Here is a 123335-nt window from a genome sequence, read left to right as displayed (position 1 = left end):
GGTTGCCATTGCTACTTCAGGCATCAATTTTTCCTGTTATGTCTTCCCTCAGTATCCCTAGCCAATCAGGGATCACTTTAGGCAGTTGACATTGCAGAAGTCAAACCAAGCCAAATTAGAGTGAGTCCTGGATAAGTTACATGTGTGATCCTAATCAGCCAGGAAGTATTGCCTCTCTTTTCAGTCCACCAAAGTAGACAGTCTTGCAAGCAATGAAACAAGTGAAGAATTGTACCCAAGGATCTGTTCAGCTAGGCCTTATGAACACATCTATCCTATGGTCTCTGCAATTTTATTCTAGTTTAACTGTCACAGCTTTCACTCAAGAATTCTGACAATTTATTTACAGGGGATGCTGCAAATTCTGAGATCCTTAGCTGTTGTTCCCAGGTGCTAAAGTTTCTAAGGTTTGCTTCTGAGTGGGGATGACTGTTAAACCCTGTCTTAATTCCTTCAGCATTGAGTACATACAGAATTCAGCTGAAATCTGAACTTGAAAGATTTTGTGAACGCAGATCATAGTATGCAGCCTGGGAGCAACAGGGAACAATGCTCTTTTGGCTAATTCATCACCAGTATTTCTGGTAATCATTTGGGTGTTTCCTTAGTCATAGCACTTGCTCATAAGATCATAAGAAAAGCCATGCTGGATCAAACTAAAGGTCTGTCTAGTCCAGCATTCCATAAACATGGTGGAAAACCAGCTGCCCACAGGATCCCTCAGGCAGGATGGATGCAAAGCACCTGCCTGCCCATGCTCCTCAGCACCTTGTGTATGCAGGCGTGTCACCTCTGACAAGGTAGGTAGCACACAGAGATCAGAGCCAGTAGCCACTGATAGCATCCTCCATCACGAATCTGCCCAATGCCATCCTTCCAATTTGGTGGCCATCACCACTACCTGTCCCAGTGAAATCCATAGTTTAACTGCAGTGTGTGTGAAGAAATACCTTCTTTTATCTGTCCTAAACCTCCCGCCAATAAGCTTCATGGGATGACCCTGGGTTCAAGTGTTATGGCAGAGGGAGAAAAATGTCTCCCCCTACACGAAAAAGTGTTCACTGAGAATGGTGTACTGGGCATTCCACATATGCAGACAAACGCTCAGTGTCATCATGGACCAAAGAAGGCAAATACAAGCATCTCCTTCTGTTTGGTCAGTCCTAAGATGCTACGTATTCTCGGTCCTTTTACAATCTGAAGGATAACCCTGCCCCACCTTTGCAATTGCCTTACCAACTGACAGGCATGTACCCAAACTGGCTCTTAACACCTGTAGACTGGCCAGTGGCCAATTGAAGTAGCCCGCCTCTTATTCCTTGTTCTTCTGCCAACCTGGCTCTCTGGGAAAGCAAGAATGGGAAAGAGGCTGACAATGTAGAATATGCTCCTCCCTAAGTAAATCATTCCACCAAGGTGAGACAAGGACACTGCAAGAAAAGATGAAGAAAGCGTACGTGCTCTAGAAAGAGTCTTTTCAGCAAGGCTGCCATCCTTAGCTGGTTAATTGGTGAGGCAAAATTTAATTGAATAGAAAGGTGTTTCAGATTACCTTTTACAAGAAATGTGTGTGCTTATTTTTAATACACATAGTGACAAAAACTGGACTGTGCAGGTACCATCCTGCTTTAGAAAAGGAATTTGCTCTGTTCTCTCCCACCTAGGAAAATTCCTTCTTTAAAATGGGGATCAATGGGGACAGGTATAAAATGGGGACAGGTATACATCCTCTGAAACAGAATAGACTCTTCTGCAAAACTGCTGTTGATTCACATGCATTCATACGCACACATTGAATTGCTCAGTTAAAGTCAAATTAATAATGGACATTTTATTTACTAGCCCCAGTCCCTGCAGATTATCCATCCAAATACATGGAGGAAAAGTCACTCAGTGGCTGCTAGTCAGCATGGCTATATGCAACCCACAGACTGAGAGGCAGTATGCTACTGGGTTCCTTTTGCTGTTGCCTCCATGCCCTGCCTGTAGGCTTCCTAAAGTTTAGCCTTGGACGCCCACTACTGGGAACAGGAGGCTGGGCTACATGGACCTCTCGTCTGACCCAGCAGGGCTCTTATGTTCTTAACAGCATTAAATCTCCAGGACCATAAAAGCCAGCAGCCTCATTACAATCACCCTGCATCAGCCTTCTCCAACTTGGTCCCCAGCACAGGTGGAAGCAGGGGGTGATGGGAACGCCAAAGCCAAAGCATGTGGAAGGTACCTGTTTGAAGAATGTCTCCTATTGCTGCTGTTCTGAGTGAGGGGAGAAAGAAGAGACTGTTGGATATATGAAAACTTAATGTAACAGACCAAACGGAAGAGGTACAGAATAGTGTAGGTAGGAAGAAGGAGAGCGGCATGGCAGTTTTTTTATAGTCAGGTCTGACTTACATTTACTAACGCTGCCTTTCAGCCACGCATTCATGGGACTTTCTCTCCCATAAATCAGACGTGTGCTTGGGAATACATATTCTTACAGCTGCACCAGCTGATGCAGGCTGCATACACAGTAATTGCCCCTTCAAGCTGCCACTACTTCATTCTGAACTATTGACTCATCTAGGAAATATCCTCACAAGAACAGGCCCAACCCCTGTGTGGTTTGTGGATGTCAATATTACCTGAATCTAAAGCACAAACTTCCTTTTGGCACCATCCTATAAATGAACATTTTACAAATAACAGTGCAATTCCATATGTATCTATTGAACAGGTAAGTCCCATTGACTTTGGCTAGGGTTATTCATGGGTATGTGAGTAGAGGATTGCAGCATTACAGTTTGTTACAATGCTTTTTGTACAGTTATTGGTAGTTCTGCTGGAGCACAGTCAATGACAACATGAGCTCTGAGGTCAAATGTCACTCACGAGGCAATTTCTGCTTCTGCAAACCAATCTGCAATAGGGGGTACTAATCAGGACGTGCCTAATAGACTGTTATGAATAAGATTAAAGTGAAGTGCTTCCCATGTTCAAGAGATGTTTGCAATGTCAATGTATATTTTTATTTTCAACTGAGAAGTCCCCCAAAGCAATGTAGAAAGAGTAGATAAAAGACATAATGAAAACATAAATAACATTACAAATAAAACAGGCAAAAATGGCAAAAGTATCACCATAAGACTGAACAGGCAGCAAGATACGGGGGAGAATCAAGGAATGTAATCTTCATTAAAAGCCCAAGCGGGAAGGATAGGCTCCTCCATTCATCAGAATAAGGAAAGGAATGAAACCAGATGTAACTGCCTCGGTCAGTAACTTCCAAGGCCCTTTGAGATGCCTGGGACTTAACTGCTTCATATGATGACTAAAAGCATGGTTTAACATAGGATTATTATTGCCCAGCAATCTTTTCCCACAGCCACAACTAGGCCTCACTTTTACCTGCTGCTCTGTCATTCTCATGTGAGAGTCAAGGATTGGTCAACATGGAGTCCAGCTCAGTGAACCATAAGCCGGTGGCGCTGCTGGCTGAAGGGCTGTACAAGGTTCCTGACACAAGGCAGATGCTGCTGCATGACAGCTTAGATCCCCTCAAGCATTTCCCCTGCACCAGAGGAACCAAGTACCTCCGGCACTGACTCATCTAACCAATGGCACGGTGGGTAGGGTGATCCTTCATCCTCTGCTTGAAGGGCTTGGCTCCTCTGCTTGAAGGGTTGCCCTGTCCTATATTGGTGTAACGATAGTGAAAATGTGCCCATCAGCAGCACTGGAACTGCTGGCTGAATCAGAATAAGGCATCTGATCAAAGTCTTCCATGTGGTGAGATGTGCTATATTCCAATTCCCTAGTTCACATCGATAGATATAAATTAGTGCGCACACATTTCATGCAGATCACTGTCTTCTTGCCTTCTTCCATGCTGATGGCCAGCCGTTGAACCCTTTCAGAGCAGCACTGGAAAATCTATGGTTCTTCCAAAGTCATTGGACTTCACTTCCTATCATCCCCAGACCTCCTCACTAATGGTTACGGGTTATTGGAGTTGCAGTTTGACAGCATCTGGAGGGCTACAAGTTCTTCGCTACTTATTAAGGAGTCCGATGGGAACAAGTAGGTTGAGGAGTGGACTGGGGACAGATTTTCATAAGACCTCAGTCTATCAGCAGTAATTTTTGGAGAAGGTTAATGCCCTGGAGATTGCTGTGTTTCTGCCTTTGCCATGTGAGTGCTGCCTATAGAGCGATTAGAACAAATATGTCCTGGCTCTTTCCTTGTAGATCTGCTGTTGTGACCAAGGGTCTGAAGGAAACGCCTCACCTTAAGAACCTTAATCCGGAGAATCACTGCAGGTGGGCACCTTTTCACGGCAAGGTTTTATGGCCTGAGGAGCAAGAATGCCTTAAGGTGACACACTCTCCTAGCTGTTTTGGCACAGGCTTACTTTTGAGTGATACAGCTCCATCTGGAGTGCACCACCACACTCCGGAGAGAAGTAAGTCTCGTGATGTGATTGCAACCAACCAACCACCATCCATATGAGATTTGGAGTGCAGTCCAACAGTTCAGATTGTTGAACTGTACTATGGATTTCATTAGGCGAGTTTGTTTTTGCTGTTATATGAATGTTGCTGATATTTTAATTATTTTCTTTTTTATTGTATGGCTCTTGTTTTAATGTGTAATGCAACACTAATCTGGATGTTTTTGTAAAAGTTGTGACCTGCCCTGAGGAATTCTCTAACTCATGAAATGGGATATAAGCAAATAACTTTCACCCTCTTGGTTCACCCATGTGGAGTTTTAACCAATTAGGCAGGTGTAACCCCTGCAGTCGGGTCTTTGCTCATCTGGCACAACAAACAGGGATAATAACTGGGCCTGCATGGGTGCCACGATCTGCCTCAAAGAAGAAAAACAGGTGCAATTTTCTCTGTAATTCATTATTCCTGGAGAAGGTGGGCTTTTTCCAGATTTGTGCCAAAAAGGCCAAGCAAAAACGTGAGAGACTGCTGTGCAGGTGGCTGTTCTGGTAATGTAGCTGTTGTTTTGCACAGTCCTTAAAATCCAAAAGCTGGAGCATAACCTTCTCCACCACGGAAGTCACCCACTTTCTCAAGCCGGGAAATTGGGAGCCAGCACCCTCAACAGACGACTGCCCAGCCTCTGCTGGAGGAACATAAACAAAGGCATGCTGGATCAGACCAATGGCCCACCCAGTCCAGCACTCTGTTCCCATGGTGACACACTGGCTGCCCCGCAGGATGCCTCAAGCTGGATGGTACAAGAGCACCCCCTCCCCAAATTTCTCAGCAGTGTAAAGAGAGAGCCCAGCACCCCACCCTGGTTCAATTGGCCACAGCGGCAGGGGAGAATGAGACCCCAACATTTCTTCCTGAAACAGACAGTTAGTGTAAGCATCTTATAAAATATAAAAACACATTAAATTCATCATCAAAACACAATAATCACACTAAAACAGCATTATCAATGATGAACACATAGAGCAAAAACAAACAACACATTATGTAGTGGAATCAATCACCTGTTTCATAGAGAAATTCCTTTAGTGGCCAGCAGAGCAGAGACCAAGAGGCGGAAAACTTCTCACAGGGAGTTCCACCTACTGGTCACCATCCCAGCGCTCCAGCATATTGCCTCCAAATGGACTTTTTGCACATGAAAAAAGCATGGGCACGTGATCTTAAGGATCAAGCCAATTTACGGTGGAGAAGATAGTCCTTTAATAACCAGTTCCCAAGTCAGGTAAGGTGCAATCCTATGCAAGTGTAGACAGAAAAAGGGCCTACAGCTCCCAAAATGCTCCAGCCATAGAATCAAACCCTTAATCCATTAAAGGTAACAACTAGCACCTCGATATATCCCCAGAAATGGTCACTAATGTTGCTGATACATTCATGTGTAGGGTCGTGTTTTTTCCCAGTTAAAACTTGAGCATGTGAAAAATAGAGAAAGCATTTGTTTCAAAGAAAACTACCCAGTTTTAACAATATAGTTGTTATTTTAAAGTGCAACTGTGTGTGTGTGGGGGGGGGGAGTTAGTTGGGGTACCCTTGATGCACCTTTACAGCAAAGAAAAGCACATCAAATGCTGGAAGTGTATCTCTGACATCTTGCGTTTTAGTTCAGTAAACATATTCAACACTGCAGGACCTAAGAAATCTGTGTTAGAAGCCAGCAGAGGAAGATTCTACCACCATCCTTAATATAATCGTCGGGGGGAACTGTGACTGGCTTGCATGGCAAAGCAGGAGTTACCTGTGCAAATGTGTTGAACGGCTTTCTGATGCATCGTTCTCTCTAGCTTTCTGGTATCTGTCCTGTGGAAATCACTTGTCACAGGGACAAAGTGTGACACCGACACATAGATTGCCATGCCTAATAATCACACCTGTCTGCTTTTCCCTGCAAACATGAGTAGCCATGGCTTCATAGCATAAGCATAACATGGGTTTGATCCAGATTTAGACAGGTGGAACTGTGCTGCCGGAAGCAGACTGGACTCCATCCTCATCCTCCAACAGCTCAGGAGAAGACTGCTTCTTCTCCCAGTTACATGTGCCTAAATCTGACTCAAAGGCCATGTATACACACAGAACTGCATATATAATCATGTATGTGTGTTCTCCACCTTGCTACACAGAAGTGATTTATCATGCAGAAAAATATAAAATAGCCTTTGGTTTAAAAAGGCAAAGATTTTCTAAAGCATAGTTCATGAAAGCACTGAATAGTGCAAATTTGCTATTATATAAAAGATCAAAGAAGCCCACCTGCACCCCATGGAAGGTTCTCACTAAGTCCATAAGACCTTATAAGAGACAATATGTTAACTCCCTCCATCTCTTTCTTGAAACACATTCCTTTGAAACCAAATTTATCAAAAGGCCCTTGTGATTGCATCAGAGCTGCCCCATGCCAGTAAATTAATGACTTCATAAACTTGTATAAACCAGTCCGGCTACTTTTGTATTATGACTGCTCTATACTCACCAGGAGAGATTTTGCATCTCACCAGCTTCTATGCAATTATGGTGCTTGACTTAAGCACCCGCGTCTGGTCTCTGCTGCACTAAAATCAGAGTATTACTGTTTATCTAATAACTTCTCCTTCTAGGGACTATTCTCTTTATTCCATCAGCCTCAAACATCCATCTGACTCTTCTGGCATTTGAAATGTCCTTAGAAGATGCAGTCCACTGACCCTGATCATTAGCGTATGAAGTACAGTTCCATCTACTTTGGCAGGAATTCTTCATGGTCTCAGACAAGGGTCTTTCCCAGCCTTGGTACTTGAGATTCTGTGTGTGTGTGTGTTGCTTATGAGTTAATAAACTGCTCCACACCAAATGATATCAGAGGGATGTATAACAAATTCAGCAACAACCAAGTCAGCAACAAAACATTACAATAAAAAGACTAATGTCAGTAAAACAGTGGCTAGAATTTAGTCGTTACTCAGGAAAAGCATTCCAGCAAGGTGAAGCAAGACAGCTGCATGCCACAGGATGAAAAGCAACAGACCAATGGCCCTCTCCAGGTGCCTTTCCAGGAGAGCTCAGTCCAACACAAATCCACCAGCAGTGCCTCTTCAGAACACCTCACTGATTGGGCACGTTGATAAAGGAGAAGGTGTGCCTTCAAGTATCCGGCTCCTAAGTTGTTCAGGGATTTATAGGTGAACAACAGGACCTTAAACACAGTCCAGTGTAGCAGATAAGCAGCCAGTACAGGGCCTTCAGCAGAGGCAGACAGCTAGCAATTACAAAACTGAATCTGGGGCCTTCTGTATGCAGAGCAAAGGTTCCACCAGCTAATATAGTGCAGTAGTTAAGGGACCACAGATACTGTTTGAAAGCCCCTCTGGGGTGCCCCAGGAGCATCAAGATAAGGGTGCACTTCCTTCTCCAGTCAGAGAGAGGTATTATAGTGTGATCCTATGCATGTAATTTAGAAACAAGTCCTCATCTATTGAACATGCCTTACTCAACATCATCTCACAACTGCAGTCTCCCTTCTGCAATACTGGAAATAAAAATACTGACATGCCTTACATGGTTGCTAATAAGTATCATGGATCTAATATATGTGAAACACCCTGAATACTTAAAATTTCCATGAATTATTATTCATTCTTTCCTTATTTGTTGTATTGCTTTGTTACAGAGATCCTCTTTATCCATAAAGACCATCATCTGGGTTACTCATGTTTCCTATAGCAACAAAACTATCCCAGGAAATGAACAAGGAAGAGTCAGAGGCACTGACCTACTCCCACTTAACTCTTTGTGTTTGAGTCCTAACATTAAGTTTCCTGTTGTTTTAACTGCATATTTGCTGCTCCAGCAGGTACAATCCAGGGAGCTGAGTCATTTCTCCTGGAGCCAATTAAGACATGCTCCATTTGCCACAAGGGGCCATGCTTTCAGCAGTGGTTGCTCTATCTTGTTGTACCAGTGCACATTTCTAGATTTCTTATTTGCTATTATTCTTGCATGGCACTAACCCTGATAGCCAACTCCACTGTTTCATTCCCTCAGATGTCTTAAATGTGACTTGTGCAATCAGAGAGGCATATGGTACAGTCCCGTACATAATGCAAGTGCCTCAGGTGAATCTGTCCTCATCCATGGAAAAGCTTTCCATATGCAGGGGAACTCTGAAATGGAGAAACTCATGAACAACTAATGCCCATGTGTATTCTGAAAGTATATGGTGGACTGCTATTCTGGCCATTTGTCCTGTTTACAGACAGCAGCTCTCTAATTGGGGGCATCATCAATCTGAAGGGTTCTCCCATTCAGGTACAGCGTTCATTCATTATTTATTAAATATTCCCATCTGTTTTCACTTGTGGACCTCCAGGTACCTAGATGCAGTTCCCAGGTAGTTTCCAGCACTAACCAGACCCAGACCTGCTTAACTTCAGCATGGAAGTTGTCTTATGCACTTTCAGACCATATCCTGGAAACATAAGAAGGGAGAACACTGTTTAATTTGCTCCCTACTGTCCATTCATATACAGTCTGCAACTACGGAGGTTCTCTCAGATCTGATGGGAAATACCCATGGATAGACCTATCCTCCATAGGGTGGCCTCCTTTACAGAAGAGAGTCCTTTATTTGAAGGGCAGTCCAAGTCAAATGTAAGAGATGAAGAACCTTGTGAAGGAGCAGCAGGGACTGGAAATTGCCCATCAAGGAAAGATTCCAAGGGATTGGGGCCATCCCACTGGCCCAGTGCAGCAGTGGCCAACATGTGGCCTTCAGCCTTATTCCATGCGGCAGATCAGTCCAGAGGCAGAGGAGGAGGGCAGATGTTGCTGGGCAGAGAAGCAAAAGAGATGGGAAGGAATTAATTAATAGGTATGCAGAACACTTCTGGCCACAGACTATCTCCCTTCCTTCACAGCTGCAGGGAAACTTCTACCAATGCACCAGCTTAACAAACCTATCCTGTTTATAGGCTGCAATCCCATATGCACTTACCTGAGAGTAAGTTCCACTCAAATCAGTGAGGCTCAACGCAAAGAAGAGAGGTGCGGAAGTGTGCTTTGACCTGCCACGCAGGGCACAGGTGGCCATTCCTCGCCCTGCAAGTGCTGACGTCTCGTGCTCTGTCTGTGGCTGAATGTAGGACAAGTGTGTCATTAAAATCTTTTCCAAGAACTGCCTTCTTGACCTTTAAATCAGTGACAGACAGGCCATCCTAGTGGCAAGCAGCCCCAACAGAGCAACACTGGGAGGGCCTCGGCGGTGTCCTCTGCTGTGATGTGAAAAGCGTGTCATTATTGTTTGTGGAAATCTTGGAGAAAATGGACTCCATAGCCATGCTAGCGAATTATTCAGAAAGGAGGGATGCACAGTAAAGAGGGATTGTGGCCATTTTTAGAGAATCTGCGTTGCATGTAGGAGGTCCCAGGTTCAAGCCCTGGCATCTCCAGGTAGGAAAGGAAACACCACCTGAAAGCCAGGAAAGCCATTGCTGATCGGTGTCACCACACTGCACTAGCTGGCTCAATGGTCTGTTGATGGTGACACGGTGACCCAGTTCACAAGACACAGTAGGTTATCATGGGTTAAATAAGCCACTATGAGCTGTGTTTTTTAAAGCATCATTCACATTTTTATTGTGAATTCCCTCAAAACAAAACCATAAAAGGTAAAAAAATAATTGCAACTACATAATTTGAATTTATCAAATTGAGTGACTGGATATGAACTGTGTGCATGAAAATACAACTTTCTGGAAAAAAGAGCAAAAATATTGATATACATAAACGTTAACAAAGGCAACCTAAATATCCATACATGTGTCCATTTGCAAATGGAGTTTGTATATCACCCACTCAAATACTGAAACCATCATTAGGTGCTCAGTCCATTGTAGCTTCGGAAGTGAACATTTGCTCTTCCAGTGCTACACTGCAACTGTTTTAGAGAGACCAGCGATTCTGAGATCCCGTGAGAGCTGGGACTCAAAAGGCCAAACCCCCTTCCTCACAATCAGGTCTCAAAGTGGGGAAAGCCGAGGACATGGACTTATTCCAGTTCTGATCAGTATCCCAGCCTCCTTCACTCTCTCTCCCCAGCATTCTATCAATTCCTGTACAAAGTCCATGTTAATGGAGAATGATGGGAGCTGAAATCCAACATGTCTGTAAGGTATCAAATTGGGGAGGGCTGGCCTCCCTGCAGTGGTGGCAGCAGCAGCTTTCCAGAAGTTCAGGTGGCTACCTGATCCTCTCAGGTGGAGATGCCAAACAGCACCCTCAGGAAAGGTCTGAGTTCCGGCCACTCAAGCTACAGGCTGGTATCACAGGGGCAGGCAACTTATTCCATCTATACACTGAAGTCATCAAATGAGCATCTGTAATATAACAGTTCAGGGTGTTTGCGCTGGACTCTGAGATAATACAAATGGAACTGGGCTTCTGTGTGACTCCTTTGCTCTAGATAATTAAGAAGCATGTCAGTTTCCTGCAGTATCATGGGAAATAATTAAAGGAGGAAGAGAGGGAGTGAGGAAGCAATGTTATCTATGGAGAATGTCTCCTCACACCCCCAATTGCTCATGGCCTGTTCTCACTTCAAGCAGTATTTTTCTTAAAGATGAGGCAAGAGAGCCTCTCTACAAGGTATTATTTCCTCCAGATGCACAGCTATGAGATTAAGTTTTTATTACCTAATGTAATAGCTTGTAGAAAAGCAATAAGAATCCTGAGGATCTAATAACAGCTTGATTCACTCAGTTTCCTTAATAGATAGCAATATGATCGGAAAAAGCTTCATTGTTAATTGAGCAGCATACGGACTGGGGCACGAGGAAGGATTGCTGCAGAAATTCCCAAGTGGTGGACTGGGCCCCTGCTGCTGTGCTTCACCTGCAGCTTCTTACCATGTGACCCAATTGTTGCTATTCTTGCTATTAAATGGGTATCAGCATGCATCCTCCAAAGCTGCACACACGAGACTGCAGCTTTCTGTTTCCTCAGGAAAGAGTCTATCTCTGATGCACATCCATGGGACATGGGTTAGATTGGTGGGTTCTGGAGCAACGGAAAATAAGAACACCTACACTGGCACAGGGCTGCCATTGGGATGAGGGAGGAAGAGGGTGAGAACTGTAATCTGAAACTTACATTCCCCGAGGGATGAGTTCCACTGCAAGGCTCAGGATGGCACAAAGTCTCATGTGCAATCTGTTCAGACAGACCTCCAACGAGAGTGATCTGTCTTTTCCTTGAGATCCCACTGACCTGTGTCCCTAGACCTGGTCAAGCAGGGCACAATGCCAGAGGTATACAATCCCCAGAAGTGAAGACAGAATGGGGTTTGGATCAGCCTTCCATAACAGGAATGCAACTTACTCTGGCAAAAGGCCCCTTCCTCACTCACCTCAGGGTTTTCTGACTGTCTGAAGAACATTTTCAAGGGGCTCCTGTGGGAAGAAGGGGGCAGGAATGCCCACATCCACAGCTGACCCACCATAAAACTGGACTCAATGCCAGATATAGAAAAAGATGCAGCATTTGACATGACTGCAACATCTGGCTCACTCCTCCTTCCTCCTCCTCAAGCTAAGAATGATCATCACAGCAAACATTGCAGCCATTAGTCACGAGGATGGGATATTTTGTACAGGCAGCAGCAAATATCTAAAAACCCAGTGGGGCAGAAGGGAAGGCTGAGAGATGGCACTGGTCTTTCAGAGCCTGTGGTACAGTTAAGTAATTTTAGACTTTGGACTTAGTGGTGTTACTGGGGAGTGGAGGTTCTTAAGATGCTAACACACACAGTTGCTCCAAAATGTGGTAGTCAGCCCTGCTGCTCATTCTGCCAAGTGGAGACCTGGGTGTCTGCCCTAAAGACACCACTGCTCAAGAGCTTCATAGCACCCCCCCCCCCCCGCTCCCTCACTGCAGGAATCCAGACACAATTGCTCAACAGGGACATCACTGTGAGAACTGAAGCACAGTATACAAGCAAACAAGGGAAGGTTAAAGGCATAATGCCAGAACATCCTCCATCCATCTCCTATTTCCCCTAAAGGAAGAGGTGGGTGTGCAGATCACACAAACATTCATGGCCCATTCCATCCCTCCCTGAAGTACTCGAAACTGGCAGAACCACCCTCTTTTATTAACATCTTCTAGCAGGGGTTTTCCTCGCTTCTCCTTAGAGTAAATTTACACTCTGCAGGAAGTAGAGTCACATTGGCCCCAGCCCCCTAAATTAGGGGTGGGCAACCCAACCTGCAGCCCTCGGCCAATTTTCCAAAGGTCTCTGCATGCAATCTGTTCAGACCTCCAACTAGAGTGATCTGTCTTTTCCATGAGATCCCACTGGGTGGGAAGGAAAGGAAGAGGAGGTGAAGGAAAAAATCAGTGACTTACCCACTATCAGTAAAACCTGGGTTTGTTCTCCTAAGTGCAGCTGATAAGGGACATTTCCTCTCATGGTTGCTCATTTTAAGGTGCTATTTATTTATTTAATTTAAAAGCTTTTGTATGTCATCCTATTATACAAGATCGCAGGATGGCTTACAATATTTAAAAAGACAATTAAAACAACAATTGCAATAAATAATAAAACAGAACAAAACAATAAATCGCAAAACAAGCAACTAAACTTAAAAAACTATTAAATTTTAAAATACTGTTTAAATAAAAAGGTTTTGGCCTGGCGCTGAAAAGAGTATAAACTTGGCGCCAGGCATACCTCTCTGGGGAGTACATGCTATCCTATGCATGTTTAGACAGAAAATAGTCCTGTAAGCCCCAGCACTGGGATCATGGGAAGCTCTGGCACTCAGGGGGCTCTGGCACTCATGTCCTGCTTTTGGGTTTCCCATGAGCAGCTGGTGGGTCACTGTGTGAACATAATCCTGGACTAGATGGACTGTGGTGTTCTTGCATAGTGAGCCAGACAGAGCCAGCAGCACCCATTTGGGGTCCCAGCACTTGCTTCACCCAAACAGAGAGAGCAGTCTGGGACACCTTACATTTTATACTACAGTAGATCTGTTACATTTTAAGGCTTAAGCCTAGCATATTTATTGCGATATTCTTTTAAGGCCTAGAACCCTTTGCACCAGATACACAAAGTCCATGAATGGCTACATCTCTGAAGGAGCACGTGCCCTTCTGTTGCAACAGACAAATATGGGTAGCACTGCAGGCCCATATCAGGTGTTAGCATCTATTGATTAGGCAGAAAAAAGGCATTATCTGGAGCATCCAGAGTGCATTTCCTTCAGCCCACATGTTCACACAAAGCCCAGACCTCTGCATATGTCCATGAAAGTATCACTGAGTCCAATGGGGCTTATTCTCAAATAAGTTTGCACACCACTCTAGCTTTTAAATTAGAAGGAGGGTATAATTTCCATACCCAGGAGCACTGAGACTCTTTGCCTCATTTTAACAGTTAAATACTGGTAACATGCAAACTAGGTTGTTGAAATTACTCGGACCACAAAAATGCCAAAAATACCTCTTATATAAATACAATAAAATAATACATATGACTTAGAAGTATATAAATTATTTTTAAACTGAACCATTTTAATGTGAAAATTTGCAGTAGGCAAACAGCACCAGCCACAGTGAGGAATGGACAGAGAGAAAGAAGACAGCTGAAATCTCCTTAAGCTATGGATTAATAAATAATAATAAAGAGGCTTATACAGGGTTTACTGGGCAAAGAAAAACATGCCTTTTGTAATACCTCGCACAAGGATGTGATCTACTTCGGTGGCTTCAGCTGCACTCTGTGCAACTGCTTCATTTAGATTTCAGTCCAGCTTTACATGAAAGCTTGTGCTGAGCTACAAGACACTTAAAAAGAACAGCAACAAATGCACATAAAATATTTACAACCTTCTCATGGGCAAAGCATTTTCCCATTTTTAGTCTCTTTTCCAAACACAACAGCTTTGGACAGAGTCCACAAGCTCATTGAAATGAGACTATGCAGCCCATATTTGAAAGGTGTTGCATATATATATCAGCCTCTGAATCAATGCTGCAGTCTTGTACATCTTTTTCTGGGAGTAAGCTGTGTTAAGTGTAATGGGGCTTACTTCTGAGTAGATCTGTATAGGATTGTATGTAAGACTACAATCCAATCCACACATTATGGGGTGAAAGCCTTATTAAACTTAAAAGAGGTCACTGTTGCGTAGAAAAGTATGTAATTGCGCTGCAAGGCTGCAGTTCTACACACATGCACTTGGGAGTGATCGCAAGCGAAAAGCATTATGCAGAGCTATTCCACGGTTGCTGTCAGGTATATTTTTACTGGGAAGAAAAAAGGAGAAAAAAGCAGTGCAAAAACACTAAAGGTGACAAATGCAAGACGGTTACAAGAAACACAAGAAGTGTCCTCTTGACCCTGCCCCCCACCATAAAACTCTGACTCAAACCATGCAATGGTGCAATGAAAACCTCATCTGGAAGCCTCAGACGTTTCTACAAATTCAGTAGCACTTGTGTCTTATTTATTTAAAATTTTATATGCCATCCTTTATGCATGACATCTCAGGATGGCTTAAAACATTACAATCAGAATACGATAAAACAATCAATATCAATATAATAAAACAATATTATATCCAATATAATAAAACACTCAAAAGCGACTGTTTCATAACTATTAAAATACTAATTTTAAAAGTAACGATTGAATAAAAAGGTTTTGACCTGGCGCCGAAAAAAATATAGGCTTGGCACCAGGCAAACCTCACCAGGGAGTACATTCCACTATCTGGGCACCACTGCAGAGAAGGTCCTACTCTAAGTAGATGTCCTTTTTACCTCCTTCAGGGAGGGTTCCCAGAGCAGGGCCTCTCCCACAGATCTTAAGGGGCATAGGGGCATATAAGGAAGGAGACATTCCTTCAGGTATCCCGGTCTAAAACCATTTGAGGCTTTACAGGTCAAAACCAGCACCTTATGTCTTAGTGCAGGCTTGAGCTCTTACAGCCTGATCGGATGCAAATTTACTTGAAAGAAGTCCCATGCTTGCTAGGATGGGGGACATATACACACACTGAAGGCTGCGGTTCTTGGCACATTTACCTGGGAGTAAGTCTCCTTGAACTCAGTAGAATTTAGTTCCAAGCAAACATTAATTGAACCACAGTGAGTGTAGGGATCTATGCATGCTTAACACTTAATATTAGTAATATTTAAGCATTTTATAACAGATCAGAGTGCAATCCAATTTGTAACCTTCCATACACAGAGAATAATGGGCATTCTGTGCACACATGTTGTTTTCATGCTCTTCCAAGCCATGCAAATTATGGAGATGGCCAGTTTCATCTCTTGGTAAAGCTCTACTCTTCCCACCCTGCCCAAAGTCTGTCTCCAAGGTCATACTTGTGACCTTGAAGCCATAGCCTGCATAGTTCTTTCCAGGCCAGCTGAGAAGGTGAAGCATACTGAATTCAGGTTGGAATTGCAATCCTGGAGCAAATCTTTGAGGTAGGCGCTGAGGCTCTGAGCAATCCTACAGCTGCCTAGGTGCTTTCTGATCAAATGTATGGATGTGAAAGCTAGATAGTTAAGAAAACTGACAAGAAGAAAATTGATGTGTTCAAACCATGGTGCTGGAGGAGAGCTTGACAAAGACCATGGACTGAAAGCAAGACAAACAAATGGGTCCTACAGCAAATGAAGCCAGGACTTCCCCTGGAAGCAAAAGTGCTGAAACTGAAGCTGTCATAGTTCAGACTTATAATGAGAAAGGAAGTCCCAATGGAGGTGGCAATAATGCTAGGGAAAGTTGAAGGCAGAAGAAGAGGAAGACCAACTATGAGAAGGACCAGTTCCATAAAGGAAGCCACAGCCTTCTGTTTATGAGCTCTAATTCCCCTTTCAAGGTTAGAGCACTGCCTCCAATATCAAGGTATCCAAGATGTCCTATAGCTCTATGTATGTTCTCTAGGGCCACAGAATTACACCCTCAGCTATATGCAATCCCAGATTTCCCAAATACTGAAATCTGTGGGTTGCAGTCAACATTAGTCTAGCATAAGTCCCAGTCATTTCAATGGATCTACTCAAAATGGGATTAACATTGGAGAGAGCCCACTGAGACTTACCGCAAAGTAAGCAGAGTTAGGTTTTTGGAATAGTTTTGCCACTTTTTGAACGGGAGAAGGGGAAACTGAGCCTTTGGCCTGGATGCCTGACCCCTTATATGCACTAGGTTGAATTTTTTTTTTTTTTAGGTTGAAATTTTTTATTTAAATAAAAACTTACTACAAAATTTACAAAAGGCACAAAAATTGCAACATTACAAAAATAGAAAAGTACCCCATCCAATATTTACAAGGTATCAAAATGCCAAATGTACACACATTTACAGGATTCCCAAGCTTTACAAATCAAATTTACAAAAAGAACATTCTATAGATTTCTCCTTGATGGGTTCATGCCATGTGTCTCAGCAACATGTATGAGCGGTTTACGTACATTACGTGATCGGGGCATGAGCCCCACTCAACCACGGCCACAATTTCCTCCACCGACTGGGCAGCATCCTCCCTTTTTCCTCGCGGCTCAACCAAAAAATCTTCTCTTGGACAAATTTGACTGAGCCGGCCACGTCAGCCACCTTTTGTGTCTTTATCTCTCTGTGGCGTTGGAGCGACAGCGCCAACAGAACGTACAGATTAATCAGCCTAATTGTGGACCACGGCACAGTCCAGTACGTCTTGGGAGCCGTGGTCTCTCTCCGCCGCCGCTTCCTGGGCACCCTCCTCCTGGGTCCCTTCAATGGAGGAGTGGGTTCTGTGCCAGACACAACCGATTCCCAGTCCTGGGAGCCCAGGTCTGGCCAGTCCAGTGCTTCAGACACCGCCTTCCACGTGGCCCGTGCCGTGGGGCAATCACTGACAAAGTGCCTCACCGTCTCCTTTTGCACCGTCCCGCTCGCGACAGCCCCGCTCGTACAGTGCAGTCTGGGGCAGGCCTGCGCCCACTCGGGAAGCCAGGGTCTGGTCCCTTGCAGGTCATACACCTGATGATACAACCTCCACCTGATGTCCCACAGCCGGAACGGAACCCTCCTGTCTTGAAAATATTCTATCGGGTAAGTCTGTTCCCTCAGGTATCGAGAGAGGCTCTCCCTCCTCGCATTCTCAACGACCTGCGGTCTGAAATAGGCCACCTCTAGCAGCTCTCTATACACCGTTCGTCTGATACTCCGCAGGTCCCCCCGGCTAGTACCAAACCATTCTGCATGGACTTTATGCTGCTTAATAAAGCTGTAGAGTTCCCTCAGATATTCGGGCCCGCATCGTGGCCGAGACGGTAAAGTCGAGGGAGTGCTCCCCCCACCAGGTTTCCGCCCACGGTTTACCCACCCAGTGCTGCGCAAACAGGACCACCCACATGTGAGGTTGGTCCCCTCCCTCCTCCCATTGAGCGTATTTACCAAAGTTGTAACTCAGGAAGGTGGTGAACATCCTCAGACGGAGAGCTGGGAGGTCCAAACCCGCCTGGTCTATCTGTCTATAGGCCACCGCCTTCGCCAGAGGGAAGGTGGCCATTCCCCAGAGGAATTTGAAGAGCTCCTTCTCCAGTTCCTTCATCACGGCTCCCGGAGGGGGGTAGACCACCGCTATGTTATGCGCTACCGGCAACACGTACGTGCGTACGTAAACCGCCTTTTGATACACAGTCAGTTGCCACTTCCTCCACATCCCAATTTTTCCTTAAACTTTTGAAGCCAAGCGAACCAGTTCCTCTTCCACCCTTCCTTGGCTATGGAATAGTAAATCCCCAGAATCTTCACCTCCTCTACCTTCTGCTCATTCCTACCCTCTCCCTCTTGGTCTGTTTCCATGGGAGCTATCTTAAGCTGCTCGTCCTCGGGGTCAAAAGAAATAAGGCAACTTTTCTTCCTGTTTATCTGAGAACCCGAGGCACGTGCGTACGTATCAAAGATCCGCTGCACTCTCCTGACCTCTCTGTCGTCATTCAGGAGCAGCGAGATGTCATCGGCATGGGCCACGAACTTGATCCGTATGGGAGCACCGGTAGGAATCCCCGCTATCCCCGCTGAACGGATCCCCGCTATCCCCTCCTCGAGCTGTATGCGGCACAGGACAGCGTCCAGAGCCAATACGTAGAGGAGTGGGCTCAACGGACACCCCTGCCTTACTCCTGATTGTAAATCGATGCGACTTCCCCTGTGTCCATTGATCTGGGGGGTGACAGTGGCTTTGGCATACAGCAGTTTGAGGAACCCAACATAGGAGGGCGGGAGGCCCTTCCATCGGAGAACCCTCCACAAGAAGGAGTGGTGGACGTTATCGAATGCCTTGCTCTGATCTAACAGGAGAATCCGTCCTGCCCATTTCCTGTCCCGCACCAACTGGAAGATCTCTCGCATTAGACAGAGGGAGTCTGTCATAGCTCTCCCCGGCACTGCACTGGTCTGGCACCCCACGACCAATTTGTGCGCCACGCTAGCCAGTCTCCTGTTCAGTATCTTCGCTAGGAGGCGATAATCCATGTTTGTCAATGCTATGGGCCTCCAATTAGCCGGCAGCGTCAGGTCCCCTTTCTTAGGGAAGAAAATCAGAGTGCCCTGATAAAAGGATTCGGTGAGTCGTTCTCGGGCCAGTAATGAGTTAAACACTTTTGTCAGAGGGGGGACGAGCCATTCCCGAAATATCCTATAAAATTCATATCCCAGCCCATCTGCTCCCGGGGCGGAATTTCCTTTCGCCGTCAAGATGGCTCGCCTCACCTCTTCTTCTTCAATAGGTGCCTCTAACATCTGACTCTCCGCTTCTGTCAGTTTCCCATACAGAGAGCCTGCTTTCTCTCTGGGAATGTCCTCCAAGAAGCATTCCACCTCGCGGGAGTCAATGCCCTTAGGAGCGAAAAGCTGCTGGTAATACCGCCCCATGATAGACAACATCTCCTGCGGGTGGAAGGCGACCGCGTCTCCTTCCTTCTCTCGCAGACCTTTCATCTCTATGGGTGTCTTTGGACTGCGAGCCTTCGCCCACTCCTCTACGTCAACAGCGGAGCCCTTCACTCTATAATCTCTATAGTTTAGCTGGTTCCTCCTTTGGGTGTAGTGGAATTCCGCGATGACTTTCCTAGACTGGACCAAAACCCCTTCGTCGTATGGTTGTCCCTGATTCATTCTGCTGTGGCACTGTAAGAAGTGAAAGACGGCCTCCTGGTAGTGCTGGAGTCCTCGCCTATTCACCTTAAACTCATACTTGCGACAGCTGTTCCTAATCACCCTCTTGGTCCTTCCCACCATTCCAGTAACTCATCGAAATAGATGTCACGCAGGGTCAACATATTGGCCAAAACGTTAGCCATGTTGTCCCTGCAAGACGCGTCCAGCATCTTGGGTCTGAGTCTCCACAGGGGTCTGCCCCTAGGGTAGACCTGCCCAAAGCTCAGCTCGACAGCCAGAATGGTGTGATCTGACCACGGGGTGACGACGATGTTGCATTTCTCTGTCTTGACCTCCTTTGGGGCTCTGAGCCAGTCTAACCTGCTTGCTGTTTTCCCCAAATAGTAAGTGAACCTCACCCCATCTGTAGTGGGAAAACTATCTAGGAACGCCTTCCTGCAAGGCACGGGGAAGAAGTTCAACGAGTTAGGCACCTCCAAGGCTTTATCCCAGAGTCCTTGACTCATCAGGAATTTTTCTAGGTCCCTTTCCTCTGCACTCAGGGCCAGTGCTCTGCTCTGAGCGGGAGAGCTGACCGCACGAATCCTGTCAGATAATTTAGTCCTATTGTTGAAGTCTCCCGCTATATACACGCACTAGGGGGCTAGTGAGAGTTTTGTCCTTGGCTGCAGAGTCTGGCACAGAGACAGTTCATCACAGGGGAAAGAAAAGGTGCGTATGAATGCCCAGCCATGTCATGTCTTCCCTCAGCCCCACTGTGTCAGGTGCAACATTAATCTTGACCTGGGTTATGTATCTCTACAGACTCCAGGCTAATCCAAGAGCTTAAGGAGCCAGAAGGTGAGATGGTGGCAACCCCTATGTGAGAGCAAGTTGTAGTCTTGTGTAAAGCAGAAGGTGCCTGGGTCAAAGAAACGATGCAGCAGCTGCTAGCAATGTTGGAAGCACAAGCACGTGATCAGACCATTGGTCCATCCAGCCCAGCATTGTCAGTGCTCACTAGCAACTCCTCTCCAGGGTTTGGGGCAGGATTATTTCCTAGGCCAAACTGGAAAAGTTGGGGGTTGAGCCTGAGACCTTCTGCATGCAAAGCATGCATTCTACCACTGAGTCACACCCACTACGTACCTTGTTTTTATTCAAAAAATAATTTGCAGACACCCAGATGGGCTATGACCCCTCCCATGACCTTGTTAACAAGAAGCTTGAACTGCTTGAAAGCTTTTCTGCATCAGTTTGTTGACGACTGCGCCTACAATCAATTTTGTTGCCCTGAGATCTGAGCTTGTTTTTCTTCCCTGCTTTTCCACTACCTAACCTCTAGGTGGCATTGTACTAGAGCAGAATATCACTACAACCCAAGTAGGCAAATACTTTTTTTTTGCTTTCAGAAATTATACTCCGTCTTCCCTGCCCTAAAGACCTTTCTACAAGAGGCTTTTAATGTGTCATTTTACAAAGGTTTCTCCTTCCAGATTCTTCACAAACTTAAAATGTGCTTTTTTAAACCTGTATTTCCAGGGACGTTCTGTCTACTTGTTTCCTGGCATTGTACGGGTTTCATCCCACCATTCATCAGAGTTTCTTTGAACTAAAAGAAGCAGGGGAAATGTCAGAAAATGCCCTGGAGGATGACAACATGGTGTGGACACCTGCCTAAGAAACCAGGAGTACACAATAAGCGCCTTGTGTAGAGAGCCTCTAAAAGCCCGAGAAACTGCTCTGAAAAGAACGGAAACTACACTGCAGGTTCACAATCTTGCCCAAATAACAACCAGGAGTAAGGAATTACAAGCCCACAGAAATTCCTCAGGCAGAAAGGTGGTGCAGGTGGGAGGCGGCCCCTACGTTTCTTGATTGTCCCCTTTGTTACATTCTTTAGAAATGGGCGATTTGTCGAAAATGTAGGGCAAACAGGGGCAGGCTTGTAGCGTCCATGAAGAACCCACCCATACAGACCTCATTACTCCTGTAATTAGAACACTGCCTAGGAGTAAGCGCTGTTTAATTGAAGCCAACGGACCCGCCCCCGCTCCCCTGCAGTCATGGCAAAGAGCAGGCTGCACAATTGCAGCTCTGGCGGGAAGCGCCAGACCCCCCCGCCCCCACTGGGTCTTACTGTCCAACAAACCTGCGCAGGATCACGCTCCGGGGCCGCTCGGCAGGGAGTAAAGTCTTTACGTAGCAGTGAGACTTGCTCCCGAGTAAGCCCACACACGGGGACTCGGGTGGCACTGCTTCAGTCCTTTCTGTGCGCTTACTCACCGCGAGAAGTCGTGCCCAGAGTAGCACCCGAGCGGGGAAGAGGTGGGGAAGAATTAGGACAGGATGCCAACCCTCCCCCCCGCCCCCCTCCCCGGATCAAGGCAAGCAGGGCCATCTGCGTCTTCCTGGGCAACGTGCAATCGCGACGGCGTCCAGATCCCTCCCTTATAAAGACCACCGTGCCCCAAGCCGAGCCCTGTTCGTCTCTGGCCGGCAGACAAAACACGCGACGTCAGTTCGCCGGTGAAGGACGTCACGGCGTTGCTCATAGCCACGCCATAGCCACGCTCCGACTCAAATCCGCCAACAGGCCGGGCGCCCCCGGCTTCTTGCTTCGCTTGCTGCGTTCCCTTCTCAAAATTCAAGCCGGGGGGGGGGGAGGGAAGGAGAGGAGGGATCCCCCTTCTTAAAAGCTGTTTCCGGTTCTGCTGCCATATTCCCTTTTTTTCCTCCGAGGGGAGAGTAACTCTTGCAAATGAGCTAGAACAAGGCAGCCAGGGTGGCGGTGGCGCTAGCAAAGGAGAGAAAGGGAATGCAAGACCCGTGGTATCGAGAGACAGAGCCTGATGCCACGGCGACGGGCCCAGAAGGAGAGGGCGATGGAAGGGCTTAGGATTCCGCTTTGGAGTCCCCCGTGGTTGCTGGCCTGGATGCCCCAAGCGTCGAAGAGGCACTGAAAGATCTCTTTGGCTTGGGGGGGGGGGGTGAGGGGGAGAAAGGAGACTGTTTGAGCTGCAGGCGGGCGTGGACTTCGGCCTCTGCTCTGCTTCTGACATCACTTCTCGAAATCGCTCCAAGTTACAATCAGTCTCTCCAGCCATTTGCTGATTCTCTTGCCTTCACGCCGAGAAAGGGGGCTGGGGCAGCAAAATCGAGAGAGCGGGGTGAGGTACACCCCTCACCCAGTCTGGGGGGGTGGAGAGAGAGAGAGAGACGCGCCCTCCTCCCTCGCTCATTCACTGGCGCCCTCCACACAAAGCGAGCGCCCTGGTTCCGCGCTCAGCCCACCCACCCCCTCCGCCCCTTCGGTTATTTCCAAGCAGCGGGCAAGAAAAGCTCCCAATGAACCAGCTGGCGGGCTGCTCCGTCCTGGACGCTTCGTCTTTCGCGTTTGCAATTGTTTCCTCACACCAGAGCCGCTGATTCATTTTATTATCCTGACTGCGAGTCGCGCTGAAGATCTGCTCTGTTTCCGCGCTTGGGAGAAGGCAGGCAGACGGAGGGCGAAGGGAAGCAGGCAGCGGCGTCTCCATCTGGCTGTGCGTTCCCTGCCTCTCGGAGACTTGAAGGGGGGCAAATACAAGGTAAGCGATGCCCGGGGGCATGCTGCTGGGGGGGGGGGAGGTGTGGTACGGTCAGAGGGAGGCAGCAGATGATGATGGGTTGGCTAATATTCCGCTCGCCTGTGACTGCCTGGTATTAGCCAGCCCTTCGCGGCAACTGACTAAGCGAGCTTTGTTAATATCGTGCTCTTGGAGACGGAAGGCAGATCGGACGCGCAACTCGCGGCAGCCCGGCGTCTCCTGCTCCGCTTTTCTTTAAAGCAGAACAAAACGAAACGAAGCGGGCTGCTTGCGAGTGGCACAGACTGGCGAAATCTCAGCGGGTGTTAAAACAAACAAAAGGTATTGCTTTAAATAAAGTGTTGTTGGTGCTGTTATTGCAATGATTCGTGCTAGGTTTGGGCTTTGCTTTGGGGGTGGCTGGCTGAAAGGATGAAGCCGTCGCTCTGGACCCGGCTGTGCGCGACTTGGTTCCGAACCACTTTCTTTTGTTGTGGTTCCGCGCCTGGTTCACCGGTCATGATGCGATGCGCACTGTATAATTCACGTCTCTCCCGCCCGCGTAGTACATTTTTAATCAAATTGCTTGGGAAGAAGAAAGCAGGGCAGAAGGGGGGAGGGGGCAATCTGGTAGCTATATCTAGGCCAAAATATGAAATATTAATAGCCGCTTCAATGGTTTTTCCAATCCGGCTCCTCCTTTACTATTGGTTAAAATATTCATTTTCAATGGGGCTTTAGAGGTCGAGGCGGAGCGCGCGGGGGGGGGATCCCTGTGTTTATGTTGTGGTCGTGTCCTGGGCACGCCTACTTCTCTGCTCCCCCTCGCCTCCTCTCTCTCCCCCCCCCCACCCCGGTCATGCCTTGAGCGGGGATAGAATTTAATCTTGCTGAAAACTGGGAAGCTGTTTAATAAAGTAATAAATGGGGCGATCACAGCCTTGTAACTTTTCCTGCTTTGTGTTTGAAGCCAGTGGCTGTAATGCAATTTAATCCACTGCTCGTGGTCACAGAGAGACAACTTCTGTTGTTCTCAAACCAGACTGGGCAGTCTTTCCAAAGACCTTTAGGGGAGGAGGGCAAATGGTATTGGGCTGCATGTGTGATTCGGAGAAATGACAAGAATCCGATCTAGGAGTGTAATTAACCCTTGAATAGATTCCAGATGAAAAGGCAGCCTGGCGTGTTCAGTCCGCTGGGAACACTATTTTCTCCCCTCCACAAATTCTCACTATCCTTGAGGTGCTGTTTCCCAGAATACTGAATCCTTGTGTTGGGAACTGGATCTAGACCAATGAATGGAACTTAAGTTAATCCTGATCCAGACATAGTCATGTTTAGCACAGATCCATCAAGCTAACTGAAGTCCCATTGATTTCAATGGGTCTACTCTATATGACTCTCTTAATCCAACCTTGTGTCTGTTACAACGTGTCTATTGTTCTGTAACTGTGTGTCTAGCTAAGATCTTCCAGTTTGTTCCACTGAAGGATACTTCCTGCTCCCTCAAACACAAGCTTGCCTTTGGGGTAAAAAGTTTAAATAAGATGTCTCTCAAATGTATGAGCACGGCAGTGGTAAAAATTGGGCAAAGGCATAATGTAGGAACTTCCTTTCATAGAAGTCTGAAGCCAAACTGATTCCTCTAATGTATATTTCTCTCCTTGCTCTGTGCAAGTGACAAAATTAACCCCACTCTGCCACCAGAGAGGTTGGAGTAGCAGCCTGTCTTCACAGTAGCTTTCCCGTACCTGGTGTCTTCCAGAGGTGTTGGACTGAAGCTCCCATCATTCCCAGCCAGCGTGATCAGGATTGCAAAGTGGGGTATTTGCCAGCATCCCAAGACTCTAGTAGAGAGCTCACAGCCTTAATGATTGTACCATTTTGCTTTGCCTGGGAGTATTTGAGAAGTCAGATGTCCTGTAAGGAATTTCTTAGTTTGCATGTGTGCCTTGTGCAAGCTAGGGAGACCACAATAGGTCAGCCATGACCCAAAGGCTCCAAGATCCTGGAGCCAGCCTGGAGTGATTATTAGATGGATTGAGAAGTCTATCATGTCTTGACTAATATGGATAGGCTGTACATGGAAAGGGAGGGCAATAGCTTGGGGGTAGACCACAAGCTCTGCATGTAGAAGGTCCATGGTTTAATCTCTGGCATCTTTGAATAAGGCTAGAAGGATATTGACTGAACCCCTTGAAAGCCACTGCTGATTCCCTCAAAGGCAGCTTTTCCATATATCTAATTTGCTTGCCTATGAAATATGCCTTGGTGAACTCCCTTAAAGTTTCTGTGCTAAAAAGCATAGGCCTAAATAATCCCATTATGAAGTGCACGATTCTGTAGCAGCTTTGGCTAGCTGCACTGTGGGTTTACCTGGACACTTGAAAGCAAGTGAAAATTACTCATAATGAAGCCTCTCTTCCAGTTGTAACTAGTCAAGGAGTGGCCAGTGTTGCTGCTGACTTTCAACTAAGCTAGCTATTTCGAAGCTCATTTCTAAGGTGGGGGTAATGGAAAGTGCCATTCTGTCACAAGATAATAGTATAGCAAAGCTACGGACCTGCAGAGCTGAGCTCTGAAAATAAGATTCTCCCATTCTCTACTCAGAACGTTAAAGACCCCAGAAGGTTAATAGTTAAGAGCAATTGCCCTCTCCTGCTGTTGTTGGCCAGAAATTAGTGTCCCAAGTCATACTGATCAGTAGCCATTGATAACCTTCCCCTCCATGGTTGCTGGAACTCCCACTATTTGACCTTCAGCCAGAGGTATTTCTGGAAGCACTTGCATGTAAATGTACATGTCCAACACTCTGAAACCACCAGAATCAATGCCACAAACACAATTTTGAGTAACAATGGTTTTGAATGCTGTGGATCATTGCAGACTGCTCAGATGAGCATTGGAGATATTGCTGCTATCCTAATAAACCAGCAGTAAGCTTAATTCTATAACATATACTGTCTGTCTCTTTAATGGAGTTTATGTTTGACAGCTACAGTGCAGGGAATGGGGTATATGGAAATATCCACTTCCACATCTGAGGAGTAGATCTGCTAGAGCCTACATTAGTTTATCTAGTCTAAGGCAAGTACTGAAATGATCAAATTCTCTTGGCTCAAAACATTTCTCCTTTCTAAAAGCTTTGGCTAATCTGTGCATTCAGAGGGCAACCCCTTCTGTTGTTTTATTGATTTTAAAGGAAAGAGCTTGCTTTGATAGTCTAAATCACATCTATAATTAGAACTAGACATGTATAGGAAAATCACTTCAGTTCATTTTTGTCCAGGATTTACTCAGTTCACACTTTCTGGACCAAATATTGATTTTGATACAATCTGTGGCAGAGGTCTGTACAATTTTGAGCTTGTGATGTGATTGCAAACCAAAAACAAATGCATTTGACAGTGTATGTACATTGGAAAAACATGCATGAAAAATGTGTATGTTTGAAAAACAAGTGTAAAGTGATAATTGGTGGGAGAAAATATATACAACGGATGCATATTTTTGGAAAAAAACTGCATTGATTGCCATGTGGGGAAAAAAAACTAAACTGAATGGACTCAAGTCAGAACAAGCTTATAGGTGGAATTCAGAGGACTTTGGGGACTCAGGATTTGCTGTTTCACACATTCCTAATTAGAACATATTACTAGTTGGCCTCTTTTCAGTCGGTCTAGAGATCAGTTCTTGCTCTTTTTGAGGGGGGCAAATGAGGACAGATATGTATCTGATACAAAATGAAACTGATTTACCAACAGGAAAGTGATTCACTCTTTCTGCTTTTTGTGCCTAGTATGTTGACTGTCAGCTGTCATCTTGACCAGTAAAAGCTGGCATGTAAATAAACTGCAGACAGTGGAAAGCAAACATAGCTATACGCTTCTGTTTCTATGCTTCACATCTAAACAAGGCTTTCCTATCTCCCCAGAAATATGTGAGCTCTATAGGCCAGGAGCTTGTTCTGATCTTTTTCAGTGGTGAAATGCTTATTCCCTTTCTGACATGCTAAAGCAGCTTAGGAAGTCATATGTTAATCAGTTGCACTTCCTGTTTCTCCAACTAATCATTCCAATCAAAATAGGTTTTATTTTGAGCATTCTGGATATCTGTTCTTCAATGTAAATCTTAGCTGCTGTTTAAAGGTGTGTTGTTTAAAGGTATGCATCATTTGTTTGATGCTATTTGTATCAAGACAAAACATCCAATGGAATATTCAGACCTTGGAAGGAACTGAAGTTCAAGTGATCATTGGAAAGTCACTTGTGACTTGCTCATAGGTAAAGCCTAGAAATTCCCTGTATCAAGTGATGACTCTGCAGTTGCCTAGAAATGCCCATTTAAAACACTGAATCATAGACCCTGATTCTGACTGTTGATTGTATCTTCTGCTGGATGGAAAGAAATCGTGCATACACACCCCACTGAGTGGATTTTAGCTACCAAAGATGTGTTATCTTGAGGGCATAAAATAACAATTCCTGGATGACAAAGGAAATGATCAGTTAAAGGCTTGCTGAGGAATGCTGGGAGCTGTGAGACTCCTGTCTGCTTGAACCTGCACAAACTTGCGCCATTACATGTACTTCTGTTGCCCTAGATCAGTCCGGTTTCTCTGCACACTAAAATGCAATCCACAGAGGGATTTTTCCAATCCCTAAGCTGACTCTGCAAGTGGTGTAGCAGCTGTTGAGACTGGTAGTTGCAATCAAACCACTGTTCTAATTATTGATTTATTCACAAGATGGATAGATTAATACCTCCAGTGGGATTTCTTTGGAGGAACTTGCCTCTTGCATTACTGGCTTGGTGCTATTGCCCTAACTGGAAGAACTCCAATGATTTTGTTGAGTCCACAGGTAGTTTTTCTCCCTTAAATGCCTGGGCCTCATGTTGCGCATCCTTATTTTGATCAGAAGGCAGCTTGCTCACCATTTCTCATGTTTTTCCCTCCCACCTTTACTCTGGTAGAAACTATTAATGAAGGAAAGGCACTGGAGAACATCTGAAGTTTCAGTGTGTTCACTGGGACTTACAGATGATACAGAAGCTTATTCAGAAGGCAAGATAGTGTGAGCTGGTTCTTGCCCTTACTGCAGGTTTCTCCACAATTGGAAGAAGTAGATACTGTTGTCCAGATGTCATTTGTTGCAATGTGTTTTGCCCTGGAGAACATCCCAAGCACACTGGGTTGGCGTTTGTAATCATTCGTGAAACTCTGCTTGACTAGTTTAAAGTACGTACTTGCTACTCTTTCCCTATCAAGCACCAAGCTACAAGAAATGGTATTCAGAGGAATGCACAGTCGAAGTTCCCAAAAGGCGACTGAGTTCATTCATGCTTCTTTTCCCTCCCACCATGTCCCCCTTTGATAGGCGTTTAATGCTCTTTCTTTTTAAAGCCACTTTAATTCAGGATTTTTTTTTTTGGCATCACTTAGGAAATTTGAAAGGCTATCTAAAGATCTATTGTTTCCTGTGCTGTCTACTTTTGCAGCTTGGTTTTTTGCTTGTTCCTTTATCTCTCTGAATCAGTTCCCATGTGACCTCACTTCCTCAGTGTTTCTGGCCTTTCACACAGTCCAGCTGGAAAGCCTCCTGACTATCTTTCAGTTTAGATGGTGTCAAAAGTCCCTACAAGTTCTCTGCAGTCACCTCTTCTGCTACCGCAATCACCCTTTATCTCCCACGTTGCTCCAAACCAGCACGAGTGTGCATGCGTTTTTGTAAAAAAAAAAAAAACAAAAAACAAAAAAACTCTGTTGAAATCTTTTAGGAAAGTGTTTCTTGCAAAGGACCATGTCTCTGTGTAGGAAGTGAGTGTTAATTTGCATTCTGCCCCATTCCCAAAATGGCTTGCTAATAGAAGTCTAGCATGTGAGTTCCAGCCTTGAATCTGACGCAAAGTGTTTCTAAGTGCAAGAAGTTTTTCTTTCTTTCTTTTTGGCTTGTTGGCTTGGGGAACATTCAAACATGCAGCTATTCATCAGTAGCCTGATACCATACTGTCCAGGAAAGGACTTATGATTCAATGTTGGGACCTTAGAAACTGGTTCTCACTTTCAGTGTGAAGATATAACTTGATTTAATACCGTGCTTCTAAATTAGAGATGCATGGATTTCATTAAATCTGCTCCATCTGTCTTTCATGGATTGATTGGGAGTCTTTTATTCCGTCATTGTAATACTTGTGCACTAGCAACAAAGCTTATTGGCATATTAGAAAATATCAGCAAATTGAAAGCTTGCACACTATTTGGTCACATTTTGGTTGGCCCTAGTAAAAGTATTGTTGGACTTAGGATTTCAGCATTCATAAACAAATTCATGATACTCGAATTACTGCACTGACTACAAGTTGCAAAATAGACCTTTGAAGACTAGGGGTCACTGTGGCATTGGGAACACTACAGTCCTCTCATAAGATTTATTGTGTTTATAGGGCTGAGATGGGCCTGGATTATGTAAGAATTTTGTAAAAGGGCCATCCATTTGCAGTAATGGTGATCTGCAACTCTGAAGTAACATGGGAAAACAGAGAAGAACCACAAGTCTACATGTGTGTCATTATACATGTTTGACAACAATGTGAACTGTCATTCCTGAATTGCTGACCCTAATACTGCCTTGATGGAAACTTTGTTGTTCTCATAAAATCAAAGGCATTTTTCCCCCTGCAGTTTTAGGACTAATTCATGCAGCTACAGCTGGCTCAATATTTTTTCCTAGCCTCAGTGCTGTAGTAGTGTCCCTGTAGGAACTTAAACAAGAACTGGTTGATACACACAGGATTTTGAAATACATTTTTCGGGTGGTGAGCCATGTCAGAAGCTGAGAAAGATTCAATTCCTGCTCTTAATGCAGTGGGAGCTTCTTGAATTTTGCTGCCCTCAGCATCTGGCCATTCTATTACTGCATACATACCCTTGGTGCTGAAGGATTAGTGCAGAAATATGGGGCCATCCTGATTCTAAACACAGCTTCTTACATGTCAGGGCATGCTAGTACTATGTAGCAAGCTACCAAATGCTGAAGCAGCCCCTAATCTTCAGGTTTTCTCTCAGCAACCCTAAACTACAGAGCACTAGTTCCATTCAGGTTCTTTCCAGGCATTTGCAATCCATTGCCAAATGATCTATATGCTTGACAGTGGTAAACCCCAAAGCACAGTAGCTCATCCTGATGGTCGTGGTTGCCACAACCCCAGGAGATTCTAAGCTTTCAGGCAGCTATGTTGATCCATATCAACAAACCAGTTCCAGCAGTTCTAATCTCCACCAGGAGAAAATCTTATGTAAAAGGGATGAGTCTTAATGGTCCAAATGAGGCTTGATTGCTGTGCCAAGACCAAGCCACCCCAAAATTCTTTGCATGGCAAGCAGGATCGCTTCCATCAATATATTGCCTGCTTAAAGCTTACATGAGATGTCACATCACAACCGCATTGGGTGGTGTATATTCAGGCTGCCAGCCAGCACCTGTGGCAGTTTCTCGTGGGTTAAATACCTTGTGGTGAGCCCAGAGTGTGATGCAGGGCACTGTTGGTGGGAAAAGTCATTTCCCCCAAACTACTGTGAAGGCTGCAGCTGACCTCAGAGGTAACAGGGAAGCCCTGGGCAGGGGGTCATTGACATTAGGATCCCTGCTAACAAGTAAGTGCTTGTACTACATTCCTTTGAATCCTGGCTCCACTACATCAGTTCTGTTCAGAGACGGCAAAGCGATCGAAGGGTGATTTGGAAACAAATGTGTTCTGGATAGTGTGTCTGTGAAAGGCAAGGAAAGCAATTATAGCACAGAACAAAGAATTAGGAACTTTTAAGATCTAATTTTGTCTTTGACGCCTACTTCCCATCAGAATATTTGTAAGTTCTCTATCCTCAATTTCCTCTTTGGAAATATGAAAGGTCAGGTGAGCCTTAGTGTATCTGTGTTTGGAGAGTGTTTTGATGCTCCAAAATGTATTGGCAGAACTAAGTTCAGACTTGGAAATAACCATTTGACTGGTTAATTTCAGGAACAACAACCATAGATAGGAAGAGAAAGGGTTCTTCCAGTCCTTCCACTTGGTAGTCTTCTTCTGTGCTTGACCATGTGTCACAAATGAGCATCGTATTGCATGAAGGCTGACAGGTAAACATTTTTGTACTCTGGGAACTTTGATTAGGTGATGGGCCTTCAAAACTCAACAGGGAGCACATTCCAGAGAGAGGTGCTACAGTACTGAAGGTGCAGTCTTTTGCAAGCTCAGCCAGAAAAAAAGTCTTAGATGTTTAATCAGAAAACATTCCAGCAATTCCAAGTGTACAGATATGAAGTCCTGGGGGGAAAAACTGAAAGACAGGAACACACAATTTTTTTCCAAAGAAATGGGGAAAACTTTATTTGAAAAAAGAAAACTAGGAAAAAAGGTCCCCCCCACATTTTTTCCAGTATCCCACCTCCCCCACAAAGTTTTCATGTATCTGTCCCAGTACTCCCTAGCCAACCATGGTGGTTGGGGAATGCTGGGAACTATATCACTTTTTTCTGTCTGAACATGTCTAGGATTGCTGTCTAACTGTTCTGAATGCAAAGTCCCTTGCTGTTGCTGCTGAATAAGCATAGCCAGCTCCTAAAGATCTGAGGCTTGAAAGCAGGACTCCCAGGCCAAAGTGTGTGGCTTCTAAGTGGCCTTCTTGCAATCCCTTTTCAAATTTCTTCTGGTAAGTAGTAGTTTACTGCCCACATGTACTGGAAGGCTTGCTCTTGCCCAGTGTTGATATCCAGTCCACCAGTTTGTCTCCATGCCAAAGCAGATGAATCCAGCATTTATTTATTCTAATACTTTTATAGAACTAAATAGGTTAAAATCCTGTAGCGTTTCACGGTAAAGTACAATTAAACAAAATAATTAACCCTACCAATAATTAAAAGCATTCAGTCATTAAAAACATTACAGTAGCAGAAACAAGAGGTAACAGCAGAATCCCTACAGCTCAGAGGGAAAGCCTGTGTGAACAAGTTAATTTTCAAGAGGCATCTAAAACTAGCTACTATTTTTGCTTACGGCACTACATGCCCCAGTGTATTCCAAGCTTTGAATAACCCACTGAGGCGGGTGACTTAATGCCAAAACTTGACAAGACTTGACTGGCTATGGTATGACCAAAAAGGCATCTTTAGCTCTCTGGGGTCAAACAGTTATATATAAGGAAAGCTGCTCAGCTAGATATGAACATTATGGTTTGTTACAGCGTAAAATTCTCTGTGGCCAAACTCGATGTAGAACCCAATGTTGTTGCGTGTGAGACAAGGAATCTTTCAGGTTTGCAAAGCCTTAACTTGAGTCTCTAAAGAAAGGTGGAAACTACTCTTACAGCAGTCCAGACAGCCTTAAGTGTGTTGCTCAAAAGGGCATGTAAAACAAAAGGAAAACAATGCATTACTTCCCCCAAACACTGTCCGTCTGTAGGCTGCAGGGTTCTGCAGACTGGAGCTGCAATCAGGCTCCGCTTGGTAGGTGGCCTATTGCAACTTAGAAGCCATGGCTCTTGCCCGGATTGCTTGAGGCATCAACCATTGTCAGTTGAATTTTTAGGGAGGCAGTGAATGGCATGGAGTTGCAAGAAATAGCTGGAAGGGAGATGATGATATCTGGGAGAGGGCAATTCCTTGACCATCAGGGTTTTTTCCCCCCAGTGCAATGCTGTGCTCTTGCCAAGAGGCAATGGCATAGCATGGGCTTGCATGGCCATGAGCACTGATTGCAGATGTTGCTGTTGCTATTGTGATATTTGCACACAATGAGAAGCTCCTGTGGATTAATTTCCCCACAGAGCTTCCTGTTGTGTCTGCTGCCACCATTCTCAGTAGTCAGAGTAAGGCAGAGGCATTCTGTGGTTTCTTGTTGCATGCAGACCAAGCAAGGATGAGGAGTTTAAGTGGCTGACAGGCCATCCACAGTCCTAAGGCAGCCCCTGGGTTCTGGGTGGCTTATCAACTAGCTCAGCAGTCCGCGCTTGCCAAGTTAGGACATGATGATAAGTCATGGGGGTTGGCTCAGTAATCCGAGTAGTTATGGCAGCGCACTGTGTCTGATGGGCTGCAGCTAAGAGATTCAGCTGCAATTTAAGAAGTCTGTCCCGAACACAGGTAGCCTTGGGCAGTGCTCATATTATAGGTAGGCCATTTGGTGTCCCCCTCAAGCCGCTATCTGAGAAGGCTGTGGGTGCATGAGTGCCCCACTGCCTTTCCTCATGGACCGTACATGGTCCCCACTACTGCCTGCTCTCTAAGAACATAGAAGCCCTACTGGATCAGAGCAAGAGTCGGTCTGGTTCAGATCGATGTTCTGTGGCAAACCCACTGCCTGTGGGAACTGTTTCCCTTTGTGGCTGGTGGAGGAGGATGGGCTGGTCTCCAGTTCGACATTGTTTTGTTGACTCAGGCTGCCATCTGCCCAGATCTAGCACGGTGAAGTTGGTTGCTTACTTCCTGTTCCTTATGTGCATGGCAGTTTGAAACAGAGCTCATTCAGTGAGCTCAAGGAAATGAAAGTTTCTATACCTCTGAACTCCAAACTAAGTTTTGGCTGGTCCTATATCATATATCTGTGACTGAGGAGTTCTAGTCTGCAATGCGCAAGACTTCTCTCCAGCCAAACCTATTTTTGCACAACACTCAGTATGGGATAACCAATAGACTGCATGTTGCAAACCAAGTTGATATTATACATAAAGAAATAGCTTTAGGCCACCTGAATCATACACTCAAATGTTTAGTAGACTATCCTCTACAAATAGGCATGGGATTGCATGGTGCCCAGTTCTTCATTTCTGTGCAAGATACTGACCCAGTTCACCCAAAATGGCAGCAAATCACGGGTTACCTTATAAGGGTAAAATTGATTAATCCCATATTTTCAGCTCACATGCATATTAAATATCCTGCTTCTTATCAGCCTGATCATAGGTTGCTGGTAATGTGCAAACCAGGCACCTTGGGTTGTTTGTGGTTTAAACAATCCAAAATTAAGCAATGATTAACTTTGTATTGTCTAATGCAAACATAGACACACGGGGTTGTTCCACTGCACTCATGCAGCAACTAATGATTTTGACTGATCAGAGGCTCATGAAGTGGCAGCAGCATGTTACTAGCAATTAACCCATGATTAATTAACCCATGATTTGCCGTCATTACATGCAAACCAGCCCACTGTCATGTATAGCATCCCCATGCAAATAACATCTGATGAATGTATAAAAAATAAGAGACTGGAGATTGTACCCAAATGTGAGTTTTGGACCACCCCAGATCATGCATCTACAGAGAGATCCTCTCTGGGATAGCATATACTCAATTCTGAATTAAAGTTTATTGTAAAGCACGTACCTCCAGGTCTTTATATGTTTCAATATACATTGAGTATTATTGGCATGAAAGCACTAGACTTTCTTGTTGTTTCCAGACCAGGCAATGGGCTGGAAATAACTTTATGCCACCTTTCAGAGGACTCTCACAAATAGGTGTGGCTGTATGAGTTGGAGTGGTCCAAAGTTTAGTTCAGGATGCATACCCCCAGTTCCTTATTAGCAACTGTCTTCTGTTGTTGTTGTTGTTAGTCACAAAGTCATGTCCGACCCATTGCGACCCCATGGACAACATTCCTCCAGGCCTTCCTGTCCTCCACCATCCCCAGGAGTCCACTCAAGCTCACACCAACTGCTTCAGTGGCTCCATCTAGCCACCTCATCCTCTGCCGTCCCCTTCTTCTTTTGCCATCTATTGTTCCCAGCATTAGACTCTTCTCCAGGGAGTCCTTCCTTCTCATTAGGTGGCCAAAGTATTTAGAATTGTCATATATTAAAGAATGTTGCACCAAACCAGTTTTGATTAGAGATAATCATGTATCTTCATCAGCAGGCATGATAGAGGCACTAGAGGTATGTTACAGGCCAAAGCTAAACTTGCCACACAGGAGCATAGTAATAGAGTTCTTAAGCTTACTGACTCAGCTCTGATTTGAGCTTTTGTGTAAGGAACTAGGAACTAGCAACTAACTGTAGTTTCCTAGATCCACCCACTTTCAAGTCTCAGACTATGGGAGGGCACTTTTATCTTTTGTCATTGCTTTAACTATTCTTGTTCAAAAGCAATGCATGTAAGAGAGGGAAAAATATTTGCAGTTCTTCCAGATGGAGGACTCCTAGGACTAATAGTCAGAAGGTGTTGTGCAGCTGTTCCATCTTTTGTCTTTGCCCTAACAGATTTTCTGCAGTAAGAAAAATACAGGAGTGGTAGGAAAATGTGGGGGAACAACAAGTGAAAGATGCAAGTATTTGGACCCCCTGTAACATTTGTGAATGTCACTGGATGATGGCACTATAAAAACTTCATCTAGAAGTAATCTTGGATTAAGTCAGTTTTGTACTTCTGGATTTCATTAGGGGTCACTTATTTTTTCTCTCATAATTTAAATACTGACTTTAGGTAAACCTACTATCAGCACTAGGAAAGCAATACTAATTAACAATACTAGTACTAACTTACTGCACAGGAATCTTCTAAGATTGTCACAGAATAATATATATGAAGTAATTTGAGTGTTTAAAAGACTATATGCATGCTAAGTGATTGATTATTGCTACATCATGCTGCTTCAGTCATCAGGAAATGTCCCAGAATGTTATGAACAGGAACAACATTAAATGCAGGTGCTTCTTTGAATTGGGAAATTGCCTTGTCATGGTTATAGAAGGTGAAAGGTATTGTTCTGTTAAAACCGACTTTGATTTTTGTGCTTTGCTGGATTGTTTTTTTCTGGATGCTTGAGCTGGCATAGTACGTGGCTTTCAGATCTTTAGGATTACTTTCACATTCTTCTCCCATATGCAAGGTGAAAGAAATCCTTGACATTAGGTCTGCATTTCACAGTCTTGCCCCCATGCAGTGGTGCAATGGTAAATGTTGAAGCATGAATGCTTCTCAGGACAATCCCCATAGCCATGTCCCAAGGAAAGATAAACAGTGCAGGCTATTGTGTTGATTTGTGTGTGTTTGTCACACACGCACACACACATCTGTGCACACACCAAAGTGCTGCAGGACACAGTATCATACCCAATATATTAGGATCATCTGATAGTCATAGAACAGTGAGCAGACAAAAGGAAGTGTAGCAGTTAACACCTTTGAACTGATCAGTGAGACTTGAGATTGCATGAGAAAGGGGAAGAGAAAGACACGACATGTTCCTGAACACCAGGTTTTTCTTTTCTCAGAAGCACAGAAAGACAGTTTTTCTCAGAGTGGAGAAATGAGTTATAACAATTTTCATCTTCATCAGGAACAAGCCTTTTGTAAAGCCAATGGGTCTTGATTGCCCATTCAGGACCAAGCCAGGACAAATTGCTTTGCTAGAGAGAGCTCACATCAACATATCATTACGAGAATAGTCTGTCTGTCTGTCTGTCTGTCTGTCTCTCCCTCCCTCCCTCCCTCCCTCCCACCTTCTACTGTGGGGATTACAGCTAAACCGGGGGCCAGTTGAAAGCTGCCGGTGCTGGGCGCGGGCCGGAAGGGTGGTGCTGGCAGTGTGCATGAGGTGGGTGGCGGTGGTCACGCGTGTGCAGTGGGTCCAAATGGGCATGGCAGGCCGGATGTGGCCCCCGGGCTGTAGTTTGAGGACCCATGAGCGAAACTCTGGATAGGGAAGTTTGAGGAAGGGTAGCTAGGGAAGACCATCCTCTAAAGGCTATGATCAATAAGGAGGGAGAGCAGGCCCCTTGCACTTGGCCATCAACATCTAGCATCTGGGCAGCGGATTGAGCAGGCACTCAGGTCAGTCTTCGTTACTATGAGGAGAGTATTGTTTACCTATTTAAATTATAGCTGTTCCTAAAATTGCATCTGCACATGTATATTAGTTATGAGCAAGTGTTATGCAGATCAGTGTCTTCTGCTGTGGTGATGCATTTCTCCTTCCTTTGTGAGTGACCACCCTTGGGTTGGCAGATGACCTCATCTTCCCTGCCATTCAGAATGTCCTAGCACTCCAGCCCTATGAAACTGCCCCCCCCACCCCCCCCCACCCGCACGCTACCGATATGCATGGCCTTGCTCCTGTGTCAGTGACCTTACTGGTTTCCATGGGCTCAGCTGCTAAAAATATTGGAGAAAAATCCAGTCTTTTTCAGCATTCCCTATTAGTTTTGTTGATTGCATTGTTTTAATGGTCTGTAGCTTACCCCTACCACTGCTGATATTGCATTGAGATTATTGGTGACATTGGCTGTCCAAGGTCTTGACCAGAGAGCTTTCAGGCCCAGTGCAATTCTGTAAGCCTCTAGACCAGGGGTTGGCAACCCGCGGCTCTGGAGCCGCACGTGGCTCTTGAATCCCTCTGCTGCGGCTCCGACGCTCACAGCCCCCGATCTGCCACCCGCGCCGGCACAGCACAGCCCCCGATCTGTTTCATAAATGCAACACACTATAGTTTTTTATACATAGCATAAAATAAAAAAATGATATATGCAGTGTTGTTTTCATTTTAGAGGTCAAAAGGGTTTTGAAGCTCCTGGTGTTTTCTTTTCTGTGGGAAACAGGTCCAAATGGCTCTTTGAGTGTTGAAGGTTGCCGACCCCTGCTCTAGACAGTATATTGGGTGCCGCAGGATGCTACAGTTCTTCTCCTAAGTGCCAGTAGGGAGAGCTGCAGTCATGGAGGAGGAAAACCAATAAGGGATCTTCTCTTCCCCCACCTCCTCCCAGCTGCCCCAGAAGGCTTGCAGCTGAGACCTCCTAAGAGGAACCAGACAGGGAGAAAGGGGGGCACAGTGGGGGGCCAGCTGGCAGGGGGCAGACTGTACAAGATCCTGTGGTCTCTTCAGTCCCCAGCCTGCACACCAAATCTACTGGGTCCTGCACTGTATTTTGCACTGGCTTTTGCTTCTGGGGCATAGGATAGGTGATTGCCTGTCACCGATCCTATTGATAGGTTGTCTCTCCAGAGTGCAGCTTGCAGGACTGTGCTCTAAAAGTGAGGCTGTCAGGGACTGAACCTGTGACCTTTTAATTACAAAATGTATACTATATCCTCAGCTGTGGATTGCAGAGGCTTTGACTGCAGATCTGAGAGAATCTCAGGTATAAACTAAACTTTTCTACATCATGAGTAATTCTGACCTGAGGGTAAACAGGACTGCTCAAAGGTGGCCCTAGAGAGGAGAGGAACATGGGCTGGGACTGGCTGTGATGTGCTGTGCTGGAAGGCAGGAGTTCCCAGCCTCTGACTTCAGATCTGAACTATTTACCCTTCACAGTTGAGACTAAACATCCTGGAGCATTTTGCATGTGAGGCACAAAAGCTAGGAGGAATCCTTTGCTTTAGAAGGACGGAGGCTTGATGCAACAGTTGGAAGGAAAATATCGCCCTATTCCCTTATAAGTAAGCAACAGCAACAGGAGTGCTGAGTGGATGAAGTGACTGAACTGTTAGTGCTGCATTTTTGGCCTCTCTTAGAGAAGCAGGCTTTCTTCAATGAATGCCTTCGGCGAGTCACTGTCCAGTCAGCACAGCATCAGACTTCTTGGCAAGATAGTTTCACAGGTTACTGGCATTAAGTGCTCCGTAAAGTCAGAAAGCAGGGTAAGGGTTAGCATATTAGGTTGGTGCCTGGAAGACCCAAGCTCGCATCCCCACTTGGCTTCACGGCTCACTGGGGAATGTTGGCCCAGCTGTTATTCTGCAGGTTATAAGAATAAAATGAGGAAGGGCTGTGAATGCTGCTGCCCTAAAACCCCTGTGGAGGGAGGCAGGGATAAACATGTAGCAAATAGTAAAGCGCACGATCTGCATAGGAGATGTGGGGAGGCAGTGCACTGGCATTGCACGTCTCTGTATTGGCACTAGAGTCAAAATGGACCTACTTGCCACTTGGCTGAACTCTGACACATGTGTGCAGACAACAGATCTTGTTGAAAAAAGGTATCTGCTAAAGACAAAATGGAGAAAGCACCAGGAAAATGATATACAGAAACAACCGGAGACAGTGTGCCAACAGCACATTATGAAATAACATGCTTTGGGGCATGTTGTTATATGGTTTTCCCAAGCTGCTGAGTATCCACAAGAAGGCCCATATTTACAGGATTAAGATGAAAGGCATCTCACAGAGTCATATTTAAGTTAACCCTTTCACGGTTTTATTATGTGCTATATTATCTTTACTCTTGCTGCTTGTTTTACTTTGTGTGTTGTTTTATTATCATTGTTTTATTGCCAGCTAAAGATAACACCTCATGCTTCTGATGAAGTTGACTCTAATCCACAAAAGCTTATGCCACAATAAATCCATTAGGTGCCTCCAGGCAAGACCTTGTTCATGTCATCAACCTGGTTCATTCATCTATGGGGTGTGTGGAATCCAAATCCTATTGATTTCAACTTGTAAGCCACCCATGTTTTTCCAGCATTGCTTATATCTTTTCCTCTTGTTGCAGAAAATCCATTGAGGAGAGAATGGGTAGACCAGGGAGATGGGTAGACCATGGCATTATGGGTAGACCAGGGAGATTCCAAGCTTCCTGTGCTCTCCAGAGCTGAAGCTGGAAGGGCAGGAGGTGCAGCAGAGATGGCTTTTACTTCCCTGCCCTCTGGTCTCCTTTATTTTCATTAGTTTTTCAGCCTATCTATCAAAGATACTGTGAAAGAGAATGCAGTTGTAGGAGACTCTGGCTGAACTATATTCTGACATCTGTAGTCTTTTCCCTTCTCCACTCACCAGAAAGCCCTTTTCCTCCCTCTCCAAGGGCAATATTCCAACCATGGTGAGGCAGCCATCGTGGTGCTCTCTTTGCTGGCTGTGAGTGCAGCAGCGGAGGGTGGAAGGGAGAGACAGGTCATCCTGTAGTCCCTGTAATGCTTGCCCCCAGCAATCAGAGGATTGTTCTTTTAGTCTTTAATGGGCTACAAGACTGTTCATTTGTTGGAAGCAACACAGTTCACTGCCCAAGGAACCTATACAAGATAATCTTAAAGAGAATCTCCAGTTTGTATGTGAGAAGCAAAGATAACCAATGATGGGCAGAAGCCAATGCTGTACAAGAAGACTTGCACTCATGCAGAAGGGCTTCCTCTCCCCCCCCCCCCCCCGGTCTCCTTCCCTTCACCACTGTATCCACCTCAAAAGCTCCTCTTGAGGGTCCCCCCACCTTTCGGATCAGATTGTGCAGGCAATACATTTATTTTTAGGCTAGGCCTTCCCCCATAGTATGTTTATAAAGCTGTAGGTGATAGTAAAAATAATCACAATGGGTGTATGTACTAGGAGCAGATTGCGTTTATTGTTGGCAATCTTGGAAAATGATATAGCATTTATTTAATCTACACTGAAATTAATCTTCATATGATAAACTAACAGTTGTCATTTGAGCTGTTAGCAATTTTGCTTGGTCAGTTGGAACACAGGGTGGAAAAGTCTGATATGGAGCTAATGATCAAATGTATTGATTGCTGCAAAGATGGAATTGCCTTAAAATTGGAGAGCTACAACACCATCTACAACATATCTCTATGTGTTCTTTAACATAACAGTAAATCAGTCCATGATGTTTGTCAAAGCCTAAATAGGTTTTGGTTACAGTTGGATTTTGTTGTTCAATGAAAAATTTAATAATCATCACCCATAGTTTTTTTGTTATAAAAAGTACATCAGGAAATGTACCAAGCTTTTTGGTCTAGCCACTCAGCATTGTCAACAGTGATTAGCAATGGCTCTCCGGAGTTTCATTTAGAGCTCATTCAGTGGCTACTGATCCTGGTGGAATATATACTACATCCAGTATTAGAGGCACTATGGGAAACGGGAGATGGGAAAGGGAGATGCTGTTGCACTCAAGTCCTGCTTGTGGGCTTCCCTTGGATGGCTGGGGTTGTGCTGGACTAAATGGACACGGTCTAATCTTGCATGGCTGTTCTGTTCTTAAAGTTGAATTTGTGTATTCAGCATCATATGCTGACTTTTCTCTTGGTAGACAAGCAAGTCAAATATTTTAGGGTTCATATAGTAATCACTTGCCTTCATGCATGGCTGTGGGTTTCCTAGAAGCATCTTGTTGGCACTTCTGAGAAACTGGGTGCTGCACTTAATGGGGCTTCCGTTTAATCCACTGGAACTTTCCTTTTGTTCTTGCAGATGCAGGACTCACATCTGTACTCATTCAGATAAGGTCCATCATGGCCTCAACCTCCATTCTAATTGCAGAGCAATAATAGATACCAGTTCCATCTAAAGTGGAGCGCAAAATTCAAGAGCATCTTGAGAAGCTCAACCTTCACATTTTTAAAACAACCGTGTATTTTGCCCTTAAGGCAGCAATCAGAGGTGTGCACATATGTGGATCATATCTAGCAAAATAGGATGCTGCTGTTGTCCTTCTAGTTTAGTAGATCCCTTTTGATTCCTGAGGCAAAAAATTACTGTAGTTCCTTGGCCATTCTCATGAAACAGCCTCTACCAGGTACATGAACTTAATTTTCACCAGTTATGCAGATCACAGATTTCTGTTTTCTTGGTGCACCTTTTGGTTTGCATCAGCACATAATTATATTTTATTTCAAAATGCATATATTTTCTAGTGCGGAGTATACGCTTAACTAGTATTAGTTACCCCTAAATCTTTGGCCATGGAATAAAGTGGGAGGTGGGGAGGATAAATGATGTGGCTTGGCTTGCTCAGCTACTGGCATAACCAACTCTGCATGCCAAAATTATAGTATATATACTATATTGGTATTGTTCTTGATTAATGTGGGCATCTGCATAACATTCATAAACTGGTATATGCATGTTGCAGATGGCAACAATTGCTTATTTTATCCACTGCTTTACAGTGAGCAAATGAATTTGCACAAGCATGTCTAATAGTACAGAAACTTGTTGGTTTTTATGCCATGCCAACAGTTATTTATTGCTTATCCTGTTAGAATACCGGTGATGTGGCAGTTCTGCAAAATCTAAATGAGAAAAACAGCTTCAAAAGAAAAGAACAAAGCCACCCGAAACACCTGAAAGACAAAGTTTTCTTTCTGAGTAAGCCTTCACTGACTAGACTCTGCTGATGGCCCAAACTTTTGGCTCCACCCACCATATCTCAAAAAGGGGATACTTTTATTTATGTATTTATATTGTGATTTATATCCTGCCTTTTTCCTACAAAGGGCTCAAGGCAGCTTACATCATTCTCTTCCATCTTTTCCTATGGGTTTATGAACAGTAGACAGACCTTAAGATATTGAGCAGAGATCTGTGGGACTCCATTGCATTGTTGAGTGCAGGCTGCACATTTTAATCAAGAGTTTGGGGAGAGGCGTGCATGATTCGAGGAATAAGGAATAGGCAGTATTCAATATGAATACTGCATCTATTCATCAATATGAATAGATGCTTCAGATGCAGAAGGTTCCAGGTACAGATTCCTGGAAATTCCAGGCAGGGCTAGAAAAGGCTCTTCTGAGTCCCTGGAGAGGCCTGTCCTAGCCCACAGACAATGATTGCATTTGGACAACGTAAGCCACACTGAAGGACTGAACATGCATTGTTGCAGAAATGTGGGTTGCTGCTGAAACATAGGCTATCACGTTGTCTGGACCTAGGTGAGATAACAAAACAAGGTGAACAATCCACAGTTAACAATCCAACAACAAACCATGGGTTCCCTTCATTGGTGGTTCATAACTAACAAGCCATGGCTTATTTGTACAGCTGAGTTCAGACAACACAATAACCCACATTTCAAGCACTATCCATGAAAACCCCTGAGTGTGTGGGTTATTGTATTGCCTGAATCCAGCTAGTATGGAGCTAGAGGGGCCAGTAGTCTTGTGATGTAAGGAAGCTTTCTAGCAGCTGAGTAAGAGATGGCCAGGGCAATCCAGTGCATGCTTACTACTGTGCTCAGTGAGGCTTGCTCCCAGCTAAGGGTGCGCAGGATTGCAGCCTTGTGTCTGCAGGTAGAAAAGTGTTGGTTTTTTAAAGGGTTATTTCTATGTGCTAATATAATGGATGGTTGAGTTTTAAAGCCCACAGTGAGTAGGAAGTCAGCATGTGTAAGAACAAGTGACTATCAAGGCTGTTCTATTTCAATAGATGTTTGTGGGTGGTAAGTGAGAGAGAGGAGCACATGTGGAGCAGCTGTCATGTAAGAAAGACTCATCCCAGCTGGCTTTGGGCTTCTGTGTACAGCAGCCATCTGCCTGTCTCTGGCACAGACTTGCCCCACTAGTTGCAGGCTGCTAGGAAAAGTCCTCTCTTGATACTCCTTTTGGGCTGAGTTGCAGGATGTTGCTGCTCCAAACTAACTGGACTGCAGTACACCAAGAAGTAAGCTCCCCATAATGGCAAACCCGAAAGGGAGGGGAAGAAGGGCAGATAATACAGATGATGCTATCAGTAGTGAGCTTTTTTATAATATGAAGAATCAACTGATTATCTGGTGGCTTCCATAGTGAGTTTGCAAGAAAGACCAGCAGATACTTTGAACTAGAAATGTAAGCCCCGCCCTCTAGCGCTCTTTCTATTTTACCTGCTAAACCATGAAGGAACATAATGGAAGCAATCCTACATTATACCCATCCTAATTTTTCTGGAGAATCACTGCTGTTGCCCAAACCAGCCAGAAATCAGAGTGTTTTGGAGAGCATCCTGGGGACCATAGTCAGCAACTTCAGAAGAGTTAGTCAGAGATCTGATCCATGATGCTAACAGTCAGCATGGAGAAAGCCATACCAACAGCTTCTCCAAGGTTGGAAAAACAGTCTTGGAGAAGGAGGTTCTGGGGAGGAAAGAGACCCGAGAGGGGTCCTTCTGAGACTCCCCCAGCCTCCTTTCCTCCCCCTGAAGTGCTTTTGCTAGGCAGGCTGCAAAGCCTGTCTAGTGAAAAACTCAAATGATCAGAGGGTGAGGAGGCACAGATTGCCTCCGTTGCTCTTCTTGCCCTGCTGGGCTTCAGCCTGGTAGGCCATAGGAATCTTGGAAGCCTCCAAATCTGGGAGCTGTCAAGCAGCGAGGGTGCCATCTGTAGGGTTATGGCTCTTATTGTCCTGATACTGGTGAAGACTTTGTCATTACAACCCATTCGGTTGTGTGTGTGTGTGTGTGTGTGTGTGTGTGTGTGTGTTTTCATGCAGCAGTGGGATCCCAACTCTTACTGAAAACAGCATGCATAACCTATCTGGGCCTGTGAACTACCAAGTGACCTTTTTAGCAAAGAGCTCTTTGAATCTTTAAATTGTTTGGGTGAGGTTGGAACTCCTTTTAAAAATGTGAGCCAAACTTCAAGGCGGTGTAGAGTCATCTATTAAGAGCTGATGCTGACAGCCTCTGAATGTCAAGGCAAAACATGTTTCACTTAAGCAAAGTAGTATTTAAGACTCAAGCAAGGTAGCTTTAACATAGAAAATAAAACATAGAAACAAATACTCCTACATATCCCAGTGCTAGCTGTGTCAATTAATTTCTAGAAGGATGTCTTAAGTTACAGAAAATGTGTAATTGTTATGGTAGATCATTGAAATGCTCCTCTTTTCCAAGGAAATGCCCCCTACACCTGCACAAGGCCCTCAGCCCAAAGACCTCCAGAACAGTTTTGAAATTGTAACACAGTTATTGGCACCTTTTCCAGACATCCTGGAAATGAACCTGCCATGTATTTTGTCATACTTCATAACACGAATTATGCTAACCCATCTGGAATTAATGATGGTACCAAACTGGATATTATTCACTTAGATTAAACATATAAGCAAACTTAAAGTATAAATGGCAAGAATTCCAATCTGGAAAGTGCAGTTCTGCAAGGTACAGAGGGATCGCCAATAACTCCTAAGATATCTAGGAGATTGCTGTGAATGCCTCTGAAAGTGACTGAGTGAGATTTCCGAGCAATAGTCATAGCCTTGCGGAATCTCCTACAATGGTTGGCATTCTACAATGGTATTCTAGGAGGCATTTTAAATTATAGGCAGTTAATAGATTGGTGGCAAGCAAATGTAAGCATTTTGTTGTTATTTATTTATTTATACATACATACATGGATTTATAGGCCGCCTATAATTGCCGAGGCCTTCCTAGGTGGCTTACAATATTCTTGGTGGTTTACAATGCTGTTCTGTTAGGGTTTGAACCTACAGTGGGTCCAAGGAAATCAGATGGGGGGTTCACATGTATGCATACTAGTCCAAAATGTGAGCCAATAGAAAATCAGCCATACTGGCCACTGAATACTAGTGAATGAACCCAGTTTTGCATGGGTTAGTTTGAAACAGCAAAGCCTTTAAGCAGAATAATGCAGCTGTCAGGGCCTGGCACATTGTGTCCAACTTATCTGACTGAAGTCACTGCCCTTGGTCCCGCAGCACATGTTTCTTCCATGCTGCACTCCTGTAGCTCCCAAAGGAAGACTCTTCACTCCATTCCAGGACCCCTGGGATATGGAATGGGCTTCCATGGGAGGTGGTTGAAGCCCCATCAGGGAGGGTATTCAAGGACAGGCTAGACATGCACATGGTAGGCATGTCATGAGTGGAGCTGGCTGGAGCCGGGAGTCAGACTAGATGGCCCGGGAGACCCCTTCTGACTCTCTATGTTTCATTCTCCAGCAAAGCTTTCTGTTGATTAGGAAACTGCCACCTAGTGACGGAAGGTGGCACTTAAAGGCTTCAAACATACAAGCACTTAAATTAATAAATTAATTGATTACGAAAGAAACTGGGATGTGCCTCCCTAGAGCCCCCTTAGTATGCATGCCAAGTTTCAAGCATTTTAGGTTTCATGGTCCTTGTACCTATAATGAATGCACACATCTTTTGCTCTAGATCAGAGGTGAGTGACTTGTAGGCCAAAGCATCTGGAGGGCCACAACTGGTTTTTTGTTTGGGTGGTTCACAAAACAGACAGACAGACAGCTTTGCTTATTGGACAATATAGAAATTAAATTGAAAAATCATCCTTCAAGCTTCCCAGGACTGAAAGAAGTTGTAGGTCAACAGAAGAGTCAAACGAATATCCAAAGAGCCACAAGTTTCCCCACTCCTGCTAAAGACTGAGAAAAACCCATGAAAAGGGAAGCTTTCAGGCCAGGTTTGATCTTGTCCAAGCACAAGTAGACTCTGCTTTCTATGGAATAGATTCTGTTGCTCCTTCTTGCACCTGCTGTTGCGCTGAGAAAGAAAGATGTTGCACAGATTGTGGGGTGGGATGCTCTGCAGCTCCACAGTGGGCCTTCTGCTGCAGTGGACCTCAGACTGTGCCCAGCAAGGCTGACTCCTGACACCAGCTCTACCAACAGGTGCCCTCCAAGGTTCTTCCACTTGACTTCCTAAGCCGAAGGGAATACTTCAAAAGAAAGCAGGATTTGCTGCTGTTCTAAAAACATTCCTGACTGGTGATCCTGTGATAGGACCTGGGTAGAAATGCATGTTTGCGTTTTCCTGTGTGTGCAGTCGCTGCAGGCTGAAGAGCCTGCTCTGTATCAAGACAGGGCTCAACATGATTGTGTCTGAAATATTCAGCCTCCTGGAGTCCTGTCATATGGTGTGACTAATGTGTACTGATGGGTGGGGGGAGGGAAAGAGATGAGAAGAGAGAGAAGAGGAACAATATGGGAGAGGAGAGGAAAAATACAGATTAAAGGATATCAGAGCAGTGTGAATCTTGGGGGAGGAGGAGGTCCACAGACCTGTCTCTTCTGGGGTGTGTGCTGGCTTTCTCGCCGGCTGCCTTGACAGTGGCTCTGGAGCATCCACTGCAATCTCTACACCATTGTTGCCATTTTAATCCATCGCTCTGCAGCTGGAGTAACAAAGGTGGCTTTGCTCCCGGCGGCATTGCCGGAGCTCCCCAGCTGACATTTTGCACAATATTTCGTCTTGTTCTGTGCTGCTACCAATCACTCTGAACAGGGTGCTCTGAAATAGAGCATCCCTTCCTTTTTACCGGTGAAGAAGAGAAGAGAACAAAACAAACATCAGGCCACACCGGTCTAAGGATTAACCATGAAAGCTTTTGCCAAAAGGGATCTAAACCATCTGAAAGGGATCCTTAGGAAGAAAGCTATCCTTTTCCTGTCAGAATAACCATTGCATTTTGTTAACCACAAGGATTCTACCCAAAAGGTTAATCTTACCACTTGTCCTCTGTCCTTTTTTAATTAAAAAAGGCAAGGTCAGTAAATGCTCTTTGTCTGCGCAAGCCCTACCTTCCTTTTGTCTCGGTTTTTGTTGCGGAAAGGCTTTTTGGTGAGGCTAGAACCCAAAAAGTGAATTCAGTGGTGAAAGGGGAGAATATTAATCCACACTTCAGGCTATATTGCAGGTCGGGTTGTCTTTGTTTCTTGACAGGTTCGAAAATATCCATGGCACCTTCTATACTTGAGACTTTTTAAATGCGCATTCAAAGTGATCCATTGTCTACAGCAGCTGCCCCTTGGCTGAGTTTGTTTTTGCAAAGCTGTATGTAGGCCCACACATACATACATACCTTAAATGTAAATCCTCAGTGAGCCTGTTTTTTAATCTCTGCTGAGTGGCAGCTGAGTTTAGAAGTCGGAATTTTCATGGTGCCAATCTTTTGAGGGAGTTAAATTAATAAAATGCATATTGATACAAAAAGCGGTGTAGTTGGTCAGGCAAAGCGCAGCAGATTGATATTTATTTATTAAACTTATGTTCCGCTATTTTGGCCAAGGGCCCTCTAAAAGGATTACAGTAAGATAAAAACACATTTGTTGATATGTTTTGTTATTGGAATATGCGTGTGTGTGTGTGTGTGTGTGTGTGTGTGTGTGTAATGCACCCTAATCCATTCTAATCTTATTGCCACTTGGTTATAAAATTAGCAGTTGATCCTCAAGTGCCCATTAAAACTAGCAGGGTGTTGGCATCCATATTTTTATGTAGTGTTGTGCCCCCTCAAAACTCCCATTAAGTATTATTTTCTACAAGCACATGTTAGACCAATTAGGCTGGCCACTTATGCATTACCAAAAAACAAAACAAAACAGGATATGCATCATCAAAAAGAGTGCAAATTTTCATAAAATGTGCACATATTTATAATGGATCAGTTGACCCATGATTTGCTTGTACATATAAATATATATCTAAAAAGAACTAACTATAGATTAACTTTGGGCTGTTTATTCTTTGAACAACCCAGCAACTCATAAGTTAATTTTCTCCTAAGCTGACATTACCTGAGAACCAGGGTCAGTATTAGCCATACTGGGCCATATAAACCCATGGACAGATTTTGTATAGGGCAGCTCCTATGTTCCAACAAAGACTGAATGCCTGCATGCACTAGACCCGGTACAAGCTCTCTTACCACCTGAGGGAGGGGAGAACATGCACTGCCACATTGTGTCCCTTCCAGCCACATTACACACCCTTCCTTGTCACATGCCCCCAGTTTCCTTATGTTTGCCACTGCTGCCTTAGTTCTGCGGGGGACTGTGCACCTAAAAGAGGGAGCTAGAGAGAAAATGTGCCAAAGTATGCAGTTTTTTCATTCTGGCTCCCTCCTACTACATCTATCTACCTCTTTGATCTTCTTGTAGTCAGCCCTGTGGGGGTATAATGCATCTCACCGTAGTGTGAGCAGTGGGACAGGAGAATCTGCCTAGAGTTCTTTCCTTTTATCAAGGGATGTTGTTGCAGTATTTATGCAGAATGCATATACCACTGTTGAGGCACATGCTGATGAATATGGCACCATTTCCACTGTTTTGCAAATGCAATCTTGTGTCACACACAGATGCAATTGCTGGAGAGGTAGGAAGACCTGGAAAGGCAAAGTGCAAGGAAATGTCTATTTAAGTTTCCTTCTTCTTTCAGCTTTGTTTGTTTGCTTTGATCTGTGAAGCTGTGCACAGGTTTCCTGGTGCAAATGAACGGAGATTTAAAGAGAAAATCATAGCTCCTCAAAAAACAAAGGAACCTTCTCCTATGTATGGACTTTTGTAGGAGTAAGTAGGGATGCAAAGGTCCAGACAGAATCTGACTCCCTTGTGCTCATTGGCCTTCTTTCCTGTACCCAGCTCTGACCAGGAACCAAGGCAAGCCAAGATCAGGTCCACGAATGCTCAGGAACTCTAATGGACCCTCTTTGGTGCAAAGCACACAGGTCATTGTGCAAAATACATGAAACATGCAAGTCCTGGGCAGAAGCAGTTCTCTGCTTGCACAGTGGCTGCCAGGCAGAAGGCAGCAGGAACGCAAGCTGGACTTACAGACTAGCTTGGATTCTCTCCCTTTCAGATGCCTGTGTGAATGCTCAGTGTAAGGAGGTCTTCAGGCAAAGAAAATGAGCTGGAGTCCAGGTAGCCAAGCCAAGGAAATGTCGTGGGTCCCCACCCACAAGCTGGATTTCTCACACATCGCTAGGAGTAAGTGCCATTGAAGGCAATTTGATGTAATGCTGAGCAAATGTGTACACTGCAGCATTTGTTCCTTGTGCCAGTGAAGCCATTGCTCTTCTCCGCAGAACAGTATCACAAGCACATACTGAAATATATACCATGACAGAATTCAATATATAAATGCATTGCCATATGACTGGTCTATGGAAATTCAAGAGAGAATAGCAAAGATACTGTGAGGAACTCCTTTTGGCGACTGTATTGCATGATATCAATGAATGCGGCATTTCAGTGTTGTGTTGTGAGCTATCCGGAGAGCCTATAGTTAATGGGGCAACATACAAAATAAATACTACAATATGACATAATGTGGGTAAAAATCCCTAGTGTAACACACACACACACACACACACACACACACCCCGCCCAGTGACTGGTATGTCAGCTTAGCCTGTTGTACAAGTGCTGTTGATGGGCAGAATCAGGTTATTTGACCCACTCCTGGTTTATATTTAAACCAGGCCTGGCTTTGGACAGAGGATGGTGCTTTGTAAAGTGGGACCCATGACCAACCTACTTACTTACTAACTAGACAGAGAAATAAAAGTCTATGTGCCTGTGTTATGCATAGTAAAGAGTTCCAGTCTTTTTTATTTTATTTTTTTTCCTTTTCACTTCCTGACTCTTATGGGCTGCCACTTCTCCATTCTGGTCTCAGAAAACCAGGTGCATTTTTGCTCTTAAAATTTGCAAGGTTTCACAAAATGCTGTAAATGGATTTTTATTCTCCCTGTCAGCCTTTTCCAGGTATGTTGAGCTACAACTCCCAACATACCTAGTCTTACTCACTGAAAATGATGGGAAATGGTTCTGAGGGAGCCAGTATAGGGAAAACTCTTCTATGTGTATTGGAAAAGAAACAAATATTCCTTTAATATTATTTATTTCTCTTTCAGTGCCTTCCTCTGCTCAGTATTGTCCTGTGCATGAAGGTGATACGTCTTGTTCTCACACTGGCAAAAGCTATTAAGAAAACAAGCAAAAAGTCCTATGGGGCATTTCTTATTTCTATTGTCTCTTGTATCATGCACCGTTTTGACATCATTTGTGGTTAAAGTGAGTTTCAATGGGCCTGTGATAAACCTTTGAATTACTTAAAATTATTTTCATCCTATCTTGCTATTAAAAACCCCAACGACCCTCAAGACCACTTGTAAACCAGTAAAAAACAATAAATTCCTACATTCATAATTAAAACAACATGCAAAATCAATTTCAGCCAGAGAAAAGAAGCAATCACAGGCAGTAAACTTGAATTGCTATTAAATGGTCTGGCACACAGGATGGATGCAGCCTCTGAAAAATAACATTGATGGGGCCAAGCAAATTGGTATGAGAAGGAAATCCCACTCCTGGGGCACAATGTAAAGCGGACTGTGAGTTGCATTGCCAAAAGAGAAAACAGAGTTGCATAAAATTTGCATAAAATTGTGTGTGTGTGCAGACATAAATTCAGAAATGCTTCTCAGCTCTGAGTGTTGATGGGTAGTTTCACAGCCACCTGTGCTCCTTCTTATTGGCCTTTTTATTGAAACCAGACTTGGGCTGGGCTGCCCTTCAAACAGGGGCCGTCTTCATATTGAGGACTGCCCTTTGATTGCCCTTTGAATAGAGGACTGCCCTCTGTAAGGTAGATCACATGTGCCCACTGTCCTGGAAGTAGATTCTGAGTTTGGGGTGCAGATGAAGGGGAGAGTGGTGCTTGGGTGGCTAGCCAACTCACTGTCTCTTACCAGAAAACAACCTGGTGCCCTTTGTAGCAGTACTGTGTTTTGTTCTTTTCCATCCTCTTTTGATACTAACCAAGAAGAATCAGAGGGGTTAGTACTTAATATTCATGCCCTAAAATACATCTTCCCCACTAGTTTATGAGCCAATAGTGGATGGCAATAAGCTCATACTGCACTGAAAGCTTACTCTGGAGCAGGCAGTCTCTCAGGTTCTGTTTTGGGTATGCGAACCCAAGTGCTCTTCTATACAGATGTGCTTTTTCTGGGATTTAGGGAAGTATTGGTGCTAAATAGCAGTCTTTGGGAGGGGAAAGAAACTTCACCATCAGTTTGACCTGAAGAATTTTATTAATTCTTTTATTCAGTCTTTTGTTGTATAGTTGCAAACTCGTGCCCAACCCTCCGTGACCCCATGGAACACAACATGCCAGGTTCTCCTGTCTCCACCATCCCCCAGAGTCCACACAGCCTCCATCCAGCCACCTCATCCTCTGCCATCTCCTCCTCCTTCTGCCTTCAATCGTTCCCAGCATCAGAATCTTTTCCAACGAGTCCTTCCTTCTCATTAGGTGGCCAAAGTATTTGAGAGAACAGTCAGGGTATATTCCCTTCAGGACTGACTGACCTCTTTGCAGACCAGGGGACTATGAGGAGTCTTCTCCAACACCACAATTCAAAAGTGTCAATTCTTCAGTCTTTAAGGATGCTTTATTAAGTGCTGTAGCTTTTGGCTTGAAGTTCTTGATCATGCCGGAGCTGGGACATGCTGGAGCTTTTTCTGTCTGAACATGCATAGGATTGCACCCGGTGCCACATTTCCACACTGATGACTGGCTAACCAAAAATGTGAACTAAGTGGGTCCATGGACAACAGGCTGATTTGCCTGTTTAATTGTTTCCCTGGTATATGTTAGAGTAGGAAGACATGTCATTTGATTATGGATGCTACTACTAGCAATTTTCATGACTGCAGCTAAAAAGATATGCCACCCTGCTTACAGAAGTTGCTTCTAATTACTTGAGGTTATCTTCTTGCTCCATGTATGTCATTGCCTTGGAACGTTAGACAAGTTAATACAAGAGACAGAGACTTATTAGTGATGGTGCCACAGCTCTGGGATATCCTCCTGGTAAGGATCTGTCAGGTTCTGGCTTTGCTATCTTTTTAGACAGATGGACACTGGAAACATTTTTATTCTAAAAGGATCTTTATTGTGCTGCTTTAAACTGATTTTTAAAAACATGATTTTAGATTACATTGTCCTTAAATTGGTGTATTCTATTGATACTTTATTTTATGGGAACTGTTTTTAACTGTGTTGTATTTCTTTCATGTTGTAAGCTGCTCTGAGTACCATGTTAGCAGAAATTAATACAAACATTGGTTATTGATTATGGTGATAACACTTGCTCTTAAAGTGAATACTCTTTCTTTGCAGTGTACAAAATGCATGTTCTGTGCATGGGTTAATCTTTCTTTACCTGGAACTGCTCTTGTAGAGAAAGAGACCGGTGGGAAGCAGTTTGCGGGGATGTGTGGATTTTCTGTGCTGTCCACACCGTCCATGGATGGTGCAAATTGGATCGGGTTCTGTTTGCATGCAACTCCTTCCTGAAGGAGGGACCCTGGTGGGACAGAGAACTTTCCTGTGTGCAGATGTTCTGTGTCTGCATACTGAAATGCTCCAGTCTGTGGAGAGGACTAGGTAAGATAGCACCTTCTCTTAGGGCCACATCCTTCTCACTTCTGTCCTTACAGCATGTTCACTTCCCCTCTCCTTAGGGCTTACTCTGAGCTACTGCAAAGAAGTGAAAGCACAAGGAAAGTGGAGGAAGCTGCTCTCGGCTCTCTGTTGTCATTGCCTACCTACTCAGAGAGACAGCCTGAACAGACAGTGGCTGCAAAGAGGAGGAGGAGCAGACACACCAGGAGGTTCCAGGCTTTCACACTGAGTACTCTGGAGGCATGTGGGCATTGGCAGGTGTCCAACAATGCCTGTCTGTGGCACTGACCCTGGGCACACATGCAAAGCCATTTTTGGCATACCCCACATGCATTGTAAGCAAAAGGCATAGCCACTGGGCACAGCTAGCCCAGCCTTGGAAATCCCCCCTTCCATTTCTTAGTGTATAGAGACAGTGCTCGCTCTAGGACTCTTGTGCAAAGCACCCTCAAAGAGATAGCTTGCCCAGGAATCCTTCTCACCAGAATTTTCACCATCACCCATTCTCACCACCAACTTCTTTATTCCCCCTCTGCTTTTCTCATCATGGCTTCCACTTGCTTGCTTGACAATCAGACAGGCAGGGAGCAAGTCAGCAGTGGCCTCTATGGCTTCTCCTTTTCACTATCACTGTCCTCTCGGACAGAGCAAGAGGCCGGTAAATGAGCAGGTTGCAGTAGCAAAGAGGACCAAGTCCAAGAGTCTTCTGTCAGTAGGTCTCTGCTAGTGTATGGAACCTTGGCAGGTGCCTTGCCATGCTTACTGGCCCTGCATAGAGGGGATCAACCGAAAACCACTGCTTGAATGCATCTGTGGGAATGCTCAGAGGTGCCATAGTTCTGAAGGCAAGGTGGAGGGTTCATACAGCACTGGGGCTGTTACCTTTGTGCCCTGCTTGAAAGATTCCTGGAGGAAGCTGTCCAATTATTATATGAAACTGGAGACTGACCTAGATGAGCCTTGGCCTGATCCAACAGGGATCTTCACTCTGCCCTTGAATGTAATTGAATGATGCATAGCAAAAAGCAAAACAAAACCCTCACTAAAGATAAATGGCCTTTGAAATCCGTTTGCAGTTTCAGGCAGTAAGAAAATTCCCAAGATTAAGAATAAAGTCAACAAAATCCATTCTCAAATTATGGGTGATGATGAGAGGTGAGGAAGCATGAATTAAAGTTAACAGGATTTGACATCTTTGGATTTTTGAGTGTTGGAACAAACTTGACATGACATGCCTCAACATGCTGAGTTCAACAGATCAGTCCAAATATGTTTCAGCTCCGGATAAAGGCACCATCTGAGCACAAGTGTCTGCCATTTGCAAGACTTGACCCAGAAAAGCAGTTGTGTGAATCCAACCATGGATGGGAAAACCTATTATATATGAGCCATCTGTAATCATGGGATAAATGGAGAAGCTTTTCTGTAAACTGACATAACCAAATAAGACTCAAGCCAATTAATAGACCTTGGAGATTCTTTTGCCGGCTAGGAGATCAGGAAGTGTTCTAGGAAGTGGGGGCAGAATTGGAGGGAATGAGAAAAAGATGGGAAGATTATGCTGGCTTTTTCTTTTCAACTTCACACAGCAAACCATGGCCAAGAAAGCTGCATTGTTCTGAGCTTCTTCTACAAGAGTTGCTTTGATTGCTCACAGCAGGAGTTCTTGTCTTTGACTTGGTGCCCCAAAATACAACCATGGAGGGTGTTTTTCTCTCCTTGCATTGGTTCAGAGCAGGTTTTACTGACAAAGCCTTACTTCACACCAGAATGAAAGGGGAGTTGGAGGGCATAAAGCAGGCTTTTAGTCACTGAACTGGAGGCATCCTTTATCAAGAGGAGTGAACTTGGGGAGCTATAGAGTCAGAATAAGGCCAGTGCACAGGCAGGTCACTAGATTGTCTTTCAAGATTCATGTGCTTGATGGCTTGGTGCAGGTCAATTATCTATGCAATGCCCTTGGGCCACCTTTTCCCACTTTTATTTTCTCAATCAGGGCAATTACCAAATACGCATATGCTCTCTCACCCCATGGTCTGTATTCACCAAGTGGAGCCAGCCCTACCAATGACAGAGTGAGGCAGTCAGCAGACTTAAATGTTCCGGGGGCATATCAGCTGCTTTGGAGATCTTCTAAAGACAAACTTTAACAGTTGTAAATGTTTAAAATTATTTGTTTGTAACAATAATGTGGGGGGGACCCCTCCACCCTGCCCCGGCTACAGGCCCTGCAGCACCATAGGCAGCAGATGCTCTGAGGAGAAAGCTGTGGGACAACATTGCTTGCTCACCATAATGAGAAGTGCTTCTCAGAGAGAGGCACTTCCTTCAATGAATCTGCCTTTTCATTGCCACTGTTACCAGCACCTGCTGCTGCTCCTCTTTCCATTTTTCATCAGTGGTACCACTTTCTTGCTTGACAGGCAGAGACCCAGTGAGCAGGTAGCCAGTGCGACCTACTACTTCTCCTTCTTTCACACCACCACCATTGCCTGGGCCAGAGCTAGACATGGGGATGCAGTGGTGAGGTCCAGAAACAATCTAGCAGCTTCCTGTCAGTAGGACCTGTTGGGATGTGGCCCTCGACCAGGTGCTCAACCATGCCTACCCTTGACATCAGTCCTGGCACTCCTCCTAGGATTTTTACTTCCGGGATTTGTTTTAACTCATGCTTTTTATTCTGTGGGGTATGTTTTGTGTGTTTTACTGTGGCTGCTGCTTAGACTGAGTTTGTATGGGGTGGGTAGGTGGGGGTCTTTTGACTGTTCTTTTTGCATATTATTGTTTGTAATTCTGTTATACTTGTAATCCACTGTATTGAAGGAAAAACAATTTGAAGTATAGAAGAAAAAGGGATAGCTATTTAATGTCGATCAATACATAATAGTCCAAACGTACTTCTCTGGATTCCTGTGCTTATTTGGAAGAGAAATTATGTGGACAAGATTTTATCAGGGAATGATGCTTTTGTCCACTATGTCTTCAATCCAAAGAATGCACTGTCTGCTTCTAATTCTGTGCAGGAAAGGATACTGCCAAGGGATTTAATGCAGAAGGTGAAGGAGAGTCTTCAGCAGTATGTGTCTGCAGAGCAGCTTGAGTCCCTCCCATGTGCCCACATTGCTGAAGGCTCTTCTGATGTGTGAATGGGAGGTTTACAAGAGTGTCCTATTCTGCCTGCAAAATGTGAAGGGGCATGTATTTGCCAGCCTTACCTGCCCTGGTATGCTTCAGATATTTTGCACAACAGCTCCCATCATCCTTGACCTTTGGCCATGCTGGCTGGAGCTGAAGGGAGCTATAGTCCAAATTATCTGAAGGACACTTGGTTGGGAAAAGATGATAGACACATACTCTTCAGATCTGTATTCTTGATTGTAAGGGAGTATTGTTGTTTCAGATTAATCCTGAATAATAGGCAACTTTCCTATGTGCACATCACTGACTACCACAGTGTGCTGTTGGCTACCACAACTACTGCCTCTCTAGGCTTTCCTTGGGCTTGCTGTCCATAAGCTGTACATCTAAGCAAGTCTTACTCATGCGCTTTCTCTGTTATTCGGACATGTCTGTAAGAATGAAATTGGAAGTGTTCAGTTCCATTTTAGATTGTTGACTGGTTCACACACCCTGACAAGCCAGACTATGAATTGAATGTGGGTTCTTGCTGAATCATGAGCTGTTTTTATTTACTTCCATTTATTCCATTTTATTGTTCATCAGCCAAAAAGGCACCTTGGACTGTTCATAACATTAAAAAATGCAACAAACCAGGAAATAATCAACAATATATAATAAATAACATATGAACCCAAACAGAAAAAATAGATCAAAAAGGCAGCAATAAACTTTCAGCAACTGCAGTCAGATCAGTCCAGAGGTACAATAGTACAAGATACAATACCTTGTAAAGGATGAGGATTAAAATGTAAGAGTTAAAATACTAGGTTTTTTTTTTTTTAATGCCTCTTGCTGAAAGAAAGAGTATGTGCCAGGCACATCTCTTGCGGAAAGTGGTTCCATATCAGTGTTACCAGTGAACCATGTTTTGTCAATCACAAACAATTAACACTTAAGAACTTAACAGCAAACCATGAGGTTATTTTCACGGGTTGTTCATGATTAACAAACTATGGTTTGTTAGTAAAGCTAGAGTCACACAACAGAGCAACACATGATTTAATAGCAACCTGCAGTTCAGTGACAACCCTTACAGGCTTGTCATGTTGTGTGGACCCAGCTGGACCTAGACTGACCAAGCTGAACCTTAACTATAGCTTGTTGAAACTTGCAAGCTTCAGGCTGTAGCTTATGAAGCTGGCTTGTTTCAACAAAACCATACTTAAAATGAACCACAGTTTAGGGTTCAGCTGTACCACTAAATGAAAGTTAATCTAATATGGATGCAAAATCTTCCAGTCTTTTCATGGCTATATTCCATATGCATGCAGCCACTTTTTCTGGAACCACAAGGTCTGATATCTATGGCTAACTCTTACGGTTTAGATAAGTTGGAAGTAAGAGGGCATAATTTCACCCCACCTGTTTTGGTAATAAAGGCAACTATCCACCCAGGTAGAAAATACGGTCTTATTACATGGCAGACAACCTGTAGAAGTGATTTTTTTAAAATGTGGAATTGCCACATAAGCCAGTCATCTGCATTGCCTTAGGATCAAGGCAAACTATATACGTGGGGTGCCCTTAAGAAGGAAGAGCCTTGTCCATGTTCACTGAAAGTTCTAATTTTGAATTTATATATAGAGCCAGCAGTCAGTCTGATGAGTTGAATTGGAATCCCTGTACAGCAATTGCTTAGGCCTTGTGATTAGTGTAAGCTCTCAAACAGGCAGGTGTTCTGGTCTTATCTAAGGGCCTGTGTGTGGTTGAGTAGACGCATATTCAAAATTTCCAGATTTATTTTTAAAATTGCATAGATGGTACAGCTGCATTTCACATTTCCTCCTCCTTTGTGTACTAGGGGAACCAAACAGTTTCTTCATCTATGACTATGCCATCTTTGTTAGCCAGATATGGAAACATGTGCCTCAAGCTCAATATGGCAACAGGGGCAGGGGGGCAAGAATTAATGGCCTCATAGCCTTGCATCCTGGGTGGTTGTAAGCTGGTGCAATGTCTTTAGCATAGCATGATTGTTAGTCAAGGAATGGCAAATTTCTAAAAATTGCTTGATTCCTATTCCGCTGAAAAGCATGGCAATCCTAAGAGCAGATCCAAATACAGATACATGCTGCAGTCTACTTGATCTTTGACTGTACCACTTCAAAGAACATCCGAGGGAGGGATCATGTGCTGGAGTGCTCCCTTGTGCAGAGAGCAGTGGTAATTACGCTCTCTGTGATGCACTGTTTTAAGCAAAAAATCATTCTTGTACAGCTTCCTGAAAAGACATGTTACTTGCACATGATTTTACCTATGATTCCATGCATGAATTCCACATGCATTTGCATCTGTTTTGCAGTATGTCTTGATCTGTGCAATGTTAATGGCAATGTGTGGTGGGATTTGAGAGAGGCCAATATTGCCAGTACCCTTAGCATATTGTCACTGCTTCTCTCTAGAGCAGTGGAGATCAACCTTGGGTTTTGGATATTGTGAGACTACAGTTCCCATTTCCCACCAGCCAGCACAGCATTTAGGGACAATACAGCTTGCAGTCCAATGACATCTGGAAACCTGAGGCTGGAAACTAGTAAGGGAAGAATTTGGATGATGTACCCTTTTAAAATCTGTGCTCCCTCTTTCTGAAATGCACACTATGTTCATCATCTGTGTCCTCCAAAGAAGGCTCCAGGCCTTCCAGTAGTCCCCCCATCCCCAGTTGTGGAACAGTTTTCCTCAGCAAGGCCTGCCTGGTCCCGCCATTTTGATCTGTTCCTATCTTCGTATCTCAGACATTTGGCAGCATAAATATGATGAGGTTTTAATCAGGTTGTGGATTTTTCTTATTGCTTATTTAAAATAGCTTAGATATGTGTTTATGTGCTGTCTGTTATGTGTATGTATTTTTTCCTAGTGTGCATATTGCTTTTAATATTTATGACCCACCCAGAGAGCTTTGCCTATTGGGCAACATAGAAATAGAATGAATGGCAGGCAGGCAGGCAGGAAGGTTCTCTAAGGGGAATGATCATCACTTAAAGGTAGGGCACATGCATTGTATAGAGAAAGTTCCTGGTTCAATCCCTGACATCTCCCATTTTTACAGGGATCTGAGAACAGGTGATGGGAAAGGCCTTTGCTTGAAACCTGGAGAACCACTGCAGGTTGAACAGTATTGGCCTAGGTAGACAAAATTATCTGATCTGGTACAAAGCAGTTTGCTATGTTCCTGTTCAACGTTAATGAAATAAGCTCCAAACAGGCAGTTTGCTACCCTGTTCCTTTATTTCACTAGGAACAAGTTGTTTCTCCCTTCTCTTCCCTTTTGCTTGTTTGACTCCTCACTTCCCCTTGTCTTGCATCTGGAGAGATGTAAGATGCCCAGGCTGTCAATTGCATGTTATATTTTCTGCTGGCAGAAAATGTGGGATTATCATTGTTGCCCAGAAGAGCTGGTGGGGGGCAGTTATTCCCACCCACATAGTGCAGGGGTACATGGGGAATGGAGCATGTTGCTGACTCCCACCAGCTGCTGTATAAGAAGGTATTTATCTCTACTGTAATTGGTTCTTCCCCAAATTTAAACTATTGCTCTCTATGCAGGGGGTCAGGAATGAGTCAGTGGGGTGTTGAAGGTAATTAACAAGAAGCAGCTTTGAGTGGTGGAAACCCTTAGCGAAGCTCCTTAGAAAAAACTCAGCTCCCCGCTCCTCATTTCAGCTGTTGATGACAGCATGGAATCCAAAGAGGAAACAACATGTCTAGACAGAGCTGCATTAGAAAGCAGGTGAGTGTCTGAGATAAGGATCAGGTACTTTGATCAGTCAAGATTATGTCATCAACATGGAGTGACTCATGGGTTAAAGTAGAGAGCATCTATCTTCGAGGGTTGCTGGTACCTCCAAATAGTGGGGGTGCTATAAGATTCACTCCCTGCTTCCCTCACTTCTTCCCACTCAAACCTCTGTCTGTGAGTGCTTTCTTTGCCAACTATGATTTCTCAAGGAAAGCCTCATGTTTAGAAGCAATATACTCTATTTCCCAAAGGTTTTGAACATGGAAATCCCATTCAATGTACATGGGCTGGTTAGCTTCCCAAAAATATTAGGCTGCTGTGCTGTGGAAGTCATAGCACTAGGCTATATGGAAAGAAGTAAGCTGTTGAACATAGGAAAGTGAGTTAGGCAGAGGTGGGGTCTGAGCACCTGTCCTGCCCCCAAATCATTGGCCTTTCTAGAAATTGCCAGATCTAACCCAGGATGGTAGGTCCATATGCTGCGAGGCACCCAGAAAGCCCATGGCTAATGAGCTACATACAAATCGAATGAATGAAATATGCTGCTATGCCATGCTGTGTGTGAATGCTTCCTCTTCCCTCAAGCTTCCCATGTTAGAAGAGGCAAATGGCAGGGGGGACCCCAAATTCAGGCTCACAAAGCACTATTGCACACATGGCTTTTAAAAGGGGTGCAGGTGACAAATGTGTATTAATGCTGCTGTGACCCATGATCATTGAATGCACCCCATCCTCCATTTTAGTCTCTCTCACACAGGCAGTCAAAGTATAACTATTCACTGTTTCAGAAAAAGAGAACAACATGCCTACATTTCTGTATGCTGCTTTATGGGTGCAGGCAGAAACTTGAAGTCATTGCTATCAGTTTAGTACAAATATTGAAATACATCTCACAGTGGCGGGGAAGATGGTAACCCTGATGTCTTCGGGTTAGCTGTGGACCATTGGCCACCCTAGCCTGATCCTAGAGTGTCCAATTTCCTGACCCAGCCTTTTGGTGGAAAAACAAAGGCATAACATTTAAGATGAGCACATGAAAGGTGTTGATGCTTGACTAACTTGCTGTTAAATGCTGAAGTTTAATGTGGCACTTTGAACACCAGCATTTGAAGAGGAGGATTTTTGAGTAAAACTCTTGTAGTTCTTTGTTGTTTCCTACCTGGTTTTTAAATCCTGATGTGGCCTAAACATTCATAGTATGGCTGAAGACTCTCTGCCTGCCCTGCAGCCACATATCTTGGCTCTTCCTCCTACTGGGTCTACCGATAGCAATCCACAGTGGAGTGTTTACAGATCACTTATGTGGAATGTTGCCTGTCTTAGCAAGTACTTCATATCTTGCTTGCTTGCCAAACCAAAATACAACTGATGGTGACGGCAGAATTGTCTCTCTAATCTCACAGGGAGGCTATGTGGTCTGTACAATAAAGACCATAACTTCTGTTTGCCATCTAATCACAGAGATGGGCTTCAGGATGTTTGTTTGTTCAAGGCTTTCTTGGCCAGACAAAGTTGATTGCGCTTTCCTAAAAGACAGTCTTGTGTCTTTCCTTTATTGATTCAAGTAAAGCCAGGAATTTTGTCTTTGGCTCTTTTCCCTTTGCAGAGTAGGAGTGAACACTTCAGTGTTAAATTAAATTCTCCTCTACTCCTCTCTGAAACCTTTGACCTCAGTTTAATTCTATGATGTATAATGTTTGGTTCATGGTTCTTTGGATAATATTTGCACTTTCATCTTAAGGAACAGACACATTCATGATCTTAAAATGGGGGTGTAACATGTCCATTGGATTACTTCATATAGGATTACAAGGTTAGCTTGTTTCCTCTCCCAGTCTAGTAGCTAAAAATTGACTTGCTGCTATCATTAAATGGATCCAGTTAGCTAACCCAGTGGGGAAGACCTAACTGGATACCACCTAAATTTTGAATTTTCTGAAAAGACATCATCTCTACAACAAAGAAACACTATCTGCCTACTGAATTATCATGCTTGCTAAATTAAAAGAGGGGGATCTCTTTAACCTTCCTGGTTATTGTTTCCAATTTAAAAGCTGCTGTATGTAAACATATGCATGGGAGTATAAAATCAAGACAGTGCCCAACTGGAGTTCTTTAACAAAGCTGACATGGTATCTCCTACCTTAAAAAGAATTTAATGAGTGCTTATTCCATTAAAAATAGTAATTATTGTGCATATGGTATTGAAAAACGATTGTTTAGTATTCTTTGCAAAAAAGGATTATTTGTTAGATTGTGTTGTAGCCTGGCTATCAAGATGTTCAGGTTGCATTCTGGTTATCTTTCAAATCATTTCCCCACATGGCTCAAGATACAGGGAAGAAGAAACCACGGTCATGCTACACAACTTCACGCATCTGAAAAAATGATGTTTTGCTTGTTTGCCTCCTCCATTTGCTATCCACAGCCTAACTCTTGATGAACGATTTATAGCATTTGCCATCTCTCATTTTAGTTATTTTTACAATGGGCTAGGATTGCATAGCTTTTGAGTTAAAGGACTTGCTTTTGTAAAATAGTACACATGGCCACTCAATGGCTATTTGAACTGGAGTCTTCTCAGTGCTAGTCCAACATTATAAACTTGGACCCCCGCCCCCATGGTGCCTATGCACCCAAGCACACTTCCCATGACACCTGTCAAGATCCGCTGGCCCTCCCAATTTGTTTCTTTCTTTGTTTGTTTGTTTAGGTGGGTGTTTGCAAAGTGAAATGGCTGGTCTGCTGCTGCCTGCTATCTTTATTGTGATATTGAGAGTCCAGAGGCATGCTTAAGGACTGAAGATGACTGGGTGCTTTTCTTTGCACCATGCTTGTGCACCTGCTAACTTATCAAGAAAGATAGGGCATATTTGCACATAATGTGGGTTGGTTATTCTGTAAACAAACTATGAATACAACAATTGGGCTTACTGCGGGTTGTTGGACCCTCCCTCCTTTGAACTCCCTCCAGGGGACTCCTCAGGAGGAGCAAGTCTTTTCCTCCTGCCCTGCTGCCATGAGAAGTTTCACCACAGGTTTTTCTTTTTCATTTTAAAACATTTGTAAGAGGCAATGACTGTAAAGGTCAGCTGTCAAGCCAACTTTTCCTATACCCCCCCTTGCACAGCTACATGCAGTCCTTTTCAAATGCTCCAGTGGCACCTTGAAAGGGCTGCTTTTGGCAGCCCAGCTTTCTTTTCTTTAATTGCCCCCACTTGTGTGCAGCATGATCAATTTTTCATTTAGAAAGATGAATGCAGCTGTGCAATCACAGTCTTTCACAGTGGCCTGACTGCAGAGATTCTGAGGCTCAGCCGGGTGCAGGCTGCCAAGGTTCAAGGGTCAGCCCCAGTCATTGCTCCAGCCAAGGTTCCCAAATCCGTTTTCCTAGCCCCACAATGGGGCCAGTCATCCAGGTTCAGGCAACACAGCAAAGCACCCGTCGTGGGTGCAGCAACCCCAGCGAAGCTATGGGCTGGCGGGCTGGCTTGTAATAACCTTACTATTCTATGGTACTGTACTGCATCTTCCTCCTTCCGCTGCTGTCCCTCATTGTGCAACACAGATAAAGAGTTAGCTGTGTTTCTCTCAGTCCCTCCCATGATGTGTAGTGGTGGTGCTTTCTTTCTTTAACGGAGCTGTCAACACTGCATTGAAATCACTCTAGCCTTGAGATATTTGGGTGCAACAAGGGTTCCTTTATGCAGGAGCAGCAGCGGGCAGTCAGTTAAGAGTAACTCTCTAGCAGAACTCAATGAACGCTCTGGTGCAGCTGGATGTCCTTGGGCTGCAGCCATTGATGTAGTCTGTCTGCATCAAGGGAACGCTTAGTCTCTGCACTGGCTTTTGCCAGCATGCTCGGTTGTACCCTGAGGGAAGACCAGGGCAGGAAATTGTGGTAAGACATATAAATTGCTGGAAGATAATCTCCCAGCCTGATTGCAGACAAGGCAATAGCTCAACTTATTATCACGTAGTGCTAATTTGGTGCCGTTTTGTAGAAGCTAATATTTACTTAGCTCAGTGTTTATTAGCAGTACCAGCCAAAAGATATGGTATAACTGTTCTGTTTTAACAGGCTTTTTGAGGTATGGAAAAGAGAGACAGAGAATTGGTTCATAAGTAGTAGCACAGATAGCCAAAGTTGGGCACCTGCTGGGGGCAGATGGCCACTGATAAGAATGTCCTGGAATTGCTGCTTCCCTTCACTGTTGCAGCGTGTTTGTTGATCTGTTCTGACCTGGATAGTGGAGATGGTGAAGAGGAGTAACCAGAGATGCCACTGCCTAGTAGCTCACAGGCTCCCTGCATGCTAAGCAAGCAAGTGGTAGCAGTGATACCAACAATGGAAGGAGTTGAGCAAGAGCAGCAGCTGATCATGGTGATGAAAAAGTGGACCATGGGGGGACAGTGCTATCGAGACTGTCTTGACCAAGGACTCCCCCACGAAATCTGGCACCAAAATCTGGGTCCAAACCTCATGGAAGCAGATATCCACTCATGCAACAAGACTTCTTCACCGTCAGTTCCCTACACAGTCCCTCCCCTCCGGGTGCCTGCCCCAAATCTGCTCCAGAGGATCTCCCAATTCTGCAGCATGAAAGAAGACACATACCTCTCTAGAGGCAAATAAAGTTTATTGATGGGGAAGGGAGAAAAAGATCAGAGAAAAGAAATGGAACAATGCTGCAGGCAAAAAAGTATAATACCTAAACCTATCTTGTATGTTACCTAATTTTGCGTCTTTCAGTGGGACAGGACCCAATCTAAGTTCCAAGAATTACACTTGCCTAGAGACAAGTTGGCCCAGATAGATGGAGACAAAGGGACAGTCCCAAGCATTCTGCCTTTTGTATTCACACCCATAATAACACAAGGAAGTATCTTATTGAGCTTGTCAAAGGGTAATTTCAGCAACATTCCCAGCCTCAGTAGGCGGGGGTGGGGGCGGGGGTGGAGTCCACACAAGAACTCGGCTGAGTTCACTTGGCTCAGTTAACTGAGTCTTAGTCTGGCCTTGACAGCGTGGTGAGCTATCTTGAGATCACAGGTCCACAGGTGGTCGCATCATTTGCTGTCAGCTTGGTCAAATGCAGTGGTCGCATAGTCAGAGTGAAGGAGGAAAATGGAGTTCTTCGCTTAAACTGTACAGCAAGAATAACATTCTTGACAAAGTCCATCAACACGTGGGGTCCCAAAGCAGGGAAGTCTGAACCAGCCTTGAGGGACCCAACAGAGACATCTGTGCCTGCATGTGAAGGAAATAGCCCTGCAAAATTGTCAGCACAAACATGGTGAATGGTTACTGCCATGATTCTGTAACAGTGGCCTGGTCCTTAGAGAGATCAGCAGAGATTTGTAAATCGCTCTCTAGACAGTACCCCTTCAGATTGCAAATGCAGCCTCCTGTGCTCCCCCATACTTAAAACAATATATGTCATGTAGAAAAGATAGTATTAAGAAGAAGGGTTCTTACCAAGCCTGCCCTTTCTGATCACTCTGTTTTTAAAAAAGTGTAAGGTGTGTGTGTGTAAGATTATCTAATGTGAGTCCCCCATCTACAGACTGAGCCAGTGGTTTAATAGACTGACTCTACCGATTTGTGAGAAACAGGGCAAGGAAGGCTCTGCCTTCTGTGGGGAATCTCTAAGGGCCCTGAAGGTAATCTCTAGGGGCACCCTAACAGATGCCCTTCCGTGAGATCATAAAGGAAGAGGAGGATTGTTGCAGCTCTTCCCTCCCATGCTGGTCTTGCTGCCTCTTTGGAGGGGTCTATAGAGTGCCCCTGTGCCTGGCTAGGCTTTGTCCCTGCTTGAATGGAAAGGAACCACAATTGCATATCCTGTTTCCCTAAAAGATTATAGGCTGCTCAAAGCGGGTAGTATTTCTGTCTAGAATGGCAATTTTCACCATTATTTCTCCAGGGATGTTTGAAACTGTTGCTGCATCTTCCAGTGATAGTTTCCATAGAAGAGAGGTGGGGGACCTTTTTTTGCAACCAATGGCCACATTCCATTTTACAGTGATTTGCAGAGAGCTGTATGCCAAAGGTAGATGAGGCCCTCGTATTTTTCCCCTCCCTCTTCTTTCCCACCAAGCAGCCTACCTGGGGAGGGACAGAGAGTTCAGATAGGTCTGAATTGATTGCTTAGAGACAGCTTGTGAAATTAGGCCAGTAGCTGCTTGCAGCCCTGGGGCTTCAGGGAGCCTACCCATGTTTTAGGGCATCAGCAGAATGTGAACAGTCTTCACAGTTTTCAAGACACTCCATTGGCTCTGGGCTAAGCCCTTTAAAGAGATCTAACTTCCTAGTACAGTTTCTATTTTATTTTAGGGCTTTGCATGATGAAATTCTGTTTACTCGTCCATTGGCTCATTTGCATTAAGAGCACTGGAGCTTTCAAAGTCTTGCCATGTATCAGTCTGGGTTAAAGGAGGGAGGGGGATTGCAAAGGCAGGAAGAGATGTCTGTACATCTCTGATATGCTCTTAGCAGAATTTTACAGCTGACTGTCTTCTTTTTAATTGCTTTGGCTGAGTGGAGGGACATAGCAGAAGGCAAAGAGAGACCAGTTGCTAAATTCTGCCTTGTTTTGTCTTTAGAGAGAAAAATTGCACATCTCAGCTTATCTAGAACTTCACTCACTGCTTAATCACTGCCATAGGGAGAAGAATAGTTTGTGGGTTTTCAAAGCAGACTTTTACTTGAAGGTGGTCTGCCCAGCTTCCAAAGTCAGAGTTGTCTTGAGTAATTCAGAACACATCCTTGGCTAGTATATGTCTTGCATGGTCATCTGTATAAGGAATGGAGGGGAGGAACCACTTGTGTTTCTCACAAAAAAGTGGCATAAAGTTAGTAGGGATGAGTAGGTCTAGTGCTACAGACAAGCAGATAGAATGGGAGAGATAAATACACACACACATGTGTGTTACACACAGCATTCTGGGGAGGCACAGAATGTGGAACTGGTTGCAGACTTCTGCTTTTTAGGATTTTCTGGAGGGCTTCCCCCCCAAGTTTCTAGACATTATGACTACAGATGAGCACTTGATCATGTATAGCCAATGCCCGCTGGAATTTCAGATGCCAGAAAGGGGGCTGAAAACAATTTATTTGGATTGGGTGACAAAGGTCTTTTTTGTTTCTGTGGTCAAAGGAACGTTATGGGGAGTGTTTACATGGTCAGATCTATTACACTGAAACGGGTTTGTGGTACTCCTTAAGAAGGAGAGGACTTCTAGATGAGGCTTTTATAGCCTCATTAGATCACATTTTATGGGAAATCCAGACATCATTTTCTACTCATAACCCTCTCATGTTTTCCCACCTCTTTTTTCAGTAAGGGAGAAAATGGAACTCATGCTCAGTGCCATCTGATAAATTATGCAAGGAGCCCTCCATCTGGTAGCAAATTGGTTTATTATTGCACAAACCTCTAATGGGATAGAGTCCATCACTGCGCCGGGGGAGGTGTGTGAAAAAAAATGTTAGTGAGTCCCAGCCTATAAGTCCAATTTGGAAGACTGTAAACACACCATGTGCTGCTCACAGCATCAGTCTCACAATGCCCCCATTCCAAGAAGCCTTCCAGGGTTGTGGTGCATTGTCTCCCTCAAAGGCTAATGGAAACTTATATATAGGAGAGTGGCTTCTAGGAATTGCCATTGGACATTTGGCCTGCCCTTTAACCAGTGGTTATGCCTGGCGTGGCATTTGTGCCCTGCCTCCATTTTGCTAATGGCAGACCAGAAAGAGACACCACAGAAGAACTTCCTCCTGGAGCCTGCTTCCCTGTTGGTCAGGGATGTTGTCCCTGATGAAGAATCTTAATGAAGGTTGAGTCTTCCAATGGAGGAAGATCGGCCATATCCGTGTCCATTGCCTCACCCCTTCTTTGTTCTCCAGGCAGTGGAAGTCCTGGCAGAACTGAATCTTCACGCCTCTGGTTACCCACAGCAGTCAGAATCCATATTTGAGGCTGAAGCTCACTCCAGGCAGGGACAAGAGCCTACAATGGCCACCATAATTGGGAGTTGTCAGCTGTGAATTCAGGGCAAGTGAAAAAAAAAAGCATTGTAGTTTAAGCTTCTCTGACTATTCTTTTTAAAGTACCTTCTTAATCTTATTTTGACATTCTATTCTATTCTACCTTCTGTGTTGCTGGAATAGGATCAAGAAAATGTGACTTATGAAAGTAGACGCAAAGATGTCCTTACAAGTGTAAAGCATCCTCTTCCCCCTATATTAAGACAAATAAATTAACTGAAAACCAACAGCCCTCCATATTCTTGGGATGTCCTTTATTCAAATGTCAGAGGCAGTGTGCAGATGGGGGGCAGGGAAGGTCTCATTAGTATGTGCTGCAATTCATAGTTGAAACACTTGATTCAAGTGTGTGGCTTCATGCGGTACAATTATTTCTAGGGAAATATTAGTCGAGTACAAATTATAAACCATCTTCTTTTAAAGTGCTGTCAGTCAAATGCTGCTTATTTTCCTAATCAAGCACACTTAAAAATGTGGGGAGGGGAGATTGTTGATGGAGGAAAGATTGACACAGTAAAATAAAGCAATTGCTCACTTGTACTGCAGTGTACAAAGAATTTACAAGGTCACAAGCCTTTTAAAAAATGGTTCAGAATAATACTACATGCACACTCTGGAGACACCTGAGAGGTGCAATGCCTGTTTACTCCTTGTGGCTATTCACCCCCACTGTTTTGTTTTGACAATGTGCCCTGGGAACCACAGGTGAACAAGCGCAAGTCTTAAAGTCTCCATGCATGCACGCATCTCTTGCTCTTTCTTTGTGTGCATGAACATGTTGGGGAGCACCTCTTTGTTCAGAAGCTTCTGTCACAAAACTTAAAGTTGTCTGGTTCCTGGAAAAAACATTAATTCTGCTCAATGCATTTCAGGGGAAAAAAATCCTTCTTCATGGGCCACTTATCTTTCTTCAGATTTCTCACCTCCAGAGCACACGTACACACAGCTAGTTTCAATGCCTTTTCTGTGTTGAATTGTTCGATTTTATAAGCGCCCCAATCCCCAGAATTTTTTTCTCCCCCAAAAAGTGTTGGGTAGAATAGATATATTCTTCAGACACCTGCGAACTTCCTCTCATTTGTTTTGTGATATACAAGTGCCTTCCCCTCTTGTTTTTTATTGTTTCCTGAATATGTTGCTGTCTTAGATGACCTACACGCTCCATGTAGAAACATGAAATATATTAATTTATTTCCTCAGTTTAGTGTCAATATTTTCCTTTGTTGGTCAGGCTTTGACACATGTTTGGCTGTGTATCTATCCAGCCAATCCATTTCTGAATACCTCAGAATGTCAACTTTTTAAAGCATAGCATAAACAGTAAACACTTGATACATATATGATTGACAGTAGCAGACGGATTTGGACTGGGTGAGGTGGCTAGATAAAAGGGATGGATGAGACCAGTGGAAAAAACAATGCAAGACCAGGCTTTCTGCCTACAATCCAGAGCGGTAGCAGTTGAAAGCGAGTTTTCCTTAAAGCCCTGGAAGAGCTGGTGCAAACGGGATGGAAATTTTTCCTAGGGACAACTAATCAATGCCTGGCATCAAGGCCTGAACAGTTGCTAATGAGTCTGTAGAAATGAACTGGAACAACTATAAATGCAGAACCAAGGGAGCTATGCAACATAATGCCCAACAGGGCCAGAACATGGTAATGAACTTGCAGCCCAGCCTCCATGCCACAGAATTGCCACTTCAGGTAAAGAGTCCCACCCATGCTTGGAGCCTGACTTTTAGAGATAGCAATCTCTTGACATGTCAGATCAAGTGGTGTAATAGACATTGCACCCTTTGCTGGTGGATTTATCTATTTGGAAGGAGAAGCTTGCTAAAGCTTCCAATCCTATAGGAAACCTGTCTTGAGGCCTAGGAAGGGGATGAGGTTTTAAGACGGCCTGTTGCCTAGCAGCCCTTCCATACTCCAGTTCAGTGTTGTTCACTGCAAGGCCCAAAGACAGCTGGAGGCTCCTTATCACTTTATGTGTGGTTCTTTACCTCACCACACACTTGCGCATCAATTCACCCTCTTCCCCCCTTTCTTTCTTTGCACCAGCTATTTGCTCTTAGTTGGGACTGTCTAGCTTTGGCTTGTTTAGTGGTAAACTGGCTGTTTCAGGGCTACCGACAGCACAGGCCCATAGTCAGGTGGGCCCTGGGGGGGGGGTGCTCCCCTAAATTTTCTCCTTTTTTAAAATAAAAAGTTTACACATTTGTCTTTAAAAGCATGCAATCCAGATGAACTCACCTCCCTCTGTGGTGGGCAGCTGTACCCCAAATGGTTAGCCTGGCAGCAGGCCTGCCAGGAAGGCTTTTGGGGTAGAGAGTTTGGAGACTGGCTACTCATCACCTGTTAGGCAACTGAGGTGGAGAGGAGGTGGGGAATGCAGGTGCCATTGTAAGTTAGCTGTAGCTGAAGCAAAAGAAGCAAACAGTGTCACAATAGGCTAGTTGCTATACTGCAATGTACGATTGCTGTGGGTAGTGGACAGGGAATTTAATGTGCAGGCCAGTGAAGAGTGCAGTGTGGACCAGGACTGTGAGACTGTGCAGCACAAAATGGACCAGGGTGATCCATCAGTGATGAAAAGTAATCCATCCCCATCCAAGGACAAAGTGATCCTGTCAGACTTCACCTACCTGGTGAATCATTGGTGAGACCTTGCATGGATATTGTGGAAGAGGATCGAGGGAAGGAGGAAGAAGAGATGCTGCCCATACACAAGGAACAGCTTCCAAGTGGCCCTTGGTGGCTCCAGTTTGCTTTAGTCTCTGATCTTGTAGATCATTAACTTTGCACAAGCAGCAAACTGGCTGGACAACCTGACATTTTTAGCCCCAGCTGGTTGTTTTGAGGTAGCTCAGATAAGAGGTTTGAGGACAGCAAGTGCTAGGTGGAGCAGTACCCTTTTGAGAAGTAGTGATACCTCCATAAGTATCTTATTTATTTGTTATGTTTCTGTGTGTAACTGCTGAACCTTTCTTTAAGCAGAGATCCATCTCCCTGTGTAGATGGTAGCTAGAACCAAACTTAGTGGTATTCCTGTCTAGAATTTATGTTTAGATGAAGAATGGCATGAATCATTTTAACAATACATCTGAATATTCAAGGCAGTTTAAGTACATGATCTTGGTCTAATCTTACAATAACTCTGTAAGGTAGGTCAGTATTATTCCTATTTTGCAAGTTGTTGGTTAAGGCTGGGAGTCAGTGGCTTAGGATGGCAGCTTGCACATTCTGAAAATAGAGGAAATGATTCACCAAAAAAGAGGACAAAAGAAAACATAATTTGCATAAATTGGTGTATGTATAGCTGCAAATCTAATTCCATTTTTCTGGTGGTGGGGGTGGTGATGGAGTTTTAATGCAAAACAGAAGATGCTGTGTTATCTTCAGGTGGCTGGCAGTGCAGTTTAGGATGGTTGTCATTGCTAACATTTCTAGAAGTGAGAAGAATGTTAATTACAATGAGAACTCTTCAGACACAGCAGGATAAAAGGGCTTCAAATGTGCAGTTCGTCTTTAAAACAGGGCTACAAACAGCTGCTGCAGTGTTTCTGCTTTTACTGAAAGAAGCTGATATGCTAGCAGAGGCAATTCAGCAACTGCAAGACACATGACTAGTAAAACGTATTGATGGGTGGCCATGTAGCCTGCTTTGCAGAGCACAGTCCTATATTTGAAGGGCTATCTTGTCCAAGTCCAATTTAAATAAGAAGAACCCTAAGAAGGGGGAACAGGCTGGGGCTTTGATGTTTCCCATCAACAGCTCACCTGTGGGCAGCAGAATGAGCAGGTACACAAACATCTTCCTACAGACTTCTACATTATGATTCAATCAATTTTATTTACATTAAAGTTATAGTAACAATCTCTAAATGTACAAACCAGCATGTGCAAATCTTATGCATAGCAGTGTCCTCTTTTATTTGATGCTATGTCTCTTTTTTTTGGCACTGGAGACTGAAGCTGGGGGCTCCTCAGCCAGGGAAATCATCTCCCTGATTCTTGGTATAGGTATAGGGTATACAAGGGAGACCCCAGCAACTGCCCCAGTAGTGCTCAAAGGATGAGAATGTTCCCCTGGCTAATTCATATTAAATGACTTTGTATTCTGTCAGTCTGGATAGACTCTAGAGATAAACATGAGATTCTTTCCTCATCGACTGCTTTGCTGTATAAGCATGGCTCGTAGCCCGGGGCTGCAGGCAACCACCACCTCTTTCCTTGCTTTGTGTTGACTTGGTGAAGTGGAGCAGAGAATTGTCCCTTCTTCATGCATGACAGATCAGGAAGGCAGTCTGCTGCTGACACCCATTTTCAGTAATGTGAAGGTGTGAGCGCCTTATATGCTAGTTGCTCTGTTATCCTTGTTTTAAGACAAAATAGGCCTTTCAACTTTTTTAAAACTGAAGAAAGCAACTGCAATTATTGGGCATTTCTTTGTTTTAGCCAGCCTCATTTTGGTGTGTATGTATTTTCTTGAGAGCAGTAATTGTGTAATTGTTATAATGTGGGATCCCAAAGTATTTCCTCTATATACTTCTGCTCTTACAGAGACACTGTGTTTCCCAATGAAAAATAGAACTCTTTTGTTCCAACTCCCTATATGTAAATTATATTTTTGATCTTTGATAATTAAAATATTTATATTTGTCTTTCTCTTCCAAATGGATCCCTCAAAGTGACTAATAGCCATATAAAATTTAAATCAAGGATGGGCAGTCTGCAGCTCATGAGCTTGCTTCCTTTGTTAGTGATAGCTGGGAAAATCCTGGGATTCTCTTGCTAGTGCTAGAGCATACAAGGAAAATCATTTTCTCATCTCCAATCTCTAAGGTGGAATTGGAGATAAGGAAAGGGTATCCCTTCACAGGTGCAGCAAGTAAAAACCTGGGCTTTCCCTTCCCAACAGTGGTGCTACAGTTTGTGAAGGAAACAGTTCCCTTATTTAGGCTTCAGTAGAAGACTGCTAGTTAGGATATGAGTGTGTATGTGCATGTGAGTGTCTGTATGTATGTACATGAGTTTATAGGTGCATACATACACATGCACACATTTGGCTCCTGGCACACACCCAGTGTGCCCTTGAAGCCAAAACATTCTGCATATCAGATATCCATCAATAATATTTATTGTAATTGTGAATGCTGCGTGGAATGTGGCTGCATAAGTGTTGCTGGGAAAGTACAACTGATTTCCCCCCCAACATAATTTCCTATATTTTTAAAAACAATGTGTGCTGATTTTTATTATATTTAAAATATCTTTAGAAGCTGAGCACTTCTCAGGTCTACTACTGGATTGCTGGCATGCCCATCTGGCCCAAAGAACTAGACCAAAAAGTGGCTGTGTAGCTGGAGGGGTTGCCAGAAGCAAAAGATCCCCTGTGTGAAATAAAGAATGCTGTAGAGAAGAGAGATCTGAGTCTAGGAACAAGAGTAGGAATTTAAAGGCCAAGCCAGGAAGCGAGTTAACTAGGCCAGAGGAGGAGAATTCAGGGATGATGGTGGTAGCTACTGGATGCAATGAGTCCAGTGAAGGTGAGAGGAGGAGGAAGCCGAGAAAGCACGGAAAGAACTGGTATGGGGGAGAATGAGGAATACTGGGAGACCCAAGAGCTACAGGATGGTGAGTCTGGAGAAAGTGCACAGCCTCCATAGATGGTTACCAAGAACAAAAGGCAGAAAAAGGAAGAAAGGTTATAGTACCCTGGCAGGGATTCACATGTGAGACAGGAAGCCAGAGAGGTAATTGCTTAGAAAAGAACTTTTCAGTGCCTGGGAAGCAGGGTGAGTCTAACCACTGCCAAAGTGTGTTTGTTTGTACCAATAAATAATTCCTTTGAATCTAGCTGCTGAGGTGACTGCCTTTCTTTGACAAAAAACAAGAAATTGTGTTTTGAGGCTTGTGGTGTAGAAATGCTTCCAACTAGTGCAGAACAAAGAAGAGGCAAGGTTTTCAGTTCTCCTTGAAAAAAGAGCGGATGATAGATGTGGACCAGGAAGACAAATCCCTCCTCAGTCATGAAGCTTATTGGCCCAGATCAGACATAATGGAAACTATTATGGTCTCTTGCACCATCAGTGAGCAGCTTTGAGGTTACCTGCTCCCTTTCCTCTCTAGTTCCTTTTTACATGCCTAGAGGAAGAGATTGGAAGCATTTGGTTACACTTTTAAAGTTTTATTCTGGCTTGATCTGGAGTATAAGGATTGCAAGTATGTGCATGGTGATAATGTTAAGTACCTGTTGCTGTTAAAAAGAGGCAGGTTTGGTCCTATGCATGCTATGTTAACATCCTGTAAATTTAGCATATAGTTTGGCTTAAGGCTGAATTCCTAAATATGTTTACTAGGGAGTAAGTCCCATAAAACACAGTAGGAATTACTTTCACTGCCTGGCTGCAGTCCCAGGCTTGCTTACTTGGAAGTAAGTTCCACTGAAATAACTGACCTAATTCCAAGTTTTCCTATTTAGGATGGTGCTATCAAATCTTGTAGTTAGACTTTGCTTTTGAGGCTTCTAAATCAACATTTATGGTTTTTTTCCCCTTAGATTCCAGAAAAGTTACCCTGGATTGATTTTCTGCCACCCTGTCCTCCATAGAAAGGCTCTTGCCTGACAGAGCTATGTGAGTAATTTGTATTTCTGTATTCCTACTACTAACAGCAGTTACTCAAACATTGGGAGATTTTCCTCTAAAGGTGGCAGTGATCACTTTTCAAAGCAAAAACTCTTGCACAGTATGTAATCTATGTTTTGAAACACCAGATAAAACTCATACATGCTAAAAACATAACATATGATGTTGTCCTTAGGTCCAGATTATCTGGAAGCTGTCTGCGAGTTACAGGTCAAGGCTGCAGTTTTCATATTGCAAGGGAACTGCAGAAGCCCAAGGTGTGTCCTGGTGTAAACATTGTCCAGCTATGACTAAAAGTGGATATTAAGTCACTGGCCTTCACTTGACACCAATCCAATAAGGCACTGATATGGAGTCCTCATTTGTTTGGGGGTGGGGATGTGTGAAGGCATATGGCTTATCCATATGCTATGCCAGAATGCAAATCACAAAACCACTGTTTCAGCTGCACCTTTCTAGAAGTCACCATTATCATGCACATACCTATAGACCTGACTTTTTGAAGCCTTCCTTTCCTCTTTGCCTTGCTTCCTAAAAAGGAGAGCTCAAACTGTGAAGGGCCTGAAGCTGTGCTAAGAATGCCCTTTAGCACTAAGCAATCACTACTCTGTACTATTGAATGCTTTCTCCCACTGTTTTCCATTCATGGAGGCTGGCAGAGTGCCCAGGATTTTTAGACCAGGAGTCTGAAAAAATTGATTAGGTATTAGCTTTGCAAATGAAGAACTGGAAGAAGGAGAATGTGGGGCAGTCAGTGCAAAGAACCCCTCTGACTGCATCTATTAGATACTGTTTCCAGCATGGTATGTTAGGGAAATAATGAACAAACGGATGTACGTGCATGTGACTCTAATACTTCTTCCAAAATGTCACAGGTCTGCATTTGTATTGCTAGATTGTCCTTAGTTTAATCCCTACTTTAGAACTCTACAGTACAATCAGTATTCCCTGCAGACATGAAACTGAATATGCAGGATGGAGCTGTTTATGTTACGAACTACTATGGATGCCAGAATAAATGGCTACAGACTTGCCAGCAACACATTTATGATAGAAATTGGGATTTAAATTTATACAGTTGTGAAGTAATTAAAAGGGCTGTCTAGAAAGAATCTTACATTTTAAATCTGTTAGGATCCTGTTAGGATTTTTTTTTTCTCAACCCCATGTATTCGTGAATTTCCAAGACTAGAGAAAAGATCATGGATGTTTGCAGAGTCGGAGTAGAAAGAAAGCATGTCTCTTCCTTCATTTTGTTTACACTGAAAGCTCTTTCTGATCTTTGATATTTGGCTCTGGAAATTACCCCACTCTGTATTGACTGGAGTCATGCCTCTCTTTAAAGAATATAGCTTTACTCCTTTGAAGTTTGTCTTCTGCAGGTGCCTTTCCATGTGTCATATGCCCTTTGTGCCACACAGTATCATGGATAACATTTGTCAATAGGTGCTGAATAATTTTGCCCTGCCTCCATAGAAGGGGATAACACTAGATCATGGGTAAGCAGGTATCTGTTGGTAGATAACCAAGGTATCTGTTGGTAGATTTTAAGCTATTTGCAAGAAAACTGCCAGTGTTTCTGTCTACCAGTTGTCTAAGGACAGCAACAACTTAAAAGTTACTCCATCCTTGAAATTAGGTTGCTGAAATGAAGACATGTTGGTTGGTTGGGAAGAAATCCAGGAGTAGCTTTTTGTGAAAAGACTGCAAGCTCATACCTAACACTGAAAACTAATTCTTTCAGAGACATAATACAGTGGTACTTTGGCTCACAAACTTAATCCATTCCAGAACTCTGGTCGTGACCCAAATTGGTCATGAGCCAAGTTAAATTTCCCCGTAAGTTTCAACGTAAATAAGGTTAATCCGTTCTGTAACCATTTTTGTAATCAGAAAAAGGTGAAGCAAAGTGACAAAGAACAACAAAGATCATGGCCATCTCCCCCCCGCCCCCGAGCACAAGTGCACCCATCTCCCCTCCCCCGCCCCAGCACAACCGAGATCACGCCTGTCATCCCTGCATGCGCCTGTCATCCCGGCGCACTGCGGGGGGGGGGGAGGGACGGGCACGAATGGAGCGCACTGGAGGAGGGAGAGACTGTTGCGATCTCGCCCTCAGCATGATTGCGGCCATCTCCCCACTCAGAGCGGGGGTGGAGATGGCCACGATCATGCTGGTTGGGGGTGGGGGAGATGGCCGAGATCGCGCCTGTCTTTCCTGCAGGAGTGCGCCCATGATCACGCACATCTTCCCTACACAAACACAACTGTGATCATGGCCATATCCCCACTCGGGGGGATGGGGAGATGGCTGTGATCTTGGTTGCCACTCAATGCGGAGTTCGCAACCCACATCAAAATTTTCATGAAATTTTTGTTCGCGACCCGATTTGGTCATGAACCAAGGCATTCATGAGCCGAGATACCACTGTACTGAGGAGCTGCTGCATACTGGACTTGACGGACAAGTGATCTGACTCAGTATAAGGCAGCTTCCTATGTTCTTAAACATGATGTCCCTTGTGTGGAATACCTCCACATGGCACCAACTCTAATATTCTTTCAGTGCCCGATTAATGCTACTCCCCATACCAAGGCAGGTGACAACTCTAAATAGCACATGGGGGTTATGTCAGCTATTTTCACAAGCCTAGCTCTATTAATCTGTCCTAGCTGTCATTTAAAATTTGTTTTTTGTATCTCGGGAGTCATTATATCTCTGGCATTTTTTTTACACTGTTACTCATATTTCTACTCTATTTTATTTATTAATTGTACAGTGCCCACAGAGCTTTAGCTGTTGGGTGAAATAGATATAAAACCAATAATTATAATAATAATGATGTTAAATCTCTCTCCATCTCCAAAGAAGGGCTGAAAGGGCTGGGAAATTCAATGGCACTTCTGCTTTACACTCTGTATCTCTTTCATCTTGCAAACATAGGAGTGTATGTTTGCTTCTCAACCATGAGCTAAAATATTGTATCTGTCCCTAAGTGGTAGACCTTGAGGTTCTCGTAAGAAGGAATCAGAGTAGATCACTGAAGCCTGGCATCTGCCCAGCCCTGCATTATATAGTCATCATCTCTCTGCCTCCCCAAATTTCTGTGGTTCTCAGGGCACGGAGTAAGGAATTTAGAAAACAGTTGTAGCAATTGCTTCAAAACAGTTCTGTCCCTTTGCAGTGCTTTTCTTTCAAGCCTTAGCCAGTCTAGACTTGCCTTCCTTACTCATCCAGTTCCAGGAAAGGCTCCTGATTATGTCATGCCTAATTGGCCAGAAGCCAGCGTATGAGAATGCTGGTTGCACCCCATCACATTCCACTTCACCTTTGCATAAAGACAAGGTAGGAGGAGAAAAAAGATCCCCATCCTCCAAACATTCGGGTTGGATCCACATTATCATCCAATCAGGTGTCACATAAATTGCAAACACGTTAAAGAAACTGAAGATGCATTTTGAAAAACTGGCTTTATAATACATACCTTGGGTTATATGTATTGGTATTATAACACATACCCTGGGTTACCTCTACTGTTTTGTAGAAAAGTAAAAGGTAGGGAAGAGGGAGAAAGAAGAGTAAAGTACATCTTTTGCAGCAGCAGTTGATAGCATGAACTTGTTGGTGTAGTCAGCACCACGTCTATGGAAAGCCTTTCAGATATAGGGAGGTGCTGTAGTTCAGTGGAAGAACACATGCTTTGCCTGTAGAAGGACCCAGGTTCAGAACTGGGAATTTCCTGGTAAGTTTAGGAAACTGTGGAGAACTGCTGCCAGTCAGCACTGATAATATTAGGCTTGATGGACGAATGGTCTGTCTCACTTGGTATAAGGAAGTTCCTGAGTTCCTAAACATGAGGGCCTTTGGGTGGAATATCTCGATCTGGAGAGGTCTCTGCCTCTCTCTCTCTCTCTCTCTCTCTCTCTCTCTCTCTCTCTCTCTCTCTCTGTGTGTGTGTGTGTGTGTGTGTGTGTGTGTGTAGAGAAGATGATATTGAAAGGATCCTGAGGCAATCCATCTGTATTTCTGCTTTGTATTCTGGACCTATCACTCATCTTTAAACCCTATGGGTTAGGTTACCATTTATGAAGCTGAAAGTGTGTGACTTTCCCAAAACTGCATAACAGATAACATGGATGAAAATGGGGCCTGAATCTAATGACCATCAGGTAAAATTTTCGCATTGGTCTTGGCTCCATCCACATGGGATGAATGGTCCTTATGGTACTCGGTGTCCTAGCTGAATTGACCACCTGGAGCCAAACAGCCAAGATGCAGGAGTTCTGTGATTGTTTCTTCCAAGCTTTTTAAAAGTTATGAAGCATCTTCAAGTAGTCTCCAATTTTCATCAGAGCAGTGGTGTTATGGGGGAAGTGGATAGAATTCTTCTCACCCCATGTCTTTTCCTGAATCAAAGTTATCCCTCTAAAGATGCTGTTAGTCTTTTGGAGAGGAAAAATACAAACATAGCACAGGTATTTAGATTCTACTCCAGCAAAGCTGTGGGAGAGAGTTAATTTTAATCAGGAAATCATTAAATACTCCTTCCTCAAACACCATTAATTGAAGTCCCAGCAGCTCATTTGACATAAGCAAAACACTGTGACATCCAATCAAGAATCTTCGAGGGAAAGCAACTTGTCATTTTCTTGCAGTGTTGATGACAGCAGCTGAAGATTGGCTAGCAGGTTACTGATGCCATACACTGGCTGCATTCACACATAATGATAAGGCATAATCCTGGCTTTGAAAACCTCAGTGTGAATAGGCTGCATGCTTGTGCATGCTGTACTTTTGCTCCTACTTCTCTGTTTGCTTGAGCTGGTTAAGCAAAGAGGGGGAGAACTTTGTATGATGTCCAAATCCAGGGTGATGATTAACTGCAAAAGCAGCCACTCCTTCATTAAGAGGAATGCAGTTATTCATAAAGATTATGGATCATATAAAAACTTAAAATGCACCTATAAGCATTCACTTACCAAGAAAACAACCTGACATAGTATTTTGGGGTTTCTTCTTGCTACTGCAAGGCAAAAAGAATGGCCCCACATCTATCTGTGGATGTCCCTAGAAGCTAGCTGGTATAATTGCTGTTAATGATGACGACGACTGTGAATTAATGACGTCAGTAGTGCTTGAGTTAGTAAGTTCTTAGCTTTTTCACTTACTTGCCACTTTCATCACCAGTGATTTACCTCATTTGTCCCTTAGCTCTCCATTTTCCTCTGCATCGTTTTTCTCTTTGTTTTGTTGCACAGTAGGCCATGCTTGCACTGATATGGTGCCCTACAGCACTTTCTTTTCAGTTCATATATTCTATTTTTTGCACCCAATGCCCTGAAAAACATGTACAAGGAAAAGGCCAAGCTCGGCCTTGTCAGCTCGGTACATGTTCAGTTCTGGCTCAGCAATAACCCTGAGAAGGAAGCATTGTGAAAGATGCTCATCCAGGCATAATCTTGAACTGCAGTGGGCTTTTATCCAAAACAGTTGATCTTTCAAACACATAAATTATGCAGACAAATAGAATGCATGTTCATACCTGCCATGTTTGAAAATATGTAGAGTGGGGATTGAAGTTCCTTCTTCTGATTGTAAAGCCCCCATGCCTTTCCCTGCCTATCTGAACTAGTTGAGCTGAAACTGAAAACAATTTCTATTACTCTAAATTAGCCTTCTCCAATATGGGTTCTTTGGAATAAATTGTGCCATAATGCTTGTGATTTTTGATCATTTGTATGATGAATGGTGGAGGGTGTAGTTAAAACCTTTTGGAGGGATCCTGGTAGGAGAAAGCTGCCCCAGTTCATATTCCTAAATAACCTTTTACACCTCCATGATTCACAGCTTTTATAAACTGATCAGAATAAAGTTTAATCTAGACTAAGGCCTGTAAGGCTTAGAGTCAGAGATATGATAGCAGTTCAAGTTTACCACGGTTGTAATAGAGCAGAGATCATTCAAGGAAAATAAGAAACTGCCTTACACTGTGTCAGACTATTGTCTATCTAAGCCAGAATTGTCTGCACTGACTTGGGCAAACAATCAGATGTCACCTCCCATCTGAGTCTTTAACTTAGAGATGCCAAGGATTTGAACCTGATACCTTCTGCATGCAGAGTGCATGTGCTGTCAAGGGGGTTTGCTTCAGTTGCAAAGGAATAGTCTTTCTGTGCAACTGAAAACTCTTTGCAAAATTTACCTTCGTTTCCCATGACATTTGCTGTTTTCAAACAAACCTATTCCTTGAAACACAGGATCTCATAAGCTGTCCCTACGTGCATACAATCTCTACATGCAATTAAAAATCTTGTATTTTTCATTCTCAAATAAGGTTGGGAACTTCCCCTGAGTTTTTATCAAGTTTATCACTCCAGGTTAAAACTATGGTATACCCACCACAGGGTCCCTGCTTGCCTTATGATATGGAGATTAGTTCTTAGTTTAGATAAAAGATTCACACACCTTCCTAGTCTCTTGATGACTGATAGCCATGGGAGCCAAGAATGAAATTTTCATGGCTGTTTCGACTCTGTTTCTGTGACTTGGGGCACAAAGGGTGGCAAGCAAGAATACTTTGTATATATATAAAATGCTTCATATTACTCTGGCAATCTTTACAGTGGTCTTAAGACACAGATTAATATTGTTATCCCCACACTGGAAAAGGGGATAGGCCATCCCACTTCTGCTCCTATCCTCTGATCTCCATGTTGGGAGAAGCATGAGAAAATATCCCCGGTACAGCTACATGCACATGAAGCGTTTTCTCATTCCCAGCTATATGAACATATGAAGCTGTTTTATATGAAGTCAGTAGTTCATCTAAACCAGTGGTGGTGAACTTACGGCACGCATGAAACAGCAGGCACACAGAGCCCTTTCTGTCGGCACACGAGCCAAGTCGCTCCAGCATCGCCCCAACAGCTGAGCATTGGATAACAGCGCACATAGGGGCCATGCGCATGCTTGGAAAGGAGTAGCGGCACCAGGCGATGACATCACAAGCCGCAACTCACCTGAGCTTTCGCATGACCGGTCAGGGCACTGCCAAGGATATATATATATTTGCTTGGACTGACTGTGAGTTGCTTTTTTCTAAACTAAAACCTCAGTTTTCAGGTTTCATTGCAGTGTTGGCACTTTGCGATAAATAAGTGGGCTTTGGGTTGCAGTTTGGGCACTCGGTCTCTAAAAGTTTTGCCATCGCTGATCTAAACCAATGTTGTCTTCTCCTGCCTACCAAGGGTAAGAATCATGCAGGCTGCATACAGCCCCCGCCACTGCCTTTTTTGACCCCCTACTGCCACCACCACATTTCGTTTGGAAGTAGCAAAAACATTGGCAGGTAAAAAGGGTTTTTGTTTTGTTTTTTTTACTTTAAAACAAGGCATGTAAGGAGTATGTACCTTGTTTTCAAGAAAAAAAATATTGCCAGAAGTGTTCCTAGGATCATACTTTTCTATTTCAATCTTCCCCCAAGTAGTTTATAATGGTATCAGACAGCTAGCTTCTTAAAAATACCACATCACTGGCAGGCCCAGAAGGGGGTTCAATTAAACAAAACAAAATCTTTTTATGTCATTTCTAGCATTGTATTTCATAGAAGAGTGTGTATCTCTCAGGAAGAATCCACTTCATCTTATTGTGCAAGTGAGAAAACGCATCATCTGGAATCCCAGAATTTGCAGGTCCTGAAGTGTGATACTTAAGCTTTGCTGTCTTTCTCTCTTGCAGCTTGGATCATGGGGAGCAGTAAGAGCAAACCCAAAGATCCCAGTCAACGGAGGCGCAGCCTGGAATCCACAGAAAATATTCATGGTGTCTGCTCTGCTTCTCAAACTCCCAGCAAGACCACAGCCCCAGATGCCCATCGGACCCCCAGTCGTTTATTTGGAAGTACAACTCCAGAAACAAAGCTCTTTGGAGGTTCAAATACATCTGATATGGTCACTTCTCCTCAGCGCTGTGGGGCTTTAGCTGGTCAGTATGACTCCCATCATGGGTAGTCATACTTCTTTCATCTATCTGGAATGCATTTCTCCTAATGTGCATTGCACACGGAGAGGTACAAAGCATTCCCTGTATGAATGTTGCACTTAGAAAGGAAGGTGCAGTAGTCCTCAAAGAAAAGATGAGAACTAAACTTTCCAGACTGCAAAAGGTAGCCATGTATACCTCCAGTAAGAATGCCTTGATTTTGAGGATGGTATCGCTGAAGCTCACTTTTATTGAACTAATATACATGTTTTGGGGTGGGGGTGGTGAAAGTTTTCACTCCCTGATGTACACCTGCTCTTTTTATTCTCTACAAAAGTGTTTTTCTCCAAACATGCAAATATGATTCCTTCACTCATACAGCTCCATGTACAGGGGTTTTCTAAGACTGTACAGTGAATGCATGTTTGTCAGGGAGCAGAAGCAGTTGGCCTCTGAAAGGGACTTCAGTGCATTAATTGGCTGTGCATATTCTGCCTTTCAGGCGTAATAAGAACTTAACTAAATGAAATTAGGAATGGTATATGGCTACTGACCAGATTGCTGCTGTTCCAGGTGGAGTCACCACATTTGTGGCACTTTATGATTATGAGTCACGGACAGAATCTGACCTCTCTTTCAAGAAAGGGGAACGCCTCCAAATCCTCAACAACACGTAAGTATCTTTTGCCCAGGTATAGGACTGTTATATGTAATTTTGTAGTAAATTTGCTGTTCTTCTGTATCCCATAGCTATGGCTGCTTACATTTGGAGCTAAAAAAGATCTAGCTCTTTCCTTTCTCTTAGGGTAATTTAAATACCTGAGCTTGGCTGGAAGTTTGAGTCAATATATGTTGTATTGTCCCAATCTCCAGTGGAGAATAAGTGTCAAGTAGCAGCTCATGCTAATCCTAGTTATATTGATTTTTTCTTCTGTCCTTCAAATAAGCTTCCAGTTCCCTTCCCCAGTGCAGGAAAGAACTGGTATCATACAGTCACTGTGTATGTAGGAAGTGCCTTCCTCCCTCTTTCACCGCTGACCATGAAAGATCATAGGACGTAGCCTCAAGGCAGGATTCCCAAGGCAGCAACCCAACCCAGACTGAGGGCCTGACGTGGCATGGCTGGCCCTCTCCACATTTCCTCCCTGGTAACTTCTGGCTAAGCAAGACATGCAACGTGACAGCACTGCATCCTGTGTTTCCTTCCCTGCTCTCTGTCTCATTGGCAGGTGTGTGTGTGTGTGTGTGTGGAGCAGGCAGAGGTTGTGGGGAGAATGCTGTGCCTGACAGCATTTCATGTCTTATTTAGTATAATATTACCAGGGAGATGGGGATAAAGAGAGAGATAAGGTAGAAGTTACATGTCTCCCATGACGTGTAGTTAGGCCTTGACCTACTTAATATTATTGTACATTTCAAACAAAAAGGTGCCTTCCAAGTGCCTAAAGAAAGGGACTCCATTCTTATACCTTGGTTACCTGCGTTAAGCTTTGTTTTGCTTGAATGCCATGCACAAGGGTGGGCCACATCAGCAGGACTATTTTTGCCCCCAGACGCTTCTTTTATTGATTTGATTTGTATTTCTCCTTTCTACCAAGAAAATTAGCTCACAAGGTGTTCCACACACACACTCACACAATACATAATATTGGTGCGTGTCCAAACTGTTCTTGCAAACAGGCTAATGATTCTTGGATAATTTATAGACACTATAGATTTCATCCAGAAAAATGCATTTGAGAGTGGCAGGGATTGCGGCAACAATGCATGTTGCCTACTTCTGACTTTGCAAAGCCTTTTTGGATTTGCAACAGAAGGTTATGACCTTGCCATTCTATAATAATTTCCAAAGTTGGAAGCATGACTGAATCAGGTTTCTTACTTTGGAGCCCACTATACTTTCAAACACAACATTTTTCTATCTTGTATCATATATCCACTGAGACTAGAACCTCCATATGCCACAGCTGGGATAGAGTGGAAAATAATCTATGGGATGGTTTCTGAAGTGGTTTCTGCTGAGAGCTAGTGTGCTTAGAGTGTTCGACTTGAGATTCAGGAGATCTGGGATCCAGTCCTCAGTCATGGAACTCACTAGCTACCTTTGAATCAGTCACTTCCTCTCAGCCTAATCTACTTCACAGGGTTGATGTGAGGATAAAATGGATAGGAGAACCTTGTAAGCTGCCTTGGGTTCCTTGCAAGAGGAAGAAAAGTCAGATATAAATGTAATATCATAATAACAACAACAACGATAATATGAAGGATGTCCTTGTACATCTGGCTGGGATGGGAAATCTATGCTACTGGATCCAGCAAAATTAAATACTCAGCTATCCAGCTTCATCCCATAGGATTCTTGGTAGATGGGTGGCCCATGCCAATGAGATATTTTTATCCATATTTGCTGGAAGCATTTAGCCCTTAAAAATAATGATGTCCTTTCAGAGTTATGCACCACCTAAGACGAGAGCAGGGAATTACTGCACTTCCATCTCAGATGCTGGGAATTGGTATTCTTGTATATCATATGATCATTGTGAAGGCAAACAGGATAAAGACTGTAGAGCGCTTTGCATATTAAAAACACATTGTAAACAATTAATGTTATTACTGCCATATGACTGAGCAGATGGAAGTGGATTCCTCATGGCAGATGTGCACTCACCCTGCTTCCTTCCAGCAAATGTATTTTCACTTATTTTTCTGCTATCTAAATATTGCATCTGCACTGTAGGCTATCTACGCATTTCTTTGACCTGCTGGAATTCTTCCTCTCTTAGCTTAAAGTTGCCTAGAACTATAAGAGAACTTTATGAAAGGCTGTAGTTAGCTAATTCTTATTTCTGCCTCCCCCATCCTTTTAAAGCTGGATGTATTTAATCTGTTTCCCTGTCCTAGTAGGCAGTGTACATCTACTTATAAGATACTGGGGAAAGATGATATGTGGGATAGAGAATTATCCCCATATCGTGCCCCGTTTGTGAGACAGGAGACTGGATTAGAGGGGTGCTGGTTTGTTCCAGCATGATGCCTGTAGTATGCAAAAAGAAAGCCACAAGCACAGGTTTTGTTGTGCTCTCAATATGAGATGGCTGGATAAGCGTCTCCTAAGGTGAGCAGAAGGGAATTCTTGCCCTCTTCACTGTGTAACTCAAACAAGTTCCATGAAGTGCTTGTACCTTGGGAGGCAGAAAGTGCCAGATTTACTGATCACTGGGGGAGAAGATTATCTGAAGACTAGTTTATGCTTATCCTCCTCTTGATATGGGGGAAATGAAAGCAGGATTGGGACTGTTCTTGAATGTTCTACCTCCAAGGTACTTTTTCCACATTCACCTGTTTACCAAGTAATCCAAAGGATTCTGAGACATCAAGTTCTAGGGTACACATTTAGTTCACACAGGGCACTGACTAGTTTTTCACCCTTGCTGGTGTTCTCATTGAGAACTCTTGATAAGCTCTGAGGAACATGCAGAAGTCCTAGACATTCAACATCCAATGTTCTTAGGGCTATTAACCCTTGTGGATGCACTTCTTATTTTCAGTAACATCTTAAAACTATGTTTCTTTTAATTTAAGCCTTCTCTCTCTCTCTTTCTCTGGCTCTTCATGCTTTCGTTTAGGAGAAAGGTGGATGTCAGGTGTGTATCTTCTATTTGATTGGTATAAAAAGTAAAAGCTAATTTCATTTCTGATGTCTACATTGTGATAAAAGGGTTGGAGTGGGGAGACATTTTAGAGCTGGGAAGCAGAGTAATATTACAGAGAAAGCTTGAATCCTTATGATACTTATTCACACTTGGTCATCTGGCTTGCTTGTTGTGACAACCCATAATTTAAAACTGTGGGCTACAATTTGTGAGGCATTTTGCTGCCTTGCTAAACAAACTATGACCATTATTTGTGCTTTGGTTAATCTTATGTGTAAACCAGGAATTCTCTCCTGACAATCCACATAAATAATCTGTTGGGGAGGGGTATCATTTCTCTGGCTTGGCTGGAGAGGCAAGCCAGCATTCCTGATTTGCATGTCACAGTAAGCAAATCACAGATGGAAAATGCACAAGCAAGCTGCCTCATTCATGGTAACCCACAATTTTAAAAAAGTTGTCATGACATGTGAGCCAGGTTATTTGCTTTTGAGTGTTCTTACTTTTTGTATCAATGGAGAAGGTATATTCTGGAAGTATTGTTCCCATTTAAAAAAAAAAAAGTAATGTTGAGCAACAGCACTAGGTGTGTGTATGAGAGTTACATACTCTCATCTAGAAGAGCATGGTTTTCTTGATTACTGTTTTACCATGCTTGAATAAGAGTTCAGTACATAAAATCAAATCTGCACCATTTAAAGTATCATAAACTTGAAATCATACAGTGTTATCTCAGAGTTCCAGCAGTGGAAGTAGCTGAACTCACAGGGAAGAAGAATCCACTGTGGTAGTATATTCAATAAACAGTAGAAGAATTAGAGTAATACTTTAAAAAAGCAAGAGGAGTATGTGCTTCTGTTAATCCTCCTCTGCAAGTTAAACTCTGTGATATTGTCCTGCTTTTAGACTGAAGCCTTTAATATTTGTTTCACAAGGTGAACTTTATAAAAACTCCCTGCGTAGGCTTGCATGTTGCTAGGAGGCTTTGCTAGAATCTTTTCTTCTCAGCAGTGTAGTTCAAGAAGAACCAGGCCATATGATCTTGCCGAATAAGTAACCCAGTGTGAGCACCATGATACAAGGAGATAAAGAGCACTAAGAAGTTGGAGTGCATTTGCTAAACTAAGCCTGCGTAGTGCAGTGGTTAGATCATGGGTCTGGGATTCAGGTGATCTGTGCTCCAGCCCCTTCTCGGCTATGGAGCCACCTGGGTGGCTTGGACCAGTCACAGACTCTCAGCCCAACCTACCTCACAGGGTTGTTGTTGCAAGGATAAGCTTGAGAACAGCAGCAGGAAAATAACGTAAGCCACTTTGAGTTCTTTAAAAAATAAAAAAGTGATATATAAATATAATAAATAAATTGCTCTGATCATGTCTGCCTGCCCAAGTTCCAACAGATTTGTGGGCACAGCACAGTAATGATGTGTTAAATTCTTCTAGAGTTCATACTATGAATTGGGGAGATATGGTTTCTGTGCTGTGATCGTTGCATGGCCTAGCAAACACCCTTAATTTAAGCTCATATTAATTCTTGTATAATTTTGCTTGTTTCTCCTCCATTTATTACTTGCTTTTCTAGTGCTATTGCATTAAAGAAATACTTGTTCATATATGCAGATGCATAGATGACTTCCAGTAATGTACCTGCTGGAGTTTTAGAATATGGAAGCACAATAAAATATAATATAAAACTTAATAAAATTGCAGTATAAAACCAAAGTAAAAAACAGCAGAAACGGCTCTTAGATTTCTACTCCCCTCAAAGCTGATCATTGCCTATGCTAGCAAAGGCTTCTGGAAATTTAAGTCCAAACTATTAAGAAAGAAACCTGCAAGCAGAGACTGGTAGTTCCCATATCAGTGGGATGGTATATCCAATTTGGGTGTTAATCCAAGCTTTTAAGGAACTTTTCATGGTGGTGCTTTAGGGAACCACTTAGATTCAGCACCATGGAGAGCTCCTTTAAAGTTTCAGGTAGACTCTACAGTGGATACGCCACCACTGCTGATGTTGAAGCCACTGGATCCTGGTGCCTGCAGCCCACCCTTGCCTTCTGCTCAGTGAATCTTTCTTCAGAGGCCTCACAGCTGATTTGTTTGTGTGTGTTAAAAAGAGGATTACTATTTGGATTTTCATAGTCAAATCGTGTGCCAAAATTTTCTAGTCAAATATCATAGTGTGCTGTGCAACTTGGTTTTAAAGTACTCTTGCAATAGATTTGCTTCTAGGATCTCTCTTAACCAGGATGTATGGATTGCTGCCATACAAAGAGTAATGTCAAAGCAAATCTAGTTTTTTTAATTTAAATATTTCCCAACTTTTTAAATAGTTAAAAAAATTCTCCGAAATCTCTGCACTCTGAGTGTTTGACATACTTTGCTAGGTCCAAAGCAAACCATGTACTTTTTCCTTGATAATAAAAAGTAATAAAAGGCTATGGCTGTTTATAATTTCATTGCTGGCTCTTATATAAATAAAGCTGAGAATAAAGTGACCCTCATAAGACAATGTGAATGTGTTTTAAAAGGTGAGAAATGACTTTCAAGCTATATATTCCACAGTATCCAATATCATTGCACCATTGGAGCTAAGGATAACAGCTAGGTTCTCACAGCGATATTGTATGAGTAATGAACAGCACTTTCTTGAATGGTTGTGGTGCTTGGCCAGAAGCCTAGCAACATGCTGTATGTGAAGCAGTTCCATTGGCAGGTTGTGCTCATTCCCAATTACCCTAGCCCTCTGCTTGAATCAGGGATATGCAAAGGAGAGGGAGCTGCTTTTGACTACCTGTGGCTGCGGCTGTTCTTTTATTTGAAAAGTTGTAGAAGTGTTTTATAGTCACAATTCACAAAAGACATACATGCTTAAAAATTGGAATGTAGTATATATTTTTAAAAGTTAAGAGAAAACAAATACATAAACACAATACAGTATGTTTCAGCCAGCCCACAACCTTCATAGCATACAGACTATACCAGATAATACATTCAAACACGTATTTTTTATGTAGCTGCTTCCCAATAAGGTCCCTGGAAAGAATATCAGGCTGGTTATTTCTGGCTTCATGACACCCTTATAACATCAACTGCTTTGCATGGAAAAGGATCCCCATATTCTAGAATGATTTCCTTCATCTTTGAAACTTTGCTGAATGCTGTGTGGAGAGTAGCAGTGGTGGTGGGGTTTTGGCAGAGAAGGAGAAATTTGTTTGCTTTATCACATCTGGGATTATAGAAAGGGCTGGACTACTTTTTATAGTAGCTGATATAATTTTTCCATGACTTGCTTTGATGAATGATGATTTTTCCCCCTGATCATGACTTTTTGCACATTTTTAAATACCCTTGATCTGTATCTGAAGATTTCAAAATCTTCTAGGGCATTAGTAGAAGTGGGAGCTGGTACACATTACATGTGTCATGACTGAAAAAACCTCTTCCATCTCTTGAGCATTTAGTAGTTTCACTTCTTTTGTTAGCATTGCTTCAGACACAGTTCCCATGTCATGGCAGCAAACTGTCGGTTAAGCATGAGCGTGAGCCACTTCTTGTTAGCATAAACAGCTTTAGATAAACTCTGAGTTATTTAACCCATAAACAACCAGTGTGCCTGGGTTTAGACTTCATACTAACAACCTATGAGCTTGTTGTTCATGGGTTGTATATACAGACTGGAAGCTGCTTTTGGAGCACATCCCAGCAAGCTGTGGTTTAATTAACATGACATATAAACTGACTCTTACTATCTAGTTTACTTTCATTATTCTAAAGTTTCTTCACATATAACAAGTTTCAGCACCAGCAGCAATTGGCTGTTTTCAGTCAGTCATAAGGAAGGTGGAACTTACTACTTTATTGATTTTACTTTGAAACTTCAAGCTTTTGACTTGTCACTTATATCTGTCAAACTGATTTGATTGCTTGAAATGTCTTGACCTAGCTGCTTGTCTTTGACAAAGCCTATTTTATTTAGCTATTAATATTAAAGTTTTCCCAAGCAACTGCAGTATATTGAATGAAATGGACCAGACTAGACAAACTAGAAGATAAAATAGCATGTGAATGCAGAAGTATGGTTGGCCCAAATATGTGGTCAGAGCTGCATGCAGGCTTCCCTATTAACTCCAATGGAAAGGTCCATGTACAGCTTATTTATGTCCTTCCACTGAAATAGGTTAGGGTTAGGATGCACTTTTAGGAAGAAGCAACACTGCATTTCTAAGCTGTCACCAGATTGGGAGTGAACTATAGCTTAGATTCCTTAAGATGTGAAGACAATAGAATAGATACCTTGCTACCTCCTTGCTTATCTTACATTGGATTCTCCTGACATATGCTCTCTGCAATGGTGCTTTCATATCATATTAGGCAGGGTGGGGATATTGGAGATTCTAGTTAGATTTTCCTTTTGTTGCTGCCACCTCCTCTTTTCTTCCTTGGTCTCTTTCTTCCTGGGTCACATGACTAAAGCAACAGGGACAGAGGGAGGAACATAGAGAAACACTTGATCTTTTGTATATAACAGTTGATGAATCATAACTAAGCAACATCTGGACTCTTTCCAGCTATGTCAACCAAAGATTTGAGCTTTGATGCAAAAATATTTTCATATTACTGGCAAACCTTTCCTAGCTAGACAGCCTTTCTGTGACCTTAGCCCACTCTGCCTATGGAACTAATGAAATAAGTATCCTTCTTCACAAACAGCTGCTGGTCCATACACAAGGTATATCACTTTGCCAGCAAATAATTTCTCTCCAAATCTGAAATGTTGATGTAGTAGTTAGCTGCAAACATGTCTATAATTTGACATGGATTTCATTAAACTGCATGGTTCCATTATACCGTATGGCAGAAGTACCCTAGTTCAATTCCTGCACTCCCAGTTAGAAGGGCTGGCACTTCCTTTCCCCATGCCCTTTACAATGAGATCATCAGGCATTTACTGTTTCTGCCATAGGTCCCAGGACCCCTAGCTTTTCCTTGTTTCCCCAAGTCTGGAGCTATTCAAGAAAGTGAGGATCATGAGATTTCCCACTTTCGGGAACACTTCTTTTGACACCTGTCAAAAGAAAAGCTTTTGTTTATAAATCTCTTGGGCAAATCTCCAAATTTGTTTTTTGTTTTTGTTTTGATAAAGAAATATATGCAGATTCATGGCTATCAAAAAATCTTGAGAATCTCACTTTTGAATGGAGAAAAGGGTTGCCACCCCTCTCTTCACTGCAGAATATTTATTTATTTATTTATTTATTATTTAGAACATTTCTATGCCGCTCCATTCGCAAAGAGCCGAATATGTAAGGGCAGACAACTGTGCCTGAACTAATGTTTTAAAGAAGGAAGTCCAAGGAACTGGACAAATAGTGGTGACAAGGGTGAGGTTCTTGACAAACCATATGCTAATAAGTCATCAGGACCAGATGGTATCCATCCTAGAGTTCTTAAATAATTGAAATATAACATTCCTGAACTTCTAACAAATATTTAAAAATAGGACCCTAAGATCAGTGATGCCCACCAGTTTGGATGTTTTTTAATTTGTGAAAAATAAGGTTGCCAGTGGCTACTAGTCCTGATGACTAAATACAGCATGCCTTTGTGCACCAGTTTGCCTGAATTTTAAAACTGCACACCGTACAGCTTCTTCCTGTCTGGATCTTACATGGTTTGTGATGTGTGAAACAACCTCTGAGCTCCCAGTGAAGGTTGTCTTTAATGTGGCATGTTAAAGGGTTGTATACACATACATGCTTTTTCCCAGGATTTGCAAAGATGTTGCCTTTTTGAAAGGTTTAACCCCACAGCAACACAGTAAGAAGGATGCCAGAAACCCTTGGCAAACATTAGATTGACACTTCGCTCCAGATGCCTGTTTTGTTGTTCCCAGGCTGTTTTGGCCAGCTAGACTAAATATTTGCCACCTGCTGCCTCTTTGCTAGTGGCAGTCTCTATGTGAATCTGCAAGATAAAGACATTCCAAGCCACCTGGATGTTCATTTTGTGAATGCTTCTAGGCTTAATCATGTAGGGTAAAGAGAGAAATGGAGGCCTGCGGGGGAGTCCTGGCTGCATTCCTCATCTCTGACCTGTATTGCCCTGGATATATTATAGTACCTTGCTTTGCATGGAATGCAGCTGGAGCCTGCCTGGAAAACATTGTGAGATTTCTTGTCTCCTCTTACTGAGATTAGAATATATTTGGTGCATTAAATTCCTGTATGGACATTGCTCTTACCCTGCTTTCCTGAAGCATAACAAAGCATTCAGAATTTAACATGTTGGGGTCACTGTGGGTTAATATCCCTCCAGAGCTTAGCAGAGCGTGCTGACTGCCAGTCTGGGTATGCAAGCAGCAGTGTGCTCATAGTGTGCTGTATGCTCCAAACTCAGCATCATGGTTGGTGGCTGAGAGGGTAGACACCCCTCAAATAACTCATATTTGTTTCAGAGTAATTTGAGGGTTGCGTACCCCCATCAAACAACCCACAATGTCAGCTTCACATGACGCAGTAAATCATGACAAACAGGAGCACCTGAAAGGGTGCACTTGGGTGCCCAACACAATACGACAGCCCCTGTAGAGCTAAATTAAGGCATAGTGGATTATTGTGTTGTATGAACCAGGGCACTCATTTTTTACATGAATATGTTTTAAGGCACATTGATGGGAGTTTTGTAGAAGAGATGACTTTACCTAATTGGTATTCTTTCCAGCAGTGAAAGTGAGGCTTGTATTGTGTAATTGCTCTGCCCCATCGCTCTGTAATTGCTCATTCGGATAATTTTACAGGGAGCCTAGATGACATTGTTCCATCTGAAACTCTCCTGCATTTTCCTGCCACATCTCCCACCGTTTCTTCTTAACAGGAATAAAACCTGTTAAAGAAAGGATGAACTAAGTGTACACTACCTTTTGATTGGTAGTGCCAGGAGCTGTCAGTCTGGAAACCTCTTGAATGAGCAATGGAATATGGCTTAAACATCCTCTCAATACAGTTTGGTTAGCTGCAATTCCTTAAACTCCCAGTCCTGCTTCCACTGAATGCATTTGGGTATGCACATGCTTGGTTAATCCTAGAATTCAAAAAGAAATAGAAAGTAGGTGTGATTATCTTTCTTGTACCCTGATTAACTCTTCTTCACCCTTTTTATGCAAAGGAAATCCCTGTGATTCCATGAAACAACTGGACTTAATTCTTAAGATGACTGTGGCCTGGTGCGGAAATCATGCCCCCTCCTCCCGCATCTTATAACTGTGGCTGTGAATTTTGGAACAGGCCACAGAACTGCGCACTGCATTGCAGGTGCTCCATTTCCTCCAGTAAATTCCCCTGCTCTCACCTGTGCCTTAACTGCAGTGAAAGAATAAGCAGCACTTTCTTAATGGTAGTTAATGCTTGTGCAAATATTTTAGAAGGAGAGGGGAACTTCCCCAGTAAAGGGGCTGCAGGTGGAACACATGATGCCACAATTAACTCCTGCTCACTGAACTGTTGTTAAATGAGTGGCCAGTAATACTATGCTAGCCATGTTTGAAGTGACTATGGCTTTTATTCTAGATGAGGCTTTTTTTTTTTTTTTTTTTTGGTGCAATCACCCTGCATCCTTCATTGAATTTTACGGAAAATCCGGAGATTGTCATCTGCTCAAATATGGAGCCTTCCTGTGCTTGGCCACTGTTTTTTGTATATTTTTTTAAACTGGAAAAAATCCATTAGAGAAGGAAAATTGGAATAGCTGCCCAGTATAGTACTGCTAGGAGTCATCTATCTAAAGCACCCTAAAACTAAATGTTATTAAACATTTGTGATTTTTCTCTTGCTTTACATCCTGCTTGTTGAGGATTTCAGTGCAACTCATAAGATTGTATCATTCTTTCACAGGCAGAAATTGCTTCAGTAAAATATATTGCCTTGCCTTTTTAATATGGTTTATCTTATTCACTGCCATTTACCGACTTCTGATGAGGCCTGCTTGTGTCCTTTTCTAGGAAGTGGTTTCTCCTTCATCACTTAATCTCCCCTGCCAGGCTGCATGTCTGTTCTTTAATATTTAGTTCCTAATGTTGCTTTTTGCTGTTGTGTATTTAAACTTTGCTTTTGGGCTATGCATTCTCATTTTATTGCCACTTCTTTCGTTTTTGTTTGTTTGCCTGTTTCTTCTCCATTCTCACCTCCACTTTCTTGGACTTTCAATGCTTCATAAAACTATCAGACTTGGTTCAGACTCAAAGGGCTCCAAAGATATTTTCAATGGGTACTTGACATGCTTTTTAAAGTAAGCTCCCTGTTTAAAAGAACCTGGTGTTATTTATCACTTAACTATACTAATAAGGTGTCAACAGTGGAATCTCTGATGATGACACAGTTCAGTTGCTATGGGGACCACCTTATTTGTTTCAGTTACCATCATTTCCAGCAAATCCCAGAGACATAGGCTGAAAAGTCGCTGCAAAGCAATCATACATCCTTTCGATAGAATACATTATATGACTCATACATCCATTACTTAATCTGTCTGCAAAAGTGTATTTATTTGTGTGGCTAGATTTTGACGTTATTCCCTTTTTGTCAAAGCCAGGATGGCAAACTGGTGGCCTGTATCCAGCCTATGGCAATATTGCAAGCTTTTACCTATGATTTCATTACATTATGGTTTTGCATAAATTTGTGGTTTAAAAAAATCCTCTTAACCTAAATTTCACATATTTTAATTTTTATTTCAAAATTGACTTTTAAAGGCACATTTTAATATATTTAAACTATATGGGCAACTGTGTTGCAGCTCTTGGAGAAATATAGAATTCAATGGGTTGCTAATTTATGATCCATATATTAATCCAAAAGGTATTGCAAGACAGATCTGGTTCCCAGCAGCCCTACCAAATTTGAATCAAGTTGTGCTTTAAAAATTGGTCAATTGCATTTGCAGGAAAAAGAGGTAGCAAGCTGCTCTCTGTATTTCATCGACATTTTATAATATTGCTTACTCCTATATATTCTGCAAAAGACTACTGTAGACCAACTTCATGGAGAGCGGCAAGTTCTTCTGCAAAGCATATTCATTATTCATGTGTAGGCACATATGTGTACACTGTGGATGGCCTCACACCATCCAAGCACATGACTGTTACTGGCTAATGCTAAGTGCATTACAAAGCAGGGCTACCATCAAGGGTATGGATGGGCACCTATCAAGGGCCTACTGACTAACAAAAGCCCCAGGACTTGCACCTCTTCACCACTGCAGCCGGTTTAATCACCTGCCTCTACTTTCATCCAGATGGGTGGTGGGACGAAGGAAACGCCGCAGCCTACTCGCTCACTGGTTTTTCTGTCTGTTAAGCAAGCGAGTGGTAGCAATAATGAGAAAGAGGAAGAAGGCCCATAGCAGCTGGTAAAACTGGTGGTACGAAGCTAGACTCACTGATGGAGGGGGGCCATTGGGAGTGTTTTGTCCAAGGGCCCTCCAAATCTGGGGCCAGTAATATTACAGCCTCACTTTCCATGAGTGGGTTGGAGAATTTTGGCTCACAAATGGTCAGGGTGGGCCCTGAAAATACAGCTTGGCCTATGCAATACCGTGGTCTATGCAGTCAGGGCAAGAGAAGTTGGACTGGGAAGGTAATGTGACCTTTTTGATTTCACTAATACATTCTTTTGTTTTCTGTTTTCTAGGGAAGGAGATTGGTGGCTGGCTCACTCTCTCACAACTGGTCAGAAAGGCTACATCCCCAGTAACTATGTCGCACCCTCAGACTCCATCCAGGCTGAAGAGTAATTGAATTCTTAAAAAATGGTTTAAAAAGAAAATGCTATAACTCCACTGAATCTTATGTTTGTAATAGCCAGGGGTACCTTTTCCAATAATCTGAGGCATGATTCTTGAGTCTGGGACTTTGGGCTGGGTCACACATGTTTGTTTATTCCTTGATCAATCAAACAGTGTTTGGCCATGTTTACAGATCAGGTACCATAGATCAGCCTTCCCCAAACCAGTGCCTTTTGGATACTTCTGGAAAGTGCACAAGCAGGGCATGAAGTAAATAGCCCTGCCCTCTAGTCCCCCCTCACCCCAAATATCTGGTATCCATTGTCATCTGGTTCACATACAATACTGAGACATGGTATGGTTTGTTGAAATATAGCTTACAGCTGTGATTGAACTCATCTCCTTAAACAATCCATGGTTGTTAACTAGCTATATAAACCACAAAAAGAAGCCATGGCTTGTTGTTGCCTTACAAAGTCTGGCTTTTTAAAACACTGGCTTGTTGTGATCACTAAACTCAGAACCGTGACTTATGTTTGCTGCTTTCCATCCTGGAATAGAGGCATCCAACAACAGCAGTCTGATATTGAAACTGATCTGAAGTTTAGCAAAATGGACAGGAGAATAACATACCTGAAATTGGGAAGACAAACTGTGATTTCTTTGCTCATCTGCAAGACAATTTATCACTAAAGGAGCAAGACATGGTTAACATAAATCATGGCATAGCAGTATCTGTGAACACAACTCCTTTGTCTGAACATGAAGTTTCAGTCTGTTGTGGCTGACAGACCTCTTGTCCTCCATGAATTTGTCTAATCCTTGTTTAAAGGCATCTAGGTTAGTGGCCATAAGTGCATCTTGTGGTGATTCATGTGTTGGTTATACATGGTAATCATTCTGTTGTGTAGCCTGAGCTTCCTTTGCATGCCAGTTATCTGCATAGGTCCTAGCACCCTATAATTTCAAGCTCTTGACTCAAACAGTGAGGACTCTGAACTCCAATGTAAACATTTAGTATATAGTACAGGTTTCAAGGGCCTGGATCACCTCACAATGCTAAGTAGTCTATGGTATATTCGACTGGACTTTCACATTGAAAACAATACCACACTATTCTTTGCTAATGAAAAGCTGTCACATCAGGGGAAATGTTTTCTAGCACTAATGTGCCACCTTTTCAAGTGTATATGTGGGACAGCAGTATAACATTACCTATTGCTGGCTTTCCGAGACTATACTGCCTCATGAAACCTCTGACACTTGATTTCTCTGCATGTTTAAAATCAGCTGTTCTCCCATTTGCAGCTAATAAATCCTTAAAACTGTGCGTTGCAATCTATATTCTTGCTATTTGCAGCACAGTTTCTTGATTTTTTTATCTTTTTTTGTCAACTTTACTATTTGAAAGATATCAGGCGCTCCTTCCCATTGGGCAACATTCTTGAGGTAGGCCTTAACACCTGGATGCTGTGCACTTAATAGGACAGGATGTTGTTCTTAAGCAATAACTTAAAGGAACTTGGAGATATGGAATATTTCTATGCTCATTTGTATTCCACTGTTGCAGGTGGTATTTTGGCAAGATAACTCGTCGAGAGTCTGAACGACTACTACTCAATCCTGAGAATCCCCGGGGAACTTTCCTGGCAAGAGAGAGCGAGACAACAAAAGGTAATGTCATGGGTGAAAAAAATAAGCATCTCTGAAAATGACGCTACCTAGGAGAATATCACTCTTCCCTCGCAACTGGGACAATACACATTTTCTGTGATATGAGAATACTGTTTCCTAAACTGATAGCCAAATCATGCTCTTTTTTATGAACTGAGAGTGTGAAAGCACACCACTAGTACACCCAAAAAGTCCTTTATCCACAGCCCCCTTCTTCAGTGTGATACTTCCAGATATGTTGAACTATAACTCCCATCATCCCTGGCTACTGGCGTTGATGGCTGTGGGTGATCAATGTTACCGTTCATCTAGTTGGAAAAGGCTGGTGTAAGAGGTAAGAATTACCTGGTTGTGGAGGACCCCATATTCACTGTTTCTGTGCAAATCACTGTTCCAGATGCAAGGACTTGTGTCAAGAAGCAGCAGGGCACCCATTCTAACTATGGCTAATTCGACAGTGTTTGTGTAATCAGGAGTGGTTAAAGCTCCAATAGTACCTAAAGACAGAGCAGAATTGCGTATCTCTGAGGTTGGTCGGGAGGAGATCACAGGGAGAGCAATGCCCTGGGCAGAGATGAGGTGAGAAGCCTCCCATGTGGGCTCACAGGAGTTTTTAATGAAATATATTTCTCATAGTCCATTGGTGCACACAGTGTAGGAGTTGCTGTTCTTGAGGGATCTTTTATTAGTCATCTGAAGATCATGTTCACATCTTCAGATTGCTAACGTGAACCACTGTGAAGAGGAATGCCATGGGCTGATAGGGCATTTGGGTGCCCGTCTTATGGTACTGGCCCAAGGACAGGAAAAAGCAATAGCCCCCTGAGGCTAATGTGGGCAGTTGCACATTATATGGTTCTGAAATGATGAGCTGCCAAGACATGCAAATAATAGGCCTGTTCTCAATCAGGTCAGCTCCCTGTGGCTTAATTTATTTGAGAGGGCTGCTGCATTGTGCCAGGTGCCCTGAATGCCTGGTTTGCCATGGTTTAGTGGGCTAGGTTAACCCAGGTGCTGGCTTGTCTGAGGGCTGGACAACACTCAGATAACCCAAAAACAAACCATGGGTCATGTAAAGGTTCTCTAACACTGAAACAACCCCTGCCACCTCAATTTGCATGACAGGATGTGACATGGCTAGCCAGGTGCTCATCACTGCCATGCAAAAATGACACCCAGTACAACACAATAGCCCCCATGGTTAAATGAAGCCCTAGTGGGCTGTGATGTCATGTGAACTAAGTCAATTTGAGAACATATTTTTAACTGTGAGTAGTGCAGCTATATTGAGTTTTTAAACCTGAGCCTTAAAGTTAATGCAGTCTTTCCATGCCTCCTTTTTCAGGGATGTGAAAAAACTGTTATCAACAGCCATTGTAACACAAGGAAGTATGTTGTGTCCAGCAGAGAATGGAGATAATATAGGTATAGGCAGTCAACCTTTGCTTTGTCAGCAAGCAGAACTCTCTGCCTTCCTCCCTATTCTGATCTGATTGGCAGAGCACTGGGTGGGATTTAAATGTAAACAGACTCCTATCCTGTGCCTGTCCTCTTTTCAAGAGGATGGTACTGAAACTGGGTCACAGAGCTGGAAATAGCTGGGTAACCAATGGCAACAGGAAACTCTGTAGTTCCCTCCTTTGTTTGCTGCTGGGGGCTGTTTGTTGCATTTCTGGGAACAGTTCTATAGGGCTTGTGTTTATGTGAGGATGGTGTTGTAGAAAGTGGGTGGCAGTAGAAGCAAGGAATAGTCTCTGTGTATGTATGCATGTTGCCACACACACAAGAAGTAAAAGCCATGAGCATAGAATTTCACTGGCGATGTCCTCTGCTATGCTATTCCCATTCCTGTCCTATATGATCGGCTTATCTAGTGTGGGCCTGAGAGTGGGAGTAGGGAGTAGCCTGCACAGGTAGGATTATGTATTAGGAGATGAGGACATTGGAGACAGCAGGAATGCTTGGTCATAGCATCAGTGACCAAATGTCTGTCTAGCATATTCCTTTCAATATGTTCAATTCATGTTCCTCCAGCATTGCTCTCAAAATATTCTTCACTGCAGTGTACTAAATTGCACTTCACCCTAGGACATGTCCAAAGGAATGCTGTAATGAGTACTTTTATAGAAGCCCCCATATGTGGTTGTTTCCATATTTTGCATTCCCCCGATGGTGAAACACTGGGAAACCCGAAAGCCATGTGCATTCTTTTAGTCCAGAGAAAGTAGAGACTGGAACAAAATTCAAGTCCCTGGGAATATCAGCTATTCATTTGTGTTCTTAATAAAACAAGTTTCTAGTGCTTACAGGTGTGAGCATAAACTTGAGAGTGGGCATACAATGAATTCTTAACCTCAAAAACTAAAAGTGCAGCTGTATAAGATTTCCAGGCTTTAGTGGTGATCCATAACTTTTCTCTGTGACCAGAGGAAGCATAACAAGTTAAATAATACTGGAGAAATGTGCTTAAGGTACAGTCCTATGGTCCCGTGAAAGTATCTCAGGGACCATAATATCCAAATATAAATTAATTGTTGAAATGTCTGGAGAAGAGAACTGTTTTGCCTGGTGCTAAAAAGATTGTGAAGATGGCGCCAGGCAAACTACTTTCGGAAAGATCCTCTTGGAACCACAGTTACTCCTACAACCTCAGCAGGAGAACTTCAAGATCCTATTCCTTCCTCCTTGCAGCCACTACAGAAAGAACCACAGTGCCTGCTTTCCAAGGTCAGAAAAGTTGCATGACCTCACAGAGGATGAAAGGAGCTTTCAGTGGGTGGGGAGAAAGGAGCGAGGATATGCAAATTCAAATCACCTCTTTTGCCCTCGTGCAAGCAGCTCAGAGGTCCATTTAGAAAAAAAAAGTTTAAAAGGAGAAGGGACAGCACTTCCATCATCCTCCCTGTCCTGACAGAAGTGGTACCCAGAAGATTGCAGGGTTCTGCCTTGTGGGTGTCAGCCCAACAGGGGAGTTGCAGAATTTAAGCAGGGCACAGAATTCAGCATTTTTGGTACAAAATTTGGTTACTCACATGCATTTTTAAAGCGATGTTTTCTGTCCATTGTTAAAGCACTATGCGCAGCAATGGTGTTTCAGTCTCTAGTCATACCTTTATATATAAAGTTTTCCTTGTGAAGCACTATTATTTTGTAATTTATGTAGTAAATAGGTTTTTCCTGGAACAAAAATTAAAACCTGGCATAACTGTTGTGTACTAGAGAGCTTCAGCTATTGGGTTTTATAGATGTATTTAGTTTATTTTATTTATAATATAATAAAGAACATGTAATAGAGGTTACAGTAAGTTGAGACCACTCCCAGCAGGTTGAAGGAGGCTCTTATGCTACACAGAGTGTCACTTTTTGCTTTGTCCTCGGAGGATGAATTTTCTGCAAATCGTTATCTGTGTCTATTCAAATCATGGGATTTAGTTCTTTATGTAGATTGCCATTCTTACTATATTAGTGTAAAGCATTTAGAAGAAATACATTGCCCCAGGCTCTTCTCCAAGGATGGAATCAACATTCTATGGCCTGATACTGCTTGTGACCTGGGAAGTTGTGTACCATGGGCCTTCTGTGGTTAACCTGGGCTGCAGTATTAAAGCACCATTCTATTTGCATGATGTATTACTTGCATATTTAATTATGGTAGTTTGGATCCAGGCTATATTGGTCATGCATTAGGCCACTGAAATCAATGAGACTAAGCTGACCATGACCAGCTAGTCCTATGGATTTCATTGGAATTAAAACATGATTAACTTGGTCTGATTCCAGCCCAGTTTCTTTAAGTCATATTTCCGATGGTTCTTCTTTGTGGTCTTTGTGCATCACATGTATGGGCTCTACATGCATGCATGGAGCCTGTTTCGGAAGATTCCAAAGCTAGTTAATTCATATTTGGCAGGAGCCCCTCCCCTGGGCACACCCTGGTGCAAAGGAGGGGCTCTCACCTGGTCCTCAGTTCTTCAGCCACCATCATGGGTGCATCAGGAAGTTCCTCTTCTGCTCCTGATGGCTATTCACTCACCTTCTCTGCGAGTCATCTTCTCTCCTGCTAAAACTTTTTATTTTATTCTTTTCTTTATTTTTTATTTTCTTTTATTTTATATAGCTTTGTTTACTAGTATTTTGCCCCACTTTCCTCTACCGTGTTACCTTGTGCTTTTCCTTCACTGCTTTGCCTCACCTGTCAAACCTGATTGGGGCAGCACTCCATTCTCTCAACATCCAGAGGGCCCTAGGCCTTTTACAAGGCTAGGACCAGCCTATCCAAAGCTCACCGCAGCTTTTCATTGCCTACCCTATCTCCCTGCAGAGACTAGTGAAATGAGTCATGAACACAGTCTCCCTTGCCTATGAGCCCTCTGGACTCCATTCCTTTGGACCAATATGCACTCACTCCACACAAGCAATGGCGACCTCCACAGCCTTTACGCCAGGTGCCCCTACCTGATCTCTGCAGGGCCACAACATAGTCAAACCCATCAGTCTTCATCTGGCACTACTGCCTTGATAGCTGAGTCAGAGCTGACTGTGCCTTCTTATCCTCAATCCTCTGGTAGTAACACCGCCCTCCTCTAGGTATGCTTTTCAGTTGCCCATGTGTGTGATGTATAAAGACCATGAAGAGGAAAGGCAGGTTGCTTACCTGTAACTGTCATTTTTCTTCATGGTCTCTGTGCATCACATATGGTCACCTGTGCATTCACACAAGCCCACCTGCCATCCTGTCTTCATGTCACCCTATGTCTACCGGGTGTGCTCTCAAATGGACAGACAGGCATAATGGCAGTCACATTAGTTTAGAACTGAGGACCTGGTGGGAACCCCTCCCTCATGCCGGGGCATGCTCAGGGGAGGGCTTCTGCCAAATATTGATTAATTAGCTTGGAATCTTCCTGAACAGGCTCCATTCATGCATGCAGAGTCCATATGTATGAATGCACAGATGACCACTTAAAGAACAACAGCTACAGGTAAGCTACTTCCTAAACTGCTCAAGGTGGTAAAGATGGTTAAAGAAACTTTAGGAACAAACCATAAATAAGAGAATGTGGTATTTTTAAAACAAGTTCTACGTAAATGAACCCATGTTTTAAAAATGGTCCCCAAAACCTTAAAAGAGATCCTCAAGCATCCCTTCTCCATTCAAGCACATACCAATTGGATCATATTGTTAATTGTGCTTAATCTGTTGCCCATGGCCAGACTTTCAGATGACGGTAACACACAGGAAAAGGGGCAACTGAGCCAGTCTTAAAGGCCAGTCTCAGAAATGCAACTGTTCTGTGTTTTGGAAATGTCTGCCTAATAATCTTGGCTTCTGTTGCATATCCAAAAGCTGAAACTTCTGACAAGTTAACACAACAGCACTTTTCCTCATATAATTGGAACTTTGCATTAGTAGCCAAGGAGGAAAACACATGGATTCCCTGCCAGCATCTATTTTTCTCCCTTGTGTGAGCAGCAAAGGTCTTCTTTCCCTGTGCTCAGTGTTAACCTCACACAAATCAGCTTGTGAGGTTTGACAGGATCAGTGAAGGCTGATCCAGCTGGAGGCCACAATTAGACAGACCTGGCCTTGCTGACTGCTTTTATTCTTCAAAGTTATGCACTCCTCATGCCCCCTCCCACCCCAAATTGCTAATCCTGCTGTGAAGTTACCATCCTGCTGACTGCAGCATCACCAGCCTTCTTATGTGAAAGTGGCATCAGGACTTTGTAGCATGAGAGGTTTGCTTGAAAATACCTGAGTACAGAATTTCCCTCCATTCTAAAATGCCACAAGGGAGCAATGAATCAATAGGTCTCTGTATATTAGTTTCCCTGTACTTTGTTTCCTCTCTTACAAGGTGGGCCAGCCCAGTTGTGTATAAGATAAAATAGAGTGTCTACACAGGCATCATCTGGGGCAATAATTAAGTGTCCAAAACTTTATATTGTTGTTAAATGCTGTAAATGTTTTAGCACCCAAAGAACAGAACAATCCAAGGAGAACCACTCCTATTTATCTTACGCAGAAAATAATTCTGTTGACCTTTGAAGGAATGAGTGATATAGATATAGTCCTAGAATCTTGTGTGTAGCAGTCCTGCTAAACATTGGCCTCAGTGCGTCTCTTAGGCAGAATATCTGAGCTGTACTCATACTTTCTCAACAGGTGCCTATTGCCTCTCTGTCTCTGATTTTGACAATGCCAAGGGCCTTAATGTGAAGCACTACAAGATCCGCAAGCTGGACAATGGTGGCTTCTACATCACATCCCGCACACAGTTCAGCAGTCTGCAGCAGCTAGTGGCTTATTACTCGAGTAAGTGTAATTTCAATTCATCTTCCAATAATGCAGGATTTGTTGCAGAATAAGGCGGCCCTGTCCAAGTTACCTTTTGAAACAAAGCAGTGAAGTTTGGATAGCATCTTCATCCCAGCAAGGAATTAAAGCAAGAATCATGCAGTCACCACCATCTTGTTGTAACAAATTATTCATTATATTGGCTCCCTACAGTTTAAACAACATTATTCAGACAGAATGATCCAACAGGAAATCACGCATTCCTTAGGAAATCAAGAGAGTGCATCTGTCAGGTCCAGGTTTAATGGAATTAATGCAATGTTTGGCCCACTTGGCCAATCTACCACTGTACCTTGAAGTCCTGATCAACCTGTTTACATGACCACATAGAAGATGTCATGGCTGCACCCTATCAGTGGTTTCTGTTTCAGAAGAAAACAAGTAAAAGGTGCACATTTTCAGAATAATTTGATATTTGTACAGAGAAAACTGCAGGGGAGGAGAATAAGAAGCTGAAGGTCAGGTCAAGGGTGCAAAGGGGGAATACATGCAACAGGAGAAAGGATGAAGGCTTTTACATTTTTTGGCTTTCTTTTCTTGCATAATATGTGAGATGGTAGGGGCTGGAAACCTGGTGATCTTTTTGACCAGCACTAGAATAGTTTCATACTTTCAGATAGGTATGCAAAGGATGACCCTTGATGAATCACAATAAAGCTAGATAGATTCTTGGATGAGTCTTATCTATGGATATAGATATTTCTGGGCACCTTAGTAATGCTTTCCTTTATCCAAGTAAATATGCAGCTCAGTTCTGCTTGCGTAACACAATTCCTGTTTCCTATGAATGAGCCCAAAGTTGACCTGTCAACTTGAACCTCCATTGAACTCACCTTTACTGACGAGAACCTTCATCTAGCTGCTGGTGATTTTGAAAGAAAAAGGTGTGTTCTGGGTTGGAAGAGGCAAATGTGCAGCAAATGCCCAGGGTTGTTTCTGGCAGGGGCTTCCATTGATTTAAGGGTGGGAAATTGCTTTCAGTCTGAAGGATGAATTAAATTTCTCAGGAGTTCTTGCAGGCCTCACTTCAGTTGTTAAGGGGGAGGGGAGGAAAAGGCAGCAGAGTCAAAACTACAGACACCAGCATCTTGTAGCTGAAAGCTCTCACTGCCAGTAACTAAGCCTTAGGAGAGGCATTTCAGTCTTTTGAAATGAGGACAATTGTGCATAAAAGCCAGGAAACAATCAAACAATTGCAGGTTGGGGTAAAAGGGCTATAGCTCTCTGGAGTACCCCAGGAGGGCAGACTGGGTCCCTAGGGAGGCTGGATTTAGCACCTAGACCAAACCCTGCCCTGGCTGATGATTTATTGATTTTATTTGATTCCATTTAATTTGTACCCCAGCCTTCTATGAAAAAATGACTCTCAGGGCAGCTGTTTGTTTGTTTGTTTGTTTGTTTGTTTTTAGACTTATTTTCTGCTGATCAGCCCAAGGGCCCTCTAAGCAGATCACAATCATTAAAACATATAATAACAATAAAAGCTACACTTAAAGAACAATAACAAAAGACAATAAAACAAGACAGCATGCAGCCAAAGGCAATAATTTTAAATCATACATATTAAACAACAGACAAGTTAAAATTATCAGAATAATATCAAATGCCTAGAGAATAAAACTGTTTTTGCCTGGTTCCAAAAAGATTGCAGTGAGGACACCAGATGAACTGCTTTTGGGAGGCTGTTTCATAGGTGGGACACAACTACGGAGAAGGTCCCTTTTCTACTAGCCATCCTCCTTACCTCCTTGGAGGATTAGGCTTTACATGTTAAATCGATCACCATAAATTGGGCTCAGAGCTCAACTGGCAACCAATAAAGATGGTAAAGTGATTTATGATGTACTAAGAAAAGCAACTGTGAAGTCATTCTGACCATGACCTGGAGAATCTAGCAGCAGCCTTGAAGTTGGAATAGACACTTGCCTATGCCTTTCATATTTTATGTGGTGAATTTAATATGTTTCACTGATAAGCATAGTAAAATGCTTGATGGGCCTTTAGCCTTGTAATGAGTGCCTTCTAGTTTCTGAGATTATGCAGAATGTTTTCCAGGGGCAGTGTTAGGTACCAAAAATATCCCGAGCTTTGTCCCGGAGGACCAAAAGAATAAAAGCACAAATCTGCATATGTTAATTTACATGTGTTCTAAGGTGGTCTTTAAAGGAACTTGTCTCCTAAGGGCACTGCTGTTTTTTAAAAGGGATGTATAAATGGAGAGGAGGACATTTGATTTTGGGGGAAAAGCTCCTCAGGTGAAAGGTGGCAACAGGAGCTGAAGTGGATGAGGGCAAAAAGCCAGCAAATCCAGGCGAATCAAATGCATCAGCGATCATCTCATGCCCATGGAGAGCAGGGTGGTAGGTCAGGTGGCTGCCTGCAGGTTCAGGGCTCCAGAAGAAGGACTTGGGACTTGGCCCAAGTGGGCCACTCACACTGTCTCTGGTGCCTTTCTCTTCTTTCTGAATAATGACAAGTCCTCGCATGTCTGGCAATAACAGCAGGGTTCCAGGCAGATTTATGTGGTCTCTTTTTGGAAATAGCCATTGTTGTCATCTTCAAGGTAGATAGGATATGGGGCAATAAATCCACACAGGAAACTTAGCTTGAAGCTCCTTTGGAGCGGCTGTGTTGTTTGTACCCATTTAAGTGCTGCTTTGATGATTTGTAGAACATCTGATATAGAAAAGTAGTTTTGAGGGGGCAGGGGAAAGGGAGAGAGAGAGACCGTGTATAAAATGTACTCCTAGATTTAAAAGGCTATATTTAATTAGAGACCCGAGGGAATCCAAACTGGGATTAAGAAGGAAAGAAGTAGGAATCCTTAGAATAATGTGTCTCATTTTCCTGTGTTTTATTCTGCTCTGTGTATTTGCCTTTCTCAGAACATGCAGATGGCTTGTGCCACCGGCTCACCAATGTCTGCCCAACCAGCAAACCTCAGACACAAGGCCTGGCAAAGGATGCTTGGGAAATCCCTCGGGAGTCACTAAGATTAGAGGTGAAGCTGGGGCAAGGCTGTTTTGGAGAAGTCTGGATGGGTAAGGATTTCTTGCAGTTAAGTCATGAAAGCACACATCTGATAGGATGGCCATTGAATTTCTGGGAATGAAGTAGATTTCCGGCAGAGTCTTTCAGAAGGACAAGATGCAGAAAAACAGCTATTAGCATTTATTTGGGAATCTTTTGTGACTGTTTATCTTGGATACATCTGAGTAATCTACACTGGTTTTAACATCTGCTGTACAAAGCAAAAGTCAGCTAAGATCAGATGCAGTTTTTTCACCGGGGCAACCACCTCCAGCCTGCCCCAAAGCATCCGTGGTGTTGCAGTAGGGCAATTGCTCAAAGCTTTGTAACAGCTGCCGGCACAGTTGGATTGTGCAAGATTTTACTTGAGTCAAGTGTGTGTGAGAGAGTGAGAGCAAAAAAGAGAACAAGAACATTAAACACAATTGTCTCTTCCTTGTCAGTTGGACTCTGTTACAGTTCAGTTTTATTTCTATATTGGCCATAGATGATGATAGAAACAAAACAACTGCCCAGTATGAAATACCATGGCTGGTTCCAGATGTAGTCCCATTGATTTCAGTGAGCTGACCCTAAATATGACTCAAACTAGATCCAAACCCTGACAAGCTGTTGGCAAATTAAGGATATCAGTTCACATATATCTATGCAAATTGAGACACCTTGTTTGAATGAACTTCTGGTATCTGAACAGTGCATTGCCATGAGTGTTCTTAAAGGACACAACAGACTACATCAACTTGAAGGTTAACTATAATCCAAAGGATGGTTTCTTCAAATGTACCTGCTGGTTCCATCTCTGAAGCAGAAATGTTTTGAGCTTGGATAATACATGGATATGAATCTACTTTTGGTATTGTAATTCACATATATCACATTAAGATTCTTGGTGGAGGGAATGTTATGAAGTTTAGTTGCCTCTGAAACATCAGATCCCCTTGTCAAACCATCCACAGTGGTGGCCATCACTGTATGATATAGTAGCAAAATAAGAACATGTAATGGTGACTTTCTCATGGGAAGAGAATAAAAGGTGCCATCCAGAAACCAATTTTCGAAGAGGGACAGATATACACTATAAACATCTAGAGATATGTCTACATTTGCCAAGAACAATAGCCTCTCCTGGTCCTTTATATCTGGCTATATAAATTACATATGGCAGTGAGAATAGTACTAGTATGCTCTGAATGTGCTATGCAAGACTTTTTCTTATCTGCAGATATCTCTCTTTCAAAAACATGTCTTTTCAGTATCATGTTAACCAATTATGTTTCTACTCCAGGGACTTGGAACGGCACCACCAGGGTGGCAATAAAGACACTGAAACCTGGGACAATGTCCCCAGAAGCATTTCTACAGGAAGCCCAGGTCATGAAGAAGCTGCGCCATGAGAAGCTGGTGCAGTTGTATGCTGTGGTTTCAGAAGAGCCAATCTACATCGTCACAGAATACATGTGCAAAGGTGCTCAGAGCAGAGCAATGTACTGTGTGTCAGAGTGGCTGTGTGCTTTCCTAGGGATAGTCTCTTCTTCAAACTAAATAGGCAAAATTGGATCAAATAACATTCCAAGGCTTTTTTGCAAATTCAGCACATCCCATGCTGCTTGAAAACTTGAGGAGTGGAAAATTCCACCCAAATCAGGATATGGGGGGGAAAATATACTAAAGAACAACTGGATAAAGTTCTTGTATTCCACACTCTTTATAACAGCTGGTGGGCCCAAATTAAAGGGCATTGTCCATTCCATGACATTACAACAGCTTCTGCAGGGGGAAAATATCTGCAAATATTTAGGCTTTGCCCCTGCTTTGATTACTGACAACTATATATTCCACCCTAGGAAGCCTCCTGGATTTCTTGAAGGGGGAGATGGGCAAGTATCTCAGGCTGCCCCAGCTAGTGGACATGGCAGCTCAGGTGAGTGTCGTCTGGTTTGAGAACCAATCTGCACATTGCAGAATTATACAATGCCACTTTCCAAATACATGTTCATTGAGTCACCTTGTTGCAACCTTGTTGCAGGAAGTGGTGCAGACTGGAGAAAGAAAACCATGAGATTGTTCATGCTTCTAGTCAAAGGGTTCGCTCTGCAGTAGCTGTGTTCTTTTTATTGGACATCCCTACATCACAGTCAAATGCACAATCTTTATCCTGTGTTTGAATTTTGCTAATTCTGTTCTTTTTTTTAAAGTTCAGAAAAATTGGACTTTTTGAAAGGAATTTAACATTAGGACAGTTTCCATGGGTATGGCTGATGATTAAGTTAGCTGGTGGGAGAAGGCATCCACATGACAGTTGAATGCCTGTGTCAGTGCCCTGCTTTTCTGTATCTCTTGCTAGGCATTTCCTTGTAACAATCATCCCTTGTAACTGTGAAACAGTTCAGAGTTTTGCCCTTTGTCTTTTTTTCTTTTTAAAAAACAAACTTCTTTGGGCATGAACACTGCACAGATGGGGCTCCATGAGGTTGTGATGGTGTTGGCAGCAGCTGCTGTTCCCTCCAACCTTTATGCCACCCAACTATGACAACCAGCTCAGCCACCACTGGAGCAGAAATGGGCCCCTGATTCCTTCTGTCTTGGTGTTGTGCGCATTGGGAGAAAAAAGCAAGCAGGACTGCATTAGCCATGGCTTTGCGGGGAGCAACCACAGCTTTCCCATGATGCCTGCTCTGCATGTTAGCCTCCTGAGAGGCATTTCTAATTGATGGTGGGGTTGGGAACCCAGCCACTTCTGGCTTGTGCAGACCTTAGAAATTAGCAAGAAAAACTCCGCTCTTCGACTCTACAAGAATCTAAGAAGGCATGAAAAAGGGAGCAGGAAATCCCTTTTCCCTGCACTGAATTTTCAGAGGTTGGCACCCCCGCCCCCACCAGCCTTCACTGTGATGAAATGTGGTGGAGGGCGGGCCTCCACTTTCTCCCTTCTACTCCTTTTTGGCATGAAAACCTAGGTCCCTGCCCTAGTTTTGTAGATAACAAAACTCTGGTGGGCTAATTTTCTTTTTTGCCTTTTTTCTTCTTTTTTTGGCCTTTTTGAAAACCAGCAGAGCCAAAACGTCAGCTGTTCCTTCTCTGCTGCACCCTGCCTCTCCAAGTGCATCAGGAAGAAAAGGGTCAAGGAAGGTACCCACATGACTATATCCCAGCCACTAATGTAGATGGAAAGTCTGGGTATGTCAACCCACGATGGGCACTATGCTCGTGGCAGTGTGGAATTCCACTTTATAAGGCATACAGTATGCAGGCAGTGCTTCAGGAGGGCTAGAAACTGCCTGCCTAGAAGTATCCTCTGCCACAGTTAGTGGGGCTTTGCTGTGCTTTGGAGGGTCTTTACTGCAGGGGTACTGAATCTCTTTCAGCCCAATGGCTGAATTCATTTCAAATCAGCTCTTGGGGGTTGTATTTCGATAGCGGTCAAGCTACAAGCCAGAGGAGTGACTGAGCATAATGCCAGCTCAAGAAAACTCAGAATGTCTTTTGTGTTTGGGGTGGTTCTAGATTGCGTCTGGCATGGCATATGTGGAGAGGATGAACTATGTTCACAGAGATCTCCGAGCTGCCAACATCCTTGTAGGGGAGAACCTGGTGTGCAAGGTAGCTGACTTTGGGCTGGCACGGCTAATTGAAGACAATGAATACACAGCAAGACAAGGTATGCACCACGCTCTCCTTCATTAATTGTTTGGGTGGAATTATTAGCTTCAAACTAGTTAGTTCTCCAGAAGGGAAGAAATCTGGGTGAAAGCCCAGTGTGAAAGCTTTCTGGCCTAGACACAGGAAGGTGTTGTGCTGTGCTGAGGGTATCTCAAGTTACTATTCTTTACCACAGCTTGGGAATGATACAAAGGTAGTAATAGACATTTGATTTATACATAATGTTCACTGATAGGGTATTTAATCTATGCATAGCTGAATTTTGGAATCATGGTTTGTTAACTATGAACAAGCTAGAAGGAGAGGCTTTGTTCTATTGTTGGGTTGTTTAAACTATGGGTTGTTTCACACCAGAAATTCAGAACCGTGGATTTTTTTGCCAGGCTATGAATGTAGTGAGCAAGAGTGTAAAAGAGAACACCCACTCCGCATGCTAACAGTATAGCAACACAAAGATATTTGGGATACTGGGAGTGGGTAGAAGAGGGAAACAAACAATCCAGGGATTGAAAAAACAAAACATGGCTTATTCAATTGTTTTTCAGATAAGCCATGGGTAGGAAAACAAACCATAGATTAGATACAATCTGGTTTAAAGTTGTGTGTGAACTAGGTCTCCATCATCATTTCACATTCTTCTCTTTTTGTGGACTCTGCAGAAGAATATATGGGCAACATTTTTAAACCTGTTTCCCTCTTGCCCCTTTCTATCTTAGGTGCTAAATTTCCCATTAAGTGGACTGCTCCAGAAGCTGCTCTCTATGGCCGGTTCACCATCAAATCAGATGTATGGTCCTTCGGAATATTGCTGACTGAACTGGCCACAAAGGGCCGAGTGCCCTATCCAGGTACGTGTCTATCCAGTTCTGCTGAGGTGCTTCAGGGGCCAATGCACCAGCTGTAAAGAACGCCTTGTTCATTTGTGCAGTGGCCAAAGCTCAGTGATAGAGCACATATTCTGCATGTGGAAGACTGCAAGTTCAGCCCTTGGCATTTCCAGGGTCAGTTAGCAGGTGAGGGAAGGACCTTGCCTTGAGATCCTAGGTTGCTGTGGCTAGTTAGAGTAGACTTTACTGGGCTTGACAAATATAAGAGCTGAAGTGCTTCCCGATGTATAGCCCTAGCATTACCAGTCCAAAGTTCCTGTTCTTCTCTTACATTTTCCCCTCTTTAACAGATATTTTTTTAATATAAAAGATGTGGAGGGGGAGCGTGCAGGTAGGATGGGAATGCAAGGCATGATTGTAAAATGAGAAATTCTGTGAATGAGGAAGGGTGACTGCACAATCAAAGCCTCATCTGGAAACAACCACAAACTAGAATGCTTCCTATGTTCTGTTGCCTTTTCAAGCAGACCAGAACCCCCCTATACAGATGCATGTGCGCCCTCTAAATGCTGTAATCCCTTATTTGAAACAATGTCTTTACTTTCAGTCTCATTATTGTTGAAAAGCACCTTCTGTTTCAGTGTCCTTTTATGGTGTGTGTGTAGAATTCTCTGCCCCATTTCATCTTTTATTTTTAACCTGAACACAATTAAGAACTGGGCAGAAGCTGACTTTATTTTTAATGCTGCAAGGAACAGTGCTGTCTCTCAGCTTTCAGTCTACAGCAGCACTCACAACGCGTAAAACAGAAGCTCTGCAATGCTGAGCTTGGCTTTGCAGCCTGACTGAGCTAAAGCTTTGGCAGAGAGTCCTTGTACACTGGCTGTAAGTCTACCCTGCATCATACCTCCCTTGGGCTGTGATGTTAGTATGACCCTGTCCCCGCTCTGACTTGCAAGGAGTGCTATAAAGGAGCTCTGCCTGAGCCTTAACTCAATTGCATTGCAATTCCAGAGCTGGTTGTTAGGAATAAAAGGGCCAGTTATTCTCGGTGTGTGTTCCAAGGTCAAGCTGATTTAGACTCATCAGATGATGAGGGGCTCTGGGAACCAGATTTCTCAGATGTTGAAATGGAAGAAGAAGAGGAACTAATCTCCAGGGCACCTTCTTCAGGTGTTCAGGTGGATGTTGAGAATAGTCAGGAATTACAACTACAGGGAAAGGGCATGGGAGAGGAACTCATGTAGCCAGCCAAGCTTGGTATGACTCATGACCCCATGATGCAATGTCGGGAGGGATGGGACAACCAACTAGAGGGGCACCGGACAGAGAAGAGGCTTGCCTGTATCCAAAAGGGAGGTACTCCAAAGAGGGGTGCTTGGAAGTAGTTGCTTGATTGTGTTCAAAGAACCACTTTGAGCATGCTCAGAGACTCATTCTTTGTTGGTTGTGCTTACTGGAAGTGCATTGGAGAATAAAAAAGCTTTTTGGCAAAGAATCATCTGCTATTTTGGAAGAGCCAAGGGGAAACCTAGCTTGTGACACTGGTTTAGCTAAGCTGAGAGATTACACAGCTTCCCTTGATCCCAGTGCTTGGGAACATCTAACTTAGACTGTAATTTCCTGGAACATTAAAAAAAATCTGTCTTTGGTTTGAGATGGAAGGGTTCATAATACTGAGGGGGATTAACATCCGGGATTTGGTCAAAAAGCGGCATCTTTGACAAACTGACAGAATATTGATGTCTGATGTCTTCCCTCATCTGTCATGCCAGTTTCAACACACATGAAACTCACAAATACTGTGCTGAGCTTTAATTCTAAGTCTATCATAGTATCTACCACTGACCATGCACTGTCCTGCCTCTGAATATCACGTAAGAAAAGGTAGTTTTGGAAATTTTAAGATAGCCTTCACAACAATGGATGCTTGAGAGCAATGGATGCAGCATTCGCAATAGCTTATGAAAGGGACGGTTCAAATATTTACTGCTTCACAAATACAAGGAAGCTTTTTACACTGGGATACACAATTGATGGATAAATGGAAGATGGGGGAAATGAACTTCTCCGTGGTTTGAATATAACTGAACACCTCTGTCTTTCTTTAAACCTCAAGTCAGGGATGCAGACCTCTGTCAGCCTGAGGCTTGAATTCTATTTTAGAGGATGCATTCCAGTGCTGGGTTAGAGGGAAAGCAAAACGGTGTGCTGCCAAAATACCAAATATACCAGCATATTTCATTGTAAAGCTTTTACAGCCTGTAGAAGAAAATGAGAATGAGAAGAAAAAGTGTGCAAGGAAACCACCCATCAGTGGTAGGCGAAAGGGGAAGTGCTGTGGCCATCTGAAGAACCTCCAAGGGTTGGATTGCGACCCTGCCAAGCTGGATATGGTCCCATGCCTTTGTTTGTGCATCCTGGCCCAGTTCTTATGTTCAGCGTTGCACCGTTGTTATCTCTTGAACAACCGTTTGCACTTTTTTCATGGTTCAGTTGCATACTACATCAGTAATGTTATGGATGTCCCCAGTCATGATTATTTCTCATGCTGCTGTCAGTAGATCAGCTGGGGTGGAGGAAGAAGTGCAGAAGGAAGCAGCAATAGACCACTCACATGATCAGAATATCCATATATTGCAAATACGTTGGATATCTGGGATAATGGAAGATTATTATGATGTTGCTGCTGTTGTTTTTATTCCTAGCAAGTTTCCAGTTTTATATTTTCTGGCATTAGAGAAACCATCTGGAAAACAGGAAGAACAATAATGAGCTTTCTGCCGAATGTTGGGGGAGCTGCTTAAATTACTGTCTTGTAATTCAAATGTAACTCTGCTTATCTATATTTTGACTGAACAGTGCTTTGGAAGAGCCAAATAACACACAGCTTTTTAGAGATGTGATAAGTTTTGGGATCTAAGAGGGGTTTGCCAGTGGTCCCAATGACCCATCTCTGCTTTTGTACCAATAGGTATGGTGAACCGGGAAGTGCTGGATCAAGTGGAACGAGGCTATCGGATGCCTTGTCCTCCAGAATGCCCAGAATCTCTGCATGATCTGATGTGCCAGTGTTGGAGGAAGGATCCCGAGGAAAGGCCTACTTTTGAGTACCTTCAGGCTTTCTTGGAGGACTACTTCACATCCACAGAGCCTCAGTATCAGCCAGGAGAGAACCTATAGATCTGGAGACAGAGTCCTTTGCCAAAGCCTCCATGCTGCTCCTACTGATTATGTGCTCAAGAGAGACTCTGGGACCTTTCTGGAACACTTCCGGAACACCTGGCAGGTGCTCCTCATATTGCTGATGATTCAACCTGCTCTCCCTTTCAAGGAGTGTAATGGGCTCCTTGTTAACCAATGTAGTGCCCTGGACGGACTGTTCTGGGTTAACAAAGGTGTCGTAGCCCTACTTTTGAAATGAAGTTGGCTATGATGCAGCAGATGGGGCTTTAGAAAAGCCAAGTCCTTCCAGAAGAGAAGAAGGCAAGTGAAAACCAGGGATCCAGTTCATGAGGGCTGTGTGCCTACTGGAGTTTGTCCTCCCTCCAAGCCACCTTTGACTACAATCAAAAAAGAATATGACAGCTCTTTCCTCTGATGATAATGTCACGGGCTGTTTTACAGCCTGCAAGACTTCGAAGCACTTGGGTCATCCCTGACTAAGTGGTGACACTATATAATATTGCCTTTTGGATTCATATGGCTTGCGTTCTCCATTACATATAAAACCAGCACAATTCCCCCTTTCCTTCCCATATCCATATCCTGGAACTGGACTGGCTGCTTCACTCCAGGAAAAAACAATTGTCGTTCACATATATTATGGATACTTCACAATCGTATGTGCTTATCATCCTCCCCTGTGCGAGTGTGTGTGCGTGCATTTTTTTTTAAATTGCCACTGTTTTCTTGTAGACCACTGAGAGTTGGCTGTGTCACTGTCCACCCCGTTTGTCCCATTTGTTTGGGGTGCACTTGCAGATCTTTGCCGTAGAAGAAGACAGAGTGCAGATGCTGGGCTTGCCTGCATGTGGTTTGGTTGTTCACTACCCTCTTCTTGGCAGGGCTGCAGCCAGCAGTTGTACTTGTGTTGCCAGTGGTGCCAGTGATAACTTGTTATTTTTTTCAGCTATTAGATCTTGGACTGCAGGCTTGCCTTCCTGTCTAGACTTCAATCCTAATTATGAACACAAATTTCTTAGATCTGCAAAAAGGGATATCCTCAGGGTCATATTTGTTTTCTTTCCTTGCACATAGCATACCACCAACCCCTAAGTGCCAACCTTGCATCCTGTACAGGTAATATTAGTCTTCCACAGGGCACTCTAATAATTATGTACAAAGTTTCTTTTTCTTTTCATATGGATGCTTTCTGGGGCTCCTTAACACCTCAGAAGCCAAATGCAACTGTTGGGTCAACAGTTCTGCTATTTTGCACAGGGGGTACTGTTCTGCTTCTTGCAGGACAAAGGGACCTTGCAGAGTGCCATTCTCTGAGTCACATAATGTGCACACTTGGTTTAATCTCTGCTCAAAATCTGCAAAGAAGCCCCATCTCTGCTACAATTTATGACACATTTGGTGGGTGGGTTCATCAGAGAGAAGTCAGTGAAGCCCATAAAGCTCTGCAAAACCTGATTTTTCTGCTAGAATACTTTAACCTGCCTTCCTGTCTAAATATGATATGGGCTGCTAGGCTTGCTAGACAGAATTTTAGGTCAATGATTTAATTCACACTTCTGCTTTAGAAAGCACGTACAAAACCTCATGCATGTTCCTTGCACATAAACGATCTTTTCAAGAATCAGGCACAGTGCTTGCTGAATGGTCATGTCCTGAAATTTTCCCAGTTATGCCTTGGATGCAAATCATGCCAAATGCCCTTATTTTGCAGGAGGCACTTGACACATGCAAATGGTTTTTCTCTTGGCTTTAAAAATTGTTATTTTTTTGCTGAGGAGCTGGGGAGGTGAGTTTCAGCAGAGGAAGTTTTGAAGGGTTGCTTAAACTTTTGCTTCCTAGACAGATTATATTCTACTTACCCCTCCCAAGCTGCTTTGCACTCATGGAGGGGAGGGAGATAATTATGTGTGGGGGTGTGGTTTTGAACTGCAACCAGCTGAGGAAGAGTAAGCATACATGGACATGTATATGTGCGCACACACCCTGTGCTATACCTCTGTTTAAATTCACCACTTGAAAAATCTTTCAGTTAAAAAAAAAAAAAAGCAGGAGAAGTGATCCACGTAACTGCATGCAATCTGTAGTTTGGCCTTTATAGTTCTTACCCATGGGGCTCAGTCTTCTGATGAGTCATACCCAGTGCAATCTCTTTCTTGATCAGTTGTTACTTTCCATGGATCTTACAAGAGATTTTCATGCTTTCCATGCTCAGTTCCACCCTGCTGCATACCAGAAGCTGTTTTAACCTCAGCTGGTATCTGAACAGTGGATTGCAGCTAATATTCTAGCTTATAGAACCATCTGCCTGTTTTCAAATTGATATGGCAATGCTTCTTTGTTATATGCCGAAACTGTCCCTTCTCTGGAAAGTACAAGAAATTGGCAGGATGGAAGCCTAAACACCAGCTCCTAGCCCCGTCAGCATGTGATGCTGTGGTCAACATGTTCAATGACCTTCACCCAGCTAAAGCTATTGTTACCTTGGTGCGAGCATTCCTGTTACATTGGAGTCCCAAAGCCAAGGAATTTGTGCCTTCGGGGAGAATAGGCAGATGGAGTGAGTGTGTGCAACATGCTAGGAGAGACCCGAGATGCACTCCAGGACTGGTCTGAGGGGTCAGCTTTCGGGTTGAGTCATTTTTTAACTAGGGCAACTCTCCAAACAGCTATACATGCCCAGATTCATAGGATAGAATGTGCATCAAAGGGATTGAAAAGGCAGCTTCTCTGAAGTGCCTGTGATGCATTCATGAGTAGACACGAAGAAGTGTTTTAAAATCAGCACGGTTGCTGTAGCATCTTAAGCAGGAAGCTTCTCCCTGGGGAAATGTGGAACACCCAGTTAATCATCCTTTTACTCATCACCACCACACTCCATACTCCTGTCACCACAGGCTTCCAGGTTCTTGGGTATCTATCCAAATACTGGTGAAATAGAGCTGAGTAGTACTGTGACTTCTACCTAAATAAACACCATAGCATTTGAGGTCAGTACCCAAGTAGACACATCTAATGCGAGAAGGCAGGCAAACATTTTGCATAGCTAACACTTGTACTGAGCCCCCCGCCCCCACAATCCACGAAAAGCAATTTCTCTCTCCCCAGTCCTGTTGCAATCAATATTATATTAGGCACAATGATGTCCCATTGAGATCTAAGTGTGACTCTCTCTGAAATGAGCCTCTGATTACATGGAGGGTCCAAGCCTGCAGTCCAAGAAACAGCCTACCTCCCTACAGAGAAAAGAAGATTGAGATTAATTTAGTGCAGTCGTTGGAGAGGATTCCTGCGATTCTTGCAAGAAAAGAATGAGGGATATACAGGGAAAGCCAGTTCAACAATCATCACTAACATGGGCTACCACCTCATTCAAAAAAACCATGCAAAGCCCCAAGCAGAAACAGCAATCCAAGCCATACATAAACAGATCTGCCTTTTATTGCAAATAACTGTTATCAGTGTACAGAAAATGCTTCTGCAGTGTACCAGTTTCTTTTTATTGGGAGGTTTCTTGCCAGTTGTAAAATACTACTCTTGTATATAGCCCTTAAGTCATCTGAGTTCTTGCTACTCGGTGGCTTTGGATGTCAACTTACATGCATGTGATTTTTAAGGTAATAAGAATGTTTTGTTGCAATTATACTTAGCTGGAATTCAATGTTGTTGACTTGCCATCACTTGGTCATTTTATTTTGTATTTCCATCTAAATTGTCCATGTTTTCCTATGTGCCAAAACCAAAAACCACCACCTCCAAGGGCAAAAACATTTTTTCATTTGTACGATCGTCTGTTCTTCAGGACCAACTTAAGTCAGGACTTAAGAGCTTATTTGCATTGGACAAATAGGTATCTCATTGCTTTGCCCATTCTCCATGGTATCATATGTGCAAGATGTAAGCAATTTTTGCTATCACCTCAGTGTTAGAATAGGAAGGTGTGTTGGAGGTCTTTTTGCTCAGAAAGATCCAAAGATCTTTGGCCTGTAAGAAGGTGTGTTATTCTTGCAACTATGTACTTCGAATATAGAACCTCTGTCAATGCTCCAGTTAGTCCTCTGCAAAATTATTTGGGTTATCAAGCCATTATGTCCACCACTGAAACCTGGAGCACAGCTGAGAAGGCACCAAAATGGTCTGCAGCAATGACAATATGTGCTTCCCTTCAACTCAGTTCTAGAACCTTGCCTGTTGACAAGAGAAGGGACCTGGAACAGGGTAGAAATTCCATGTTTTGCACAACCTCCTTCTCCAAATAATCCTGATTCAAGTTTTTCTAATGCTGAGACATGAACCACCTCCACCTTATAGCAAGGCCATGTGTGTACCTCAGGACCACAGAATGCTCAGTGCTTCTCAGCACTAAAGTTTAAAGTCTAACCATGGGATTCTTTTGAACAGCTGCTTTGTTACATGTGAAAATCCCCACCTCCTGCAGAGTATCTAACCGCATTCCTATTTTGTTATGTTGGAAACAGGGTCCGGCCTCCTCCAGTGTGAACAGGGTATCAGAAGTCACCAACTCTTCTCTGCCTGTATCTCGTTTGCATTGCTCATTCATAATATGCCTTACACATTTCTTTCCAAATATACCCAAGAGGCTCAATGCTGCTTTTAATATATATTGCAATGTCTTGAATTAAAATTCTGGTCCCTTTTGAAATCCAGAGTCACCCTATTGGGCCCTTCTGGAACCACCTATTGGATCTAATGGAAAAAGACAGACTCCAGAAATGAAGCTGATGCATCTTCCCAAGCCTCCAAATCTTCCATTTTTCATTCTTCTTCATTTTCAAGCTGAACATTCCCTTGTTATACCTCTTCTTTCACAGCTGCTTGGACCAGTATGACTTCCTTCCTTTGGCCATTTCCGGGTATTTCAATGAGCCAGCATATACCTAATCCCCATCAGTATATTCCTTTCTTAAGACAAGGTTATGAAATGCTATTGTGGATTGATAATTGGCCTTCTTGGGCAAAGGCTTGGCTCTTACATTATCTGTGATTTAAAACATTTTGCACAGCCAAATTCTAAGTGTGGTGATAAACCTGGCTGGGATATGCCACTTCTGATTCCAGGCTGAGGCTGCTTTCTCTCACATCTAATTCTTTATGTGCAGGGTAGCAGCAGGGAGTTGGTAGGTAGGGGAGACTGCTCATCATTTGAGGTCCCGTGTCTGAGGAAGTATGGCCCAGATTCAGGTTTACTACCTCAGTCAGAATGTTTTTCTGAACTTTCTGCTCAGAAAAACCCACTCTCTCAAATCTGTTACTGAGCCATTTTCCCACAATGTAATGCCGATGCATTACTCTTGTTTGAAAACACCCTTCATTTGTGAGCAGTATTTCTATTTGCATTTTCATGTTCATATGTCAAGGTGTTTTGTATTATCTGGAATGGTGGTTCTTTTGGGGGGTTGGAGTGGGGAGGAAAAATCCTTCTCTCCAAAAAGATGGCTGTTTGGAGAAAAAACCCCTTTTGCTGAAGGTGAAAGAGGATACCGCATTTTTTGTGCCAGTGACATTTGTATAACTCATATGCTTTATTTTGAAATGTCTGCCCCAAAGAAGAACCAGTGTCTTGAGAAATACAAAATAGAACATATTCTAAACTGGGGAAAGTGTCATCTGGGGGGGGGGGGGTGTATGAATGTGTACATATATAGAAAGGTATTAATGTATAAAGATTCTTTTTCCCAAGTATGTACATTTTTTAAAAAATCAAGACAAATAGGTCAGTTAAAAATCACAGATATCTCCTCTGGTTTTGGTATAGCAATAATGAACATGAATGCTAATTTAAATGAAGAGTGTAATTACTTTTGCTTTTCTTCTTTGTCAAGGGAAATTTTTTGAAAGAAAAAAATGCTTAAAAATTCTCTTTTGTGAACTCTCTGACTGCATTTTTCATGCATCATTTAAACTTTGGTACATATATTTGTGCAGCTAGTATCAGTCCTAGGATTGGAACCAAACTGGCCTGTGCAATGAATTCATGAACCGAAGGAAGCATTAAAAGAGCTTCCTCTGTTAGCCTTGTCCATCCTTTTCCATTAAAAAAAATCCCACAATACAGGAATTTGTTGGAGTGATGCTCTGGCTGTTGCCTGAATGAAGTTTAAACAAGTCTGGACATGGATTTCTTCCGCATTACAATTATTTTAAACAAGTACAACAGCAAAACCCCACACACATTTTGTAAAATCTCAGATAACTATGCAGAGAATGTGATGATTTCTCTCCCCCTATCCTCTTCCTTTTTAGTATCTGAATACTTCTTTTTTAAAATAAAATGCTTTGAAAAACGAAATACTCCAAAATGTATGTGGAGGTGAAGATCCTCTTTTCATTCAGTGGTATCCCCCCTTCCCTCTCTCACACACAAACGTTAAATGCAAGTAGATGTTTCCTGAGTTTGTATTTCAGAAAGAAAAATAAGGCACCTACTATAAAAAATAACATGCCCATCTGTATCAGCATTGTTAGGTGAGGAAAGTTTATGTTAATCTTAATATCTCAAACCACATGCATTTTGCTTTAATTCAAACTGTTTCCACATGCTGAGTTAGAACTGTTAAGTAAACTTGAATGGGTTTATGTACTAGGTATACATGCCAAACAGATAAATAACTGTTTCTAAAGAGGATTACTAGTAGACTTCAGCTGGTAATATTGCTGTAGCTATATATTCAGCTGTGTGTATAAGTATATAGAACAACAATGTATCTCAGGATGAGCTACTTTTTTTGCAACTGATCTTGGAATCTAGCCAAGAGCTGAGCTTTTAAAGTTTTCCTTCTCCCACACATAGTGGGTCTGAAATGGCAGTCCCTGACCTGGCCAACTTTACCCAGAGAAGAATGAATTGCTCACTTCTAGAAGCTAAATGGAAAGGGTGGCTGCACCCTAAAAACACAGTTGGCTTCTCTGATAACACAAGGAGAAGCTAAATGGGTTCAGGAGTTGAGAGTACAGGGATACAGCTTCTACTGCCCTTGATAGAGGAAAGAGAAAGCTAGAGGTTAGGTAGTGATCTGCACAGCAGAGTATGAGGAACTGTTTAGGGCTATTCTGACTAGGGCATTAGGAAAAATCTCCCAGGCCACTGGAGATTCTGTTTGGCCTCCTAATGCCTTCTAAAATAGGGCAAGGGGACCACATCTCTGTGTTTGCATTTACTTCTGAAATCAGAATACCTTTCAAAACAAAACTGAAGTAGTGGAATTGTCCACCCTTTTTCCAGTGCTGCATTTGCATGTCGCAACTGTGACTGCAAAAGACATATAACCCTTCATCACTCTTGCCATTCCACAGCAGAACTGGAAAGCCTGGGTGCAGATCATTTGGATGATTTTAAAAGGGGATTGGAGGAGAAGGCTCTTCTTGCGTTGCCTTCATCATAAGAGGTGTCTGTTGCTGAAGCCCTTGGCAGACAGAACTCTTGTCCCCATCCTTCTCGTGGGATCTCTGCAAAGCTATTATGCCACCATGGGAACAGACCATTGGTCTGGTCCAGCATGCCTTTTCTAGTATCTTATGTGCACACTGGCTTGCCTTCAAGAATGTAAAGAAGTACAGGCAACCCTGTGGCAACAGAATCTATGTGAGGATAATGGAATTGATTTGGTGCAATCATTCAGCCCACTGCCAACAGATACAAACAAGTAATTTACAATCTCTCTTAATGAAAGGGGTATTGCCTGTTCTTTTTGCTGAAAGAACAATCTTTGCTTCTATATTCAGCTTGGTTTTCCTAGGCTTAACTAACAAATTTTACTATTGCACAAGATGTTTTGCAGCTTGATGAGATTTTTTTTTTGGCTCATTCAAAAACCTCAAATCTTCAAAAATAATCACCTAAACCTTGTATTTGTGCTCTGTCTTAACTGGCAAGTAGGCATTCCAAAACTCTTTTCCTTGCAATGTTTTTTGCAACCCAACAGATCAGTGCTTGAGACTTGAAATCCCCTTAATACTGATATTTATTAAATGCAGATCCTTGCCTGGTATCACTGCCACAACCCTTTTCTATTTGTTGACTGCCACCTGGTGCCCAGGAGCAAAATGGGCTTGTTGCCAAACCCTTGAAAAGCTGGATTTGGCAGCCATAAAGAGTCTTCCGTTTAGCTGGAAATGGGTGTGACTAGAGCCGACTTCTAGATTTGAAGATTTCAGAAGGAAACATGCCTCCTCTCACATTGATTGGTTCCTGTATGACATGGCTTGGGGAAAGAGGGTGGAAATACTAGCTATCCATAACTTCACAAGCACAGAACAGGAGGTACCCCATGTCTGGGACATAACATAGCTTCCCACATTATGAGACTTTGGCTAGAAGGTTGCAACCTATAAATGGGCCTTACACCACTTATAACCCACCATTACCACTTTTTATTATCAAGAAAGATGTGCAAAAAAATAGATTAAAATGTGTGTGCTCACAAAGGATGACCTAATTTCAAAAACCAAG

At 43.3% G+C, this 123335-nt stretch overlaps 1 protein-coding gene across 4 annotated transcripts; it reads left to right on the top strand.

Annotated features, from left to right (window-relative positions):
• Positions 1-22809: 22809 nt before the first annotated feature.
• Positions 22810-119491, top strand: SRC (SRC proto-oncogene, non-receptor tyrosine kinase). Of its 4 annotated transcripts, XR_006415684.1 has the most exons (15): positions 22810-23210; positions 74633-74708; positions 82459-82704; positions 83275-83374; positions 86328-86345; positions 96040-96138; positions 97704-97807; positions 103974-104123; positions 107051-107206; positions 108481-108660; positions 109040-109116; positions 110700-110853; positions 111572-111703; positions 114657-115524; positions 119344-119491. XR_006415684.1 is itself a non-coding variant. In XM_044440210.1 (14 exons), exons 3-14 carry the CDS (start codon positions 82467-82469, stop codon positions 114863-114865), a joined length of 1563 nt encoding a protein of 520 aa, XP_044296145.1. In that variant the 5' UTR covers positions 22810-23210; positions 74633-74708; positions 82459-82466; the 3' UTR covers positions 114866-118515. The 4 variants fall into 4 exon arrangements, 3 of the variants coding, with proteins under 3 accessions (XP_044296145.1, XP_044296143.1, XP_044296144.1); XM_044440210.1 differs by lacking the exon at positions 119344-119491 and having other exon boundaries at positions 82459-82650; positions 114657-118515; XM_044440208.1 differs by lacking the exon at positions 119344-119491 and having other exon boundaries at positions 114657-118515.
• Positions 119492-123335: the final 3844 nt, after the last annotated feature.

This window comes from Varanus komodoensis, unplaced genomic scaffold (genome assembly GCF_004798865.1).
Source record: "Varanus komodoensis strain SLA01 unplaced genomic scaffold, ASM479886v1 scaffold37, whole genome shotgun sequence".
NCBI classification, from domain to species: domain Eukaryota; kingdom Metazoa; phylum Chordata; class Lepidosauria; order Squamata; family Varanidae; genus Varanus; species Varanus komodoensis.
Note: the sequence above shows the minus strand (reverse complement) of the source record. Positions and strands in the feature narration are given on the sequence as shown.

What these genes read in the sequence shown, in the direction of transcription:
- SRC (XM_044440208.1), top strand. Translation starts at nt 82,467, where the DNA reads ATGGGGAGCAGTAAGAGCAAACCCAAAGATCCCAGTCAACGGAGGCGC. An exon ending in GACTCCATCCAGGCTGAAGA is followed by an intron (nt 96,139 to 97,703) that starts GTAATTGAATTC and finishes CCACTGTTGCAG; the next exon opens with GTGGTATTTTGGCAAGATAA. An exon ending in CACAGAATACATGTGCAAAG is followed by an intron (nt 108,661 to 109,039) that starts GTGCTCAGAGCA and finishes ATTCCACCCTAG; the next exon opens with GAAGCCTCCTGGATTTCTTG.